We start from the raw sequence: 117,222 nt of genomic DNA on the forward strand, positions 1-117,222 counted from the left end.
TGGTCCCTGGGGGCCAGTCTAGCTTTGCTACTTGTGGTTTTCAGCCTCACTTGGCCACTGCACACTGGGCAAGAGCCACATCTCTTCCAGTCTTCCCAAGAACTGCACAGAAGGTACAGATGCAAAAACTGAGGCTCAGAGGGTTTATGTCGTTCATCCAAAGTTCCAGAGCTAATAATATAATATAAAGAACAGAGCTGGGAGGGCCATGCAGAGGGAGAGGTCGAAAGCAGGAGCGCCACGGTCCAGTGTTGCACCTCAGCTCTGACACCCACAAGCTGATTTTGACCCAGACGAGGCTCTGGAATCGGATTCCTGTCAAGCAGGTGTTTAAGAGGCATATTCATAAACAGGCCCGAGTCCCTACGGTGACGAGGATGCTTGTGGCTACTCTTTGAGCTGCTGCCTTTCTGGTGTTAGCAGGCAGCCAAGTTCAGCACGGAGCAAAAAGAAACGTGGATTCAGGTTTGAGGGCTATGAAAATCAGTGTTTGCCTAAGAGACCCCGAGCAGGTCACTTCCCCTCTCCGGGCTGCAATGAGAACATAGAGCATGTAGCACAGGGCTTGGCACACTGTCATGCTTGTTTTGCTTCTACTAAGAAGACAAAATAGAACAGTGCTTATGGTGGTCTTTGGAGCCATATTTGTTGGGGCTGCATTTTAGCTTCCTCTTACTCATTATGTAATCTTGGGGAAGTTACTTAACATCTCTGTGACTCAGTTTCCTTATCTGGAAAATTGGCAATCATAAAACCTACCTCTTAGGGTCACCAAATGAGATCATGTATGGGAATTGCTTGGCTCAGTGCCAGGCACTGAGTAGCTGTTTAATAAATTAGCACTTTTAAACTAATAGTTATTGCCACCCAGTTTCCTAGGAAGTCAAATCACTCTCCGAAGAATTGGTGGCACTAGCTGGGATCAGAGCTAGGTGAGGAGGAAGAGTCCTGGCGGCTAGATTCAGGCAGATGCCTGAGCAGAGAGGACACAACCTGCTCCCTCTCTCTCCTTTGCTCTCTGTCTCTTTAGTTCTCAGATCTGTCCCTGGCTCTTTCTCTTCATCTCTGCTTTTCTCTTCTTCTGTCTCTGTCTCTCTTCTTCCCATTTCTGTCTCTGTTTGTCTCTCTTTCTTTTGTTTCTTGCTGGCAGTGATGTGCTGGAGCCAGCTAGGACTGGCCCTGGGGAGCTGAGTCTGCAAATCTCTTCCCAGCCCTGCGTTCAGAAAGTCACTTCGGTAACTTGAAGTCAGCCATGGTGGGACTATTTACACCATGGAAATCAGCAAATGCTCCAAATCAGGGCCTTTTTTTTTTTTCTTTTTTAAGAGTCAGTACACCAGCACACCACAGTGTTTCTCTTTGTCCCTATCTCTTCCTTTTCTCTCTCTGTTTTTATGTCTCTCTATTTCTCTCCATCTTTGTTGGTCTCTGCCTTTTCTTTTTCTGTCTCTCCCCATCTGGTTCACTCTTCTAACAAAACCACATGAACATGGTCACATTCAATGTGGCCCCCTCACTGCCTTGGGCTATGCAGATGCCAGACCCTCTGCCCCACATCCCCCACCCTATCAGCACACTGCTGCGCAGAGTGCCAGGCCCAGCCCAGGGGTCTGGTCCCCATCAAGGCCGGGAGTGCAAAGCCCTGAGAACTGTCTTCCGCTGCCTTCTGCCCACACTGTCAGCCCTGCCAGGGCCCTTCCTCAGGCCACAGAGCCCTCCAACTCCTTCTCAGAGGTTGACAGTTTCTGAACACCCACCCGGTTCCAGGCATGCAGAATTTGGGGCTCCCTTTAGGCTGATTTAAAAACAGTGTGGCAATATGTTCCTGGAAGCGGCAACATTGTATCTATGTGGAGACCCAAGAGGCTGTATAAGTTTGTGTCGCAGGGGAACTCTGTGTGGGTCTGTGACTTGGGGGAGGACTCTGTGTGTCTCTGTGTGTCCCTGTGGGCTTTCAGGAATGGCTGTAATTATCATGTCTGTGACAGATAATGGAGAGAAGTGTCTCTGATTCTGGAGCCCAATACCAGGATCTGTGTGACCTTGGACAAGTTTCTAAACCTCTCTGCCTCAGTTGCCTTGTCGACAATAATAATAATACTTACCTCATAGCATTGTTATGAGGATAAAATGAGGTAATATATGTAAAATGTTTAATCCGGTGGCTGGCACGTAGGAAGTGCTATAAATTCTGTGTATGCTATTCTTGTGGAGAGGCTGTGTGTGCGTGGGTGTGTGTGTGTGTGTGTCTGTGTGTAGATGGAGGAGGGCCGGAGGTGTGTGTATATGGGAGTGTGGGAATCCTTGAAGATGTATGTGTCTGTGAATCCGTACAGAGGAGCTCAGAGTCACTGTGAGGTGCTGTGTGGAGCTGAGGTAATGTGTGTGTCCAAGAATATGTCAGGAGGGCTGTGTGGATCTGAGTGTAGGCCTTGTGACCGTCTGAGATGTGCACATATGTCTTCCTGTGAGAAGACCTCCATTCTCACCCTGTAACCCTTGTTTTCATCTTACCCCATCTGTCCCCTCGGTGCCGGAAATCCCTTCCCTGTGTCCTGGATACCACTCCCCACGTACCTCTATTCTCTCCTTGGCCCTAACCAGCCCTGCAACATCCTGGAGCCTTTCAGACTCAGTGGTTTCACCCCAGGGGAGGCTCCTGAGGTGAAGATCTCTGCAATGGCTTGGTGAACAGGGGCTATTTTAGGGCTGTCACCACAGCCCGCCTCACAGTTCACCACACGGGTGTTGTCCCCCTCCCCCGTACACATGGGAGAAGAGCTGCAGTGAAGGGTGAGAAGGGCTGGTGGGGCTAGAGGGCACTGATGTGACAGAGCCATCGGCTAGGCAACTAGAGTTGGTGGGTCCAGGAAGGCTTCCTGGAAGAGGTGAGTGGTGCTGGCTAGAAGGCACAGGACCCAAAGAGAAGAGGAGGAGGATATCCATAAGGGGAACTGGACTCAGGGGTCAAAAAAGGCAACGTGGGGGCCCTTGTCCCAAAGGCCCTCAAGCCCCTCTGGGGGAGATCAGGGTCCACTGGATCAGCCCCACCTCTCCGTTCCCCTCACATCTTAGGAAACTGAGCCCTGTCCCCAGCAGTTCCTCTCTGGGTGTTGCAATGGCAGAGTTTCTGGCGGGGTGTGGGGAGCCCTTGCTCAATGACCTGCCTGCCCTGTTGCTCAGAGGAAACAGCTACCCGGAAAAGCTTGGCTCATTTAGAGGGCTCCCCAAGGGACCCTGGTGGCCTCGGCTTCTGACCTGGGCCTTTCCCTGATATGGGGATAGGAGCAAGCTCTGGAGGTAAGTGTTCACTTTGCTCTGCCACCAGATGTGGCCCTGGGGCTTCTGGGGTTTGCCCAGCGCAGGCTGGGAGCAGAGGCGGTGTCGGGAAGGAAGGGCTTGTTTTTAGGAGACAGTGACTAGGGGCCCATGAGTGAGCTGTGCATGGCTCGATAGAAATCCACTTGGAGAGATGGGTCTAACACAAAAATATGAGTGCCTGAGTGTACAAGTCTCTTGACCTGTACCTGAGAGGCAGCCTACGCACATATGTATGTGTGTGTACTACTATACATCAGAACTCGGACTCATATGAGAGTTCGTTTGTGTTGGTGTGTGGTGGTGTTGGCAAACACACTCATGCAAGTGTATGCTGTGAGTGTTGGTGCGTGACTGTGTGCTGGTGTGTGTTAATGTGTTGGTGTGTCAGGTGGATATGTGAATGAGAGAGTTAGTGTGGGTGGTGTGTCCTCTGTGAGGGTGGATGTGTAAGTGGGCCAGGGGTGGTGGGAAGGAAAATCAAGGCAGAAGTCATGCTGGGGCAGAGCCCAGGCCTTCTGGCTTCCTGAAGAGGGCAGGCGCTGGCAGCTGGCTTGCAGGAACATTGGCAGAGGCTTCATCTTCCATGTCCTTCTGTCTCGCCCCCAGGTCTCTGGCCCCTCCCAAGGACCATGCGGCAGCCCCGCTGACCCAGGAGTAGGGGCCTGAAGGGTGAGTTGGGGGAGTGGGGACTGAGGGCTTTCAGGGTCAGAAAACAGGGCGGGGGGGCCCTCCTGGGCCCCACAACTCCTCACAGCCCCCTCCTCCTGCAAGGGCTCTGTTGCTAGGTAACAGATGGGGGAGCCAGAATGAAGCAGCTTGAGAGGCCAGAGGCTGGACCCGCGACAGGAAATGGCCTTGATCCCCCTCTGCAGGGATTCTCCAGGTGCAGGCACACAGCTCTGACACATTCACACATCAATACATAGAAATTCACATACACAGAGGGAGACACACATGTATGCACAGAGACATCACGTATACTTACACAGACCTGCACGCACAGATACACACACACACACATACACTCCCACACAGGACTATGCACACAGTCATGACACACAGACACAGAGGCACCTGCTCACACAGACCTGCATGCAAGGAGATATAAACACAGAGGCACACACCTACACGCTCACACAGAAACATGTATATGCGTACACATTCACACAGACACGAATACACACAGAGCCATCACGTGCACAGAGACATGTACACACAATCATATACACACATCCACGCAGACACACACCCACAAGCAAACTCACAAATACTTAGAGACTCACAAAGGACACACACACACACACACACACAAGCACTCTGAATGAGTCACAGAAACACAACATAGTGAAGCAATAGGAGGCAGAAATATATAAATAAACACAAGCAACATCCCAAAGCAGGAAAGCTTTCTTCTAACCCGTTGAAGATACACGTAGTTTCTCCAAACACACTAAGGCAGCCTGGAGGTAGAGTCGGTGGTGACCCTGCCCCACCTTTATCCCTCACTAGGGAGGACCCCCAACTCCAGGCCTGAAAGGGGAAGCTGCATGCCTGTGTGAATGTGTGTGTGCGTGCACATGTGCCTGCATGTGTGCACAGGGTGGCATATCTGGCAGAGGCCCCTGAGTGAGGCATACCTCCATTCTGTAGCAGGGCACCTGGAATGGGCTGTGTGTTCTGCAAGAAGTTGGAGCCAGGGCCCAAGGAGGATGCTGGCCTGGAAGGGGACTTGAGGGGCTACGGGGCTGCGGATCGCTATGGCCCTGACCCTACTCAGGGCCGGCCTTCGTCCTCCTTTGCCCATATCCCCAACTACAACAACTTCTCCCCTCAGCCCGCCAGCTCTGCCTTCCTTGATGCGGGCACCATCAGGGGCATCCCAGGTGAGTCCAGTGGGCTGGAGGCAGGCACTGCCTGGACCCTGGGAGAACCTGAGGGAATGGGAGACATGGACTTGTCCCTAGGAGCCTCCAGTATGACGGGGGAGTCACAGCCCTGCTTTCAGCACTCAGTCTGAGGGAGTATGTACAGCCCCACCCTCGGAAGCCCCAGTCTGAGGGGGAGATGTGGCTCTGTCCCCAGTCTGAGAGAGGGACCCTGATGACAGATGCAAGTGGGAAGTCTTCTTAGTGTGGAAGGGGAGGAGTGGGTGACCTGGGGACATCCCAGGGTAAGAGGGATGGGCTTGAAGTTGTGTGTCCTGAATCCATGGGGAGCCAAGCTGTGAAGCCCGAATCAGAAATCCATTGGACTCCAAAGGCCTTTGGGAACCAGGGCACTGCAGTAGTGGGGAGACACAGCACCTGGCGGGGGAATGGGACTCTAGGGGTCTTGGAGGTCTCAGCTCCCTTGGTACCTCCTGTCCCATGCCCTGCTCTGCTGAGTAGCCCTGACTCTGCAGGCACTGGGGTGACCCTGTTCATCGCCCTGTATGACTATGAGGCCCGGACAGAGGATGACCTTACCTTCACCAAGGGCGAGAAGTTCCACATCCTGAATAACACGTAAGTGACCAGGCCACCCAGCTCAGGGCATAGCCCAGAGAGGAATCCTACCTGGTCCCTATCCTCCAGCCTAGTTGGGAACACAGATACATGACAATAACAACCCTGGGTGATTGCCACTATGTGTGTGTGTTGGGGGGGGACATGAGGAACTGTGGGCCCAGAAAGAACACCAAACATTGTCCCCAGGATAGTGGTGATCAGGGCAGGCTTCCTGGAGAAGGTGATTTCTAAGCTGCGACCAGAAAAAATGAATAGACATTGAAGGAAGAGGTGAGAAAAGAGGAAGAGAGAGTGAGAGAGAATGAGAATAAATGACAACTTCTGGAAACCACCAAGCCGTACAGTCTAGGTGGATCATAAAGTATGAGGTGCAGAACGGAGAGAGCAGAAGCTGGAGACACGGGTGGGAACTGATTCTGCAGGGCTTTTTAAGCCATGCTGAGGAGTCTGGATTTTATCCAGAAGGAAATATGCAGCCACTGGGGGGTTTCAGTGAGGAAATGACGTAGTGAGCTGTCCACCCAACCCCCAGCCCAGCTGAGGAGCCAGAGGAGGAAGCCAGGAGGCCCAGATATCCCCAGACATTTTCCTTCAGTGGAGAGAAGTCCTTCTGGGGCAGCTGCAGTGTCTGGAAGCAGAGCAAAAGCCCTTGGGTGTGTGTGTCCAAGATGAGGGGTTGGCGAGGCCAGTCTCTATCTGATCCCCTGTGAGGCTGGGTTGCACTGACATCCCCTGTTCTGTGCCTGCAGTGAGGGTGACTGGTGGGAGGCTCGGTCCCTCAGCTCTGGACAAACTGGCTACATTCCCAGCAACTATGTGGCCCCTGTGGACTCCATCCAGGCTGAAGAGTAAGTAGGGGTGAGAGGGAGGCCGGCCCTACGGACAGGACCCTGGAGTCCAGACTCAAGGCCATCTCTTGGGCAAGTCACAGCTCCGCTCTGAGCCTGTCTCCTTATCTATAATTTTCCAAGGTCATTGTGAAGATAAAAATGATGATAATAAATCGTAGATAATACTTATCTAGCACGTTGTATGTTCTGGGCACTATTCAAAGTGCTCTCTGTGTATTAAAGGAGTTAGAAACTATTATTATCCTGTTTTATGAATGAGGAAACTGAGGCACAGAGAGATTAAATATCCTGCCCAAGTTGACATGGCTAGTAAGTCGGCGGAGCTGGTATTTGAACCCAGATGGTCTGGCTGCATTTGCTAAGCATTATAGATATTGCCTCTGAGTGGTAATAACAGTGTCTGAGCTTTAAAAAATTGTGAAGTGCTAAATAAATCCACTGGGGCATTACTTAGATTTAATTCTATTAAGGAGGCAGGGAATTATCATTCATGGAGTACCAGTATATAGTTGAGATACCGTGACAGGTACTTTATCCATCTTGGTTCATTTAATTCTCACAAAAACACCACCAATATTTCTATTCTCCTCATTTTATAGATGGGGAAACTGAGGCTCATAAAAGCTTTTTTCTCTATCGCCGCACATACATACATGTATGGGAAAAGGCAAGATTGGAGAGATTGCAGAGTGGGAGTCCCCAGGATCTGGTGACTGATATGCCATTGGGCTGTGGGGAGTGGGAGAAATCAAGGGTGACCCAAAGTCTTCTTGAGGAACTGAGTGGGTGATGGTGCCATTTGCTAAAGTGGGGCACGCAGGAGCAGGTTGGGTCCTGCAGGGGACTTGTTGGGTTGTGGTTCATGGAGAGGAACCCCCAGGTGGAGATGTCAGCAGTTAGATTCGTTCGTGTTTTGTATAAGTGCCTAGCCCACGCCAAGCCATGCCGCTGAATTAGCCCAGAGGAAGGGGCACCTTTTCCTAATTGGCACTAAGTCTCCTTAGCTTGTTTGCTGTGGCTCATGCAGAGGGCACACCTGGGCAGGGATGGAAATTTGGGACTCTTCAGAGTAGAGATGATAATTAAAGCTGCATAGGAGGGTGAAGAAAGAGGAGGAGAGAGAGAAAGAGATTGGCCCTAGGACACAACTTTGGGGAAAGCTGCCCTTGAAGGAGAAGGAGCCGTTGAAAAACCAGCCCAGGCCCAGTCTGAACAGGCAGGAGGGCAGAGGAGAAGTTTCAGGAAACAGGAGAGGGAGTGTCAGAGGCTGCCACTGGATTTGGCAATGAGGGTGACCTTGGTGAAAGCTCTCTCCGTGTAAAGTGGGGGTGGAGGCCAGACAGCAGAGCCTGGGAGGGAGTAGGAGGTGAGGAAGTGGAGACCCAAGTGTGAAATGCTTTTTCAAGTGAAAGAAAGGTGAGAGATATAGCAGACTGTTGATGGCAGGATAGGGCTTAGAACAGTTTCCTTTGGGTAAGGAAGAAATGTGGGCATATATAGAGGCTGGTAGGACAGAGAGGCTGCAGATGGGGGCTGGTCAGTGGGGGAGGGGTATCCTGAGCAGAGGAGAGTGGGTGGGGTCCAGAGCTCAAGTGGGATGTGGCTTTCATCTGGGGAGGGTGGTAGGAGGCATAGAGGAGAGGAGGGGATGGTGATGCAGAAGGTGGCAGAAGGTTCGTGCTTGTGTCCACATCTTGGGGGCAGTGTCATGAAGTTCTGAGAGGTGCTCAGTGCAGTGTGGTGGTTAAGAGCAGTGTGGTGGTTAAGAAAGCAGGCCCTAAAGCAGACAACTTGGGTTCCTATTCTGTCAACACTGTTTAAGAGCCCTGTGGCCTTAGGCAAGTTGCTAAACCACTAGGTATCTCAATTTCCTCTAATGGCGTTATCTGTCTAATGGCATTAATAATAGTATGTACCTCACAGCATTGTTATAAGAATTAAATGACTACACATATGTATTAAAGCAGAGCCTGACACAAAATTAGTGCTGTTATTATTATGTTAATTATTAAGGAAGTAGCTAATGTCATGGGTGTAGGTGGGGGCAGGGCTTTGAAAAAACCTGGGGATGTGTCCTGTCTCCACACAGCTTCAACAGTTCCTCCTTCCCCAGCCTGCCTACCCTCCTGCACATTCCACTTGCCAACGCCTTCCCCAAACTGTGCCTAGTACTCAGGTGTGGATTGACAATCCCAGAGTTCACTGAGACCACCACCTCCCTTGCTTTGAAAACTATGCTCCTTTGAATTCAGCCCAAGATGGTCACAGGCCAATTTAGTGATCAAATGATATCAGAGTTTTCTATGGCACCTGTGTCCCTTCACTCCCCCATGTACTTTCACAGTTGATTTAAGGCTCCATCCAGCCCCTGGAAGAATATCCAAGAGAAAACAGGAAGGCTTGAGGCCTGAGATTGAAGTTGAGGTTTAGAACAACAACCAAATTTCAGAAAGTGGAGGAAAAGCAGCCGTCAGAGCCGGGCAGGAGCAGTTGGACAGAGGGGAAGAGAAGCAGGAATGGGTGTTGTTCTGGAGGAAAAGGTTTGAGGACGGTGTGGGGAAAGGGATCTGAGGGATTGCCACCGTGGTAGAAAAAGAAGTAGAGTGGGTGACAAAGGGTTCTAGGCGGAGCTCATCAGCCAGCCTGTAGACCGGTCACTTCCCCTCTCTGAGCCTCAAGTTCCTCCCCTGTAAAATGAGACCAAGGAGGGCCATAGTGAGATGGACTAATGCTGGTGGCACCCTGTTGAGGTCCCTGGTAACTGAACTCCTAGCCATTTTAATTCAAGAGAAACCCAGAGAATGGAGGAGAGACGCCGACCCTTTCTTGGGCACCTACCATGTGCCAGGCATTGTACACTCCCCTTCTCTGTGATCCTCACGACCAGGCTGTGAAGCAGGTGTATGAACCCCGTTTCCCGGGTGAGGCAATTGAATGTTGGCTAGTGGGGTGACTTTTCCCAGGACGCGGAGTGGGGGGTTGAACTGGGTGTACCTGACTCTTGCTGGCCCTTCCTAACAGGTGGTACTTTGGAAAGATCGGGAGGAAGGATGCGGAGAGGCAGCTGCTCTCCCCCGGCAATCCTCGGGGTGCCTTTCTCATTCGAGAGAGCGAGACCACCAAAGGTGGGGGCTGCACCAAGGCCTGGGAAGGGGCAACTGGGAAGCCTAGCCATTAGGATGGGACTAGGAGGTGTGGGGTGGGGCTTGGGTCAGGGCCAAGACTGGGACAGGGTTTAAGGAATGTGGCTGTCCAACTTCAGAGTTCCCAGCCTTTTGGGCCTCTCTGGGCTCCCAGACTGGGGGCAAGGAAGAAAGCAGGCCTGAAGGTGACCTTGCCCACAGGTGCCTACTCTCTGTCCATCCGAGATTGGGATGAGGCCAGAGGCGATCACGTGAAGCATTACAAGATCCGAAAGCTGGACACAGGTGGCTACTACATCACCACTCGGACCCAGTTCGACTCGGTGCAGGAGCTGGTACAGCACTACACTGGTGAGGGCGAGGCCTCAGGGCTGACACGTGCTTCAGATCCCTGAACCAACCTGCTGAGACTGAGGCCCAGAGAAGGGAAGGGCCTCCCAAAGCTGGAGCAGCCAAGACAGAACTAGAACTCAAGAGTCTGGGTTTCCAGCCCAGGATCCTGCTCTGTAGGGTTCCAGAGGAAACAGGCGTGAGGTTGTCCATGGCCAAATGGAGCCCCCCTAACGTCTGAGCTGGGTAGGAGGCCGAATAGGCCTGTCTTGGAAGATGGGCTGTGGGATTAAGGGGAAGGTGGGAAGTGATGCCCGGGTTTCTGCTTTGGTTGGTTAGGCCACGGATGAGGTCCATGGAAGGGTGAGGGCCTCATGTCCACACCTCTGTCTGGAATCCTCAACTCCATTTCCACCTGTCAGAATCCCACCTTATCCTTGGAGGCCCAGCTGGATCCCTTTGGGGAGGCCCCCAATTCTTGCAGGGATCATCTCTCCCTCTTGGTGCCACTTTTTCCCTGGCCTGTGACCTCACCTGTGGCCCAGTTCCTTATAACTGATCTTGGGGGCTGGGGTGAGATGTGTGGGGCATCCTGGCCTGACAGTGACCTCCAACTGCCCCCCCACAGAGGTAAACGATGGACTGTGCCACCTGCTGACGGCGGCCTGCACCACCATGAGGCCGCAGACCCTGGGCCTGGCCAAGGACGCCTGGGAGATCAGCCGTAGCTCCATCGCGCTCGAGCGCCGGCTGGGCACTGGCTGCTTCGGCGACGTGTGGCTGGGTACGGAGATCCTGGGGGCAGGGGCCGGGGCTGGGGCTGGGGCGAAGGCTTGGGCGGGCGGGGAGTGGGTCCTGACGAGCCGCGACCACCCTGCAGGCACGTGGAATGGCAGCACGAAGGTGGCAGTGAAGACGCTGAAGCCAGGTACCATGTCCCCAAAGGCCTTCCTGGCGGAGGCGCAGGTCATGAAGCTGCTGCGGCATGACAAGCTGGTGCAGCTGTACGCGGTGGTGTCGGAGGAGCCCATCTACATCGTGACGGAGTTCATGTGCCACGGTGAGGGGCGGGGTCAGGAGGCGGAGTCTGGGGAGGCGGGATTTGGGGCGACGTTAAGGTGGGTGATTCTAGGGGAGGGACCTCGGTGGTGATCTCTGGTGGGGCGTGGGACCATGGGTAGAGACTGAGTGAGGGGAGGAATGAATGAAGCCATGTGGGTGCTGGGAGTGTGGCCAGGCCCGAGTTAGACAAGGAGGGATCTGGGCCTGGGGGCGGAGCCTGGGGGGTCGGGGGGGTGTGGTCAGCTGGTGGGTGGGGCTTGGGCGAGCGAAGGCGGGATCTGTGATGAGGAAGGGTCTGGGGCGGAGTCTGAGTGGTGCGTGTCTAGAGGGATCGAGGAAGAGAAGAAGCGAAACATGGGCAGTCAGGGTGTCTGTGGGAGCCTGGCCTGGGCGAGATCTGTGAGGGGCTGAGGTATCTGGCAGGGTCCTGAGTAGGGGCCGATCTAGGTAGGAGGGCTGGGAGCAGGGGGCGGGGCCAAGCGAGAGAAGGCTGGCCTGGAGCTGCGGGTAGGGTCTTAGGGCTGATTTTCTGAGTTCCTCTCCCCAGGTAGCTTGCTGGAATTCCTTAAGGACCGGAAGGGTCAGGATTTGAAGCTGCCCCAGCTGGTGGACATGGCAGCCCAGGTAAACTAGGACAGCAGCCTTTATCTCTCAGATCCCCCCTCTTACTAACCTTCCACAAATCCCTGTGCCCTTAAACACCTAGCCTATCCCCGGAAGTGCAGCCCGACTCACTGGATCATCTGTGCGACCTGAGGCAGGGTACTGCCTGTCTCTGAACCTCAGTCTTCTCATCTGGAAAGTGGGTTTTTCAAATGATTTCTCACACAATCCATGGTGTTCCCATCTCTCCATACCTTGTCCCCCCAGGTAGCTGCGGGCATGGCCTACATGGAGCGCATGAACTATATCCATCGTGACCTGAGGGCAGCCAACATCCTTGTAGGGGAGCGGCTGGTGTGCAAGATTGCTGACTTTGGGCTGGCCCGCCTCATCGAGGATGATGAGTACAACCCCCGGCAAGGTGCCCTGCCTCACCTCAACTCCCAGGAGCCCCCAGTGCACCAAGGGACTGCCATGAGGCCCCACATGGAACCCTTCCCCCTATCCCCAGACCATGTGGGATCTGTGGGATCTATGATCCCATATCATCCTGATGTAGTGGAAGAGGCAACTCTGGGTTCAAATCCCACCTCCTCCACTTACCAGCCATGTGGCCTTGGGCAAGTCAGCTAACCTCTCTAAGCTGTCTTTTCCCATCTGTAAAATGAAAATATTCAGACAACAATATGTCAACAGATATTTATCAAGCATGCACTATGTGCCAGGCACTGCTATAATTCTCAAGTGAAAGACAGTAGACTGTAATAGCCTGAACTCTGTAGCCAGCATGCCTGGGTAGGAATCCTAGCCACTTAGAAGCTGTGTGATCTGGGCAAGTTACTTAACTACTCAGGGCCTCCTTTTCCTCATCTGTACAATGGGGATAGTAATAATATCCACTTCACACAGCTTTTGTGAGAGTTAAATGAGTTAATTATGTAAATCACTTAAAACGGTGCCTGGCACGTGGTAAAGGCTATACACGTGTTAGCCGTTATTATTATGAGAATTATTACAACGTTTGTAAAGTGCCTAGCACTATACTAGATGCACAGTAAGTCCTGGCTAGATTCCAGGTCCTTTCTGTTATGCCCAGAGACCTCTGTCCTCAGGGTCCCCAATCCTAAAGACACCATTCTTTTAATACAGCTGTTTCTAGGGACTCCCTCATTAACTTTCCCTTCTCCCCCAATCTCTCCAGGGGCCAAGTTCCCCATCAAGTGGACAGCCCCGGAGGCTGCCCTCTTTGGCAGATTCACCATCAAGTCAGATGTGTGGTCCTTTGGGATCCTGCTCACTGAACTCATCAGCAAGGGCCGGGTCCCCTACCCAGGTTGGCTGGGGGATGAGGAGGTGGAGGGGTGGCTATGGGAAAGGGCTTCCTCCTGGTTGTCTCTTTGGGAGGGGCTCTGCCCCCTGACTGATGGAGCCCCACCCTCCAGGCATGAATAACCGAGAAGTGTTGGAACAGGTGGAGCACGGATACCACATGCCGTGCCCCCCCGGTTGCCCAGCGTCCCTATACGAGGCCATGGAGCAAACCTGGCGTCTGGACCCGGAAGAGAGGCCTACGTTCGAGTACCTGCAGTCCTTCCTGGAGGACTACTTCACCTCCACAGAACCCCAGTACCAGCCTGGGGATCAGACATAGCCTCTCTGGAGGTGCCCGCCAGCCCCTTCCAATCTACAGGGCCCTGGTCCCAAGGCCCCTGGCTTAGAAGCCTGGAGAGTCCTAGCATGTCAGCGCAAGCAAATTGTTCTGACACCATCTAGGGCAACTCACTCGTTTTAAAGATGGGGCAAATCGAGGCTCAGAGATCATCCTTCACCTACTCTGGCCTCAAGCACTATTTCCCCCCTTCCCACTTAGGCTCTTGCGTGCCTTTAGCCTTCCTGTCCCCCTCTCCAAAAAAAGATATGTTCAGACCATGTCTAGTTATTTATAAAACTGTATATCCTTTTCTTCACTTGTCTCCTATCCCTGCTTTCCTACCCTGTCATCCCACCCTGAGCCAGGCCCCCAGAATTCACCTCCTACTCAGTTCTCTTGTGTCTGTAAGTTACAGAGACAGGGAAAGTCTCTGCTGGATACCTTTCCTGTTGGGTGGACGCTGTAGTCTAGGGCTGGGGTCCAAGTCCAGAGCTAGGGAGAGGGTTCCTGATGGCTCCCAACCTCTCAAATCATGTGTGTGTTTATTGATTTCATGAATAAGAAAATGAAAATATGAATCCTTGAGCCATGAGAATCCCTTCCTTGGAGGGGTGGTGGTCAGTGGGAGGGGGGGTGCTGCTTTGGCTGCTGGGATGCAGGGGAGGTGAGAAAGCACCCTAAGGCTACTAAGCACAGGGCACCCAAGGTGTGTTTTAGGACACCCAAGAGTCCTGATGCTTGTGTCCATGTGAGTTTAAGGACAAGTTGAGAGATGGATACAGAAGACAGGCAACTGGAGATCAGAATGTCCCCTACATGCCTGATGTGGCTTTCAGTCTGTGTGCAGTGGGTTTGCTGGTTCTTTAGTTGACTTTAGCAGATTTGCTGTTCACCACAGGCTCCACAGCAGAACCTTAGGCCTCCCTGGACAGGGGCAGGGGTGAGAGCACAGTGGGCTGGCTGCAGCTCCCCAGAACAGAAGAGAGGGGAGGGGAGAGGCCAGAGAGTGAGTCCAGCTCGTTGGGTTTCACTTGGGGCAACTCTGCCCCCTAGGGGGCTTTTGAAGAGGTTTGGAGACAAGTTTTGTTTGTCGCAAGGACTTGGGGCTCCTACTGGCGTGTAGCGGGCAGGGACTAGGGGTTCTAAACAGCCTGCCATGCGTCTGTGCAATGAAGAGTTGGCCCACCCCCTGGATCCCCCTTGAGAGACTCTGGCAGCTGATGTGGCTCCTTGTGGAAACAAGAGGAACAGGGAATAAGGATTCCCACCTCTCCTGTCAGGAAAGCGTTGACACTGACCTACTCTGGGAATGGACGGGGAAAGATTCTGGGAGCTGGGAGTCACTGCTGAAACTGGCAAACAATTACTAGGCATTAAGTCTGCGGAGGGCCATTTGCTGTGCAGAACCAAGGAACACAAACAATAAGAAGACCGTCCGTACCCGTCCTGAAGGAGTTCACGGTCAGGCTGGGAGAAATAATAGCAATAATAATAACGCATTAAGTTTCTGCTGAATACCGGATGTGTTTACATCCATCTTTTCACTTGATGCAGTCCTGAATCTGGTTCTATGATCAGCCCCCAGGTACAGAGGAGGACACTGAGGCTCAGCGGTTACATGACATACGTCATGTAACCCCTCATGTATGTGATGTAACACAGAAGTATGGGACCGAGCTGGGATTTGAACCCAGGTCTCACACCAAGGCCCGTGATTTTTCTACCAGACCTCACTGCCTCTGTGCTTAGGGAAGAGATCATATCTGCCCCAGCTGGATGTTTCGAGGATCCTCCTCCCTCTAGACATTGGGAGAAAGATTCTTTGGAACCCCCCCCCCACACACACACGCACACACACCAAGTTGAGTGACCTAAAGAAAAGGGGACAAGGTGGCCAATGCAGATTGAGAGCTCCCTGTCCTCAGCCCTGAACTGGGAATTGCTGAATGGGAGCAATAAGATGGAGAGAGGCCAAGTGGCTGCTTGGAGAGGTGGTCACAGGGGTAGGAGACTTAGCTCTACACGCTCAAACTCCCAGGGTCCTGGGCTTCCCAAGGGCCACAGTCTCTAGCCAACCAAACTCACAAGAGCCTGATGTATAAGCCAGAGGCCCAGTGTTTCCACCAGGCGTGGAGTAAGCAGATAAGAGCTCAGCTCTGGAGCTGTTAGTGCCTGGTGTAACTCTTGCCTCCACCAATCACTAGCCCTGTGATTCTGTGCAAGTTATTGATTGATCTCTCTAAGCCTCAATTTCCTCATCTGTGAAATGGCAATAAAATGTTCAATACATGTTAGCTCTCTTTGTCATTACCATTTACAAGTTACTTACTCTATGCCAGGCATCCTACTCAATGCATGCTGCCATTTAACCCTCATAGGACCGTGTGAGGAGAAATCTATTGTATCTCCATTATACTAATAAGGAAACCGAGGCCCAAGGAGTAAATAGGTTATAGGACGTAAGTGGCAGAGCAGGGGCTTGCCAGGTCCTCTGACTCCAGAATCAGTGCTCTTAGTCTCTGTAGTCTTTTCCTGGGACCAGAATATTCTCCTCTGCCTGATGGGGCTCTGCCTGGTACCTGGAGCCCCTTTCAGTTTAAATGAAGGCCCAGCAGGGCAGTGAGTCACCTGGAGTTGGCCAGGCCCTCACTGCTCCTCAGCAGAGACCAGAGCCACCTGAGCCTGGAATCCGTGTATCTACTGGTTCCCCATCCTTCCCTCTTGTGCAGCCGAATGAATCTCCCTTGCACCCCCTTTTCCGTGCATCCTTCTGTTCCCTTGAGATAGAGCACAATGCAATTGATTAGGCCTCGGTTTTCTTAATTTCAATCACATCCTCGCCCTGCCTCCCTGAGATTACAGGCGGGTCACCTTGATTGCGGTTTCCACTGTTCACAAAACTCTTCAGTCGTTTACAAAACCATCTCTCGCCTCATTCACTCCCCCACCTGGCTCTTCTCCTCCGTGATGCGTGGATTTTATCGGCTTAAGATTCAAAGGGCAATTTTCTTTCCAAGTTCATGGCGGGGGAGGAGGACACCTAATTGACTAATGCTGGGTGTTTCACATGTATTATCTAATTCGATCCTCACTGGGAAACAGTGCAGAAGTGTGATTATTCTCATTTTACAAAAGAGGAAACGAAGACTCTGAGAGGCCACAACACTTGCCCAAGGTCATCCAGCTGCATGGTAGAGTCAGGATTTGAACCCAGGTTTGTGTGACTTCAAAGTCTCATGTATCCCACTGTGTCATATTTCCTTATTTGATGGAGCAGCATGGGAAAGTATAAAACTAACCCAGAGTCAGGCCAGGGAGGGCATGGTGCAGATAGGGGCCTGGGATAGCCCTGGGATAGCTGAAGATTGTATTCGTAAGTCATTTATTAATTTCACACGCATTTACTGATGTCTCCTGTAGGCTGGTCCTGTCCAGGAGGCAGAATAGTAAACAATTACAACACTTAGGGGAATGGTCAGTCTAGAGGCCAAGGGAGACTTCTTGGAGGATGTGAAACAACGTCTGCCTGACGAAGCAGCCAGAGGCTGAGATCATCTCCCACTGAGGGAACAGCATGTGTAAAGGCCCAGAGGTGGCCAAGTCAGACAAGTGCAAATAATTATGTATGTAAGAGTTGAGGGTGCAGATGAGGCATAGAAGAAGAAGGTTGGAAGGTCAGAGGCAAGAGGTAGGAGGGTTGGAAAACCAAGGGGAATGACCCCTGAGTTGTGAAGAAAAGTCAGAGAGAAGAAATCTGGGGGGCGCAGGACTCATTGGGTGTGAGTCTATCCTGGATCCCACTGCTTCAGTTCTGAGCTGGGTGGACCCACTATCTACTCCAGTCATTCTCCCGCAGGTACATAATCTCAGCATCCCTCGCACCCTATCCTCTCATCCATTACCCTCCCCCCGCAACTCCTGGAACCACCTTCTCCTCCACCCCCTCACCCGCCCACGCCCCCACCCCCAGCCTGGATGGTCCTGCAATGATATCCATGCTCTCTCTAGTGGTCACTCTAGGTACAACATCCAAAACTACAGGAAACTTTCCTCTGGGATGGGAGGACTTAGGTCCCTTCAGAACCTTCCCATCATACACGATGGAAGATAAAGCATAGTTCCTGCTCACAGTTTAATTGTGATGAGAGTGAAGGGGACAGACACAAGCAGAAGATATGGAAGAACGGGGTGGGGGGGGGTCCTAACTCAGTCGGGCAGAGGGACGTCTGGAAGACTTCTCAGTGGAGGTGTTGCTTCACTGAAGACTTGCAAAAGGAGTAAAAGTTCACTTGATAAAGAAGCAAGAGGGGGCCCAGGCCGTTGGCATAGTGGTTAAGTTCATGTGCTCCACTTTGGCAGCCTGGAGTTTGTGAGTTCAGATCCTGGGTGCAGACCTACACAGCGCTCATCAGACCATGTTGTGCTAGCATCCCACATACAAAATAGAGGAAGATTGGCACAGATGTTAGCTCAGGGACAATCTTCCACACCAAAGGAAGAAAAATGAAGCAAGAGAAGGGCATCCCAGACTGGACAGAATTAAGTGAGCTTAGAGGCAGGAAATGGGACTGTGCAGGGAGTTACAATTAGGTAGGTGTGACTGGAGTGAAAAATTTGAGGGGAGTTGGTAGCTAAAGATAAAGATGGCAAGGTAGGCCTGGGTCTTGTCTGCTGTGTACTCAGGCTGGGATTCTAAGCTTTGGGCCATGAGAAGCCATTGAAGGGTTGTGAGCAGGGGAGTAACAGTCAGATTCACTTTCTAGAAGGAAACCTCCGGTGATTGAGGTGGAGAAAGGATGAGAGGGGAAGAGGCAGGAGAGGGACGCCCCTCTTGGACACAAAGAACCACACCAGGTCATACCCGTAGGAGGACACATTGCTTTGAGCAGACCTGTGAACCAGGATATATAATACACATGATGATTCCTACAGACACGGCGGTGAGATCCCAGGCTGAGCACCCAAAGACAAAGGTGTACTTATAGGCACTGGGACACATAGCTCAGGTCCATGAGCCAAAAGGAAACCGAGGACACAAATTTACCCTCAGACACAGGCTGACACGCACCCTGATGGACACAGGAATTCACACACACGCAGTGTGGCTGTCAAGGGCCCTACCCTTGTCTCCCCCCCCCCCCAGTCCCTCACCACCTCCGGCAGGAACAAAGCTGACCTTTGCCCTCTGGCCTCTGGCCTCTCCTCCCACACCCCCTGCCCAGAGGGAGGAGCTGTTTGAAGTCTGGGCTGCAGCTGGGGTTTCCTGTTGCCTGGAGGAATGTGGGAGGACTTGCAGGGAGCAGGGAGTGGAGAGGGGCCAGCACAGGAGGAGGGATAATAGGGGCCTGGGGGCCTTAGTTCTCACTGTACCACAATGAGGGGGGCTTCCTGCTTCCGTGGTCTCTTGGGCCCCATCTCTGAGCTGTTCCCATCCAGAAGAGGGGAAAACCAAGGCCATAATGGCCTCAGTCCAGTGGGCCTCTTGTTCCTGGATCTATAGCTCAGTGGCTTTGGACAGGCCCTCAACCTCTCTTGGTCTCAGTCTCTCCTTCCGTGGACTGGGCCGAACCCCTCTCTAGCAATCCACATCTTTCCTGGGGGAGTTCCAAGAGTGGGGCCAGCCCCAGAACTTCTGTAGTCAGGGAGGACAGTGCCCATCCCTACCCAAGGCTGGCTTCACTCTGCCTCTCCATGAGACCCAGGTGCCTCGCTCCAGGCTGCTGTGACCTATCAGTTATTGTCACTATGATTACCATGACTCAATAATCACTCAGCAGGCCCTTGCCAGTTTTCAAAGTGCTTTCACATCCATGTGCTCAGTAAACCTTCTCAACAGGCCTGCCTGTAACACAGGGACGGGATGGCTCTATCTTACGCTTGTGGAAACTGAGATTTGGAGAGGTTAAGAACACACACTGTAAAAGCAGAATCAGAACCAAGGCGGTCTGATGCCTATTCCACATGGCCTCCAAGCCCTCAGGCCCCACAATTTTATCTCTAGACTCTCAGTTCTATTTCCTAAGGTCTAGCTAGACCACTTTCTACTTACGTTGACACAAAAGTGATTGGCCTGAGCTGAGCCCAGAAAGGAATGATGCAAGGTCTTTCACAACTTGGGTCCCCCTTTTCAAGTCTGCTTTCTCAGGGAGTTTACTGCTACCCTGCCCAGCCTGTGGTGACCTAGACACTGTTTTTAAGGACTGGATAGCCCCCTTTTACACTACTGTTGCCGAAGCAGAGATGGAGATTGGACACTAGGTGGCAGCAGCAGCCCACGGGAAGACTGGGATTGAGTTGGTGTAGGGAGACCCCCCACCCAACACAATTTGGAGGGGCTCCAAGAGAAAGACCAGCCTCAAATGACTGGGAAATCCTGTAACCCTTGGTTTCTAGCAATGTCCAACACCTTGGAGGCTAATAGCACCCACCCTTTCTGGGGAGGGGGCAGCTGAAGTAGCCTGGTGTGGGAGGGGCATGCTTGGAAAACTAGCTAACTTCTATTCCCCTCTCACTGGTGGAGCCATGGGCCCTACTAACGTTTCCCTCTGTACCTCATCACTTAACCTCTTCCCTCCCATGCCTTTGTCAAACTCCTCTTCCTCCCCATGTACCTGGGGCTCCCTGTCTCCTTGAAGCCATCCTGTATTACTCCACCCAGTTGCCTCCCAAAACTTGATTCAGTCTAGGTGGGGTCTTCATGCCCAGGGGCAGAGCCTATTGCGTAAGGATGAAGGATGTGTGTGTTGGGGCCTGGGGGTGAGAGAAAAGGGAAACTGGGCCTCTCTCACTCGTGAGCACCAGCTAGGGCAAGATGCCAAAGCCTCATCTATTTGTGATAACTTTAGATTCCAGATTTTGGAGCTGCAAAGGGCCCCTAACGACCTTAACCATGGCTTTCATTTGGCTCCCAAATGGAGGTCTTTCCAGCTGGCCATGTCAGCCCCATGACGCCAGATCAATAGGTGTACTACCTACAGCCCTAGACCTCCCCCATTGCTGCTGCTCCCTCCGCAAAGGTCCAATAGAGAGTGCCCCCCAGATACCCTCTTTTGCCCTCTGTGGGTTCCAGACTGTCCTAGAGGAGGGGCTTGGGAGGGGTGGAGGTGTAGGGCAGGTGGTGACAGGGAGCTGAAGTTGGTAAAATGTCACCACCTGCCTTTGTCACATGCTGGCCATCACCCCAGTCGGCCAAAGGAGGAGTCAGAAACAGGTGGGCCAAGGACAAAGGCACTGTTGAAGGAACTTCAGACACTGGGCCAGACAGACAAAGCCAGCAGACACGGAGCAAAGGAATGTCAGATGCATGGATGAAGTGGGACTAGCGCAGGACCAGTCAGGGCTGGTGTTGGTAGACACTGAGAGGACAGGAGGGCAACCGTGCATTATTCATCTCTGTGTCCCCTGTGAGCCCTGCATACCTCAGTTAACATTTGTCGAAGGAACTGAAGTGCCAAGGGAGGACGCACAGACACTGGGAGAGAAGGTCAGACAGAGACCTGGGGAGTCACAACTCCTTCCCATGGCCCATAGGTTAAGCAGTGAATTTTGGAATCAGCCAGACCCTAGGCGCCCGCCCGCTGGGCTCTACCTCATCTTAACTGGGGGACTAGGGCCTCAGTGCCCTCATCTCTAAAATGGAAATGATACCAGTACCATTTCACCGGGTCTCTGCAGGACTCAGGGGGCCTGTGGTGTCTAGTAAATGGCAGCAGCAGCAGTTCCCCATCCTGGGCTACCTCCCCTTGGTAACCAGGCCCTGGCAGTGCACATTTCCATCTGTGGGGATAGGCCAGGCAGGGGGCCCAGAGCTAGGGGCTGGATAACAGATGTGACCTGAAGAGGAGGTAGGTGAAAGTGCTGAGCCCAGCCCCCTGGCCGCAGCAGGAGCTCTGAACTGTTGAATCTGAATCTTGCTTCCTGACACAATGAAAAAGCTCAGTCGAATTCAGGAAGGGGGTGGGGTGTGTGTGTGTGCTATCTGCGGATTACTCAGGACTCTTGTGCCCTGCACCCTCTGACTTCTAGGAAAACTAAGAGTTGGGGGGGCGGGGCTAAACCCCAAGCTCAGAGCTTGAGTCGGGGTCACCGAGTGAGGAGGAGGCGCTACTGGGGCTTTGAGGTTTCTGGAGCAGCCCTCCCGCCGATAACTCCTTGCGCTTTACTCAATAGGACACGTTTTCAGAGAGGGAGAAGGTCCCCAAATTCAGAAAGCCGGTCCTGCTCTCTCTCCTCTTCCTCTCCCATTTAATTGGTACGCCCGAGAAAGTCGCACGCAGACCGTTTGGCTAATCCCTAGATTCCCTATTCGACTCTCATTCCATTCTCAGACCCCGCCCCTTCGCTCTCACCCGCAACCGCCGCTCGAGCCAGAGCCCCCCCGCAGGGGACAAGGAATGTGGGAAACACTCTCAATCTTTGGGGAGAAGCAGCACCCCTCGGTAAACGAGGACACGCCGCCGCCAGAGGGGCCCGGGAGCAGGGTCCCCGCGGGCTCCGGGCCGCGCCGTCGGAGCAACTAGCGCCGCCCCGCCCGCCCCGAGCGCCGAGCGGCCGGGGCGGGGACTACAAGTCCCGGCGTGCCGCGCGCGCGCTCCCCCCTGGGGTTCCGGATGGTGAGCAGCGAAGGTAAGGCGAGCTCGCAGAGGCAGCGGCGGCGGCGGCGGAGACGGAGAGAGGCAGGCAGGCAGGGCGAGGGCGAGAGACGGAGGGAGGGAGCGAGCGAGGCAGACCAGACAGACAGACAGGCGGGCGGGCGGGCAGAGCGAGCCACCCGCCAGGCTGCGCTCAGCCCCGCTCTCAGCGGAGAGAGCAGAAGGCAGGAGGAGGGAGGGGAGGAGGAGGAGGGAGGGAGAGAGGGAATCCAGCTACCACCACCCAAAGCCAGCGTCTGCTTTCTGTCCTCATTTCCTTTTCCCACCCAGCTCTGAGAGCAGAGAAAGGCAGAGAGAGCGAGAGATAGAGACAGTCAGAGAGACAGACAGACTGCCAGAGAGAGCGGGAGGGAGGAGGGCGGAGGAGGAGGAGCAGGAGGAGGACTACGCGGGGCGCGTTCCCTCCCAGGTTTGCAATTGGGGGGGTGGGGGCGGGGGTGTCCAGGGCTGTGAGAGTGTGTGCGCGGCGGGGGGAGCGAGGGGGGGCGCAGAGAGAGCGAAGGAGTGATCGAGGTGGGGGGGCGCCGCGGGAGCGGGGGGCCGTGTCCAGCGGAGTTAGCGGCGGAGAATGTGAGCCGCGGCGCGAGCCATGCTGTCAGCAACAGCGGGCGGCTCAGGGCTCCTCCACGACTCCTTTTCCCAGTAGCCGGGCGCCCGCATCGCTGCCGCCGCCGGAAGACAGACGCCCCCCAAAAACCCTCGCCTGGCTCGGACCCACGGAGCCGGCAGCCCAGCACTCCGGTGAGTGGCGCCTCCTCCCCAGCCCTAGACCCCCGCTGGGGACCGGCCGGCCGGGCTCTTTTGTGCAGCGCACCGGGGGGGCCCCGCGCCCCCTCCGCGCGCCCCGGTCCGGTCCGCCGGACCCGGTGGCTGCGGTGCCCGCGGTGCGATCGGTCTTTGTTTCCACCGGGGCCCGCGGCTCGGCTGGGCTCGGCTCGAAGCCTGGCAAGCAGCGCCGGGAAGGGGGAGGGGGAGGTGGACGAGAAGGGGGGGCGGGGAGGGGGGGTTCTCGGGTTTCCTGGCCGCCCCGCGGCTCCCCCGGCTCGGGGGCGAGGTGCGCGCCCAGCGCTGCCGCGCGCCCCCTCCTTCTTCCCCCTCCCTCCGTCTTTGGATTTAAAACTGCAATTTGCTCTCCAGCTTGCTGAGAATGTGAGGGGGGGGTGAAGGGGGGGACCGTGGGAGCGGAGAACAAGGCTGGATTTTAGGAACGGCACTGGGAAAGGGGGAGACTGCGGAGGGAGGAGCCCCTCCCCTCCAACCCCCAAATCCCAAGGTTCCGCTGGTGCTCCGGGATTTGAGGGGCGGGGACCTAATGACCCGGAGGGGATGTGGGGCGGAGGAGGGATTTGGGGGCGGCCGGGGCCGGAGGGGTTGGGCCGCATGCCCGGTTACCTGGCGAACAAAGTCAGCTCACTTTTGCATAAATAAATAAATAATCGCCTATCAATGCGTTTCCTTTGGGGCTCTGATTGAATCGGCCCTCTCTTCCCCAGGGGTTGGGGTGCTGAGTGACAGCTGTCAGCCCCCTGGGCCGGTAGCTGGGGGTGAATTGCTGAATCCCTCTGCTTTCTGGCTGAGGGTGCCTTCCCCTTCTGGGTCCTGGTCCCCGGGCAGAGCCAGAGGGGCAGGGGACTGGCTCTGAGTCTAGGAAATAACCTTGTTTCCTGTTCTACAGGAAAAGGGACAGCAACCCAGAGTTTGGGGGCTGGGGATGAGGACTGATGGGAGCTGGAGGGGTTCCCCAGCAGCCTGACCCCCCAGCCTCCTGCCAGGCAAAGGGGCCAGCTGAGGGAGGAAGGATGTGGGCCTTGCTGGCCGGAGGCGGGAGCTGGGGCTGTCCCTGAGGCGGGCAGCGGGCACAGAGAGGGAGGAGGAGGGAGAGAGAGAGAGAAGCGGGGGCGGGAATTCTCTACCGCAGACCCTGGGGGCCAGGGCCAGATGTGGAGGGGTGGGGAGTCCCCCCTCCCTCCTAGCTTGGGGGCCCTGGGGCTGGGCTGGGAGGGGCTGAGCCTGGTGCCCTCGGTTCTGCACCAGTGCCTGACTGGCAGGGCCAGCTGAATTTGGGCCCAGGCGTCACCCTGGGAGGCAGGGCTGGGCTGCACCAGTCTGGTCCCTGAGCACAAGGAGGGACCCTTGGGGGGCCTGTGCTTGTCTGGCTAGGCAGGCGTTTCCCGCCGGACCAGTTGGTGTCAGGCGGGACTTGGCCCCAGCTCCCTGGGCAGAGCTCAGGGTGTGAGGACAAGCTTTGCCTCCGGGTCAGGGTGGCCACATTTTGTCCGCTGCTCCCGCCGGCGGGGCGGGGGCATGTGCCTGTGTCTGGACAGAGTCCTGCCAGGAGCATTTGGGGTGTTTCTATTGTTGACTTGTTCCTGTTCCGTGTGGCCCAGTGTGTGTAGCTGTGTGAGCTGGGGCTGTAAGTGAAAGATTACCAGTCTGTCCATCCTCCCCTCACCACTACCACCACCCCCCCCACCGCTTGGGGAGGCTGGCTGGGTTGTGGTGGTGAGCTGTGGGGGGACCCCCCAGGTGGCATGTGGATGCCGCTTGCCATCTCCCTCCTTTGAGCAGATGTATATTTATTTTTATAGTAATGGAAAATCAAACTGGATAGTAAGTTGAATTCATTTTTTTCTCCTGCTGTGTCAATAGTTGGAATAACCCCCAGAGAGACTGGTGAACTTCTTGCCCCAGAGCTCCCACCCTTCAGAGGTTAGAAAGATTAGTGAGGGCATGTGCCTTTGGGGGACCAGTGGGCACCAGTCCAAACCAGTGACTCTTGTCCCTCTTGGTCTGGCATTGGGCACGTACCCAGGTGGGCAGGCATTGCCCCCTCCCCAGGCATCCCCCCACACCCCAGAGTGTATTCTGGCCTCTCAGCCACCTCCTTGGGCAATGCCTAAGCTGTGCCCAAGCCCTCAGGGACAGTCTCCTGGTGTGCTCTCTTTCCCTGCCTGGGCTCCCAGCCCACGTGCTGATATTTATTTTCTGTAGTAAAATCCATTTTTAATGCCGTTACTTTTGAAATAATATAGAGAGAAACAAATGTGATGTGTTTAAGTTGCCCTCTGTGAGTTTTTAATGTGATCTATGGCTGAGGAAGTGATGGAAGGAGCTGTTGGGCTTGGAGAAATTTGGTGTCATAAAGCAAAAGAGCTTGCTGTTTATTATGGTTGCTGGGCTGGGGGGTCTGGAAGAGGGTCGTGGGGGCGGGGAGCCCCTGCACCCACAGGTGCTGTGGATGGACAGCATAGCTTCTCAGTTTAGTGCTATGAAGATTCTAGGATTATTTTACATTGCTCCCCAGCCCTTGACAGGGTCTTTGGTGAGGGGGCTTGGGAGGTGGGGGGCTTTGGTCCCTTCGTTCTACCTGCTTAGATCTTGGTGGCAGGGAGGCTTCTGGAACCCCCTCCTGAGCTAAGGTGGAGGTGGACTTTGGGGAGGTTGGACTTGGATCTTAAAGGAGATTAAGGGTTGGGTTCTCCGCCTGATTGTTGTGGCTGTGTTGGAGGCTTGAGGGGCGAACTGTCCCTGGCAGAAGACTGTTCTTTTTTGGAGGAGGGGGGACTTGCTCTGGCCTGGTGGAGCCCCAGAGGGACATGGCGTGTTCTCAGATCACCCTGGAGCATTGACTTTGAGCCACTCCCTCCTCTTGCCTCTGTTCCCCTTTGGTCAAGGGCTTCCTCCAGGCAAACCTGACCTCCCTCATTTCCCTTCTTCCCCCTCTGTCCCACCCCAGGTCAACTTCTTTTTTCTTTTTTTTGGTTTGTGGAATACAGAGCTCTGTGTCTCATGCCAGTCACCCAAGACCAGGGGGTGCCATGCCTTCGTACCAGATGCCCAGGCCCTTCTGGTCTGGTTGAGTGAGGTCAAGCAGACTCACTATTATGGGATGGAGCCCAGCTCTGTGTCTGGGTCTCTTGGGACAGAGCAGGGAGGGGAAGCCAGGATGGGGTGGAGCTAGGGACTGCAAGGGGGAGCAAGGGTAACATTGTTGCTAATGCCAGCAGATGGGCCCCTCCAGGGAGAGAGCTGGGGGGAGAATGGGGGAGGTGGAGAGGAGAGAGACCCAAACAGCCACTTGGAAGTGGAGAGAGGGAAAGATGATGACAGAAGCCAGTAATGAGAGGGTGAGAGAGAAAACCGGCAAAGAGAAGAGCCAGGATCACAGCCCCTGGAGGTGGGGTCCAGGGGACCAAGAAGGCCTAGGCATGTGCTCCTCCCCAGCCCACAGCCCAAACTGCATGGGCGCTGAGGGCCTCTCCCCAAGATCAAATGCTGGGATTGTTTTTGGAGGAGAGACAAGCAAATGTCTCTGGGAAGAGGGTGGAGGACAGGTGGGGGAGAGAGAGAGGGAAAGACTCCCACAAGAGGAGGGAGAATGGGGAGACAGGGGGATTCCAGGGGTCACTTGACTAATGCCCCTGGCCCCAGGGCAGCGTCTCCCCTTTGCCCTCTCCAAATGTCTGGGAACAGAGCCCAAACATTTCTTCTTTGGACCTGGGGGCGGGGCCTGAGGCAGGTACAGCGCCCCACAGGTTGTGGGTGCTCTGTGCCAAGAGGCCCTAGGGTTTTAAAAGTGGGAACATTAGGGTCCCACAGATGCCAGGGGCATCATCCAGTTAAATCCCCCCCTCCTTTTTTGACAGCAGGAAACCAAGTCTAGAGAGGGGAGCTGCTTGCCCGGGGTCACAGACACTTGGCAGAGCCAGGCCTGGGACCTAGGCTCTTTTCACTCCACCTCTCTGTAGTTAGAGAATTGGAACAGCTGCAGGGGGCCTCTTGGGTGCGGAGGGGGACTGGAGCCTGGGGAGAGGAGCAGGCGGGCACCCTTGTGGCCAGAGCCCCCCCCAGGGGAGGGGGAGGCGCCGCTGCCGGGAGAGAGAGGGAGGGAGGGGAGAGAGGAGGGGAAACAGTGAGTCAGGCTTCCAAGAGCTGAGGATGAGAGAGCCAGAGCTGGGAGGGAGAGGGCAGGGAGGGCTGCTCTGAAGCGAGGAGAGGGAGGGGGCCCAGCCAGGGGCAAGGAGAGCTCTAGAGGGAGGGAGCCAGCCTCTGGCCCTGGCCCAGCGGTACGGCTGTGGGGAGGGTGCAGCCAATATGGACTTTGCCCATGGTAGGTCAGGAAGGAGCCAGATTCTGCCCCTGCAGCGTCCCTTTCTTTCCCTATTCCTCATTTATGATCCCACTCCAGGGTCTCAGGAGGGATGACTGTGTCCTTCCATCTCTTCCTCAGTTTCCCCATCCATTGTGGGATTTGGACTGTGAGCTGTTCTTGGAGAAGGGAGTGAGGGGAACAGAGCAGCCTGGAAGGGTGTTGAGGGATGCCATCTCTAGCTGCTGGCTTTGTGCTGGGGGTACCGTCAGAACCTGCCACTGGTGCACGGTAGGGTGCAGGTCTCTGGGGGTAGGGCTCCCTGTTGAACCTTTTGAGCTGCTGGGCGGGGGAATGGGGATGGTGGGCTATGAGTGCTGGGGTGCACTATGTGTGTGTGTGTGTGTGTATGTATGTGTGTGAGGTGCTGGTCTGACGATGGTAGGTGGGCTACCTGGGGCCTCTCAGGATGGTCAGTGCCTAGACAGGGCCAAAGTCCCCACATGTCCTGAACCAACCTCCACCTGGGGAGTGGGGAGACATCCGTGTGATCTCCCCAATATCCTTATGGGTCAGAGGCTCTGGGGAAGCTGGGATGTGGGAATGGCCCCTGTGGGAGCTGCCGAGAACTGCCTGTGCGGCCCCTCATGCCTGGAGCTGGGACCAGAACTGGAGGGATCCCCAGGGACTGCCTGGAAGCGAGGAGGGAAGAAGCTCCCCCTCCCACCCAGCTGACAGGAAGCTGTGGCCCCCACCCCCTCCTTCCCCCAAGGCCTGGTATCCCCCGGCCCCTCCCTCTTGAATCCCCAGCTTCTCCTCCATTGGGTAGGGGAGGGGGTAAGGAAGATGGGCACTGAGGATCCCTCTCCACAGGGCCTGGCTTGCAGGGGAATGGTGAAGTGGGGGTAAAGTGAGGCTCCCCCTGCCTCCCCCTTACATGCACATACACAAACTCAGCTGCAGTGAGGCCCTGCTTTCTCTCCTCTTTCTGCTCTGGGGTCCTTGGCCTGGGAGCCCAAGGGAGGGGCCGCTTCTGCAGCTGGCTGGCCCCGAACTCCCAGCTCAGCCCAGCTGCTACTGAAGCTTCCAGAAGCTGCAACTCTGCACCCCCTCCCCACCCCCTGAGCCAGCAGAGGCCTCTGCTGACCTGGGGGAGGGTGCCTTGAGGAGCGAGTGGGCACCCTTAGAAGGACCAGCACAGACAACCAGACAGATGGGTGGTGGAACAGATGGACAGAGACACCCACGCACAGGCAGACGGAGAGAGACGGACAGATGGACCAGGACAGGGAGAGACGGACAGACAGAGGTGGTGGCAGAGAGAGGAGGAGTCAGAAAAATGGAAGGGCCTGGGGAGAGAGAAAAACAGACAGAGCCTTGGAGACAGGGAGATCCAAGAGGAGAGACAAGGTGACTGAGATGGGGGAGAGAGTGAGAGACAGGAAGAGATAAAGAAAGGGGGAAACCCAGACAGAGAGAAAGAGAGAGAGGAGAGACTTGAGGCTACAAACCACAAACAGGGATTTGATGAGAATCTGGAAGGTGTTTTCTCCTGCTTCCCTCCCCAAACCCCCAGGCCAGCCAAGTCTCCATTCCTTCCACCCCCGGCTCAGTTTCCAGCTGCTAAAGAGGTCAGGGAGAAAGAGAGAGAGAGAAGCGGCCCAGAGACCCCTCCTCCCTGCTCTTTTTGTAGGGGAGGGAGTTGCTGAGAGCGGCTCTCCTGGTCCTGACCCCTACTCTCAGAAAATATCCCATCACGCTCACCGGGTATATGTCTCCTTGTATAAATGCACCCCCAGACTCACACCTGTCCACACTGGCCTTGCGTCACACACACTGACAAACACACACATTTTGTGACATACAAATCTCCACCCTCAACTCCTCCTGCATCTCACAAACAATGGGTGAATGCATCCCAATGCTTCCTTAACCACGCAGGCAGTGACACACAGACCTTGTCATGGGGTCTCAGGACACGTTGACACACATGCACACACAGTCACACTCTCACACATGCATGCAGTGGTAGTCACACCGAGCAGAGAGACGGCTCTTCTCTCTGGAGGTGAAGATCAAGGGTCCCAGGGAGCAGTAATGTCTAGGGTGAAGGTGGGGGTGGAGGTGGTATGCCCCCCCAACTCCGACTGAGCTGGCAGGAGGCTGTCTCAGCTGGTGGGAGTCCTTTTGGGAAGTTGCAAGGCCTGACCTGGACACACGTAAATTGGCTGATGGGTTGGGTGGTGTGAAAGAGCTGAGAGTTGATGAGTGTGTGTGTTGTGCACATATACACATGCATGTATGTACAGATATAAAGGATGGTGAGTGTCTGTTGTGTGTGTGAGAGAGAGACTGAGTGCATGTCAGATGGGATATGGGTGTGACAGGGAAATCCAAGGTGTGTGGGTGTATGTGTGATAATTACTTGTCGGGGGGGGGTGTGTGTGTATGCATGTATATGTGACAGGTGTGTGTGTGACTATACCTGGTTTTGCAGAGTGTGGGGATGTATGTAATGGGTGTACATATGTGAGGGTTAGGGCCTTGGGGGGAGCTGCATGTGTGTGAGAGTACAGTTAGGCAGATGTGAAGGTGTGCGGGGTGTTTGTGTAGGCAGCGTGCATATATGAGGGGGTAGCTGCCTGTGCGAGGCTCTGAGCTTGCAGCCTGAGTTGGAGGGCTGTTTTCCAAGGCCAAGATGCTGCTTGAACAGAGGCCATCAGCACAAACACATGCGAAGGGCTCCAAGGCTCACAGTTGGGCACTGACCCACACAGATGCGCAAGGACAGACATACGCGCCCCTGGCCTCCCTCTTCCTCTCTCCTGGCGTCAGTGGTTTTCAAAGGAACCTCCATGAGGACTGTTTGCTGTGCATTCCCCCACCTCCCCCCAGCCCGTGCCTCTTCAAACACAGGGATGCCCTCCAGGCAGCTTTGTGGAGGCCCCTGCCTCTACCATCTGAAGACAGATGGGTGGGCTGGGATCCGCTGCCACCCCCCAGGGAGCAAGGATGTGGCTCTGCTTTTCCGTCCTGGGCACAGACTAAGACAGATGGACCGCCTGTCTTGACACCCCCTGCACAGGATCTAGGGGTGGGCAGGCACCCCCCCCAGCAGCGGGGTTCTAGTGGGCAGCCCTCAGTTGGGCCCCTGAGCAAAGGCTAGGACTCTGCCTTTCATCTCCCCAGAGGGGCACTCACCCTCACCTGCAGCCTCATCACCTGTCTGGGCATGGGGACTCAGGTACAGCCCCTGATACCTCCTAAATATACAACTGACCCCCCACACTCACAGCTCCAACACCCCTAAACACACAACTGCTCCATCTACAAACACACAGTCCCAGCATCTCCACAAACACAACCTCTCCACATACACTTCCTGACATCCAGCTGCTCCAAATACACATCTAGCCCCGACACGCCCCCAAACACACAACCACCACGTTTACCCACATAAACACACATTTACAGACCTAGTATTTAACGAAAACCCAGATTTTTATGACCCCCCAATATACCCCCAAACACCCCAACACACACACACAGAGCTTCTACCACATCCTCAAACACATGAACTGCCTCTCCATCCCCAACACCTCCTCGAGTCCACTCAGGACCCTGCTGCAGCCCTGATGCCTTCCACATCCTCAGACTCTCAGAGCCCCAGCACCTCACCACACACAGACACACACACAGACACAGACACACACACACACACACACGTCCAACTCTCCCTCTCCAAACGCCCCAGCGTTTCCTTCAGCTGCAGCCCAGCACCTCCCCCAGCACACTGATAAAGCCCCCAACACATTTCCAAACACCCAACTCCCCCCCCCCACATACACGGACACACACTGCCTCACACCCACTCAAACGAGAACACCCTGTAGCCACACCACTTACCTCAAACACACAAACATAGCTTCAGTTCTGGTATATCTCTAAACAGATAACGTCCCCCCAGCTTCTCATACCTTCCCAGGCGTGCACATGCACGCACGCACGCACGATCCCCCATAGACCCAACACCTCCTCACACAGGCAATCCTCTGTATGTCCCCAGCAAGCTCCAGCCTCAGTACTTTCCTCAGCCATCTAAGGGCCCAGAACAAGCCCCCACACCTCTCCAAACACCGACCCGCACTTGGACACAAATATAGCCGCAGCTCAGTCACAGCCCTGCAGCCATTCACCCCTTAGAGCTCCACAGCTCTTCCCTGCGCCCCCCACCTCACCCTGTCACATAGCCCGCCTCAATTCCTCTGCAGCCCTCACTCCCACCAGCACACATTCCAGCACACCCTCCCTCCACAGCGCTCCATCACAGCTCCCCCACCCCACCTTGTTTTCCCCAGTCCCCCTCCCCCAGTCACCTGTCCAGACAGCCTCAGCCTTGCACGAGCACTTGCTCACTCTTGTGTGCTCCCTCTCTTTCTCAGCTGGCCAGTCCTCCCCCACTTCACAGCACCTCCTCTGCCTGGGGAGGCATCTCGCCCCCCTCACTGCCCCGGGCCTTTCATTCCTGGACAGTGAGGCTGTACATCTGGTTCAAAGCTGCCCCACCCAAGACCCTGTGCTCTGGGCACCCTGGCCTGGGCTGTGGGGGCTTGGGGCCTCCTTGGGGGCTCTTGGCACCTGGTCACCCTGGTCTCTCAGCCAAGAACTCTAAGTACCCAGCCCTGCCCTGGCTCTGGCATGTATGGGGGGGCAGGGGCTCTTACCCCCAGCCTGTGCTTTCTCCGGTACTTGCCAAATCCCCTCCTCCTTGGCTCACCTGAGAGGGGGACATTGGGCCTGGGGCTTCAGGGAACATGATGGGGAAGGTGCTGGCTTGTCATGCTCCCCGCCCCACCCCCCCAGATCCAGGCGTTGGGGCTTGGTCTCCCTGGGAGTCAGTTCCGACAGTGAAGGTTACTTTACTAGATGCATGATTTTAAACGGAATCTCCACCATCTGTTCCACCCCCTAATTACAGATGCACAGAATCCGCCTCAGAGGGCAGCATGAGGGGAGTGATTTAGAGGCTGAGCTGCTTCTGCCTGCATTAGGGCTGGGGAGATTGGGGGGGCCTCTGGGTATTGCTCACAGCCCCCCAATCCCATCTCTTTCTCAAGGGCCCCTCGTTCCCCTTCTCTTGCTAAGAGAAGGCTTGTAGAAAGGTTCCCCTGACCACCAAGATCTGAAAGAGGGAGCAACTGCAGTGCTGAGGGAGGGGTCCCTGAGACGTTGCCCATGTCCCAGGCCCTATGTTCTGGGATGCAGGCTCCATTAGAGCCTTAAAAAATTCAGTGGCTCAACCTCCTGCCTGCCTCTTGTGCCGTGGGGGCCTGGCCCAGCTGTCTGCCCACCCCAGGGGTAGCAGGGTTTGGTGAGGTGACAGGCAGGGGGGGTCAGAGCAGAGGTGAGGGCAGCCAAGTTCTGGCAGCAGAGGACATAGGCAGGCATGCCAAGATCTCCCAGATGTGTTTGCACGTACGTGTCCATCCGCCTTGACACAACTGGCATGTCTGACCCCAGCTTGAGCCATGCTTTGTGGGGTCGGACCTGCACCAGGGGCCAGAGGGGACAGGCCAGGGCCCTGGCCTTGGAGGGTTCTGAGGGACACTGGGCTACACCCTGAGGACGAGTTCACCTTTTCCCATGGGCGCCAGGGACCTGGCCCCAGCCAGCTTGGTGGTGGAGGTGGCGGGCACACTGCGGTAGACGCTGGAGCATTCACTGCAGGGAGAAAGGGAGCGAGGTTGGGCTGGAGGAATTTTAAAGATTGCTGCAGGCAGGAGGGTCTCTGGAACCCCGTGGAGCGGGCAGTCATGCAGAAGTAATCCTATCGCTGCCTGCCTGGAGGAGTGGAGTGGAGAGGGGGCGGGGAGGGAAGGATGGAGCTGCTGCCCCATTCCACCTCAGCCCCTGCCCCAGCCAGCTGCGGAGGGAGCCAGGGACCCCAGAGGCCTTCCCTGAGGAGGCACCTTGTCTTCTCCATTCCACTGTGGCATGTGCCCCCTGGAGGGGCAGCACCGCAGCTGTTGCTCAGCTCCGAGCTCTGGGTTTTATAAATAATGCAGCTCAGAGGTGGGGGCCAACTCAGCCCCCGGTCACCTTGGGTCACCCAGTGTGGAGTCTCCAGCTGGCAGTCCTTTGGCAGAGCCCCTTCTCTTCCAGCCTGCTCTTCTTCCTTTGCTGTGTGAACTTAGGCCAGAGGCCCAGCCTCTCTGGGCTGGGCCAGGGGCAAAGAAGTAGGGGAGAACCCAGAAAGCCCTGTCCTTTTGTCCCACCCCCAGCCCTCACAGGTTTACTGGCAGCTGGCTCAGCCAATCCAGGCTGGAGAGGAATGGCCTGCTCTACAGGGGCCTCACACACTCAGGCCCCTCCATTTTGCAGATGGAGTAACCGAGTCCAGAGAGAGAAGGATGGCCAAGGCCAGCCAGCTGAGAACCCCCTCCTTCATGCCCCATTCTGCTGTCACTCAGGCTCTTCTCAGCCTCAGCTCAGCTAAGAGCAGGGCCTGGGGGGGGGGGGGCGGGGGATGTTTGGGAAAGTGGTTACGGCTGAGAGGTTGCCATGGCGATGCTGCAGGATGCTGAGCTGAAGTGGGGGTCCTACAGGGTCTCTGGGGCCCCCAGCTCCACACCCCTGTGGTCTTCTCCTCCCCATCTCCTGTCCCCCACTCAGATGCCTGTCAGGCAGCTCTGGTGACAGGCTGGGTGGGTGACAGGTGGTGCAGGTGATGGGCTGGGTGGGTGACGAGCTGGGTGGGTGACAGGTGGTGCGGGTGCGAGGCAGGCAGGTGACAAGCTGGGTGGTGACGGGCCCTGCTGATGACAGGCAGGGGGTGTGGTTGGCGAGGATGCTGTCTCCTGGCTGGTGGCCTGTTGCAGCCCCCCACCCTCATGTGTGTGCACACGCATAGACTCTGGGCTCAGAGCTTGGGGCTAAGATACTAATGAGCCTTATTACATGTGGAGGGGCAGGTGCCCAGGCTCACTAATGAGAGGCCTTTAACAAATAGAGGAGACAGCTGAGGGGCTTCCAGGAATTTGGCTGGGTCTCCTGGGCTGAGGCCCTGAGGTCCCAACCTGGCTGGAGGATAAGCCAGGTTGGGACCCCTCCTCCCCTTCTGCCTACCACTTGGGTTTCTGTTAATACCACCCACAATCATGGTAGCTACCCTTGTTCAGGCTCTTGCTGTGCTGTGTCAAGCCCCTCACCTGCATTTTCTCCTTTCAACTCAGGAGTTGTAGGAGGGAGGTGCTGCTACCCATTTTACAGATGAGGAGTCCAACGCTGGGAGAAGGCAAGGGACCTCGTAGAACCAGTTTCTGGTGCAGCTGGGATTTTAACCCAGGTCTTTCTGTCCCCAGAGCCCATGCTCTTAACAACCCCACCAGTAAAACTCAGGTCTTGGTAAACCCAGACCCTCTCTTAGGGCCTCAGTTTCATTCTTCTGGAAAATGGATGCTGGTGGAGGGGTAATACCCATAAGCTCTTCAGCTCTGACTTGAGTGGCTTCAGGGAGTCCTCTAGGTAACTGCTGCGGCCTCACCCTGTCTGCCTCAGATTCTGGTGACACCCCTAGACTGGAGAAAGGGCAGGGCTTAGTGCCGAGGGAGCTGAGCTGAAGCGGGGACACCTGGGATAGCTCAGCCACTTCCTGCATTGTGCGGTGGGGAGGCTGAGGCCTGGAGAGGAGCAGCAACCACCCAAGGTCACACACCCTGTGAGCTGTAGGGCCCCATGGGATCCCAGGTCTCCTGGCCTGTTCAAAGGGCGGGGCTGGGTGTGGTGACAGGGCTGGGCTGGGAGGCCACCTCCTCCTGGGCCCCACTCACCAGCCTAGCTCTTCCCTTGAGGTTGTGAGCCCCCAGCTCCTGGAACTGTGCATTGGGGGCTGTTGGCTGCTTCCTTGGGGCCATGCACCCTCACTATCAATGTGGGTCCCTAGTGTCAATTGAGCCCCTCCCTTTGAAACCCCTTGGGGTGGAAACTCCCTAGCAACAGCTGATGGATGGGTTAGGGCATTGACATTGACCTGGGGCCACAGCATGACCCTGGACGGACCAGGCTGGAGCTGGGGGCTTGGAGGGAAATTTAAGGGAGAAGAATTCGGCTCATAAATCTTGGGAGCATCTTGGTTCTCCTCCTCCTCGACCTTAATCCCTTCCCAAACCTGCTGTCCAGCTGCTCGTCCAAGGCTCGGGGGAGAAGGGGTCCACCTGCCTATTCCCCTCTCCTTCCGACTGATGCTCCCCACTCCTGAAATCGCATCCCCTATGGGGAAGAAAGAGTTGCAGCTACCGCTGTTGGGCAGGATTAAGACCGTGTCTGTCCAGACTACTGGATTTGGCCTCTGATTCATAGTGGTGGGTAGGGCAGAGGGTTTCAGTGCCTCAGTTTCCCCAGCCTTGGGTTTGAAATACTCTCCTGGTGCCTGTCTACTCAGTCAGGAAGGAGCACTAAGACCAAGAGGGATTTTGGAGCTGCAGGACACATGGCCCTGTCCTCAGAAGCCCCAGTCTGAGATGAGAAGCACAGCCCTAGCCTTGGGAGCCCTCACACCCAGAGATGAGGTCTAGAACCCAGGCTGGGCGTGTGCTGAGGTTCAGGCGGGGAGTGGTGGTGCTGGGTGGCTGGCCTGCCATGGCTTTCTGAAGCAAAGGCTGAGGCTGGGGGCAGGCCAGAGGAAGGGTGTTGGTTTGCCTGGGGGGCTAGGGAACCATCTTTGGTTGAGGAACGGGAGCCTGGAAAGGTCTGGCTTTCCCACAAGCCCAGGCAGTAGTAGGCTGGAGTTCTGGGGCCCTCCTAGCTCCCCAGGGAACCCGCTGCTGCCTGGCCCTGGGGACCCAGGCGTCCTGGCGGGTGAGGGCGGGTCTCCAGCAGGCGCCCTGCCAAACCCTGCAGCCTGCTCACCAGGAATCTTGTTGCTGAGAGATGGAAAATCCCAGCCGGGCCTGCAGCTCATCCCTCCCCTCCGGGAGGAGGAGGAGGGGCCCAAAGATTCCTTCCTGCACCCCCCTCCCATCTGGGACAGGGCCCTCCTCGGCAGTGGGTAGGGCTGGGGGGCGCCCAGGACAGGCGTCTAAGGCTCGGTCACATGTCCTGGAGCCCAGCCCAGCCCACAGTGGGCACCAGGGCACTCTGGAGGTAGAATGGGCCTGGTGTGGCAGAGCAGGGGTAGGGGTGGGGTGCTAAGGCCAGAAGGGGGCCTGGATGGTGGCTTGTGCCTGGCCCTGGCCCCACTGGCTCCCCCAGGGCGGAGGGTGAAGAGTTGGTTCTCTCCTTGGACAGGAAGACGAATGATCCCATTATGGGAGCGTGATTTTATTCCACGTGTCACGGAGTCTGAGATTAACTTGCTCACCAGTCTGTGACAAACCCCTCACACCCAACACACACATAGAGGCACAGAGACACACACATATCCTTGGTCCCACAAATGCACATCCCGCAGACACAGATAAGCATTTCCATACTACAACACACAGCATGAGTCACATACAGAGATACAAGCAGGCACTCACACTCAGACACACCGAGACCTAGACCCAAGGCCTCAAAAACACAACATTCCCTCACTCACAGACGGCCCCACAGACCAGCTACAAACAGGCTGTCCAAGGGGGTGCTCGCAGCCCTACTTAGACACGCACGGATCAAGGACACGGCATGCCCTGTAGACACAGATACACTGAGACACACACAAACCCAGACATAGTCATGCGGACAGGCAGAGACCAACAGGCACACATACTGAGACAAAGGCCCAAATCCATCCAGAGACAAAGACAGGCACAGACACACAGCCGGCAGTGCATACACAAGCACAGGCGTGCACACCCGGACACAGACAAAGACAGATAAATGCCCAGAGGTTTTGCTGTGGACAGATGTAAAGCACACACATCTGGGCCTCCTCCTCGACCTCCCTGCCTGGGGACATGGTAATCTGGCGCCTGTGGCTCCAGGGAGAACTCTGAGGAATCTTCTGCTCAGTCAGAGCCCCCCACCCTGGGCCCAGGGCCAGCCCTCACCTCTGGCACTGGGCCCGTGGCCGAGGCCATGGCAGCCACACCCTCAGCAGAGCCCTGACGCCTCTTACCTTACCCTCCCCATTGGACACACTCACAGGCACACCGCTTCCCCCCATGTGCTCACACCCCCCCACACACACTTACAGTGTCTCACTCATGCGCCCCCTCAGGTGTCCCCTTGTTCTTGTCTTTCGCAATCACTCCCCGCCGCCCCGCGCAGACGTGTGCAACCTCCAGCACATACACACACGGCTGGCCTCACTTCCTTCATGGCGTACCTCTGCGCCTTCTCTCTCACGGACACACACACAAATACAACACACAGGTTCTCCTTCACAGACACCCTCGCCTTCTCACGAGACCCCACACAAACACACATACATGCTCTCCTTTACACACTTCCTCACCTTCTCTCTCACAGGCTAATTCACAAACATAACACACACAACGACTCCCTCACGTACATCCTCACCACTGTCTCAGACGCGTGCACACGCACACACTTTCAGAGCCTCCCTCACGCCATCACTTTCCTTCCTCTGTCTCTCACAAACACTCCCTCTGCCAAGAGTGTAGCTCTGCTGCAGAACAGCCCTGACAGTATTTGTCACTGCTCCCCCGTGTCCTTGGCCTTCCTGGCCTCAGTCTCTTCCTCTCCACCTCCAGCTCTGCATACTGTGGCCTTGTAGCCTTTTGTCATTTCTCTGTTTAGTCAACAGTTATATAGAGAGCATTCATTTATTCATTCAACAAATGTTGACTGAGCACTGATTATGAGTTAAGCATTGGGGATACTCTGGTGACACAGGTCCTTCCCTCATAGAACTCTCAATTTTGCGACCAGTTTCTTTGTTTGTTGCTTGTCTCCTCTGACAGATTATAAGGTAACCCTTGATCTTGGATGTTGAGGGATGTGTAGGAATTCATAACGGGAAAAATATGGGAAGGGTGTTCCAGGCAGAGGGAACAGCATATGCAAAACCTGGAAGTGAATCAAGGTATGGTATGCTGGGAAAATGGGATGATGTTCAGAAACCAGAGGAGAAGGTGCAAAGAGAGCAGAAGCCAGATGTCACAAGAGTTTAGATGCCATGCTCAGAGGGTTGGATTTTGTCTAACGGGCCTCAAAGAGTCAGGAGAAGTCTTTAGTGACAGGACAGGGTGGTGAGAGACTGGAGGGAAGGTGGCTAATGAAGAGGCTACAGGTAGGGGATGATGGTGGTCTGACCTAGAAGAGGCGAGTGGGATGGAGAGGAGATTCATTGAGGAGCAAAGACCAGTGAGGTTCCTGTTCCAGAGCTGTGTGGCCTTAGGAAAGTCACAACCTCTATGAGCTGGGTCCATCATATGAAGATGGAAGAGTGCAGGAGCCAGGCTTGTAGTAAATGCTCAATAAATGATAGTCATTATTGTCAGTTATCAGTAGGACATGGGCAGACATCGATGAGGAGGAAATTTACTGAGTGCTGGGTACTGTGCCAGGGGCTCGGGCCCAGAGGTGAGGTGATCTGTGGCTTCAGGAAGCTCATGTATCTGATAACCTCAGCTCATGCAGCAACAGAGAGGGCAGGGCATGGGAGTGGAGGCAAAGCACTCTGGGAGGTTAAAGGAGGAAGAGGCAGCACCTGTCAGGGCCCGGGTGGCTCACCAAGGACCTGGCATTGAGCCGGACCCTAAAGAAGCTGGTCAATTTGGGGCAGGCAGAAGTAGGGAAAGGAGCTTCAGGTAGAGGGAACTATGTGAACACCAGCCCAAGGGCCGGTTGAGGAGTCTAATCGGGCTCTTGTGTGGGATACAAGAAGGGGGAGTTATGGGATGGGATTATGGAAGCAGGCAAGGCCTTGGTGGCCAGGCCGAGAGGGGGCTCAGCATGAAGCTGAGCTGCACTCTAGAAATCTGATGTGGTGGTGGTGACATGGAATGTGCCCACTGAGACTTTGCTCCGGGCCGTGAAGCCATTGGGTGACCGCAGAGAAATGCTTGGTCCTACTTGGCCTCAGTTTCCCCATCTGTTCAATGAGGTGATTAGTCTTGTGTAGGAGGGAATTCTGGTATCGTGTCCTAGGGTGGTCTAGCCAGTTTTGTTGGGTTTCTTCTGGCCTGGGATTCTGGGCCTCAGCAATTCTTTCTTCCTGAGCATTCTGAGCAAAAGAAAGCAGCAAAGTGAGAGGTTCCCCAGAGACAGATTTTCAGCACTCCCAGTGAAGGGCCAGGAGCTCAGCATGGAAGGGAGACGTCTTTGCCAGGATCTGACTTCAAGCCCCAGAGGGGACCCAGAAGAGAAGGCTGAGGCCTCTCTCCTCTCCTGCCCTGACCTTTGTGGTGGTAGATGTGGGCACTGTGCCCTCCTGGGCACATGGCCCAATCCCTGGCCCAGAGGGCGTCAGGACCCTTCCTGCCCACTGATGAGGGAGCAGGGCTTGGGTTCAGGAATGTGACCCAGGGCTTGGAGTCCCCTGGGAGTAAAGAGCTAGGAGGCCAACCTTGGGGTGGCAGAGCCGGGCAAATGCCCGTGGGTAGCTAGGTTCTGCTACCGGTATTTGGGACTGGCAGAAGTTGTGGTATAAGGCAGGCTCTGTGAACCCCCCAGCTGCCCTGGATCCTGGCTGCAAGGAGCCCTTTAAGCATCTCACCTGTGAGGTGAGGCTGGTAGAGAATTAATTTCCTGTGCTATTTTAATTTTGATGTATTTAATCTGCTGTTTATTTTAATTAATTAACGGCGGGTAATCATCTATCGTAACTTGCTGCCGCTGGCTCCCCTTCCTTTTTGGAGGGGTGGAAGGCCAGGCCAGGTGACTGCTTGGTTGGCTGCGGGGAGGGAAGGCCTTGGGGGCAGTCCCTCTTCCCCTTTGCCCCCCTCCACCCGGGAGTCTTCTCCGCTGTCCCTGGTTCTCCTCCAAAGGGGCCCTCTCCTCCCCTGACATGTGGTCCTTCCTGCTCCTCCCTCCTCTCACCCCAGGTCTGCTTCAGGGCCTCAGAGGCAGTAACTTGGTGCAAAGAGGCCTGACAAGAGGCTCCTGCCAATCCCCCAATAAACAGTATTTGAATGTCATAGGGTCGTGGTTTAAAGGACAGGGAGCTTGGCTTGCAACCTAAGCGGTGCTTAGGGGCTGCTGGGGAAACTTTTAAAATAAGGATCAGTTTTTTAGTCCCTTTCCCCACTGCAGTGCTCAAAGAGCACACCCATCTGTGCGGTCAGGCCTCTGGAACACTAGCGTGTCCAGACACCTGTGGAAAAACCTATGGGCCGGATTTCAGTTAGTAGTTAATCTCCAAGAGAGACCTCTAGGGTGGATTATCCCCTGTAGAGATGAGGAAAGGAGACCCAGAGAGGCTATGTGACTTGCCCAAGGTCACACAGCAACTAAGAGAAGCAGGGGCTGGATTCTGGCCATAATCTGTCTGGCTGCCTGGAAAAAGTTGACAGATGGAAGGAGGGGAGGAAAAGAGGCTTGGGGATTAGGGTAGAGGGATTAGAGTCAAAGATTGATGGGGCCAGGCAATGGGGTCCTCTGGCTCTGGAGGATATGTGGAGAGAAGGAGTAAGTCCCTGCCACAAGGGGCTTCCCAAGGTGTGAGGTCTCTGCCACCTGTTTCTGTTTCCCTGTGTGTCTTCATTGTCTGTTTGGAACTGGGGCTTGCTTTGTTACCTGCACTGTACCCTACCGGGGGGACCCTTTGGGGCCGGGTGAAACCCTACTTTTATTTATTTAATAAAGACTTACATAGCATTTACCATGTCCCAGACACTCTTCTAACTTTATAAATAGATACTCACTTCATCATCATAACAGCCCTATTATTATCATCCTTATTTTACATATCAGAAAACTGAGGCCAAGAAAGTTTAAGCCTTGTGACTTGCCCAAGGTCACACAGCCAGTACCTGGTGGAGCCAGCCTTTGAATTTGGAACACAGAGATCTGGAGTCCTTGTTCTGAACCACTATGCTATCCTCCCTCTTAATGCTTTAAGTGGGAAATGGGAGCCCTGACTTCCCAGGGGATATCCTGTGTTTGGGGAGCCTCTAGGTTGAAGGGGAATACAGCCCCGCCCTTGCCAACCCCGAGTCAGATAGGGCAGACATAGCCCACAAATCAAGACCTGCTCTGCGGGGGGAGGCAGGCAGAGCATCAGGGTGTGCCTGGCTGGGAGGCTCAGATCAGCGGTTGGGGAGTCTCTGTGGAGCATGGCCCATGCGGCTGTAGTGCTGGCCACGGGATAGGGACATGGAAGGGCTGGCCTCAGACCGTGCTCTCAGAGCTTGCTGTCTAACTGACTGGGGAAAAAAGGCAGATGTGCATGAACAGTTATCAACAGTTGTCTAAGACAGTGGGACAAAAACATTACAAAACATGATGCTTTTGAGTTTGTGCTTCGAATCCTGCGTGACCTTAGTTACTTGACTCCATCGGGTTTTGTGAGGCTCAAATGAGATAAAATATGAAGGGTTTGAGCTCTGGAGCAGGGGCTCAGTGAACATCCATCTAAGGCTACGGTCCAACCTCTGGTGAAGGAAAGGGTCCCGCCCCTGGGGCTGGCATTGGAGCAGGTAGGATGGGAATAGTGAGGATGAGGAGGGCAGTGAGGATCTCAGCTGTGGAGTCAGACTACTTGGGTTTAAATCCCACCCATGACGGGTTGCTTACCCTCTCTGGGCCTTGATTTCCTTGTCTGTAAAATGAGTAAATATAGCCCCCCCATAGGATGTTGTGAGGATTAAACTAGTTAATTCATTTATTCAATAAGCAATATTGAGCACCAGCTGGGTGCCAGACATATTTCTAGTCAGTGCAGATAATCGGTCAGTACACGTTAGCAATCTTATTATCATCATCAATCATATTCTGGAGGGGGGACTGTTCAGGGAGGAGGAAAAGGGAGGCTGAGGCTTTAGAATGGGGATGAGCAACATGATAAAATGCTATAGAAGTAATAGGCTGATATTTATTGAGTGCTTACTGTGTGCCAGGCACATTAGCTTACATGAGCCAGATGCTTATATTATTCCCATTTTGCAGACAGGAAACAGGTTCAGAGAGGTGTAGTGACATGCTCAAAGAAACACAGCTAGTAGTGGGTGGAGCTGGAGTTTGAGAGACTCAAAAGCCAGGCTCTTGATCACACACATTTAAACCTAATGAAGAGCTGGCATGGGGTGGGAGCAGCGATCAGCAGAGGATGGAGGGAGAGACCTGGCCAGAAGGACAGAGGTGGGCAAGGCCTCCAAATTCAGGAAACAATGAGGGAATGGACCAAGTCAGCATATGTTCCCCCAGTGGGTTTTCCCAGCAGTCAACAACAAGGCCTGAGCTCGGGGAAGGGAGCCAGTGAAGACTGGAGGGAAGGCTTCCCGGAAGAGGTGAGTCTTTAGAAACCAACAGAGTTGAAAGAGATGGGGAGTCAGCGCATTCCAGGCAGGGCACACAGCATCACCAAAGGACCTGAGGTGAGAATGAGCAGCGTGGCTTGGGGCTGAGAAGTGGGAGGAAAGGGCTGAGAGAGGTCAGAATGAGGGTTGGGAGGGCTGGTGGCTTCAGGGGTATAGGGAGAGTGAGAGTCCAGGGAGATAGGGAGGGTGACAGATTCAAGAGGCTTGGCTAATGTAGAAATAGAAATAACCCCCCATCTGGACGGGAAATAGAACACAGTGATCAAGAGGGTAGCCTCGGGAGTCACATCCCAGCCAGGCTGCTTCCTACCGTGTGATAAGGACAGGTCACTTGAGGTCTCATTTTCAAAATGAGGGGCAATGAAAGTACCTGTCTCCTAAGGTGGTATGACCTGTGAGAAGTGCTTAGCCCAGTGTCTGGCAGTTGACTCATTCACTCATCTCTCAACTATCTAGTGCACACATGGTGTCAGGCACTTTTCTGGGGCACACAGCAGTGAAGAAAGTAGATGAAAATCCCTGCCCTCAAGGAGCTCACATTTAGAGAGTAAAACAAACAGTTAACACAAAAATAAGTAAAGTATATGGTTTATTAGATGCTGATAAGCTCAAAGAGAAAAAGGAAACCAGGAAAGGGTTTGGGGAGTGCCACGGTTGCAGGGTTGTTGCAATTTTAAATAAACTTTTAAATGGAGGCTATTGTTAGTATTATTTGTATAGCAGGTTTTAGTAGAAAAAGTCTCTTCCAGTTTATAAGGCATTTATCTTTCAGGAGAATCGCGTGAGGTGGAGGTCTTGCTGTCCCCATTTTATAGATGAGGACATTGAGGTTCAAAGAGAACAATCTGACCCAGGAGTCATGACTCTGAGGACCAGCTGACTTCCTATGACTCCCTGTGATGAGAGGAGTGTTGTTCCTTCAAATCTAGAGGATAGAAGGAGAGAGAGGTTATTGGAGAGGATATGGGCAGTGGCTAAGGTGGGTCAGTGTCCAGGGATGGAGCTGAGCTGGAGAGCAGAGGCAGAGCCTGCTTGCTGGAGCTGGAGCCGTGGTCAACATTCCCTAGTGTGGCCTGGTCAGGGTGAGTTCAGAGAGTGGCTGGACCCAGGGGTAACCCTGAGGGCAGAGCGGGGGCAGCAGGCTGGGCCTGAGGCACTGTGTGATTGCAGAAAGGGGCAGAATCTGTCCAGAACTGAGTGAGTGTGTAGGTGGTATGGAGACCATGGGGATGGGGAGAGAGGAGAGGAAGAAGTCAGCACCACTGACCAGATAAGAGGGAACAGCGAGCAGGATAGCAGGGGCCAGAGCTGGCTGTGAAGGCTCTTGAATGTCAGGCTAAAGACCTCGGCCTTGATGTCATCAGCAGTAGGGAGCTATTAAAGGTTTTGGAGCAGGGACGCTGTGTCATGAGAGTGAGATTTGAAGAAGATGAATCTGGCACTGGGTGGGGAAGAAGCAGTGGAGACATTTGGAGCTGGGGAGCCCACCGAGGGGCTTGTCATAGCTGTGCAGGTGAGAAATGATGAGGCCAGATTAGAGAGACAGCCTGGACTAGTGGAAAGAGTGGGACCTGGGAGACGGAATTCATGGGTGCTAGCCTTGGGTCTGCCTCACGTTTTCTGAGGGACCCTGAGCTAGTCCTTCTCTTTCTGTGTGCCTCTTTCCCCTTTTGGATTTTTTTTTTACCCACCCCCCTTTTTTTTTTTACCACTTGGGCTAAGGATCCATTTTTGAGAAGATGATAAGAGCCATGGACCTTCTCTTCAGAAAAATACAAAAACAAGTTTGGGTTAAAATTTTGTGAGGTTTACAAACCTGCCAACATCTATCCATGGAACTAGATGATCAATAGTAATAAAAATAGCAGCTAGCATCAAATGTTTACTATGGGCCAGGTGCTGGGCAAAGTGATATATGTCATGATCTTGTTAAGTCTGTACAAGAACCCTATGAGGTAGGTATCATCATTATTCTGTTTTACAGATGAGGAAACTGAGGAAGCCTAGAGAGGTGAGGTGACTTGCCCAGAGTCAGAGCTGGAACTGAAGTCTGGGTTTGTGAGCTCTGGAGTCCAAGACCTTAACTGCTAAGGTTAAGGCTAGGATTCTAGGATGGGGGAAGGAGAAATGGCAGGGAGAGGGGCAGCTGTAGGAGGATTTTCAAAGAAAGCCATGAAGGGGCAGAGCTAAGGTGAACTGTGGGAAAGGGGGATAGAGGTGCCAGCTCAGCCCCAAGCTGATAGGCATCAGGTGGCTGGAGGTGAAGATTCCCTTTGGAGCCCCCTGGTCTAGCTTCCAGGGGTTGGTATCTGTCCCACACTGACCCCCAGCTGCTGGGAAGGAGTGGAGTGAGTGTGGGGCTACTCTGTCTTCTTGGCCGATTATGTTCTGCCCCCTTGGCAGGGAAGGGCTTACCCCTGACACTCTGACTCAGCTCCAGTGCTGGTTCTGGAATCTACCCTCCCTTCCCCTTCCCAAGGCCATTGAGGAGGGCCAATGGGCCTTGATCTCTCTAAGGGAGTCTGGAAGTGGAGACACACTTTCCATCCCAGAGAAGAGTACTGGGGCCCAGCTCCTGAGATCAGAGTGGATCTGGAACCCAAGCAGCATGGGGCGCTTGTTAGGCTCTGGTTTCAATCCTAGTCAGCAGTACCATCTAGCAGGAATTGATCTAGATTAGACTAGGCCATGGTCTCAGGCTGGAATCTAGATTTATGATGGGGTGGACCATTGGTCATCTAGAACAGAGGTTGACAAACTTTCTGTACAGAGTCAAGATAGTAAAAATTTTAGACTTTGTAGACCATGTGGTCTCTGTCATGAGTACTCAATTCTGCCATTGTACCTTGGAAGCAGTCAAAGACAATGCATAAATGAATGAACGTGGCTGTGTTCCAATCAAACTAGAATTATAAAAACAGACAGCAGGCTGCATTGGCCTTTGAGCCATAGTTTGCCAACCCCTGATCTAGCACCTCATGCCTCCTGAGAGTACCTAGATCTTAAATCTTACTGGACAGTGATCTCAGCAAACAAGGTTAGAGTGTCAGGCTGGATAACATAGAAGGTGATCTAGAGCCACACTCTTGCTGGGATCTAGATATTGGGAAATGGTGAATAAGAAATGTACTAGGCAGTGTTTTAAAGCAGACAAAGCCAAAATCTCTGGCTGATCCTAGATTCACAGACAGCTGGGACAGGGTGGCGTTGGTTGGTGAGATTCAGACCCATACGTAAGGCTGTGGTCTGGATATGGAGAAGTGGGCGAGCTAAAGCCACACAGATATTGATCTAGACCAGGCAGTCTTAGTCCTAAGCCAGAGTACCAAGTGATCTAGAACAGCACTGTCCAACAGAAATGTAATGGGAGCCACATATATAATCTAAATTTTCCAGTTAACGTTAAACAAAGTAAAAAGAAATAAGTGAATTAATATATCTCATCTAACCCAATATATCCAAAATGTTGTCATTTCAACTTATAATCATTATAAAAATTATGAATGAGGTATTTTACATTCTTTTTTTTTCATATTTAGACTTCAAAATCTGGTGTATATTTTATACTTACAGCGCATCTCAGTTCCAAATAGCCACATTCCCAGTGCTCAATAACAGTTTCTACAATGTTGGGCAGTACAGATTTAGAAGCAGGCTTTTCTTTGGGACCAGAGTCCAGAGGAGTCTTGAGCCAGAATGATCTGGAATAAATAGAGTTGGACACACTAGAGGTTATCCTCTTAGCAGACTTGAACTGAGTATAGACTGGCTCACCCTGGGAGAGCATCTAGGCTCTGGGTTGGGAGGTGGAGAGGGTTCCCTCCCTTGGAGTCCTGACCAACTGGCCTCCAGCTACTCCCTCCCTCATCCCAATGTCACCTCTGACTCTGGTGTGTCCTGGCAGGTGGGGGTGGGGCAGGGTAGCAGCTGGACCCTTGAGGGAGCAGGAGCTCCACCCCTCCAAGCCAGCTGCTGCCAGCCTTCCTGGACTGACTCTGTGGAAACAGGGGGCCCAGAGACAGAAATAAACTGCCAGGTTTCCGGGGCGGAGTGGGGGGGCCTGCCAGCCTTTGTGCTTCCTTGCTGAGGGGTGGGAGGGCAGGAAGCAACTCCAGGCCCTGTCCCAGGCTGTTACCCCTGCAGGCCATCTCCCCTCACCCCCAGATGCCCCCACCCCCATGGCTCTGAGGCTGGGGTAAATCTAGAATTTGGTGGATTAATGAACCCTGGGGGCCCAGGAGTCTGGGTCTGATCCTTGGGAGTGGAGGGTAATCTCCAGGGCCCAGGACACAGCTTGGTTCCCATAGGGGTAGTGCCTCCGTGCCCATTTCCAGGACCCTGTCCTGGAGACCCCACTACCAGCCCCAGGGCAGGAGCTGAACAGATTCAGAGGGCTGCTGTGGGGCCTTAGACTAGGTGTCGGAAGATCTGTGTTGGATGCTCACCTCTGCCACTAAGTGGCCAAAGGCAACTTTGGGCAAATCACACTTGAAGCCTCAGTTTCCTCCTCTATAAAAAGGGGGCAGTGTTTGTCCTGCTTGTCTCAGAGCACTATGGTTCAGTGGTTAGTTAACTCAGACTCTGGAGCCAGAGTTTATCTGATTCTGGTCTCTGCCATTGTGTGACCTTTGGCAGTTCACTTAACCTTCTTGAGCCTCAGTTTCCTCAGCAACAAAAAGGAGATACTACCTACTTTACGGGAACTTTATAATCAAGTGAATTAATGCATGCTAATCATGCAAGGCAAGTGCTTGGTGTTGGCTGTTACCATTGGGGGGGTTACTGGCTCAAATGGATTGTAAGTGAAAATGCATTATTCAAATGTAAGGGATTCTTCCCCTGGAAAGAGTCCTCTCAGATCCCCTCATTTTATAATAAAATGGAAGAACTGAGGCCCCAAAAAGGGAAGGCGTTTTGCCCAAGGAGAGGCACACAGCAAGCAAAACTTTTATTTGGTACGCACCACATAAAGCCAGGCAGCCCATCCCCAATTTACCCCAATTTACAGGTAAGGAAATCGAGGCCGGTGATTGGCCACTGGTGCACAGGGCGCTATCCAGTGAGGCCTGAGTCCGCCGCTGGGGAGGGAGTGCCCCGACCGCCTGTGCTCACCGGAGGAGGGGCGTGCAGGTAGCAGGCGCCCTGGAGCCGCAGCCCGAGCCAGGCGCGCTATTAATAATCCCGCTGCTCGGCCGAGGCCGAGAGCGCAGGTCCGGACCGCCGCCGGGCGCCTCCCGGGCCTGGGCCGGAGCCCGGGCCCGAGCCTGATCGCGGCGGCCCTCCTCTTCCCCCGCGCCTCGTGACCCCCCCACTCCGCGGGCAGCCGAGGGCCCGGGCTGGCGGGCCGGGGGCCAGGAAAAAGCCGAAAACACCGAGGCTGGGCCGCTCCCCTCCCGCTCAAAATAGCCCCCGGCCGGGGCTGCCACGCATTCCGCCGGTCCCGGGGCGCGGGAAGGGGCGGCTGGCCGGGCCCCCGCCCGGCCCGACGTGGCTGCCCGGCCGGGTTGGAAGGGGGGGGCGAGGGCGGGCCGCGCGGCCGGCCGGCATGTGGCTCTCCTTCGGGGAGCCTTGGCAGCCCGGGCTGCGCGCTGCGCCGGGATGATGGAGAGCTTCTGGAATTTCCTGCAGCTGGAGAGTGCGGCCGGCCGGGGGAGCGGGCTGAGCGCGCGGCTCGGGAAGGGGCGCCTCGCAGCCCGACCCTAGGGGGCGCCTCGGCGGCGAGGGTTGTGGGGGGAGATCCCACCCTCCCCCAGCCTGCGGGAGAGGAGGGCGGCCCACCTCCTCTCCTCCGCCGCTCTTTTCGGGTCTGGCGGGGGTCCAGTCCCGCCCCTCCCGGCCTGGGCGGCGGAGAGGGGCCAGGTGCAGGCAACGCCCCTCCCCCAGCCGCCTGGTTTCCCTCTCGGCCCGTCACCTCCTCCAGGAGTCAGAAGCTCCGCGGCCTCATCTGGGAGGGGGGCGGGGGTGGCCTGCCAGGTAGCCCGACAGGCGGCGGCGGGAAAACTCGGAGGCGGACCGTTCGGGCCCGAGAACGGCTGGGCCTGTGGACCAGCACCTCCAGCTCGAGCACGAGGCGCCTAAGGGTTTCTAGGAGGGAGGCGAGGCAGTCTTCTCCCAACAACCCCCTACCCCAACCCCCGCAACTGCCGTGCGGGTGGGGGGCGGACGCGCCGGAAAAATCCTGGACAGTGTTCCCGACGGCGGCGGCAGCTTGCTTTGAGGGCGGCTTTGCACCTTACAGGTCCCGAAGTCCCGAAAAGGGCTCCCGGGAGGGAGGGGCTTTCTTTACAGGAGTCCTGAGATCGGGGGAGTAGGTAAGTGACCTCTCAGGGCTCCCTCTTGGCACTGTGGGGTGGGGGAGGGGAAGGGATGCTTTCCCACGACTTTGCTAGTTCCAGTACCATTTGGTGCCCTGCAAACTGATGAACCGTTTGGCAACTCAGCAGGCACCTCCCCTGGGTCCTGGGGTGCACCCCCTCTCCCCTTGCCAATGGTCCCTGTTCAACTTCATTTCCTGCCCCAACCCAGCACACCCTCATCATGTTAAACAAAAGCAGTGGGGATAGATGCAGTTCAGATCCTTTCAGCCGCTCACTGACTGTGTGACCTTGAGCAAGTCCCTTCACACCTTAGTCCCTTTCCTCATCTGAAAAACTAGCTAATAGTAGGTAGGTTATGGCCTTGTTGTGGGGCTTAAAGTTGCACAAGTTAAAGCAATTAGCGTAGTGTGTGCACTAGTGAGGGGGGGAGTAAAGGGCACCCGTGTAACATACAGCCAGTTCAGAGCCCTCAAAGTATTTGAATCCCCTTCCCCACCAACAACCCTGTGGAATTTGGCTTCCCAAGGTAAGTAGTGCCTCTCACTCAGGCTGGGCAGGATGGAAAGATGTTGGTTTTCATTTATTCATCAAACACATATTTAATGTTCTCGGCTAGCTCCAGACTGGGGGAGTGACTTCTAAATTTGTGCTGGGGACTGAGAACTAGGACTGGTCGTCGCACTATGTTAAACTTGGAACGGCCCTGAGAAATCCTCCCTGCTAGGCTAGCTCTTAGTACAGATGGAGAAACTGAGGCCCAGTGAGGGGGATGGGTCTCCTCACAATACTCCTGCTGTTTGGGTGAGGGTGGGGGCAGGGGCTGGCAGAGATCTCTGGGCTGAGGGAAGTTGGGGCGGCCCCTGGCCTGGCTCCCTGGGGTATGGCCCAGGCAGGCTGAGAGCTGATGGAATTCTACTTCCTCTCCCTCCCATCTCCATGCTGACCTTTCACTCTACCACTGCTAGTGGGTGGGAGTGGAACCCAGATACCCAGATTCAAATTCAGATGCCTATTGGCTCCCCCTCAGCCCAGGATGTTGGGCCTGGGCCTGTGTCAACTCCCACCCTTCCCTCCCCCCCACCCCCAGTTCTCCCTGTTTCCTGTTGGATCGGCCTTCCTTGTGTACTGGAAGGAACTCAAGGCTCCATTTGTTGTCTGTGTGAACTTGAGCAATTTACCCCACCTCTGCGAACCTCAATTTGCTTTTCTGCAAAATGGAGTTGAAATAAAAACTACCTAGCAGAAAACCTCTTTCACACACATCCCATGGGCATCCTGGCAAAGATCTATTTGAATAATAAAAGGCGGGGATTCCCTAGAATTTACATTCGAGGCTAGGTATAGGGAACAGTAAACTTCCTTTACCTTTGGTTTGGGGAGGCAGCTCACTGGGGCCCTGGGATAGGGTGTGGGGCGGTATGAGTATCCATCAGAACATTTTGGCAAAGTCCGGATTTGAATAAATTTATGTGGCCCAGATTCCGGGGCTGCCAGGTGCCCATATGTCTCAATGCACTGCTGGGCATTTCTCATAAACTCATCTCTAGGACTACAAATTCCCCTCCCAGCTAATCCAGTCCCACCTCCCTGTGCCTCAGGAAAGCCTTCCTGGGCTGACAACGCCCCGCCGCCGCACCCCCCCCCCCCCCCCCCCCCGCCCCAGTCCGTTTCTCTTCAACCAGTAGAGAGATCTTAGTGAGGGGCTGTAGAAGAGAAAATGACTGGAAGCAGCAGTTGGGCTGTGTGACTTTCAGCAAACTGCTCTCCTCTCTGGGCCTTGATTTCCTCCTGCTGAGCAGAGGAGGCTGGATTAGTGACTCCCTAAGGCACCTTCGAGCTCTGACAGGCTCCGAGCCTGTGTTGACTGATGTATCCTAGGAGATAGGAGCACACAGAACCGAGTCAGCTGGGAGATTCCTGTCGAGGTATTCCCCCCCTCCAGAAGGCTGGAGTGCCTCCCTTCCCAAGACACACCCTTCAGGGATACTGGCTGAGGTTGTGGTGGGTGGAGGGGCATATCACCCGAGTGTGTGGCACTGCTGATTCCCAGGGTCCTTGTCAGGAGAGAGGCCTGTGCCCAGGAACAAGACCTCGTGTCAGGCGGGGCTGTTAGATGGTGCTTGTTGTAGGGGAAGGGAATGTGTGTGTCAGTGACCAGTCAGACTCCAGGGAATGGGGGGTGCGGTGCGCGAGGCAGCTAGCCTGTGGGATGGTGTGTCCAGAAGAGCAGTTGCGGGGGCAGTATATTGGGGTGTGTGCAAGACAAGGAGGCTGGGAATGGGAGGGAGAAAAAAACATAGCTGAGCCAGAGAACCAGGCTTTGGGTTACAGCAGGCTGTTTGGGGAGGCTCCAGCCTCATGGGGAAGTGACAGAAGATTCAGCACAGTCTGCCATAGGGCAGTTTTGTCTGTGCCTAGGTTTGTCGGCTTGTTTATAGGTGTTGAGCTGAACTGCGCTGTTCTGAATTGCAGTTGTCATGTTCTCTTGGGGAGGGGGTATCTGTGTAGGGCTGTTGTCAGGGTTTTCTGAACATTGAGTGTCTGGCTGTTGGGGAGGTGTCTGTACAGGACTGTATTGTAAGGAGCTATAGGCAGCTCCTGTCCATTTGGGGTGCTATCAGATTCTACTAGGAGCGTCAGTTCTGGCTGTTAGGAAGCCTCAGGCTCTACTGGGGGGATTGCTAGGCTGTAAGGAGGTTGTTTTCAGGCTGTGAGTGAATCTTGGCCATGTTTTGGGTGCTTCTCCCCCCTCCATCTCTTATACACTGGGAGGGAGGTCTCCTGTCTTAAATAGTCCCTCCACAGGTAGGCAGGCAGGCACTCGCAAGCCTGCTCACACTCGCAGTAATTTTACCACGGTGCCTAAGTCAGGAACAGGCGTGAATTGACCTTTTAACCCCTTCCCCGCCACGGGATTAGACTCTGTTTCCTGTTCAATCTCCTCCAGAACCAGTTCCATCCCGCCTGGGGGGCCCCCCCAGGGAGCGGATCAGCAACCCTCGCATCTCTTTTCTAGCCCCCTCCTCTCTCAAGCCTTGGGGGGGCCTGAGGGCCAGGCTGGTGCGGGGTCTGGCAGGAGCCGAGGGCCCAGGCGGGAGTGATAAATATTGAAGAGGAGGGATTTCGGTGTGGGCTGGAGCAGCTGCAGTGGTTCGAGTGTCACACTATCTCTCCCCAGGTTTACTGACCCATTTCCATTCACGCGGCTGCTGGTTTCCTAGCAACGGCAACAGTCCCCCCAGAACAGGCGGAGTGTGTGTCTGCCATTAGCGACTGCCGCAACTGTGTCAAGGTTACCCCGCTCCCTGCAAACCCACCCTGGCGGGTTTGTTTTCTGCCAGCGCCTGGCACACACTGTGCCAGCCAGAGAGGGGGAGGGGAGGGCGATGGGGGCCAGCCCAGGGACTTGGGTGGAGGTGAGGGGCCGAGGAGGAGCTGCAGTTGCCGGTCCAGTGGGAGCCAACTTGGACTAAGGCCGAAGCAGCCGTCCCCCTCCTCCCTTGGCTGGTGGAATTCCTGAGCCTGAGGGGGGCAGGGGGCGGAGTTGTCCCTCAACCCTGACCCCCGAGATTCCAGAGCCTAGGGGGAGGGGTGTGGGCCGAGGGGCCTCCGGGAAGCCTGCCCGATCTGACCCCACCTGGCTTGTTCTGCTCCTGCCCTGGCTTCCTCCCTCTTCTGCCCAGCTCCATGCTCTTCTCTGCTCTCAGCTCTTTGTCCTAGCCTCTGTGCCTCGTCTCCCCCATCAGACTCCCCAGGGCAGGGTTGTATTTCTCCCATCAGACTAGGGGCTCCTGAGGTTGGGGTTCATAATGCGTCCTTTCCTTCTCTTCCCCTCCGCACCAGCTCATGACTGTTTTTCCAAATGTCATGGGAGATGAGATGAAACACTTGGGGTGGCAAAGGATAATTTTTCTTAACAGGGACTAGGGGGACAGATACCCCCATTCCACCCTCTCGGGGAAGTAGCTTCTGCCTGGCAGCACTCATGTGGGAGTGGCCATTAGTAGTAGAGTACCCCTCTTTTTCACCCTGAAAGCCTGGCTGCAAAGGGTTAAAGCAGCTCTCCCCTCCCCCCCTTCCTTGGTATGTGAGCTCCCCCAGGCTGGGAGGATGGGGGGGTCTGTCACCTTATAGCCACTCCTGTGGTCAGCTCAGACCTGACCAGTCACATTCCTGCCCAGGAGGGCTGGGGCTTGAGGTGGAGGGGCAAGGGCCTGGAGGGGGCTGGGTTTGTAGGAATGGAAGGGAGGGCTACAGAGAAGCTGGGGCTAGGGGCTGCTGGTAACATGGAAGTATTGTGCAATATAAACCTCGGAAGCCTGAATCCACTTTCCGTTCCTCTGAGCCCCGGTCTCCCTATTTTTCCTTCCAGTTTGCACACCCCCCCCCAAATGTTCTCGTGGCCCACCTTGCTGTGATACAGGTACAGACCAGGTCCCAATTCTAAACAGAGAAGAGTGTGGCAGAAGCGGATTGTGACATGCAGGGTGGCAGAGAGACTTGTGGGTAGCCTCCAGTGTGACTTGCTGGTGCTTAGAGGAGGTCGGCTGGGTCAGAGGCTTTGAGATCTAGGGTACAGAGCAGGCCGTGCTAGACAGTAGAAACAGATGTGGGCGGGGACCCAGGAAGCCTGGTTCTCTGCCCAGCCCTGTGCCTATTCCTCAGGGCCTCAGTCTCCCCATCTGATGAGTTTAGGCCAGTGGCCTCTAAAAGCCCTCCTGTCCTGTTAGTCAGTGGTTCTGGGTGAGGGATGAGGAGTAGGGGGCAATGGTGTGGAGGGATGTGGGAAGCTGCCAGCTCAAGGGGGAGTTTGCAACGCGATCCCAGAGCGAAAATAGCCCAGGTCATTTTCAGCTGCTTGGGCGGAGGTATCTGATCCTGGCAGGGTAGGGCAGCTTGGACAGGGGGTAGGGAGGAGCAGTCTGTAAAGCTCTCTGGGAAATCGGACCCCAGGATGGGAGGGTGGGGAAAGGTTGGCATGCTCGCTGGGCTTCCTGAGACCCGCAATGGGGAGTGGGGGGGCTCCAGAATAAAAAGATGAGGAATGCAGAGGGTTAACAGGAGGTGAGGGCTGGACTCCAGCCCGCTTTGGGTCCTGGCCTGGATGAGGTGAAAGGTCAACCCAAAGGAGTCCAGGCACAGCTGGGGAAAGAGTAACCCGATCCTGCTCCCTAGCCGGGCTCAGGGGATCACAGAGCCGCCTCCCCCAGGAAAGGTGCTTTGACATCCCCAGGAAGGAGTTTGTTTCGACTTGTTCTCAGCAGGGGTTGGGGGCTAGGGGAGGTCCTTGCACAAGAGGTCAGGGAGAGCTGCAGGCCTGGCACCCCAGAAAGTAAAGCAGTGCTTTGTCATCCTGGGGTCAGGGGAGGTGGAGGTGAGCCTGCTGGAAAGGTTAGAGGTAGCCTGTTCTGGCCCTGCTCTCACTCTGTGCCCCGTTTATGACTCTTATGGCCGGCGGGAGAGGGGGGGCGGCGGGCGGGTAGCCGGAGCTTAGAGGTAGGAGACTCTCCCCTCCACAACACACTGTCTGATTAGTGAGGGAAACTGCCTGATACTAGACTGTGATATTGAGATGTGTTTGGGGTGGAGAATTACACCTTGATTCTGAGATGGCTTTGCCGTCTATGGTTGTGTGTGTGGTGGGGTGTTAGAGGGTAAGATGATGTGATGGGAGGCAGAGATAATACACGGAAGAACACGGGCTCTGAAGTCAAGCTTAACCTGGGTTCAAATCCTTGCTTCTGCATTGGGCAAGCTGTTTCACCTAAACCTCAGTTTCCTCAGCCACAGAATGGGACTCACCGTAAGGGGTAATGGTGAGGATTAGCATAGAATACTCAGTAAAAAGTAACCCTAATGAGCCTCACTGTGTCCCAGGGTCACATAGAACACAGAGCCTGCATAGAAGCTGCCCGTCTGACTCCAGGGCAGGCCTGGTGACTACAGATGGTCTGAGGGAGAGGGTAGTTACGAGAATGTGCCTGGGTCAATGTCCCCAGAGCTACACAGGAGGCTGGGAGTATCCAGGTCACTGGAGTGGGATAGGGTGAGGTGAATGGTGTCGAGTCTGTAGCAAAGGTTGGTTGGGGCAGGGTTCTTCCTAACGCCAACCTCTGGGGCCAGCGGCAGCCCCCCACTCCCCACTCAGCGGGCTTTGTGAGCCATGTGTAGGTGTAGCTGTCCCCTGTCCCCGGAGTGTGGCTGTAGGTATGTTTGAGAAGGCGCAGGCATCCCAAGAAAGAACAAGTCGCCTTTTGTACGCGTCCAGCCCAGGGCTGGGCTGGGCCCTCTCTGGGGGATCCCCTGTTTCCGTGCCCAGCTTCCCGCCCACGGACACCGCCCGGGCCCCGCCCGCCACCTGACGGGGCCGCGAAGTGTCCTGAGCGCCCCCTCCCGGGGACCCGCCTTTCGGGCGTGGGGCAGGGGTCTGGGGCAGGAGGCGTGCCCGAAGCCCTGACCCCGCCCCTTGTGACATCACTCCAGGTGCTACCAATCTCCGGGAGCCCTGCCCGCGGGCGGCCCGCCCCCTCCCAGACACCGCTCTCCTGGCATCCGGAGGCGCAGTGGGTGGAGGAGGAGGCAGGCCCAGCCTATGGGGCGGGGAGACCATTGAAGGCCTCGCCCTTCCTGCTCTGGGAGGGGCTGAACACGCGACCCTGAGACCGTACAGCTCAGCTACCCTTGAAGCACCTCACAAGACTTCTCTTTCCTGGAGCGCTCTGTTTCTTGCCCACCTATCCAAATCTTGCCAAATACCACTTTCTGCAGGAAGCCTTCCACACCTGACTTCTTCCTCAGTCTTTTTTCTGATTACACCCTTTTAGTGATCCTCTGTAATAACGGCGGTACCAGTACTCACACCAGCTGCCGTCCACTGAACAATTTACTGGGTACCAGACTGCTCCGTGTATTCATGGACTATCTTACCTGATGGATCTCACCCGTTGGATTGGGAGTCCCTCTGGGCAGGGGTTCCAGACACAGCGTGCCTCAAAATAGGCACTACTAAATGTTTAGGATGGATGATGGATGAGGAGACCGGCCCATGGAGGGAAAGTATCTTGTCAAAAGTCACACAGCAAGGAGAGCAATAAAAGCTAGAAACCTGGTTTCCCAGCTCCATCCAGGGCTTTGGCTCTGGTATGTGACTAAGAGTAGGGAGTTGCACAGAAAGGTGCTTTGGGCCTTCCCTTTACCCATAGGAGGGTCTCTGCCCTCCCCGCTCTCTCCTTTCCCCCAAAGTTGAGAAGAACCTCTCTTCTTGAGAAGCCTCTCTTCCTCTGCTATCCGCACATCTTGTACCAGAGCCCCTGACTTCTGGGAGGAGGAGGAGGACATGTTAGGGGAACTGAGAGAGGTTTTGCAGGCCAAGGGGGCAGTTTTGGGCCACAAGGAGTATTGGGGGCCTGGTGATTGGGGGTACTGGTTCTGGGGACATACGCATTTAGCTTGCAGGTAGGAGGTTCCAAGTTGGGCGAAGAGGAGTATTGGGAGCTAAAGTATGTGGGGTTCAGTGCAAGAGAGGCAGGGATTATGCTGGGCCAGCACTCCCCCCACCAACAGCCTGGCCCAGTGGAATGCTGGGAGGCCCGGGGGATGGGGCCAGGCAGCCAAGGTGTCTCCGGTGGCACAGAAGCAGTTAAGAGCTGCCTCAGCCCGTTCCTTCAGACAATTAGTGACATCTCGCTTGACAACACCACACTGAGCCGATGCAGACCTCAGCCCCCCTCTCTGCCCCCCCACGGCCGCTTCAGCTGTTTATTCTTGGGCTCTAACAATTGGGATTCTGACTTGGAGGAGCGGGCGCCCCGCGTTGCCCTCTGACCCTCCGTCGCCTTGGCAACTGGAGCCCGGTAGGCCTGGGCTCTGCGTTAGGATTACAGATCCTGAATTCACAATCTTGCTGCTCCCCTGCAAGCAAAAGCAGCAGCAGCAGCATGCAGGATCTGCAGCTAGACTGGAGAGGGCAGAGAAGGAGGATCCCCAGAGGCCAGCCGGAGACACTAGTGGGAACCTGGATGCCAACAGGCAACCTGGAGAGCGGTGCCCCGCTGGCAGCCTCCATGGGGTGGAGCAGGACGCAGAGCTCTCCTCAGCCCGGAACATCTCCCATCCATTCTCTGGAAACTTTCTTGCTGGTAGAGCCCCAAGGGCAGGGGCGAGGCTTCTTCGTGGCCCCCCTCTTCTCCCCTCAGTCAGCCCCCTACCATGCCCAGAGCTCCAAGTGCCAGTAGACTGTGCCCCTGCCGTGCCTGAAGCCATGGCAACAGGCCCCCCTCCCTCGCCAGCTCTGCTTCCTCCCCCCCAGCAGCCAACTGCCCCAGCTGAAACCGGAGCCGATGCATCTGTGAGCCTCATGCCCAGACCCACATTCCATTTCTGTCCTCTGTCCCCCCCAGCTCTGGCGACGACATCTCCCCCTCCTCCTCACACCCCCTCCCATCCCCTCTCTCCTCGCCTCTGTCTACTCCTGCTGTCCCCCCCCAGCACACACTCTATCACTTAGGGTCTCCCCCTTCTTCCACCCCATTCTCTGTGTGTCTCACCCTCTCCAACTGTCTCTGTTGGTCTCTGGGTATGTCAGTCCCTCTGTCTGTCTCCAGCTCCCTGTGGTGTCCTCAGTGCTCTGTGCCTCTGCCCTGTCTGTGGCAGGCTCCTTCTCTGTCTCTTCCCCTCTGTGTGTATCTTGCACGCTCTCTCTCTCAGTCTTTGTCTCTGCCTCATCCTGCCTGTCTCTCTGTCTCTTTGTCTTTTTTTCCTCCTCTGTTCCTCTCTTGCTGTTTTCCTTCCTTCAGCATTCTCTCTCTCCCTCTCACTCAGGCTTTCTCTCATCCTCTCCTTCCTCATCTTTCTCTTTAAGCCTCATTCTGTCCTGTTTCTCTTGCCCCCACATTCTTCCTCCTTCTGTCTCCCTTCCTGAATCTGATTCTCTGCCTTGGTTTCTCCCTCCTTCTCTTTCTCTTCTCTCTGACTCTTTCCCTCTAAATATATAAATTTCTTTCAAGGCTTCTTCCTCTATTTCCCACTTGGTCATTTCCCTCACAGCCCCCCAGTTGGAGCTGGGAGAGGGGGCCCCTCCAGAGTCACCCCAAAGAAGTCTCCTTTCAAGTAGAGGCCAGATGTCTTGGCACCCTGTTGTGCATGTGTACTTGAATCTGAGATGAGGGGAGGCAGTTATAAGGTCAAAGAGCCTACAAAGGATGGGGCACCAAAACCAAGAGTGCCATGCTGCCCTTTCCAGGCCTTCAGAGGATGGCCTCCATCCATTTAGTCTACCATCTACCAGCCCAGATGGGGACAGCGGGTAGTACCAGGGGCTGCACTGGCCCAAGAAGCCCCCTAGCTGTAAGAGCTCAAAGAAGAGCCTGTCCAGGCCTTACTGATTCCTGGGATTTATCTCTTCCCCTGCTGCAGTGATGTCTGTCTCAGATTGTGCCTTAGTTTCCTCCAGTGGCACAGGCATACTACCCTTCCTCTGTCTCTGACTTCTTAATACTTTGAGTTCCTGGAGCAAAGTCAAAGTTACGAAGAACAGAGAGTGGAGTGACTCCCTCCCACTTGCTCACCAACACCAGGGGGACTCCAGCACAGAAGAATTTGTCTCAGGGCAGGGGTAGAATAAGGGTCCTGTCTCCTTAAGTATCGGGTGGAGGACAGTGCCCCACCTCCCCCCCAAGACTGGCAGGCCCTGCTGTCAGGCCCGCCCTCCCAGTCTGGGCAGTGGCCTCTAGCCCTCCTCCCTGCCACCCCTCTTCAAGGAATGAGCTTGGAGTCATGGGAAACAGACCCTGGGGTGGGGGTGCCAGGCCTCCAGGGCCCAGCCCTTGCCTCTGGGTGTGATGAGGCCTGGTCAGGCAGACTGTTCTAGCACCCTGGGGTCTGGGCACTGCTCACCAAGGGGCCAGGCGGGGGAGTAGGGGTGCCTGGGGGAGGCGGGTTGCACGCAAGGCATGCTGGGCCCCCTCGGCGGGTGGGTGGGGGGAACAAAGCTGGCATCGAGGCCTCAGCTAAAATTAGCCGCTTCCCTGCGCGGGAGCGAGCATGCCTGCCAGCCGCCCAGATCGCCGCTGCCTCGGCAGGCCATCTGTCGCCACATTTTGCTCAGTCCCTCAGGGCCCCCCATCTCCAGCCACCCCCAGGGGCTAAAGGGACTCTGCTCCAAGGCTGTCCCTGGCCAGGGCTCTGGGCTCTGCTCCTGTCATGCTGTGTGACCTCAGGCTAGGGCCTGTCCCTCTCTGGGCTCCTGTACAATGAGAGGGCCCTGGACACTGCCATCCTGGATCCCCCAGTCCTTCCAAGCACCAGGTGCTGGCACTGGTCATGGGGGCCTGGGATGTGGGCTGCCTCACTCCCTTAGAGCTGGCTCTCTGGTCCAGCATTTGAAAGTGGGCCAAGTGTGGTTTAGGGTAAAGGTCAGGGTGTATGACAGACTCCTATCAGTTTCCTTAATCTTCAGTGGACAGTAGGGCAGCTCTGGAACCAACAGCATTCAAACACCTGCCACCCACCCCAAGAGTCTTACGGAGACAACTCCGGGTGGGAAGCCAGGAGGCAGAGGCTGGTACTAACTTGCTCTGTGGCTTGGGCAAGTTTCCTGCCCTCTCTTACTCTGTTTTCCCTTCTTCAATAAAAAGCTCCCATTTCTCGAGCACCTGCCCACTTTATGCCACATTGTCTTGTGAGGCTGACACAAGACAATGTCCCCGCTTTACAGATCAGAAAACTGAGGTTCTTTGTGAGGAAGCGGTGGAGCCAGGGGTTGGACGGCTATGTCTTCCTTCCCATGGCTCCCCAGTGCTCTGCTTGCTGGTCTCCAGCCTCAGCTTCTTTCCGACTGTGGCACTTCCCTGACTGCTGCTCCAAGGTCACTCAGCTTGGCCTGGGAGGAGCTCAGACTTGAACCCAGGCCCCTTGGCTCCTGGCCTCCCTCACTCTTTGGCCAGCAGGCTGGGCCTGTTCCCTGGGTGAGTCATGCCGCTGGACTTTAGCCTCCTTGTTAGGCTCTGTGGCCTGAATTTAGAGAGTGGGCCTTTGAAAGGAAGGGGGTGCCCCTGGCAGCAGTGGGGATCTGAAGCTCTCGTCCCACTCCCTTCTCAGTCCTGGGCCCTGAGGGCATGGTGACAGCAACCCATAACCACCTCCCCTTCATGATCTCTAAGAAGTCTTGTAGGAATAGCTCCCCGGGCCTCAGTGACAGCACTGCTTCCACTACTCATTTTGTCCCTTCCCTAGATAACAGCTATATTCAGTTAGAAATGGGGTGGGGGTGGGAGCTTGGGGAGGTGGCATTCAGATTGTGTGTGTGCCCAGGCCTTGTCCTTCCCAGTACTCGTCTCCCCCAGCATCAGGCGACCAGGTTACCCAGGAGGGAGGCCATGGCACCTCCCCTCCTCGTGTCCAGGGACCAAGGTCACACCCAGATCCCTGTGCACCTCCACCTCCTCCTAGGGCTAGTAGTGTTTGTCACTGGGGCAACGTGTGGCTGTGCCCAGCTCTGGCAGTGCTGGGGTGACATTCATGCCCCGTGAGCTGTGACGCCTCTGCAGGCAGAGGACAGCACCACCCAGGCTGGCAGTGATGGGAGAGGAGTGGGGGTGGGCTGTCACCTGTCTGAAGCAGTCGGGGTGACGTGTCATTTGCCCATCCTGCAGTCTGGAGGGAGGACTGATGGGGAAGGGGCGAAGTTGTGTCCCTGGGTTATACTGTAGTGGGTGGGGTTGGGGGGGTAGTCTGTACCTTTCTCACACCTGGAAGGTGAGGCTTGTGTGTGTGTGTGTGTGTGTGTGTGTGTGTGTGTGTGTGTTTGTGTGTGTGAAAGAGAGAGAGAGAGACAGGTTCTTTGTGCATTTCGCATCGTGTTAGTGGGTGTGGGGGTGCGTGGTTTATGTTAGTTACATGGTTATGAGGGTGACAACCTGTGTCCCTGTCTCATCCCGTCTGGGGATATCATGTGCCCGTCTCACGATCTGGGCGAAGTGACAGGTTATATGCTTAGCTCATCCTGTTAGGAGGGTGGTCACTGACTTGTGTGCCTGTCTCTGGCTGTTGGGTATGTGTGAGGTGTCACCATGTGCCCGTCTGATGTTGTTGTGAGGAGTGACATGTGTGATTATCTCGTGCTGTTGGGAGGTTGTCAGTAACTTGGGGGTTGTCTCTCACCCTAAAGAGACAACATGTTGCCCAGTGGTGTGGGGCTGCGGTTGGCAGGGCCTTCCCACGCAGACCACAGGGCCCCAAAGGGCTGGCCAGAGGAAGCTCTGGGGGCCCTGAGTACAGGGACAGATGTGGGCTGGAGCGAGGGTCTCAGTCCCGCATGACCTACCTTCTGGCCCAGGTGCCAACCCTTGAGACTGTTCCCCAGGAGGAAGGACCCCGTGTATCTTCACACAGTGTGGAAAGGGGCCCCTGGCACTGGGGCAGGTGTGACTGGGGAGGTAGAGCACCAGGCGGGCTTCACATGGGGGGCTGTGTCCCCGCAGGCCTGGGGGGCCCTATTCCCTGCCTCTTCTGCCCCTGAAACTGTTAAACTAATTAAGGCTGTGGAGCCGCAGGATTAATCGGGGCAGCTCGGCGCGGGCCGGGAGCTCAGGTAGTCGATTAGTGCGCCGCGGAGGATATTGGATTTCTGAACCGCAAGTCAGCACTATTCGGGCCTGTTATCTCTCGGAGGCTTGAGGGTCAGGAGGCGGGAGCCTCCGGGCGCACTGGCCGCCCCCGCCCCGGCCAGCTCTGGAGCGTCCACTCCCCCTGCCCACACACCGCCAGCCTGTCTGCCTGGCATCCCTACCCACTCCCCCCTGCCCTCCTGGCCCCACGGCTGCCCACACGGCACCCTCACCCAGCCCTTCTCCCTGGCTCACCCTGGCCCTACAGTCATGTTCTCTCTCCTTGTTCCCTCCTGGCATGACTCCCACTCTGTGCCTCCCTGACACCTGCTCCTCAGCTTCTCACCAGCCTCTCTCCACTTTGGTCTCCATCTCCCTGTCACTGTCTCTGTCCCCCAGTCTCTGTTAGCCTCTCCTATCACCACTCTCTGTTTTTGTGTTTGTGTTTGTGAGTGCCTGTCTCTTACAGTTTCTGTCTGTCTCCGTCTCTCTGTCTCTCTCCCTCTGTCTGTCTCTGTGTATCTTTCTCGTTCTCCCTCTCTCTGTCTTTTTCTCTCTCCCTCTGGCGTTCAATCTCTCTCTGTCTGTCTTTTCCTCTCTCTCTCTTGTGTGGTCTCGGCTGGTGTCTGCAACCAGAACAAATCTCCCCCAGCCAACACCCCCTGAACAAGGAGGCCAGAGCAGCTAATGGGAAACATGTGATTCTGCCTTGCGCCTGGAGCACCGTGAAGGGAGCCTTAGTCCCAGCTCAGCCCCTGCTCCCCCCTTGCCGCATTCCCCCCACCACACTGTCCCCCGCCTCCCAGCATCTCCCCCAGCCTGTGTGGGCACATCAAGTTCCCCCATCATTTGTATTTCATGGGGTGGGGGGAGCTGACGTTTATCAGCTGGGGAGTATCAGGTTATGGAGGGGCTGGGAGCAGCTTTGCTCTTGAGGTCCCCCCAGCCCCCAGGGCCAGGCAGACCCCATGCAGACTCTACCCCCCCCCCCCCACCACCATATGTAGGAGAGCAAGGCCAAGATGAGCTAAGCTGTGGGGGCCAGGATGAGGGGCAGCCAGTTCACCCCCAGTGGAGGGCTCTGGGGCCACCCAGATTTCCATCTTTTCTGCCCTCCTGGGCCTCTGGGGAGCTAGAGAGGTGGGGGCTCCCTGAGGGCTTGGGAGCTGCCAGGCTGCATTTCTGTGCCCACCCAACCACGAGGAAAGGGGGGATGGATCAGAGGAGGGAGGCTCTGGCAGGTTGGAATTCTCCTTCTCTGCCTGTGGATAAATTGTCCCTAATCCAGGCTTGGGGAGTTGTCTGGCTCCTACAGAGAGAGAGAGAGCAAGCGCAGGAGATAGGGAGGGAGGAGGGAAGCAGGCATACAAACACAGTGACACAGGCACACACTGTCTCACAAAGGGTCTCTCACATGCACAGACACACACACATGCACTGACAAGTTACACAAAGGTGCCACACAAACACTGAGGCACCGTTGTGCTGACAGGCACACCATAGCACACAGATCCTCTCACACATGTTGATACTGACACACAGCTATACTGGCACAGACATACAATGACATGGCACAAGGACCCACTGACACACACACACAATGATAACGTGATACAGTGCACACATGCACGAGCGCATAACGACCCACAGTGAAAGAGACCCACAGAGACGCCATGACCAGTCGTGCCAGCACACTATGACCCTGAAAATCCAAAGAAAGGCAGAGGTAGGAGGGTGGCAACACTGATGCACAGTGACACCAGTGCCCACAGCCATCAGCCTTGAGATTGGAAACCCGCAGGGACAGCAGAGGATCAGCCACACGCCCCCACCCCACCCCCCACACACATCCAGAAAGCTCTGAGACAGGCAGAAGCCGGTTCAGCTCCTGACACAGTGAGATGCAGAGAGCCAGGCAGAGTGTGCACTCACAGGCACACTCACAGCCTGACCACAGTTGGGCACACCTTGTCTCACGTAGGTGCTTACACCTCTGTGTCCTCACAGGCATGCAAACACAAGCTCAGCTGGACACGCACACAAAGCTGAATAGACCCAGATGCACACCCCCACACATATAACTGAAGACATCAAACCCAGGTACGCATGAGCCTCACGTGTACACATACTCGGCTGACCACAGACCATAGTGAGCAAACACAATGATCCCAAACATGTACACTCTTAAAGACACATGTCCCACACAGACATACAAAAATACACAGGAAAGCATACAGAAGGCTAAATAGACCCAAGAACCCACATACAGGTGTATTGCCCCAGACAGCTGAACATTCACAGACGTGCATTTATACGGGCAGGATCTCTAACCCACATACAGATTCCCAGGCAACCAGAACCTCTAAGCAGTCCATGAGGCTTTATTCCCACACCCCCTCTGGGCTCCAGTACAGACTTCGGGGCAGACAAATGGGCAGGAAGCAGGGGGCTGGCGAGAAGGGCCATGGTTATTAAAGAAAACAAGAGACATAACCAATTACTGATGGAGAAGGGTGAGTGCCAGCTGCATATTATACCCCTCATGGAAATCTGCGTTCACCATCACTTTGAACAGCAACTCTCACCCCTGCATTCTAAATAAGCTCTTAGCATTTATAGTTTCCCCAGAGCACTCCTCCCCATTTATAAGATCTCCGCATTTTATAGATGAGAAAACTGAGAGCCAGAGAGGTTAACTGACTTGCCCAAGATCACACAGTTAGGAAGGATAGAGCCAAGGACTCTCTGACTGCCAAAGCTACCATAGTGTGTGTGTTCATGTTCATGCCTGCATGTACCTGCACACACAAAGATACTGCTTCCCGGGAGGAACCTGGGGTTTCAAGAGAGGCTCACAACTCCCCTGTGACATGAGGTTGGAGCTGATTTCATTGTGCACAAGAGTGGGCCCGGTCTAGGACAGCCTCCTCATCCCTCTCTCTGACTCATCCTGTGTCCATGCTGATGCCTGGGGTATTGTGTTTACTTCCACAGATGGGAGCTTGCCTGCCTATCTGCCCATCGGCCTGGATCCCAGAGCCTTCCCAGCTAAGTGCATGCAGAGGGCCCCGGGGTCGGGGCAACTCTCAGGCCGCCGCGGAAAGCACCCTGGAATCACTGGCGAAGACAGGCCTTTCCTGCTGAGCCGGGCCTGTCTGCACAGCCACTCAGGTAACAGTGTACAGGGAAGTCAAGTCTGTGCCACCCCCAGCGAGTGGGGATCAAGAGCACTTACTTCCCATTCCTAGCAGGGAGTCCCCTCTCCTGGCTTAGGCCAAAAAGAGGCCATTTATAGAATCAAATATATTAACCCAGCTTACTCAAACTCCCTATTATCCAGAAAGGGGAACTGAGACCCATGGATATACAGCAAGTCCCCTGGAGTCCTGCCTCCTAGTCTGGGGACTCTTCTCTGCACTTTGATGACCTGAGAGAACTGGGAAGAGAAAAGGGTTGTGACAGTGACCAGAACTCAGGGCAGAGGTGGACAACCAGAGTGCCTGATGTGTGCAGCTGACCCCCCACCCAGGACCCCTTTCTACTGGAGTCTGTGGAACCAGAGAGCTGGGAGGCCATCGTGAGGTGCTGAGAGGACCTGGGTAGCTCAGGTATGCTAGGCTGCCCTCATAGGATGCAATGGGGTGGGGGAAGGACCCCCTTCCTACTCCTGGCCCAGATTAGCCCACCCAGTCTCAAGAGCCACAGAGGCCAGGTGGGGCTGCCCTGCCCTTCAGAGGCAACTCCCTGAACTGACACATGACGCCTCCGGGCTCCAGGAAGCTCCCTGGAGCCCAGCCTGCCTGGGGACCCCACCCATCTTCCAAAAGAGCATTCCTGGGTCCTGAGGTCTGGGGGTGGGGCCTCCTGGGATTGTAAGGGTGGGAAGGTACAGCTGTGGGAGGATGCAGGACTGTGTCTACCAGCCTACAAATGTGCAAGGCATCTTGTGTGCAAGCAGGCGTGTGTAGGGCTCTGTCCTGAGGGTTCTGTATGTGAGAGTTATATAAGTGGATTGGGCTGGAGGATGTCCGGGGTCTGTGAATGTGGTACATTGGAGTGGTGAGTGTGCAAGATTGCGTGTGGGCAGGTGTGAGAATACTGGAGTGTTGTGTGTACCACACTGGATGGTGTATGTGTGCAGGGTGCTAGTGTCCACTGGAGAGGTATGTAGACAAGAATCTGAACACACTGAGGTGATCTGTGGGTACGCTGGGATTACGTAGTGTGTGTACACAGGAATCTCTCCGCGTGTCACTGGGGAAGCGTGTGTTCAGGGTTCTGGGTGCACACTGGGGGAGGTGTGTGCACGTGGCTCCATTTGTGCTTTGGAGGTGGGCTGGGCAAGCCTTCAGTTGAGCTGGGCTCAGCAGTGCCCAGCCTTGTGGCCAAATCGCTGAAGTCACTTCCTTTCCTGCAGCAACTTTCCAGGAGGAGGAGTTCATCAGACCTGGGCGGGGAGAGGGGGGCGGAACCAGGAGCTCTCTGGGGAAGGAGGTGGGCGGGGGTGGGAGGCTGTGGGGAGGGCCTGGTGGGGCTGGAGGAGGGGAGTCCTCCGGCAGACAGAAGGAAAGACAAGGACAGGAGTCTGGAAGGGCCAAGGGCAGGAGGGGATGGGGGCGGAGCAGGGCGGGAAGCACAGTCCCTGGGTGACCTCGGAGGGAGGAAGGGAGGGCCACCCGGCAGGGTGACCCTCAGGTTCAGCCAGAGCTGGCAGTGGTGCCCGCACACCTGGCACCCAGGGAAGGGGGCTGGCAGGGGGCGGGACTAGGGCAGACCTGCTTGCCAGGTGCCCCGCTCCGGGCAGGAAGGGGGTGGGCGAGGGCTGCACAAAGGAGCTCTGTGTGGCTGGGGGTAGGGTGGGGTGGGGTGTGCTGCGCTGCGCTGTGCTGCGCTGTGCTGGGGGGGGGCCCTGATGGCTCCAGGGGGTGGGGCGGGGCTTGCTCCCCTTGGGGGCATCAGTAGCTCTAAGGGGACACCTAGTGGCGAGGGAGGGTAGTGCATGTGGGTGACTAAGGTGGGAGGGGGTAGATTAGAAGTTAAAAGCTAGAACTGGTGATTGGGACTAGGACAGTTGGAGGAGGCTGTAGGGGAGGGAAGGGGCTGACTCTCTAGACAGTGAAGAAGTTTGGTTTAAAGAAACCCAACAAACCTAAATTCAGACTCCAGCTCCTCCATGTCATGGCTGTTTGTCCTTAAGGACATAACTTAACCTCTCTGTGCCTCCGTGTAAATGCCAAAGAAGTGGCAGCTGCCATCATTCTTTTCATCATTGTTATTTTTGTTATGATTTTGGGCTGAAGTCAGGTTGGAAGAAGAGCTTCAGGCACAGTTGGGTAGGTGGGACGGGGGTGAAGAGAAGGAGATTGAGAGGGGTGGTACTTAGTTCCTGAGGGGGCAGATCCTGGGAGATAGAGGCCTGGAAGGGAGGTGATGGGGGAGGTCTCACAGCAGCAGTAATAGCCCCTTTGATGCAGTGTTTTCCATTTGAGGACATCCCTGGGCCTTCAATCCAGGCTGGGAGGGAAATGGTGTGGGGGGAGGAGTGTGCAGGCTGGAGAGAGGGTCATGAGGCCGGAAGTGAGAGCTGGGGCTGGCAGCCTGGCTCCCCTGGGGAGGCTGTGGGTGGGGGAGGGGGAGGCGGGCTGGGGAAGGGGTGGGGTGGTCACAGCCGCAGCAGCAGCAGCAGCAGCAGCAGCAGCAGCAGCAGCAGCAGCGGGGGGAGGGTGGGGCTGGGGACTCAAGGATGTGGGCTGGCGCTTCCCGGCACTGTGCACAGCAGGTTGGGGCCCTCAGCCCCCTCCCAGCCTGCTGGTGTCCCCATGGGCAGGCTCAGACACACTGACCCAGAAGCAGGCAGAAGGACAGAAGGACCCTTTCGACTTTGTTCACAGGCATGGGATAGGTGGTGCCCTTGGGAGGGGTCCAAGAAAATGGCCGGCTGGGTGTGGTGGGGAGGGGAGCCAGCTGCTTCCCTCAGATCCTGAGGCTGCAGGAGAGAGCAGTGGACAGAGTCAGGAGGTCTGGCAGGAGGACTTGCCCAGAGGTCTTCACGGGTGGGTGGAACAGAAGCCACTGCTGCAGAGGAGCTTTTTCTCCTCTGCCAAGATCACACCCTCAGGCCCCAAGTGGGAGGTCTCCAGAGCAGGGTGACTTGGTGAGCCCCACCCTCAGTAAGGGAGGGGTGGTGGCTTCTGGTAGGCATCTCAAAGAGGGCATCGGGAGCCGTGGGTCAACCATACTCTTGGAAATAAGACTTGGAGATTCCAGAGTCTGAGCCCCTTCCCTCCTTTGTGAGGGTGTTACCAACAGCCCTTCCTTCAAGAGCAACAGTGAGATTCTTGAAGCAGAACGGGCCTAGCCTGGGAGGGGCAAGTCCACAGTCTACAGCCAGGCATGGAAGAGCAGAACCCTGAGTGATCGAGTAGGCGGGACAATAAGGAACAGCTGAGGCCTGGGACCTGCAGAGAGGGAAAGGACAGTGGACAGGGGGATGTTCTGCCTGGATGAGTAATAGAAGGGGCCTCCCATGCCATTGTGTGGGCTTTGGCAAAGTCTCCTTCCTTCTTGGGGTCTCAGTTTCCTCATCTGTAAAATGGGAGGAGCATGAGGTGTCACTAGAACAGTGTACCCTCTGGGGAGGCTCATTAAAAATATAGATTCCCAGATGTCCCTTCAGATTTATGAGTCAGACTCCCCTGGACTAGGGCCTGGGTATCTGGAGTCTTACACGGCTCCCCTAGGCCCAGGCTTTGGAAGCCAGTGGGTGAGATGATTTTAAGGTTCCTCCCAGCCTTAAATTAGACCACGGCTCTAGAAAGAGCACTTTCAGGAGGGACTGGAGGAGAGCTGCAGGAGCTGGGAATGGAAGGTGGCTTTGGACTTCGGGCAGAATGAGGAATCCTGCCACTTAGCAGCTGTGTGACTTCAGGCAAGTTACACAACTGCTCTGAGACTGTTCCCTCTGAAACACGGGGATAATAAGACAGGCCTCCCGGGTTGCTGTGAAGATTCAGTGGGTCATGTATGAGGAGGTGCTTTGTAGATTGCAAGTTGCTGCGCACCAAGGGGTAGTGAGGGAGTGTCCCTTTCCACACCATCCTGTCCCCGAGTCAGCTCTGCAGTCTTACTGTGGGGTGACAGCACTGAGCAGTATGGTAAGAGTCTACATGTGTCTGTGGGGGTGGGCCCTGGGGAGCAGGTCAGGGCGAAACACTAGTCAGTGATCAGGGTCAGGCTTTAAGATCTTCACAGAGGTCAGGACCCATTTAGCTCCCACTCCCCAAGATCCCAGCTCCTGGGGATCAGCCAGGGCCCTGAATCCCCAGGCTCCCTTGGGAGTCAGACATGCCTGGATCTAAATCCCAGCTCTGTCCTGACCAGCTCAGGGAGTCAGTCGGTAAATATTTATGTAGCATCCATAGCCCAGGCCCTAGGGTCAGGGGATACAGTGGTAAACAAGACAGATGCGGTCCCTGCCTCTGAAGAGCCCTCACTTGGGCGGGAGACACACTGAACAGCCAGTCATACAAATAATTGATTGCGGTCGTGATAAATACTGTGAAGGTGAAATAGAGAGGGCCCTGAGCGTACGTAGCAGGGGCCGGATCGAGGCCAGAGGTGGGATGGGGAGGTCAGAGGGAGTCTTTCTGATAAAGGCAGGAGAGAGATCAGAGAATGTCCCTTTCCACATCCTTTTATTCCTCCCACCCTCCACATCCTTCTTGGGTCCCACTTTTGTGTCTAAGCAAGAAGGAGAGAGCCTCATGCAAGAAGGCGGGGCTGATTGCTCTGAATGCCTCATTCATTCATTCATTCATTTCTTTAATAAATATTTTTTGAAGCATGCCTGTGGGCCACCTGCTGACCAGGGTTTTAGGAGATACACAGAGAAGTGAACAGGACAGAACTCCTTGCCTCCATGGTGCTTACCACCTTTCAGTGGATGGTTTCCTCATCTGTAAAAATGGGGATGATAATCATTATCTCAGGTTTGCAGGGGGATTAGATGAGATAATCCATATAAAGTGCTCAGCTCAGTGTTTGGCAACAGAGAAAGTGTCCCCAGAGTATGAGCTTTTATTGTAGTTGACTCCCTGGTATGATTGTTAAACCTCTGACTTCAGGCGCTCTTCACCTTTTCTTTGCAGCTCTTATTCCACTAATAATTAAATCATTTACGATTATCTGATCACTGCTTGTCTATGCAGTCCTTGTGCAAAGTAGGCACTCCATAAATAACGAGTATGTGAATGAATGATGTTGCTTCATCTCTTAGCCTCCATGTCTTCATCTGCAAAATGGGGTTATTAATAGCCCCTGCCTCGCAGGATTGGTATGAAGAATTAAATGAAACGATGCCTGGACAGCTTCCAGCCCAGTGCCTGGCGTGCAGTAGGTGCTCACTAAACCTGAGCTGCGATGGTCCTTTCCAGGCGCTGTCCACTCCCCGAGCCTGGGCTCAGGCTGAAGTTGCTCCACGGCACCCCCCAGCTGACAGGCAGCGACTGGCAGAGCCCCCAGGCACGGGGGCCCTCTCTCTTCCAGGTCAGCTGGGTGTGTGCACTGGAGGGAGCACCGAGGGAGCTGGGGGTGGTATGTGGAGGGGACCAGGCAGGTGGGCAGTGGTTGGGCTGTGGCCACCAGACCATTCAGATCTCCTGTTGCCTGTCTTTGCCCACAGAGGTCTCCAGTGTGACAGCCCAGGCGGCAGAGCCGAGGGTGAGTGCCTGGGGTTTTGGAGCCCCGGGGTTGGGGCAAGAAGGAAGAAGCCATGCCCATGATAGGACTTCCTGGCCCTGTCCTTAAGTTTGATCTGGAGTGGTTGCCCCACCCTGCCAATGGGCTTCCCTCTCAAAGGCAGGTGTCCTGTTCTCCCTGAGCCCACAGCCAGGGTCTAGAAGCAGGTGAACTGTCAATAAGTGCAACTGGGGTCCATCATGCTGCATGTGGTGGTTTGGGAAAGATTGGGGGTCAACAAAGGGGTTGGGCTTGGGGAGGGGAGTTAGGGAGGGGTGCAGGGGCTCACCAGGATACGGGAAGCTGACGAGGACTTGGGTATTCAGTGAGGGACCTCCTGCCTGTCCTGCCCAGCAGGTCCTGGTCCCGGCTTCTCGCACCCTCATGTCAGCCCCGGCCCTGCCCGGCGGCCCGCGGAGGACAAGGTCAGGATGCGTGTGAAGCCCCAGGGCCTGGTGGTGACTTCCAGTGCCGTGTGCAGCTCTCCTGACTACCTCCGGGAGCCCAAGTACTACCCCGGCGGCCCCCCCACCCCCCGGCCCTTGCTTCCCACCCGGCCCCCTGCCAGCCCACCTGACAAGGCCTTCGCCCACACCTTCTCTGAGAACCCACGCCCACCCCCACGCCGGGACCCCAGCACCCGGCGCCCACTAGTCCTTGCCAAGGGGGACGACCCGCTGCCCCCAAGAGCAGCCCGGCCCGTCTCACAGGCCCACTGCCCCACACCTGCGGGAGACGGCAGCAGCTCCCGACGTCGCTGGGACAACGGCCGGGTGAACCTGCGTCCAGTGGTGCAGCTGATTGACATCATGAAGGATCTGACGCGCCTCTCCCAGGACCTACAGCACAGCGGCGTGCATCTGGACTGCGGTGGGCTCCGGCTCAGCCGCCCGCCCGCCCCCCCACCTGGTGACCTTCAGTATAGCTTCTTCTCCTCACCTAGCCTGGCCAACAGCATCCGCAGTCCTGAGGAGCGGGCTACTCCCCACGCCAAGTCCGAACGGCCCAGCCACCCCCTCTACGAACCTGCGCCTGAGCCTAGAGACAGTCCCCAGCCCGGCCAAGGCCACAGTCCTGGAGCCACGGCTGCAGCCACCGGTCTGCCCCCGGAGCCCGAGCCAGACGGCCCTGATTACTCAGAACTTGCTGACGCTGACATCCTTAGTGAGCTGGCCTCCCTTACTTGCCCCGAAGCCCAGCTGCTGGAGGCCCAGGCCCTCGAGCCACCGTCACCTGAGCCAGAGCCTCAACTCCTGGACCCCCAGCCCCGCTTCCTGGACCCACAGGCACTAGAGCCGCTCGGGGAAGCTTTGGAGCTGCCGCCCCTGCAACCTCTTGCTGATCCTCTGGGGCTACCGGGCCTGGCTCTACAGGCCCTGGATACCCTGCCTGACTCCCTGGAGTCACAGCTGCTCGACCCTCAGGCACTTGACCCCCTGCCCAAGTTGCTTGACGTCCCCGGCCGCCGTCTGGAGCCTCAGCAGCCCCTGGGGCCCTGCCCACTGGCCGAGCCCTTGCGCCTAGACTTGTGCTCACCCCATGGCCCCCCTGGGCCTGAGGGTCACCCCAAGTACGCCTTGAGGCGCACTGATAGGCCAAAGATCCTGTGTCGCCGGCGGAAAGCCGGCCGGGGGCGCAAGGCAGATGCTGGACCTGAGGGCCGCCTGCTGCCCCTGCCTATGCCTACAGGGCTGGCGGCCACCCTGGCCGAGCCCCCACCACCACCGCCTCCACCACCTCCTACCCTGCCAGGCCCTGGCCCAGTCCCAGAGCTGGAGCCGGAATCTTCCCAGACTCCAGTGGTCCCTACCCGCAAAGGCAAGTGCCGGGGTGTGCGGCGCATGGTGGTGAAGATGGCCAAGATCCCTGTATCACTGGGGAGGCGGAACAAGACCACGTACAAGGTGTCATCCTTGAGCAGCAGCCTGAGTGTGGAGGGCAAGGAGCTGGGCCTGCGTGTGTCGGCAGAGCCCACCCCACTGCTAAAGATGAAGAACAATGGACGGAACGTGGTGGTGGTCTTCCCACCTGGCGAGATGCCCATTATTCTCAAGCGTAAGCGCGGCCGCCCTCCTAAGAACCTGCTGCTGGGTCCTGGCAAGCCCAAGGAGCCAGCCGTGGTGGCAGCCGAGGCAGCCACCGTGGCAGCGGCCACCATGGCCATGCCGGAGGTGAAGAAACGGCGGCGGCGGAAGCAGAAGCTGGCGTCTCCCCAGCCGTCCTATGCGGCAGACGCCAACGACAGCAAGGCCGAGTACTCAGACGTCCTCGCCAAGCTTGCCTTCCTGAACCGCCAGAGCCAGTGTGCCGGTCGGTGCTCACCGCCCCGCTGCTGGACACCCAGTGAGCCCGAGTCAGTGCACCAGGCACCTGACACCCAGAGCATCTCTCACTTCCTGCACCGTGTGCAGGGTTTCCGAAGGCGTGGAGGCAAAGCGGGCGGTTTTGGTGGCCGGGGTGGGGGCCATGCAGCCAAGGCAGCCCGTTGTTCCTTCAGTGACTTCTTTGAGGGCATTGGCAAGAAAAAGAAGGTGGTGGCAGTGACAGCTGCTGGGGTTGGGGGCCCTGGCCTCACCGAGTTGGGGCACCCACGCAAACGGGGCCGGGGGGAGGTGGATGCCATGACTGGGAAGCCGAAGCGCAAGAGGCGGTCCCGGAAGAACGGGACTCTGTTCCCAGAGCAGGTGCCCAGTGGCCCAGGCTTTGGGGAGGCAGGTGCTGAGTGGGCCGGGGACAAGGGTGGTGGCTGGGCCCCTCACCATGGGCACCCAGGCGGGCAAACTGGCCGAAACTGTGGGTTCCAGGGGACCGAGGCCCGGGCCTTTGCCTCCACTGGGGTAGAGAGTGGGGCTTCAGGCCGAGGCAGCTACTACAGCACAGGTGCGCCTGCGGGCCAGACGGAGCTCAGCCAGGAGCGCCAGAACCTCTTCACCGGCTATTTTCGCTCACTGCTCGATTCGGATGACTCCTCTGACCTCCTGGACTTTGCCCTCTCAGCCTCTCGCCCTGAGTCCCGGAAGGCGTCAGGCACCTACACAGGGCCCCCCACCAGCGCCCTACCTGCCCAGCGGGGCCTGGCCACTTTCCCCAGCCGGGGAGCCAAGGCCAGCCCAGTGGCAGTGGGCAGCAGTGGGGCTGGGGCAGACCCCTCCTTTCAGCCTGTGCTGCCTGCTCGCCAAACCTTCCCACCAGGCCGTGCAGCAAGCTATGGGATAACCCCAGCCACTTCAGATTGCCGGGCTGCCGAGACCTTCCCTAAGCTGGCTCCCCCACCTTCAACCGTGGCCCGCTCACCTACTACCCACCCACCCACCAACACTTACCCACCCCAGTATGGTGGCTATGGGGCTGGACAAAGCGTATTCGCCCCAGCTAAGCCCTTTACAGGCCAGGACTGTGCTAATAGCAAGGACTGCAGCTTCGCCTATGGCAGTGGCAACAGCCTGCCTGCCTCGCCCAGCAGCGCCCACAGCGCTGGCTACGCCCCACCGCCTACTGGTGGCCCCTGCCTGCCACCAAGCAAGGCCTCCTTCTTCAACAGCTCTGAGGGGGCCCCCTTCTCTGGTTCAGCCCCCACGCCCCTGCGCTGTGACAGCCGGGCCAGCACCGTCTCGCCCGGCGGCTACATGGTGCCCAAGGGCACCACAGCCTCTGCCACCTCCGCTGCCTCTGCCGCCTCCTCCTCCTCCTCCTCCTTCCAGCCCTCGCCTGAGAACTGTCGGCAGTTTGCGGGGGCTTCTCAGTGGCCTTTCCGGCAGGGCTACGGAGGCCTGGACTGGGCCTCAGAGGCCTTCAGTCAGCTCTACAATCCTGGTTTCGACTGCCACGTCACCGAGCCCAACGTGATCCTGGACATCTCCAACTACACGCCACAGAAGGTGAAACAGCAGACAGCCGTGTCCGAGACCTTCTCCGAGTCGTCCTCTGACAGCACCCAGTTCAATCAGCCAGTCGGCGGTGGTTTTCGGCGTGCCAACAGCGAGGCCTCGAGCAGTGAGGGCCAGTCGAGCCTGTCCAGCCTGGAGAAACTGATGATGGACTGGAACGAGGCATCATCCGCCCCCGGCTACAACTGGAACCAGAGCGTCCTCTTCCAGAGCAGCTCCAAACCAGGCCGTGGACGGCGGAAGAAGGTGGACCTATTTGAGGCCTCACATCTGGGCTTCCCATCATCTGCCTCGGCCACTGCCTCAGGCTACCCATCCAAACGGAGCACTGGGCCCCGACAGCCACGGGGTGGACGGGGCGGTGGGGCCTGCTCAGCCAAGAAGGAGCGGGGTGGTGCAGCAGCCAAAGCCAAGTTCATCCCCAAGCCACAGCCGGTCAACCCGCTGTTCCAGGACAGCCCAGACCTTGGCCTGGACTACTATAGCGGGGACAGCAGCATGTCACCACTGCCCTCGCAGTCGAGGGCCTTCAGTGTGAGCGAGCGAGACCCCTGTGACTTCATGGGACCCTACTCCATGAACCCATCCACGCCATCTGACGGCACCTTTGGCCAAGGGTTTCACTGCGACTCGCCCAGCCTGGGTGCCCCTGAACTGGACAGCAAGCATTTCCCGCCACTGGCCCACCCACCCACCGTGTTTGATGCTGGCCTGCAGAAGGCATACTCACCCACTTGCTCACCCACACTAGGCTTCAAGGAAGAGCTGCGGCCGCCACCCACAAAGCTGGCTGCCTGTGAGCCCCTCAAGCATGGGCTCCAGGGGGCCAGCCTGGGCCACGCGGCTGCAGCCCAGGCACACCTGAGCTGCCGGGACCTGCCGCTGGGCCAGCCCCACTACGACTCTCCCAGCTGCAAGGGCACAGCATATTGGTACCCGCCAGGCTCAGCTGCCCGCAGCCCGCCCTATGAAGGCAAGGTGGGTACGGGGCTGCTGGCTGACTTCCTGGGCAGGACGGAGGCCGCGTGTCTCAGTGCCCCACACCTGGCTAGCCCACCGGCCACGCCCAAGGCCGACAAAGAGCCGCTGGAGATGGCCCGGCCGCCTGGCCCACCCCGTGGCCCCACTGCAGCCACTGCTGGCTATGGCTGCCCACTCCTTAGTGACTTGACCCTGTCCCCCGTGCCGAGGGACTCGCTGCTGCCCCTGCAGGATACTGCCTACAGGTATCCAGGCTTTATGCCGCAGGCGCATCCCGGCCTGGGTGGGGGCCCCAAGAGCGGCTTCCTGGGGCCCATGGCGGAACCTCACCCTGAGGACACATTCACCGTCACCTCCCTGTAGTGCCAACTGAAGTGCCGACTGGACCTCGAGGTTTTGTTCCTGGGTGAGTCTGGGCATGTGGGTTTAGTGGGCAGAGAGGCCTAGAGGTGGGAGGGGTGAGGACATTGGAGTTTAGGCGAGGGGAAAAGGTATAGTGATGAGCAGGAAGGATTTAAGGACAAGATTGGGGACGTGACGACAGGGAGCTGGGATTCAGGAAGGAGTCTGGAATTAGCTGTTGGGAACAGTCTGAGGAAGGAGATGGGTTGCTTGGGTGGGGAACCCAGCATGGGGATTGGACATTCCCCAGTTACTGAGATGACTGGAGAACCGTAGACTGCATGGGGCCATTTAGTTTGGTTCGTCAAGCATTTATTTCCCTCACGCCTGTTAGGTCCTGGGCAGGCACCACCTGAGTCCCAGGAAAGACTCACTACTTGGCCTCTTATGAGGGAGGCATTCACATCACCCTGTGTGACACGAGTGATGGGACAAGCAGGTTGGATCATTATCCACTGCGGCCTATCCAGGGTCCAACCGTACCAGGCTCCCTCATTTCCCTGGGAGCTTCATTTAATCCAAGATGCAATCTGGCCAGGGCTAGGCTGAGAGTGGCCAGTATGTCTTGGTCACACACTCTGCAATGGCTTTACAAAATGGCCCGAAGTATCCTTTCCTGGTCTCCCAGGGTACCCCCAAAGGCTATTTTTCAGTATCTTTGGCCTGAGGTAGGCTCAAGAGTGGTCAGGGGCATGCAAGGTAGGGATCCAGAGGAGAAAAGGGGTGCTGGGGTCCTGCCGTGCCTGGGAACCTGCAGCCAGTGGATCTGTCCCCAGGCAGGATGTTTTCTGCCTAGAGAAAGCCAGTTCTTTTCCTGAAGCTAAATGCTTTTCCAAGAGTTCGGTTAAACATTACTAGATATTTAGGTATTATTTTTATCAGGCACTGTGACCTCATTAGTTGGAGTCACAGTTTTAGTTTCTTAAGATTTTGTGTTTAAGAAAAGGAAAGTAAAAAGGGGAAAATGCCCCCAAAATGGAAAAGGGGCAGGGTTGGAGAAGTCATTTTCTTGATGAACAACCTGCTCCAGAAATACAGCCATAGCTGGCCCATCAGATCTCACTTTTGGACAACAGATTTGTCACAAAATTGGCCCAGATGTGATGGGTGGCAGTGGTATGGGCCAGGGGCCTGGCTGAGCCCCTCACCCTCCACCTCTGCTGCCATTGCAGCCTCCTGGGAGTGTCTCTTCCTGGAGAAGGAATAGCAGGGCTCCTGGAAAGCCCCGTCCCTGCTCTGGGAAGGCCATTCAAGGCCAGGGTGACTCAGGGTCCTGAAGTCATGTCACTGGAAAGTTGTTACCCCCTCTCTGCCTGACCTCAGCTCCCTTGGTGCCTAAAGGTGGCAAAGGGCAACACATGGGGGTCAGGAGGCTCAGGGAAGGACCCTTCCCCAATTGGCCATCAACTTGCTACATGCCCTTGACCAAGCTTTTGCCCCTCCTCCCCCCGCCTCTATTTCCCCATCTGTTCAAGGAGATTGACTTTGATAATCTCTTAGGCTCTTGCAACTCTGCATGGCATAGACAATGGACTGAACTTTTTTTTTTTTTGGCAGCATATTTTTCCTCCTAATGAAGCCAGGCCAAGATTAAAATGGCCTTCCATTCCCCATGCATCTCATTGCAAGCAGCAGAGCCGCAGATCTGAGGCAGACCAGGGAGAAGCTGCTTAGGGTTTAAAATGTCAAACTCTTGATCCTTCTCACTGGAGGGGAGATGTCTCATGGATAATCCAGAAATGTGAAATAATCCAAAAACCGTTCCTCCCGGGCTCTGGGTGGGAAAATAAACGGGAATGGGGGCTGGGTGTTTGGGCAGGTCCCAGCTCAGTGAGATACATAATGGAACCACCCAGTGAGGCCTGAACGCAGGAGGAACTGGGATGCCATCCAGCCCCACATTCTGGCCCCGCTCCCCACTCAGAGCTGGGAGTTGACAGCACTATCCTCAGACCAATGCATTCACTTGTTCCAGAGACATCTGTCCAGCACCCACTATGTGCCAGGCATTGGGGGCACCACAGTGAATACCACAAATGAGGTCCTAGTCCTCAGAGGGCTTCCAGTTTAGAGAGAAAGACAGTAAACAGAATGACACAGAGCATTTAATAATTATCACCATAGGAAGGACTGTGCAAGAGAAGAAAAGCTAGGAGGCCGTGAGAGCCTGTAGCAAGCTGATGCCAGAAAATGGGAGGACATTGGCCAGACCAGGAGTGGGAAGAGCATTCTGGGCAGAGAGAGCAGCAGTGAGTAAAGCCCTGAGGGAGGCAGAGGCTCAGCTTTGAGGAATTGATAAGAAGACAGTAGCATCGAGTAAGGGACGAGGCAGGCAGGGCCACATCATGTAGGGTATTGGAAGGTTTGAACTTTACTCCAAGACAAATGGGGAACGGTTGAAGAGTTCTCAGCTGCGATGCCATGGGTCACAGTGGAGCAGGGCAAGTGTGGAAGGAAGGAGACCAGCTGCAGGAGTCCAAGCAAGCATTGATGGTGGCATGGACCAAGGCTGTGGTGGGCTGTCTCCCTTCTTTATCTAAGATGGCACACCAGCTCCCTCCCTCATCTAGGGCAACCCTCAGTGCCAGGGACTGATGAGAATCATTGTGAGAGTGAGGAAGAGTTGGGGATATAGAGAGGACAACAGTGAGGAGGAAGAGTCAACAGAGGGAGGAGTGCTGTCAGCAATGGGTTTATACACAGAGGACGGTGACACGCTCATTCACCAACAGGCTGTGAGCACTTTGGACACTGGGCACTGGAGAAGCAGTCATTCAGCTCAGCCTCACATCTTGAGCCCCTCCATGCCCATCCCACTGCCAGGCACGGGGGAGACAGAGACATGGCCCCTGTCTTTAGAGTTCAGCATCTACCCCAGGAAGCTAAAACAAGTACACAAAGAACCTAAAAACACCTGGTGGAAAGTGGCAGGTGCCCAGAGGCAGGGAGAAACAAAGCTTGAGCACCAGGAAGGTGAGCGTTGGGGTCAGAAATCATCTCTCTACCCCATTGTTAGGAAAGGGACATGAATTTGTGCAACACTGCCACACTGACCCTTCGGAGCAACACCCACCCTCCCATCAGAGTCGAGGAAACAGGTACAGCTGTGAACCTCACCCAGGGGATCCACAGGTAGTAAATGGTGGAGCCAGGATTTGAGCCCAGTCCTGGCCCCCCAGAGCCTGGGTACTCTGCCATACTGCTCCTTCTCCGCCCTGCACCCCTGATTCTCCACCTGCAAAATGACAGATTGGGTGGATGCTCCCTACAACTCTTTCTGGGTCTGACATTTTAAATGGATTTTGAGGTTCTGCGGAAGAAGCTGCATTTGAGCTTGACCTTGAAGAACAGGCAAGATTTGGACACGTGGAGACTGGGGGAAGGGCATTCCAGGCAGAGGGAACTGTGGGCAAGGGCAGGTCACACCCCAGTATGAATTAGAAGAGGAAGGCTCAGAGGAGCCAGAGTGGGAAAGGCAGGACCTGACTGGTCTGAGAGCTGAGCTGCTGGGACAGAGAGGGAAGGGGGCGGGGCGGCATGGGGCTTTGGGCCTGGGCAGACATCTTCTCTAGTCCCTTAGATGGAAAGCAGAGCCAGACAGCCTGGCTCCACATCAGGCCCCCATGGCTGAAGATCAGCCCTACAGACCCTGGGGACAGGGTGGGAGGGTAGGAAGGACCCTCCAAGGTGTTTCGGAATCTCGAGTCCCCTTCTCCTCCCTGTTACCCCTCTGGCCTGGACCTGAGGCCAAGAGAAATGTCACAGGTCCTCCGAGGTTATACCAGCTGGGACCTGACCAGAGCAGGAAGCAGTTTCCAAGGCCACCATCCAGCCAAGGTCATCAGGCATGCCCAGACCTGGGCCAGGCCCCGGCTGCCCTGGGCTTTGTCTCTCCGTGTCTTGAAACCTCAAGAGGTCACTTGATCTTGCCTCTGGCTCTAAGCAAGAGGCCCTCACGTCAGGGGTTAGCCAGTCTCGCCCTGCCTCTTCTGGGATTCTCTTCCCACTCTCTGAGGCTGTCCTCCCTCCGGTCCTATCTCTTGCCTCTCCTGCAGCCATTTTCAGGCCAGGCCTGCCTTTTCTGAGCCCTCATTTCCTGGAAATATAATCTCTCCGTGAACATGCCCTCTCACGCTCCTTCTCTCCTGTCTTCCACAACCCTGTGGACCCGGAAGAACCCAGAGGAGGGTGCACCCTACTGAAATGGGAGGGTGGTGGCTAGAAACATGCCTGTGGGCGCGGACAGGCCTCTGTGCAGAGCTCAGTTCCATCCCTTACCAGCTATGTGACCTGGTGAGTCATATCACCTTGCTGTGTCTCTTGTAAGAATTAAATGACATTCCCCATAAAGCACTTAGCCCAGTCTCTGGCACATAGTAAGCATGTAATGGGTGGTTGGTAAATGGGTGGATAAATACCTCTCCACGCTCTGAATTCTGGGGCCTCTAACCCACTCTGAGTCCCACACCTCTCACCCTTTCCTCTTTGCTCGGGACTCCGTAGCCAGCCTTCCTTCACCTGCTCTCCCTGCTTCCCTCCTAGGAAGGATCTTATAGTCTAGTGTAGGTTTGGGGCCTTTGGCAGGAGGCTGTGAAATACCACCTAGTTCTTTGCCTTAGCAACTGGGCTAAGTCCTCCCTGGGGGGCCCAGAGACAAGGTAAGTCATAAGCCCTACCCCAAGGGACCTGAAGCCTGAAGGACAACAGGGCCCAGACTCCTAAATGACCCAGGTCAGCTAGAAACCCTGTCCACAGTTATCTGCACCAATCCTCTTGGTGCAGATAATCTGAAAATGATTTCTTTGTGTCTTTGTAATACGTCATGATTTTCCTCTGGCAGATTTGCCATCTTTGTCATCATAACTTTTGCTGACATCGTCCCCATTGTTTGTGCTGGAAGGCAAGGAGAAGTAGGTTAATTCTGTGTTCAATGCACATGAACGAGCCACCTGCCCTGGGCCAGGCATGGCATCTGGTGCTGAGGGTACCACTTAACGAGACAAGCAGTGTCCTGTCCTCATGGAGTTTGCAGCCTGTAACCGGTGTACATTAAAAGCCTCCACGTGGGCGTCACTCCAGGGGAGGAACTGAAATGCTCTTACCAGATATGCCAGGGACCACCCTCTGGAACCATGAGCAGGGCAGGCAGCAAGAGCTTCCTGGAGGCAGGAAATGGGTCTTGAACAAATTGGAGGCTTCAGAAGCTATAGCCCAAGCTCAGCTACCAGGATGGCCAGGTCTCTGCCCCATACCTGTGCCCCCTCCCTGAGTCCCTTCCCCTGACTGTGGCCACCAAAGTGCTCGTTCTTCAGCATTTTGGGATGCATGGTGTCTGCAGTCCCCTAAGTATTTACTGGATTAATTGATTGAAATACATCTGCTCCTGTGGCTCCATCTCTTAACGCCTTTTGATTGCATCCTCCCCTCTCTGCCCTCCTTGCCTACAAAATCAAGGCCCAACTTCCTAGCCTGATATTTGGGTATTCAAGGCTTCTTTTTCAGCACTGACCTCCTTCTCACACACCCTCCATTTCCAGCCCTAGACTGTGGAATCAGGAATCCGGAGGGAGCTTTCCAGGGGCCCTTTCCCCAGGGTGCCCTGAGCCTGAGCCTTTGGTCTAGCTTGCTCCAGCCTGGGCGTCCTTTCCTACCCACCATCCATCTCCCAGCTGTCAGTTCCTATCTTTCAAGTCAGACATCGCCTCCTCCAAGAAGCGTTCTAGGATCCTTCCCAGGCGCAATTAATCTCCAGCCCTTTATGCATCCATGACAGCCCTTCCTGGGAATGTCCTCCTCACCACGCCATCAGCTCCTTTAAGCCGGTTACTCATCTCAGTGCACTGTCCCCATCTCCCTCTCCAGTGTCTCATCGTGTCTGGGACATTTCAGGGGTCAGGGTTGTTTTTTCTGGAGTCAAAGAAGAGCATGTGAACTAGGGAGAATTGTGAGAGGAAGGGTTAAATATTGGGGAATGGGGATGAGTTGATTTCAGATACGCTCCTAAAAGTGGGGCAGGGGAGGGGTGTATAAATAAACCCATTCAAACTCTCAGGGTTAACTGGGCTTTTGGAGTTCTCCAAGTATAACCCCTCCCAGTTTACAGAGACAGAGGGACTTGCCCAAAGACACAGCCACCCAGGCAGGGGAGCACAGATTGGTTGAGCCAGAAAGGGTCCTTGGGGATCACCTAGTTCCGCTATTCCTGCCCTTTCTTCAGCCTCCGCTTCAGTCGCACACCCAACACTTACCCATCCGTGACGCCCGTCTTTACATAGGCATCTCCCATCCGGAGGGTGGAGAGTGTGTGGGTGTTGGGGGAGGGGGTGTATAGCCTCCTCCCAGGACAGGTGAGGCATTTGAGGCTCTGAGAGGTGGGAGACACACACAACGTCAACCAAGTTTGGTGGGCGACCATGGATGTGAACCCCCTTTGGTCCCACTAGCATCATCCTCGATGCCCAGCAGTGGAGGAGGTCAGGGAAGATCGCTAAGGCAGAATGACTGGCAGAGCTGGGGTTTAAGGAACGCCTCTGGTCACTGGTGGACACAGATTTTGAAGAACTCTCCAGTGGGGAGGAGAGCCCCCCACACACATGCACCCCTCACACACACAGCCTGCCTATCCCCAACTGGAAGCTTCATCTCCCAGTGAACCCCAGATCCACCCTACCTGAGAGTATCTCCATCTGTCGGGTATGGTCTGGGCCTCAGGGAAGAAGTGTTCTCTCCACATTAAAGGGACGTGCAGGCCTAACTTTGCCTGAAAGTGTTGGAGGGAGTGGATCAGCCTTTGGGCAGCTGTGGTTTGCGTCTGACCCCTTGTCTTTGGTACAGTATCTCAGTGCCTGAAAAGCTCTCCCATTACCTGTTCAAATCCCCTTATTTTACAGAGAAACAAGCCCAGAGAGGGAAAGGATTGCCTTAGGTCACACAGCAAATAGGCCTCTCAGTTCTCATGCGCTCTCTTTGCCTTCTGCTCCACTGCCTTGTTTACCATTGAGACCCCCTTCTGGAGGGCAGAGACTGGAGGTGGGGGTTAGACCTTAGCTCGTGACCTGGCAATTAATGGGTGTGAATATATGTTTGCTGCTTGCTTAAGTGAATGTATGAAAGTGCTCCTTTTTGGGAAGACATCTCTCTGTGGACCACCTGGTATACATGATCTGCAGCACTTTGAATCCCTGCTCAGCTATCCCTCGGTGCCCGCAGTGCCAGCCCCACTGACAGGCAGAGTCCACTTAATGCCCTGGCACCTCAGACAGTAAAACTGCTGGAGCTCAAGGACTCGGTGGAACGTGGCTCTGCAGTCGCTCATTATGGAGTCACTAAAAGGTTAAGTCTCACGAACAATAGCTGGTGTCCTGGGGCGCCAGGCACATGCTGGCATTGGGGATACAGAGGTACCATGCACAGGTCTCTGCCCTGGAGGAGCGTGGAAAGGAATGACAAGTGCACTGGTAGCTATGGTAACAGGGTGGTCTAAGGAGGTGTGCAAGACCTGAGCTGGACCTTGACACGCTGATTGGACTTAAACCAGTCATCGCTCTGTCATGCAGTCAGCACGCATTCTTGACCCCAGCATGTGCTGGGCACCGTGCTCAGCAGTGAGTTGAAGAGCCACAGTCCCTCCTGCCAAGGCTGGATTAGGTGCTCCCTGAACCCCCCGGGGCTTACTGTGGCACAGGCCCCTCCTCCCTACATGGTCATTGCCTGGTTTGGGGTCAGCTTTGCTTCCCTCTTTGTTCTGTGAGCCCCTTAAGGGCAGGGACCAGATCTGTCTTGGTCTCCGCTTTGTCTCCAGTGCCCAGCACTGGGCTGCCTGGCGGGTCAGCATTGGTTCTGTTTTGTGGAGGGTTGAACTTAGTAAGGTCAGGGTTCTACAGGGCCCCAGCATTCTCCCTTCTCCCTGGCTCAGGAACCTCTGGTTTTGATTCTCTCCCCATCCCCCACCCTCCCCCCATCCCCCAGATTCTGGCCAAGTCATGAAAGCTGGGGAGGGCAGTGGGAGGAGGAAGGTGAGATGGCAATGGCTTAGCAGAGGGTGAGAAATCCTCCCTGCTGCCTGGCCGCCGGCACCACGGGAATGGTTCTGGCAGGAGCTGCCTGCTGGGCTGAGATCACCATGGAGACCTGGCTTGGAGAGGGTCACTGGCAGTGGCTAAGGGCTGGAGGGGGTGGGGGGTGACAGGGATTTGTGCAGAGACTCCCAGCCTGCCCTGGGGCCCTTAGGGGGGAGCAGGGGAGGCTGGGGTTTGGTACAATCAGCTTGCTAAGTGGTTTGGGGCAGCCTGTCCTAAATTTCCCCCTCACTTGCCACCCCAACTCACTATACCTGTCACCCCAACAGAGGTTGCTAAGCTTGCAGTTTCCTCTCTTCAACTGCAATAAAGCTGTCCTACAGATAGATGCCCCCAGCCCTCCAGCTGAACCTGTCCCCCCAGATACAGTAGTCCTGCCTCCTAATGGATACCCTGCTTGTCGCTACAGCTGTTCTCTTCATCACCCTAACTGGAGAACTGACATCCATCCCAGCAGCACCCCCTGCCCCAAGAGCTGCTTTTCTACCAAGCACCCCACTTGTAACACAGCTGTCACCCGTAACGAGCACACCTCTTACCCCTACGGCTAATATTCCATCCTCCCCTCACCTGCAGGAGACCTGACAGCTTAACAAAGATGTAACTCCAGCCCACCCCCTCGTGTCTCTGCTTGCCACCTGGGCTGCAACACCGGGATAGGGTGCTGCCCCTGCCTTGCAGGAGCCCACCTGGTTCCCCTGGCTCTTGAGGGAGTCCTGGCAAGTCCAGCCGCAGGACAAAAGTCTTCCCCGGGGCTGACTGCCCAGCAGACAGCAGCCAAGGCTGAGCAGAATTTAAATGTGGCCCTGTTGGGAAGAGAAGCCAAGAAAGAGGACAAGGGAGGAAAGGCTTTCATTTCTGTGGCTGCCTGGTTGCTGCGGGGGTGGGGGAGGACTTGCTGAGCAGTCTTAGGAGGCGGTTGGTTTCAGGGCTCTAAGAAGAGGACAGACCTCAGAAAGGTCCAGGCTAATGAGTGGAGGTCTTAAGAATGACCAAGCCCATCTCTGTCCCTCTGGGCACCTTCCTGCTCACCCCAGCAAAGATGGGGGTCTGCATAGGGGAGTCAGGGCCCTGCAAACAGTTCAGACTGTCTGGGAAAGGGGGTACTTCAGACCTCCAGTGTCTGGTGATTGTCGGGCCTGAGGACGTGGGAGTTTCTGGGCTTCAGGAAGGCAGGGGGTGCGGCAAAACACAGATGGTATTGTGTTGGGCAATTTCTTTATTCCTTTATTCAGACAGACTTCCTCATCCCCTCACCTCTCTAAGGAACAGAATGGCATTGGTGGGGACTGGGGGGAGGGTTGGAGTTAGAAGAAATTAAAGCAGTGGCTCACACCTGTGCTGCGCTGAGGTCCTGTCTTCCCCATTACGTCATTTGTTCCTCAGAACAGCCGAGGTTGGAGGGATTTCTAAACTCATTACATGAGGAAGCCTAGGCTTGGAGAGCCTAGCTGGTCTAGGCCCCAGGAAAATGATAGCGGCTGGTAACTAGTGTCATTTATTATTCATTTATGTTCCAGGCCTAATATGCCTTAAACCACTGAATCCTCCCAACAAACCTATGGGATAGTTCTGTTATCTCCGTTTTACAGATGAGTAAACTGAGGCTCAGAGAGAGGCACTGGCTTGCCCAAGGTCATAGAGCTTTTAAATGGTGGTGCCAGCATTTTAACTCAGTTGTGTCTGACTCGAGAGCCCAAGTTCTTAACAAATTGCACTGCCGGAAACCCTGACTTCTCGCCCTGTGCATTCTTTACCTCTCACTGTGGGCCTTGGAGACACACCTATTTTACATATGGGGAACCTGAGCTCAGAGCAGGCCAGAGTCTCATGGGGGGCTGTTTGGAGTTTTCTGGGAGAAGGAACAATGCCGTTAGCTTCTCCCAGAATCCTGTTAGGGACTGGGCGGGGGTCCCGTGCTTAGCCTCCCTGTTCTTAGAGCTCAGTGTCTGTGCCTGTTGCTGACTTCCGCCTCCTCTCTTGTGTTTCTTTGCAGCTTTCAGAAAACCAACGCCAAGACCCCTCCCAGCGTCCACATCATCCTCTGGCAGGAGCGCCTGCCCCTCTTCCTCCCCTGCCCCACACCCCCTGCGACCCCATTTCCCCCCACCCCTTCCCTGCCCATCTCCTCCACGCAGAAGCCGAAGGTGAGCCCTTTCTGCACAAAACCAGCAATTGTAAATACTTTTTAAAAATGTACAAAACTTAAAAACAAAACACAGTTTTAGAAAAAGACAAAAAAAAAAAGAGCGAGAGAGCGAGCGTGTGCAAGAGGTTGCGAGCGGGGCCCCAAGGTGTCCAGAGCCCCTGCAAGTATGCACTGAGAAATTTATCTACAGGTCGTTTGACAAAAATGAACAATATCCTATTTATTGTATATACTGTTTTATTATAAATCGTGGATTGTATATTGCATTCTGTAAACCTGCTGTGGTCCCGTGGTGTGCAAATTCGCATGGTGGGGGGAGGGGGAAGAACCTCTTGCGGGAGCTTTTTTTTTTTTCTTTCTTATTTTTCACTCTTGGGTTTTCTCTTCTGTTGTTGTTGTTGTTTTCTGTTGGCAGGACACACCCAAAGATCCAAGTTTGTATTAAAAAGAAATGAAAAAAAAGCAAAAAAAAAAAAACAAAACAAAAAAACCTCGTGTCTTGTGAAAGGGGGTGAGTGAGGGTGGATGGAATGGAAGGGGCGCGGCTGAGTTTTGTCACCAGCCACTGGTTCCCCACAGGAGCTGAAATACCCACGTGTCCTGTGCCTCTGAGTTCTCTCTTCTGCCTGAGGTCTGAGTCACCTTTGCATCTAGGCTCCCCCACTTATACCCCAGGCCTCGGGTGTTCCCTGCCTCTGGGTTCCCCAGTCTGCCCCATAGGGCTTCCTCGCCCCTGGCATTCCTGTCCCACGTCCAGGGATTCAGCCTTAACGGGTCTTCGTTTTGCCTTAGGTTCTGGGTCTCCCTTGATTCTGAGACCTCTCTTCTGTCCCCAGTCCCAGGTCTCCCAGCCCCTGGATCACACCTTCTTTCAAAGCGCCTGGATGCCTGCTTCCAGGAGCCTTATGTTCCCCCAAGTCCTAGGTTCCCTTTCCCTGAGGACCCCCATTATGAATCAGGTCTTGGGCCTCCCCTGCTGCTAGATCCCCTCATTCCATCCTAGGGCCCAGGTCCCTGACTCGCCCCTTCATTTGTCCTGTCTCCCCAGCCTTTGGGCCCCATGGTTCTACTCTGGTTCACAGACACCTGTCTTTGAGATACTCATTCCATCCTAAGGCCCAAGACCCTTGTGGGCCAGCCCCCTTCCCCACAAGGACTGGAGTACCCCCTGTTTGTGTGTTTCCCATTTGCCCCAGGGCCTGCCTGGGTCTCCTCTGTCCCCAGGCCCCCCATTTTGCCCCAACACACCTGCATCTACCTATGCAAACTGCCAGTAACTCCAATATATCTTCCTCCCCCTTTCTTTCCACCCTGAACCCCAATTGCCAGGTTTGTGTTTCCTCCCAGCTTTTGTAAGCCTTAGAAAAAGAAAACTCCTCATCCTGTGCCTAACTCTGGTGGACCTGGAAGTGCTGAGCTGTTTCCCACTCCCTGACCGTGGGAAGTTCTTGGCTGCCCTTGACCGACTGATGCCCACTTTGGGCTGCCTGGTCTTTAGCAAGCAGCTTTTCCCATAGACCCATTTTATCTTGAAGCTCTGCCAAATGGAGCTTCTCAGTGTCCCTCCCTCCTGAAGCTCAGGAAGACCCCAAGAGACAGCTCCCTGCCGCCTGCCCTTCCTGACCCAACCAGCAAGGCCAGCCTTGGGAGAGTCAGAGGAACTCTCCATCTGAGGGAGAGAGAGACCCCCCGCTTCTGGGCACCCCTGTCTGAAAGAGGAGGCCGGAGGATTCAGGCAGGGGCAGGTAACAGACCCTATAACTGCAGCCTCTGCTGGATGTGCGGGTTCATCCACCCAGGCCCCCTCCACGCTGCCCCAAGACTCAGATGAAGACAATCCCTGCCCTCCTGCATGGTGAGGGCGAAGGCTTTAACACTGCATTCAAGCTACAGTCCAGCAGGTGCTGCAAGTGGGGGCAGGGAGCAGTACCACTCGGCTGGCGTTTCCCAGAGGAGAAAACATTTAAAGAGCCAAGGCTAGGGTGCTAGGCAGAAAAATGAGGTGGTTCCCAGAGGAGGAAAGAACTTGTGCAAAGGCCTGGAGATGTACAAGAGGGCGGCAGGGGTGGAAGCCACACATAGCGAGGTCTGTTTGGAGCAGACACTGTGTGTATTTTTGGAGAGGGGAGAGGGCTTTGGCAAGGTCACTCGGGGGCAGGGTGGAGGCTGGTTGGAGAGGGTGGGTGGCATGAAGGAACCGGTGGAGGAGGCCAAGAGAAGCTTGTTTGCAGCCCTAAGAATCGCCTGCAGGGAGAAAATGAGTATGTTCAGCGGCCTCCAAGGAAGCGGAAGAGACTTGGGGAGGCTGTCCAGGTGGGACAGGCTGGGCAGACAGGGGGCCCGGAGAGGGGGCTGAGGGCTCAGTAGGGGTGGGGTGCAGGGGAGGTCTCCATGACCGAGGGGGCAGTGGGGGGATTATTCAGTGGAAGAGATTAGGGCTCTACACAAGAAGGGGCTGGAGGTGGGGAGGAAGGGCCGAGAAGGGTTGTGCGCCCAGGAATTGGGTTGGGGGGGAACCTATGAAGGAAATGGGAGTTTAAGGAGGTGATTATAGCCCAGCCAGGGGGCTCATTAACTTGAAGAGGGCTTTGTAAAAGGAGGGATGGGGATTCACTGCAAAGAGGGGCACAGGCAGAGGGATGAGGACCCAGAGAAGGCCTTGTGGTTTCCAGGATGGGAGGGAGGCATGGTGAGGAGGACTGGAGCTCCTTGAAAGGTAAAGGAATGGCTCTTGGAGAGAATGGGAGCTCAAGGATGGGAGGGGTCTCAGCCTAGGGTTCCGTGGCTGAGTAAGGGGGGAGGAGGGCCGAGGTGTATTTTGGAGAGAGGACTCAGGGGAGCTGTGCCAGGGCTAAGGGCCTACCCTTTGGGCTGGACGGTTCTCTGGCTTCTGGGGCCTCTAGGGGAAGGGCAGCAGAGGCTCTGCTCAGGTGGGTGGGGCAGGGATGGGGGTCATCCTATTTTGATCTGTTCTTCTCGGTAATTGGGGCCTTACCACAGCCACAGTCCCACACCTAATCCCAGAACGCTTCAAGGCAGTGTGGCTCCTAGATATGTGGGTTTTGCCGCCATTTATTAAACACTTCCCTGAGGTATTTATTCCTCAAAACGGTCCTTGAGGTAGAGAAAGATATTCGCCACATTTACAGATGAGAAGACAAGTTCAGAGTCGCGGAGTAAGTGACTTGTCCAGCATGACTTGGGAAGTGGCAGGAGTAGGCTGGCCCAGAGTCTGACTCTGAGCCCTGCTTGTTCACAATAACTTAAAGGGAAAAAAATCCTGCTTATAAAATCATCCAAAAATTAGTCCATTCTATAGTAAATTTTTAAAATAATGGTAATAAGAATAGGAAATAATTATATAACTGTTCTAAACACTTTACATATATATGTATAAACACATTCTGCGTCCACAACAATCCTGTGAGGCTTTATTGTTACAATTATGCCTGTTTTACAGAAAACTCAAGTGCAGAGAGGTAATTTACAAAGTCCATTCAATGAGTAAATAGTGACACCAGGGTTCAAACCCAAGCAATCTCATTCAGGAGTCTGCTTCATTGTACTGTTAAAAGTGAAAACCCACACTACCCTCATTGCTAGTGATCTCCATTCAAGAATGTCGAGTCTGGGCCAGCCCAGTGGTGCAGCGGATAAGTGCACATGTTCCGCTTCGGCGGCCCGGCCCGGGGTTCACCAGTTCGGATCCCAGGTGCGGACATGGCACCACTTGGCAAGCCATGCTGCGGCAGGCGTCCCACATATAAAGTAGAGGAAGATGGGCATGGATATTAGCTCAGGGCCAGTCTTCCTCAGCAAAAAGAGGATTGGCGGCAGATGTTAGCTCAGGGTTAATCTTCCTAAAAAAAATTTTCGAGTCCATTCATCTAGATCAGTGGTTCTCAACCCAGAGATTCTGACTTTATTGGTCTGGGCGGGACCTGGGCATGGGGATTTTTAGAAGCCCCCGGTGGTTCTAATGAGCAGCCAAAGTTGAGAACCTCTAATCTAGCTATTGTGCTGTGTGTTTGTACACAAGCAGTCACCTGTGTGCACACACCTATACTTAATGTGTTGTCCTCGGTGTGCGTAAGGTGCCTTCTTGTATGTACAGTGTGGTAGCCATTAGTGACTGTAAATTACTATGGGTTCTCTCAGTGACTGTTACAGACACTGTGTGAACATGTTCATTCCACAAATATTTCTTAAGCACCTACAAAATTCCAGGCAGTGTCCTAGCCACCTGGGGATATGACAATGACAAGACAGGTGGGGTCCCTGCCTTTGAATGTATAGTCTGATGGAACTGACAAATTTGGTCTCATGTCTTTCCCTGTGGGTGGCAGGGGTTTGGAACCCCTTAGGGGTTGCCGAGGGGTGAATGGCTGGCTGGACAAGCTTAGGAAGGTGGGACTTGCTGGTTGGCTGTGTGTGTGGTGGATCCTCTGGCCCTATGTCCAGATGTGGGGTTTTTTTGTGTTTTGTTTTTTTTTTTTTCTTTTGAGGAAGATCAACCTTGAGCTAACATCTGCCAATCCTCCTCTTTTTGCTGAGGAAGACTGGCCCTGAGCTAACATCCGTGCCCATCTTCCTCTACTTTATGTGCGGGACGCCTACCACAGCATGGCTTGCCACCAGGCCAGCCCCCAGATGTGTTTGAGAGAGGGAGACCCAGGGCATGTTTCTGGGTTTGAATGAGTGGGCTTGACTGTGTGGCATGGGTGTAAAGCTGTGCATAATTTGGGCCTGTGAAAATGTGGACAACGGTGGGAGGGGAGGGCTGTGTGTAAGGTAGGCATCAGCCCAGAACATCACACATGCGGTTGTGTGTGCACACTCACACACACACAGCCAGCTGCTGCAAGGAGGGGGCTGGGTTCCGGTCCCAGGGCTGGGAGGACTCTACTTTGGGTATGTGGAGGAGGCACAGCTGGGGCTGGAAATTCTGGAGTGGGAGGAAGGGAGGGAGAGGGGGAGGGAGGCTGGGGAGCCACATCCTTAATCTCTGGTCTGTTTCAGCAGTTCCGGACTTGGTGCTCTGGGTCTCTGTGTGACTCTGGGTCTCCCTCTCTGTAATGTCCAGATCTTGGCATCCCTGTTTCTCTCTTCTGGGCCTTGGGCTCTGAGGCTGATCACATGACTCTGGGTCACCACCGCTCCAAGCTACTTGGCTGTGTACCCCTCCAAGTCTCTGTCTCTGCCTCCATGTCTGCCTCTGTCTCCGTGTCCTTCCTTGTCCTTGCCAGGTGGGAGGAGGGGGCCCAGTGCTCAGGGAGCAGGTGTCGGCTCACTCAGGCAGCAGGGAGTGAAGCTGAGGAGGGCACAGAGCCAGCAGCCCCTGGACACACAGCCACACTCCAGGAACATACTCAGGGCGCTCACAGGAACACACATGACATACATGGAGAGATAAGTTCTCAGGGACATTCATAGGGACATACACCCAGGTACACAATTCAACACACAGCTGTGCCTGGAAACACAAGGATGCCAGACACAAAGAGTCACACACAAATACCAAGGGATCATACACACACACTGACAAATACTAATCCAGGCACACACAGATACACAGTCACAGGCACACCCAGGGCATTCTTCCAAAGGAAAACCCAGGGCTTTGGGCACCAACAGACACAAACTTATACACACCTTCAGGCACATACATACACACAAGCACAAAGATAGCAGACACAATCACTCACTGGAACATAGATATACAAAGGCACAGGTACATTCAGTTACACCGTGGCAATCACACTCAGAGCCACATACATTCAGGAATAAGGAGGCCAATGAGCATAGGCAAATATCCTCAAGGACAACCAGAGACAGAGGCACAACAGGCACACTGAGGGACACGCCCAGGCACAGGCAGAACATCCTCAGGCACACACACACCCCTTGGGGCTCACTCTGGAGCACCTGGGGACACGCCCATAGGCGGCGGGACCGGGGGGACAGGGCGGCCCCAGCGCACCCGGAGCCCGCGGTTTGCCCCCAGGCGCCCCGAGCGTGCGTGCGTGCCCGCCCGCCGGAGCGCGCCGCCACCTGTGGGAGGAGAGGTGCGCGCTGCGCCCGGGGCTGCCCAGTTGGCGCGGCGCGGGGGGAGCGGTTGCCATGGCGCGCCGAGCGCGGCCGCATACTAATGGGGTGGCCACGGGCAATGCCCCCCTGCTGGCCGGGCTCCCTCCTCCCACTCCTTCCTCCAGCTCCTCCGAAGTCCCCCCGGGCCGCGCACCCCACTGTGAGGGCCTGCGCCCCTGCCTGGGGCCTGGAGGGCGGTCGGGAGGCCCGGGACCGCGGGGCCTCGCCTCTCCCCCTCCCTCCAGAGAAGGCCCAGGCCGGGGAAAGGCGGCGGTGGGGCCCGGCGCGGGGGAGGGCCTGGGGCGCGGCGGGGGCGGCCGGCATGGGCGCGGGCACCAAACGGGCACGGCAGCTGGGAGCGCAGGTGCTGCCGTGGAAATGGGGGTGGTATCCTGGGAGGGGGGGAAATTAAGGGAGAACTTAACACTTTTGTTGCCAGAGGGTCCTTCAGTCTGTCTTGCCCAGGCTTGGCGGGGAGGGGGCGGAGTGGGACCTGACGAATCGCTAGTGAACTCCACACCGCTCTCCCTCCATCTGCCTCCAGCATCTCTCCAGTTCTGGTTTGACTTACGGGGCAGGGGGGGCATCAGTTACCATCACTCCTGTTCTGCCGTAGTCTGACTGGTGAGGTGGGAGTGTGAAGTGCACCGAGGACTGGGGCGGGGGGAGGCGGGGACCAGAAGGATTAACACCTCCCAAAACCTATTCGGTACCCAATACCAACGCCTCTCAGAGTCCCCTTTCACACAGCCGTGATTCTCTACCCCCTCAGCCCCGCAGTTTTAATTGGCGTGGAGGGGCGTGGCCGTACCCTGGGGTAGGGGGAGCCAGCAGAGGGTTTTCAGGTAGAGGCAGTGGGAGGGGGGCCTAATGGGGGGGGAGCCAGGCGGTTGCCTAGCAACCCCACAGCTGTCTGTTGACCTAGAAGAAGCTGCGCTGTCTTGACACAGCTGGTGTTTACATGTAACCGAGGCTCTGGCTTACCGCTTGCTTGGAGGAAAGCTGAGGCAGGGCCCTGGTGGCAGCCTGGCCCCGGCCCCCGGCTGTGGTGGGCTCTGTGCCTGCCTGCCTGCCCTCTTTGCTTCGGCTCCCACCTCCAGTCCAACAGGAAAGAGAGTGGGAGGGCAGATCTCAGAGCTGGAAGCTTTAGGGCTGAGGAAAGTTGACATACACACACACACACAGAACCTGAAGCTTTCAACACGGAAATGGTGAGAGACTAAGAAAAGGCTGAGGGAAGGGGGTGCCCAATTTGTGCGCAGATTTCAGCCCACAGAGAGAACACCAACATTCACAGGGACACATGGACATACAGAGACCCACAAAATCAAACTGACATAGGCACACACACCCAGGCACAGAGATGCTCACTGACATCTAGGCAGACACACACACAAATACAGACACACAGCAAGCGACTGCAATCCTGACACATAGAAATACCCCCAGACCTCTTGATGCAGAGGACAAACAGACATTGACCATCTGATAGAAACACACACTCAAACACACTGACACACAGAAAGCCCCCGTGTTAACACAAGCAGCCCTCACATGAACACTGTTCATTCCAGCTAGAGGTTGCAGGTCTGCATTACGATAGGGAGAAACCGAGACCCGTGTACAGAGTCGCCCACACGCACACAGAGAAACACACAACTCCCCAAACTTTTATTGACTGCCCATAATGCTCAAGGCCAGGCAGTTGCTCACACCACTGACAAGGCAGAAACACACCCAGGAGACCAACATGTGAAGAGGCACAGGTCCCTGAAGGACCTGACGGCCCCATGCGGGCCCTGACATGTCTTACCCGCACCCACACAAATACCCGTAGCACAAACGCATGCCGGCCTAGGGTGTGGACAGAGCTGCGACTCCTCTCTGCCCACAAGCCCTGAGGAGCAGCAGATGTTCTTTGGGGTCAGAGGGCCCTAGTGGCCCCAGTACCAGCATCAGGTGAACCCACATGGCCTGGGCTGCACCCTCAGCTGTAGGGAAGAAGCAGCACCAGCTCTTACCCTGGGAGCCCCCAAACTCAGGGGAAAGATACAGCCCATCACCAGGAGCCCCCTGGCTGAAGCTCTGTCCTCTGGAGTCCCTGGGCTGAGCTAAGAAGCACTGTCCTGCCCAGATGAGCCCCAGTCTGATGGAGGCCACATCTCCCTCCCAGGCTGCTCTGGACTCCACAGACAGACACACAAATACACACACTAGCATGTGGCAGCTCCTGGGGGTTCTCCAGGGCTTCCTGACAGAGGGGAGCCTGGGGCCTGGCTTTGGAGACAGAGAGAAAGGCAGCAAGGGAGTGTGCTGAGGAGGGCCTCCTTTTCTTACCCGACACCCCGCCCCTCATACAGCAGTTTCTCCTCCCCCCAGGGCCCAAGGGGCCTGCTGGGGCCCCACAGCCCCATCAGCCCAAGCAGTGAGCAAGAGGAGGAGAGCGGATATTTTTAGCTTCTCTGCCACTGACATTTCGCAGCAGGCGACCTGGGGTGAAGCTGAGTGAGTGCTGAAGGCTGGGAGAAGCCGACAGCGCCTTCCCGCCCCCGTGCACACGCACGCACAACTGTGCATGCACACAGCCACGTCCCCCAACACTCCTAATGCTCGCATAAGTGACACAGCTTCAGGTACACAGTCACACACCTAGACACACACACACGCACCTGTGCACACAGTTGGTTCACATGCCACGTATGCCTAAAACCTCCTGTACCTGGACAAACACAAAATGTATCCATTCATATACTCAGACTCACACAATTCATACATATAACATACTTCCCACACCCAGCCAAGCATGCACACACTCATTCATCGTTCATTCAAGAAATATGATTCAGTTTCTACTGTGTGTTGGGCACTATTCTAAACACAAGGGATACCATGAGCCAAACAGACAAAAATTCCAGTCCTCATCAAGTTTACGGCCTGGCGGGGAAGTTCAACAATAAACAAAAAATGAGTAAAGTATTGCTTCAAGAACCATACATATAACCCAATCCCCCAAAATATACAACCACACACGTGAACCACTCCCTAACATTCGCTGCCCCACAGATACACACAACTGCACACACAACCTGTAGCCAACACTGATACAGATGACTCCACCATGAACCTCAAACAATCACAGACACATGTGTACACAGCTGCACACTTATGCAATTACACACTTCACATGTACTCTTGCAATTCAAACACGTGATGCACACACACGAATCCAGCCACATACACACACTGTACAATTTACCTACCTACATACACAGTAGACAGCGTCCACAAGAGCAGGTTCACACACACACACAGGCACACACATACAGCTATTCCCTCAGGGTGAAATGTCTCTCTCTGCCTATCACAGACACACACATACACACACTCCTGCGATCCTCCCCCAACCCAGTGAAGTCCGAGCCTGTTGGCTCACAGGTATATACACAGAGCCCTAGCACACTCACAACTTCACACACACACTCAACTGCCATGCTCCAAAGAGGCCACTCACCCTAAGTCAACTCATACCCAGGTTCACACCCACCCTCCCACCCACTGACCCACCCCTTCCTTTTCTCCTGAGCGTGGTCACTGAGTTTGCTCACTGCACACCACACCTGCACCCAGAATGCTACTCCGCTGATTTCAGCCCTGCTGCCCCCAGGTTTGGGGGTTGAGTCCAGGCCCTAGAGAAACCCTGGAGTCCCCATCCCAGCCCCTGATGGGCAGGATGCCTTCTGAGCTTGGTTTGCCCTTGGTCCCCAGACTGGAGGAGGAGGCAAAGGAGAGTCTCTGTTCACATCTGCCCCAGCCTCCTCCCTTGGAGGTCCTCCTCCTCTTTGCCCTCTTCCTTTTTTTTTAAAGATTTTATTTTTTTCCTTTTTCTCCCCAAAGCCCCCCAGTACATAGTTGTATATTCTTCATTGTGGGTCCTTCTAGTTGTGGCACGTGGGACACTGCCTCAGCGTGGTTTGATGAGCAGTGCCATGTCTGCGCCCAGGATTCGAACCAACGAAACACTGGGCCGCCTGCAGCAGAGCGCGTGAACTTAACCACTCGGCCATGGGGCCAGCCCCTGCCCTCTTCCTGAGTTCCTTCCCTTCTATCTCTCCATCTCCCCATCCTACCTCCCCAGTAAGCCCCTGGCCCAGAACCAAACTCTCCTCTTCTCTTCCAGATTCTGCTGCCCTAAAGGGTATTGGAGCCCTTGTGACAAACAGCAGCACTAACAAGTAGATAGACATATCACTTGGGAACAAAAAAAAAAAAGAAACAAGGGGTCATTGTCACATCTTGAAGACCTGGGAGGGAGAGGACTGACTGGCCCATGGGCCAGCATGCATAGCAGATACTGCTGGGAGAAGAAGTCCTGGGTTCCAGTCCTGGCTCTGCTGTGTTACCTTGGATCAGTTGCTACCCCCCTCGGGGTCTCTCTTCTGCTTCTGTACAAAGAGGGAGTTGCAGGCGGTGATTTCTGAGGCAATGATATTCTCAAAGACACTGAAGCAGTTGTCTAAACGGGGGGAGGGCCTAGGAGCCGTGGGAGTCAAATTAGAGCAATCAGAGCCCCCTCCCCACAAGCACCCTCCTCCCCAACACCCCACAACCTCCTTCTCCTTCTAGGCCTGGGTTCCAGTCTAGACTGAAGCACTAGAGTCCAACAGCACCCCTTGCCCCCAACACATATAAACACATGTGCTCCCCAAGCCTTAGCCACGTCCTTTGCCCTCTCTGGACCTTTGGCATCCAGGCTTGTGTATCTAGGGGCTCACATTCGGGCTCTGTGCCGGTGAGCCAGTCTGTGTGTGCACTGTCTGTCTGTCTGTCTGGTTGCCAGCAGCCTTCAGGCGCCAGGAGGGGAGGCAGCAGTCAGGGAGGTGGGGGTGGGCAAGGAGGTAGCGTTGACAAGTTCCAATGTCTGGCTTTCCCTCCTGGAAACCCCGAGCTGGGGCTGGCCCCCCTTCCCTTCCTGTCTCTCTCGCTCAAGCACGTCCCTTCTAAGAGCCCCTCTCTGCAGACACCCCCAGTGGAACCAAGCCCAGATCTGCTGCCAAGAAGGCCGACATTTCTTAGACTTGCCACGTTAAAGGGGCCTGCACAGGCACGCACTCAAATCCCCCCTCCACGTCCTCCTCCTGTGCACATTCGGACGACCCGAAACACACAAAGATACGGTTGGACACAGCGGCCACCTGTGCACACAGGAGGTAGCACATGGAGCGCATCTGACCCTGGGGCTCACAGACAAGTACAAACACAGCCATGTACTCCCCCTTCCCATGCTCAGCTCACCACATACTCAGAAGCACGCACGATTTCCAGCACGCGGTGCTCACAGACACGCACAAACATAGTCACATGCAGGGCCTTGCTGTGCAGAGAAACAAGCGCAAACCCATAGCACATTGTCTCCCTGCATAGCACGACCACCACCACCACTACCACCACCACCACCCGGTGCGGGTACAACCACAGGAACACAATCCTGTGCCACCTGTTCCCTTGTACACACGGTCAAACATAGATAGTCACACATGGTGATGCCCTGCATCGCCATAGGTAACTAAACTTATAAAGTCCGCTGGGCACAAGATGCTGTGTGCCCATGCCCTGGACATTTGGACTAGCCCACATGGTTACACAGTGTCTTCCTGGGCACAGAGACATGCATAAAATCGCAGCTGCACGCAGCCTTCCTTATGCACACACAATCACAGACGAGCTCAAACTCACAATTATGTCGTTATCCTCTTGTACACAACAACAAATACACAGGGGCCCCCAACATGCCCAGACATGACATACACAAACTCAGGCGCACGTGCTGACCCTTTAGTGCACACACGGATTCCTCATCACTAACAGCTTCCATGTGCACACACTGCTAGACACAGCATCTCTCTGAACATAGACATGTGTTCAAACTGAGGACACACACAGCTTCCCCTTGTGCTAACACAAACACACAGTGGCCCTCTGTGTATGCACAAACCAGCACAAACTCACAGATACAGCGTCACCTGTGCACACTGAGGCAAACACAGACTCACAAATCGCCCCCAACGGGCTCCTCCCCGCACACATAATTGTGTACACCCCCACAGACAGACCCAGCTATCTGAACCTCACACAGAGTCGCTCTAGCCCCCTGGCCTCCAACCCCAGCCTCCTGCCTCTCTCCTTTGGCTGGGGAGGGTGGGGAAGGGCTGGGAAGGTTAGGGGCTGGCTCAGCCCTTGTTCCCTCCCTCCGCCGGCTGGCTCGCTCCCTCCTGTCTGGCAGAGTCAGCCAGCCCAGCCCCAGCTCCGGCAGCCCTGGCTGTTCTGGGCAAACTCTTGGCGGGTTTGTCTCGGCTGATGCCGCATCAGCAGCAGCAGCAGCAGCAGCAGCAGCAGCAGGGGCGAGAAGGCTGCGGGCGGCTGCCAACGTGGCAGACGGCGGGCAGGGCTGCAGGAAGGAAGCTGGTCCCGTTCTGCGCCCACTCACTGAGGGAGACAAAACCAAGGGGGCTGGATGAGCAAGCAAGGCAGCTGGGCAGGGGACCTCGTGCCCAGCCTGGGCTCTGGGCCCATGTTGGCCCCAGAGTCACTGGGTGACCTTGGGCAACTTGCTCCCCCTCTCTGGTCCTGTTTCCTCCTTCAGCAAGCAAACAGTCTGGAAAGGATGCTTCTTTCAGCTCCAAAACCTTGTATCCAATTCAGTGCAGTGAACTCATAGGAGGGCGATGTGGCTTCACTCTGTGGCCTCAGGCAAGTCCCTTCCCCTCTCTAAAACCTAGCCTGTCATTCCAACAATGAAGATTCCTCGCCTCTGTACAGCTGTCACCGCTGACAAAATGCTTTCATTCTACAGAAGTAGCACCATTTTACAGATAAGAAAACTAAGGTTCAGAGAGGTCAAATGATATACCCAAGGTTACCCAGGAAGTGAGTGGCAGAGCTGGGACAGGAGCTCAGGGCTTCTGATTTAGTCTCTAGAATCAGTGCTGCCTCTCTCCTCTCCCAGTCGTCCCATTCCACGCCCCCTCTGGTATCTCGACTGCCCCTCTGAGGCCCCCCAACCCCCAGCCCTGGGCCCCACCAGAGCCACCTGGTTCTGCCCTGGGGAGTGAGGGTGCAAAGGCCAGACAGGCCTCCCACCAGCATTCCAGCTGCCACTGGGAACACAGCTGTCAGCAGGGCCAAGAGAGCCAAAAGCCGCCTCCCAAGCAGGCCCACATAATTGGTACATTGTCAACTCAAAAACAGAGCTGCTGTGGGATCTTGGGCAAGCCACAGTCCTCTCTGGGCCTTGGTTTCTTCATCTGGCTGCAGTGGATTGGACTAGACAATTTCCAAGGGCTCTTTCAACTTGGACAGTTGCCTAGGGAGTGACCAAAAAGAAACACGGTGGGGGAAGGCAGCTGTACCAAGGTCCCTGGCTGGCTGTGAGTGTGTCTCAGGTGTCCGGAACAGGGAATCTGGCCCCTGCCTCACCTATAGACTGGGGTCACATGTGGACCCTCTCTGAGGTCCCACTCAGAGAGTGTTGGCAGGATGGATGAATGGACAGACAGATGGACAAACAAAGGTATGAAGGAGAGAAAGGGGGAGAAACCAGTGTTCTTGGGGCTTCCCTGAGGAGGGAAGAGGACAAAAGGCAGAGGGAGGCTCTCTCCCAACCCACCTCCTTTGTTTATTCAACAAACCTCTCCTAATACTCCTTCTGCCCTGCCCTACAGGGCAGTCTGTGCGGAGGACAAATGTGGGACAGACAGATACAGGAGGCTGGCAAACGCTGTGGGATCAGCCATGGGACTGTGGAGGAGGCACCCAGCTTGCCTGCAGGGGTGAAGAGAGGCCTCTGGGGGAGGAGTCACAAGTATTGAGCTCAGGCTTCCAGAATAAGTCAGAGTCTGCCTGATGAAGTGTGCATGCTTGAATGTGTCTCTGTCTGCAGGTGCAATTACTATCCCACTTTACAGATGGGGAAATCAATGCCCAGAGGTGGAGAGACAGAGTCAGACTTTATATCCAGGTCTGCCTAACTGCAAGGCCAGTGTTTTTTGTGCTCCACCCTGCCTCCCGAAGGAGTGAATTGCTAATGGTGGCATTTCAGATTTCAGATGTAGTGACAGGGAACTAGGGAGGAAGTTCTGGACAGATGGTTCCCAATTGGGTCCCTGCCTCAGGCTAGCAGAGCAGAGGGTTGTCAGGGCAGGCGAAGCGCCTCCCCTCTATTCCTCTTGTGTGTGAGATGCAGGCAGGTTGCCCCCGACACTCTCCTCACCATCCCCCTCCAGCCCTTTGGCCCTGCCTGGGTGACCTGCATGAGCTCAGCTTCCCAGCAGCCCTGCGGAGGAGTCAGCCAGGGCAGAGGCTGCCTCTGCCCTCTCACTGCTTGGCAGTGCCAAGGGAGGCGGGGCCACGGAGGGGTGGGGGGAGCCTCCCAGCCACCAGACCTCCGGTCCTGTCCCCCAACTCAGGCGCCCCTGTGGTTTGCTGCAGAGGCCCAGGCTGGGACAGGTGGTGCGGGGATGGGACACGGTGGGCAGGCAGTCCCCATTGCTGCAGCCTTGTTGAGCTGCCATTAACAAGTGGCCGGAGGTTGCCGTGTCTCCATGGAGACCAGACAGTCAGTGCGGCTCCAGGGTGAGGGCCGTGATTAGTGAGTGTCAGCTTTGCCAGCCCTGCTCTTCCCACCGCCTGCCGCTGGGCTTGGAAACAACAGGCCTGGCCAGGGGGTGGGGGGAGTGGGGAAGGATAGGGAGGGGGCTCAGGGCTCCCACAGGCAGGGGGGCTCCCAAGCCCGGCCCCAGGTGCTATATCTTTGTCTCCCCCAGTGGATCCTGCCTTCTCTCCCCAATTCATCTTCCACGCAGCCCCCAGACTGAGCTTTCTAACACACACGCTGAGTCCTGACACTACCTTCCTTAAGAACTTTCCATGGCTCCCCATTCCCTTGATGCTAAGAGTCCAATTCCTTTCATGGCATTCAAGGTCTTCATTCATTCATTCGTTCGTTCGTTCATCCATTTACTCGTTCAGACAACAGATCTTTTTTTCACACCTACTGTGTGCCAGGGAGCCTGCCAGGTGTACATGGTCAATAAAACAAGCAAGATCCCTGTCCTCGTGGAACTTCCAATCTAGTGAGGAAGTCACTAGAAACAAAATACAAAGCAAAAGACCACGACTACAATCATGACGAGGGCTGAGAGGGAAATGGAGAGGGCGTATTGGTAAAAAATAATTTGTAGGGGGTCAGCCGACGTAGGGTGATCGGCATGGCTTCTCTGAGGGGGCAACATTTTGACAAAGCCACAGACACTGATGGGGACCCACGAGTGGGGAGACAGCAAGAGCATTCCAGGGAACAGCCTGCGACTGGGCCCCAGTCTCCCACCCTGGCCTGCTCCTCCCTCCCTACTCCACGCCCACCCATGTTTCCTATCTCAGTTAAAGGCATCAGGGCTTATCTGAGGGAGAAACCTCTGAGTTATCGCCAACTCCTTCTTTTCCCCCTGTGCTCACCTCTCATCAATTGTGTGTCCTGTCAATTCTCTCAGTGTCTTCTCTCCCCTCACTGCCACTGCAGACCCCATGCTTACACTCTGACTATCACACCTGCCCCTTAACGGGCTCATCCATTCACTCACTGGTTCGATCATGGTTAGAGTGCCCCTGTGTGCTGGGCACTCTGCTGGGCCTCGTGGACACAGCAGTGAGCGGGACCACATAGCCCCTGCCCTCGGCCAGAGTCCAGTCGGGAGATGGCAAGTGCTCCCAGAAGGAGCAGGAGGACCTGATCTAGACCTGGGGTGCCAAGAAGAGCTTCCAAGAGAAAGTGTGGCTCAACTGAGACCTCAGGGAAGACAAGGAATTAGCCAGACAAAGGCAGGGGGAAGATATCCCACGCAGAGAGAAGAGCATGCGGGCAGGCGGGAAGTAAGCAAGGTCAGAGCCTGCTCTGCAGGCTGGGGCCGGAGGGGGGGACACAGGGGACTTTAACCCAAGGGTGCTCCTGCTCCGATCTGCTCCACGACACCCAGTCTCTCCCCTTCCCGTTCACTCTCCACACTACAGTTAGCATCATGTTTCTAAAATAAGCACAATGATGTCCCTTCCCAGCTCTTAAAGTCCTGCTCTGTCCCCAGTCCTTTAAAGTCCAAACTTGGCAGCGAGGCACTTGAGGCCCTTAAAACAGCCTTTCCAGCCTCATTTCCTATCACTCCTCCCAGCTGACTCTGCTCAGCCACACCCAAACAGGTCATATCCTTCCATGTCTCTGGGCCTTTGTCCATGTAGTTCATTCCTCCAGGAATGCCCTTCCCTACTTCTCCAGGTGAATTCTTCATCCTTCAGGGCCAAACACAGATGTCCCCTCCTCCAAGAAGCCTCTCCTGACCCCTGTTCCCCAACAAAAATACGTCTCTCCTCTATCCTCCCATAACACCTTTTTTTTTAGGAAAATTAGCCCTGAGCTAACATCCGCCACCAATCCTCTTTTTGCTGAGGAAGACTGGCCCTGAGCTAACATCCGTGCCCATCTTCCTCTACTTTATATGTGGGACGCCTGCCACGGCATGGCTTGACAAGCGGTGCCATGTCCACACCCAGCATCCGAACCAGCGAACCCCGGGCCACCGAGGCAGAACATGCGAACTTAACCGCTGCGCCACTGGGCTGGCCCCCTCATAACACTTAATCACAGATAGTTAATACTCATGGAATGCTTCCTTCCATGTCCTAGACTTTATATAAGCACTTCATGTTCATGATTTTATTAATCCTTGTGGCTTGTCTTGTAAGAAAGTATCTTATCATCATGCCCATTTTACTCATGTGAAACTGAAGTTCAGAAAGGTTAAGTGACGGGCCCAGTCTCCAAAGGCGATAAGGGATAGAGCTGGGACTTGAACCCAGGGAGTTGGTTGCCACAACTCATGTGCTTAGGCCCTGCTCTACCTCGCCCTATAATAGTGTTTTCTAGCTGTGTATCTGCCTCCCCTTCCAGACTAGCAGCACTTAGAGGGCAGTGTCCTAGGCTGATTCATCCAAGGTCCCCGGAACGCAGCATGTGGCTCCACACAGGAGGGTTGTGCAAATGTGTAGAATGAACACAGAGCTTTAGCTGGAATGCTATATAACTTTACCTAGAACGCTACTAGAGGGTTGTGAGACAGGCTGAAAGACAGGTTTCTGAGGGTAAATTAAACTCCTCTATCCTGAGTGGGTCTGGTCATCATCCTAGGACAGACACCATGCCCAGTCCTGCACTTAGCTCCTGGCCCAGTCTCAACAAGGATCTGCTGGTGACCTTGGGTTTCCCTTCCCTTGGCTAGCAGCCCCTTCAGAATCAGACAGATAGAGCTGTGTGACCCCAAGCAAGTGACTTCACCTCTCTGAGTCTCAGTTTCTTCGTCTTCAAAATGGGCTCAGTAGTGCTTGCTTTTAAGGGTTGTTGTGAAGATAATGAATGGCAGCCATTATTATTATTTCCCAAGTGTCTGCTATGTGCTGTCCTCGGCTTTGTTGTTTATTCTCAGTTTGGCCCTTAGGCCCAGGCAAGCAGGCAGGGAGGAGCCCCCTCATTTCATAGGGCCTCTCTAGTCTCCTCTGCTGGGCCCTTCCCATGGAGTGAGAAGTCAGGGAGGTGAAGAGGCCCTGCCCACCTGGAGCCCTCTTCCACCTCCTTCCAGCCCCGCTCTAGGTACCAGATCCCAGAATCCCTTGAGCTGGCTTCCAGGGCCTGGATGGGCCTTGCCTAGTCCAAACCCCACTGCCAGGTAGATTCCCAGGCCTGAGAGTGGCCAAGGGGTAGCTGTTTGCTGGAAATGGGTGAACAGAGCTTGAATATGCAGGTGGTGGGCAGGGAGGGGATGGGAGAGGAGAAGGGGTTCTGGTATACTCTTATTGGGGACCAGCTTGCCCTTCCTAATCTTTTTTTTTTTTTTGAAGATTGGCCCTGAGCTAACATCTGTTGCCAATCTTTTTTTTCTTCTACTTCTTCTTCTTCTCTGCAAAGCCCCCCAGTACATAGTTGTATATTCTAGTTGTAGGTCCTTCTGGCTCTGCTATGTGGGACGCCACCCAGCATGGCCTGATGAGCCGTGCCACGTCCACACCCGAGATCTGAACCAGCGAAACCCTGGGGCTGCCGAAGAGGAGCATGCAAACTTAATCACTTGGCCATGGGCCGGCCCTTGCCCTTCCTAATCTTGACAAATGCCCTGAAAGGCAAGGACTATTAGCACCATTTTAGAGATAAAGAAACTGAGGCTCAGACCAGAGGAGTGACTCCAAAGCCTGTTTGTTTTACTGCCTCTGAGGCAGTGGTGCTTTATAGCTAAATGCTTTCCATAGATTATCTCATTTAATCCTCACAGCAACCCTATCGTATAGGTAATACTATCATCCCACATTACAGATCAGGAAACTGAGGCACAGAAGGGTTAAGGGACTTGCCTAAGGTCACACAGCTCATAAGTGGCAGAGCTAGGAGTTGAACATTGGCAGTCAAGCTCTTAACTCTAGGCTCTGCTGGCTATTATCATTATCCTAGTTAGAACTCAGTTCCTTAACTTGGCTAGCAACCGCTCTGCTTCAGTCATCTGCCCTGGGAAATGGGATACAGTAAAGGTGCTCTGAGTGCCCCCTGGTTGTAAAGCTAGGAAGAGGCAGAAATGTGATCCAAGCTGAAGGGAGGGCCTTGTGGAAGGAGCTGGGGGACTGGGGCTTGACTCTGCTCCTCACCCTCTGTCCTGCAGCCCCAGGACAGCTGGGCAGGGCCCTGTGGGTGGCTCAGAGAGAGGGCCCTCTGGCCTGAGCTCACAGCTATGCCCTCCTTCCCAGCCTGTGGCCTGAGAAGATGGCGCTTTCCCAGGGCCAGGGCGGAGGCCGAGGCGGCGGCCCCCACCCTCCCTTCCCCTTCAAGGCCCAGCTGTGGGGCGGCTGCCCAAACTCCCGCCAGCCCCGCCTCCCCTACTCTCTGGCCAAGTTGCTGCTCTGTGGTCACCTGGACCCAATTTCCTCCTTCCTGCCTCCTCCCATCTCTGGGAAGCGCCCCCGGGCTGCCCTGCCAATTTCCAAAGGCTTCTCCCCCAGGAAGCCATCTCTGTCTTCCCCCCACCCCCATCCCCACCCCCAGGTCTCCTACTCCTACTTGGAACACTCCAGCTCCTCTCCCTTCAGCCCCACACGTAGAGAATCACTTCGACCATCAGCCCATTTTCCATTTGGTTCCTGGCTGAACATTGGGTCCCTCTGGCCAGACTGAGAGTTCCCTTCCCCAGGGTAGTTATCACATTGCGTGCTTCCCTCTCCCCTTGCAGTGCCTGGCAGGGAGGAGCCCAGGGCCAGAGTTGCCCATGTTCCAGGAACTGAACCTTGGTGCTCAGAGGCCTGGAGCCAGCATCTCTTTTCTTCAAGCTTTTGAGGTCAACCTAGCCCTGATTTCAGGTGAAGAAACCCAGGAGGCCCATGGAGGGGAAGGGACTTGCCCAAGGTCACCCAGAGGCCAGGCCAGGACTCAAATCCAGTTCTTCTGACTCTCAGGCCCAGGCTTCTGATGTTCCACCTGGATCCAGTTTCTAATTCTCCCAGGTCCTCATTTTCGGTCAGGAGCCCAGAATATTTCCCGACAATGTATTGTCAGAACCTGGGGGTTAGTACTGCCCCAAATGCCATATCTGGAAAATCCCAAAGTGATTATTAGTCCAATCTCCCTCTGTCCACCCCCATTTCACAAACAAGCAAACTGAGACCCAGAAAGCAGAAGGGACCTCCTCAACCAAGCTAGGGCTAGAGCCGGGGGTGATGCCCTGTAGAGTTCTTTGAAGAAGAATTAAGCATCACTAACTAATTCATTCATTCAACAAAGATTTTTTTGAGAGCCTAATAATGCCAGGCTCTGTGCTGAGTGCTGAGAATATAAGAGCAAAAAAGGCAGTCATTGCTGGAAGGAGTTCGAGGGGGCTCTCGGGTACAGGAGATGTTCTTCATCAAAACATTCTGCATCTTGATCTGGATACCAGTTACACGGATGTGCTCAGTTTGTGAAAATTCATCAAGCTGTACATTTTGATATGTGCACTTTTCTGAATGTATATTTCAGGAAAAAGTTTTTAAAAAGACAGTCACAAGCATTGAGCTCACAGAGCTAGAGTGCAACAGAGGAGATAAAAGACATTAAACAACTAATTAGGGGCTGGCCCCGTGGCCGAGTGGTTAGGTTTGTGCGTTCTGCTTCAGCAGCCCAGGGTTTCGCTGGTTCAAATCCTGGGCGCGGACATGGCACCACTCATCAGGCCATGCTGAGGCAGCATCCCACATGCCACAACTAGAGGATCCCACAACTAAAAATACACAACTATGTACTGGGGGGCTTTGGGGAGAAAAAGGAAAAATAAAATCTTTTTTTTTCTGAGGAAGATCAGCCCTGGCCTAATATCTGCTTCCAATCCTCCTCTTTTTGCTGAGGAAGACTGGCCCTGAGTTAATATGCATGCCCATCTTCCTCTACTTTATATGTGGGATGCTTGCCACAGCATGGCTTTCTGAGTGGTGCCATGTCCGCACTCAGGATCCAAACCGGCGAACGCAAGGCCACTGAAGTGGAACATGTGAACTTAACCGCTGTGCCACCGGGCTGGCCCTGGAAAAATAAAATCTTAAAAAATAATACTAATAATTAATTCAAGGGGCCAGCCCCGTGGCCTAGTAGGTAAGTTCAGCACACTCCACTTTGGCAGCCCAGGTTTCCTGGGTGCGGACTTACACCACTTGGCAGTGGCCATGCTGTGGCGGCAACCCACGTACAAAATAGAGGAAGATTGGCACAGATGTTAGCTCAGGCTGAATCTTCCTCAGAAAAAAAAAAATTAATTCAAGATCAATCATGGACCTAAATGTGAAAGCTAACACTATAAAGCTTCTAGAAGAAAATACACGGGAATATCTCCATGATCTTGGGATAGGCAAAGATTTCTCAGGCATCAAAAGCACCAAACATACAACAAAATTATCAGGGGATGGGGAAAAGCATTCAAGACAGAGAAAACAGAATGTGTAAAGGCCCAGAGGAAAGAAGGGGCAGAGTGTGTGGGAAAAGGTGAGAAGAGGTCAGAAGAAGTGAAGGCAGGGGGAGAGCGAAGTGAGAGAAAGTCCAGGAGGAGTCAGGGGCCAGACCACCCAGGGCTTTACGGTTGGGTTAGGAGTTGGGAGTTTATCCTGAGGGCACTAGGCAGCCAGAGAAGGGTTTTAAGTGTGGAGGGTGGTGGGCAGGAACAGCAACTGCAGCAACACTTGGGGATAATGTGACCTGAACCTGGGTTTGCAAAATCGAGTATTAGCTTCTTTGATGCGCCCAGGATCGCAAGGTGTTGCCTACACAGAAAGGAGAATGAAAGGAAACACTCCCCTTTCTCCCTGCTCAGCAGCCAGACAAGGCCAGGCTTGGATTCTGCTTCCTTGCAAATCAAGATGCAGTTTTACAACTTGAAAAGTCACCTAATCCAGGTGCCAGGATGAGGCGGGGCATTGCAGGCGGGGACTTGGCTGTGAGGCCCTGTCCTGCCAGGCCCAGCCCTGGACTTAGAGAAGCCAGAGTCTGCCAGCTCCCGCCCACGCCCTAACGCCTGCTATAGCCCCACCTCAGCCCTGCTCAGCTCCTGGACCTCCTCCCCTCCTCTCTCCCTCCCTCGGAGGACTGAAGAGTCCCGCCCAGGAGCCGGGAAGAAAGAGCCCAGAGGTCAGGAGTTTCCTCCACCCACTCCCACTCCCACACATACCAATACACCCGGCGCCAGAGCCAGAGTGGGAGCCAGGCAACCGGGTCCCAGCAGAGACCAGCTGTCTCATCACTCAGGCCTCCTCCACACAAGGTGCTCAGGAAGAAAGGCACTGAGGGTGGGGACTCCATTCAATTCGACCAACATTTATTGAGCACTTGCTGCATGCCGGGCACTGTGCTAGAGTTAAGCATAGTGTTCCTGCTTTCTGAGAACTCTCGGGGTAATGAGGGAAAGAGAGTGTAACAGCATTACAAGAGGTGCAAAGTGCAAGCGAGGATAGAAAGGGAGACTGATTCCACCTGGAGAACAGAGTATGGACGTCAAGACCATTGCCTCTGAGAGGTGACATTTAAGCTGGGCCATAAAGATTAAGAGTGACAGTAAGAAATGCTCTTTGTGGCAGAAGAAAGTATAAGAATTATAGTGACTACTGAGAGTGTCAGGTACTGTGCTCAGCACCTTATGTACTCATTTAATCCTTACAATGACTCTGTGAGGTGAGTCTTATAATAATGCCCATTTTCCAGATGTGGTAACTGAGGCTTAGAGAGAACAGACTTGTTTTCAAACTCCCACAGCTGGTAAGTAGCAGAAATGAGACTTAAACCTGGTCTGTCTGCTTCCATGCTCTTAACTTCTACTACATAGAGCGGCTTGGGCAAAGAACATATGGAGGAGAGGGGCAGGAGGTGAGGTGGGAGGGCTGGAGGCAGGGGTTGGGTGGCAGAAGACTTGGTGAGGAGTGTGGGCTTTATCCAGAGAGCAATGGGGAGCCACGGAAGGTTCATTAGTGAGGGACAGGTAAAGAGGGATGGCACCCACAATTAGCTTTCTGTTTTTATTTACTTATTTTTTGAGGAAGATTAGCCCTGAGCTAACATCCTTGCCCATCTTCCTCTACTTTATATGTGGGACGCCTGCCACAGCATGGCTTGCCAAGCAGTGCCATGTCCACGCCCGAGATCCGAACCAGCAAACCCTGGGGCCACCGAATCCAAACGTGCGAACTTAACTGCTGCGCCACCAGGCCGGCCCCAGCTTTTTGTTTTAAGATGCCCACTTTGAAGGAGAAATTAGAGACAGACACCTGTGCACAAGTTGCTGCAAAAACCCAAGAAAAAGATAGGGGTTGAGGGACAGATAAGAGGGGGTGCCTTGGGGAGACAAGAAGCAGAACCTGGGCACTGATTGACTCTGGCAGATGAAGTGGAAGGAGGAGTCATCCTGAGAAGAAGGATGTCCCAGGTTTTTGGCCTCTGTGCTCCAGAAAGAAGCCCAATAATGTCTTTAACAACATATTGGGCACCCCCGACCCCACCGCGGCTCAGCTCCACACATGATACCTGTAAAACTCATTCCTGGAGGGTGCTTTATTCTCCTCCAGATGCTCATGTGTGTTCATCCCCTGTTTATGTATTCATTCGGTGGACATATATGGAGCACCTACTGTATGCCAGATGTTCTGGCAGCTGGGGATAGGTGGGCGACAAGCTGAACCTGCCTCGTTAGTGGGGTAGTGGTTACAGCCTGGGGTCTGGATTTGAATCCTGGTTCTGCAACTTCTTTGTGCGGAGTCCTGACTCAGCCTCCAAATTGCTGTGACTTCAGGTGAGTTCCTGAACCTTTCATCGTCTCAGTTTTCTCATCTGTAAGATGGGGAAACTAACAGTACCGGCCACAGCGATTAAACAGGTGAATACATGTGAAGTTTCTGGCACCAGGTAAGCATTTAGTGTCAGCTGTTATTACTACAGAGTTCACATTTTAGTGGGGAGACAGATCCAATTACACAATTAATTATTTAATTACAACAGTGATAAACACCCTGAAGGAGCAGGGCAGTCTGCAGGTGAGGGAAGACTCCCCAGAGCGAGGGATGGCCCCGCTGAGCTGAGTGAGCTGGGGCTGGCCAGGGAAAGCAGGAGGGAGGAGGGGCATTTGAGGCAGAAGGGTTGATAAGGAGGCAGACCCCCAGGCAGAAGGAGGTGCTGAGAGGTCTATATTTCTGTAACTTTACCCCTTTGGAGCCTGAAAACAGCACTGAGAAGTAGGGCAGGCAGATATTCTGCTCCCATTTTTCAGAAAGGGCACTAAGGCCCAGAGAGGAACAGAGACTTAGCTGGTCAGTGACCAAGCCTCCTGGGTGATGCTCTGCCCCCACCGATCCAGGGGGCTGGAGGGGACAGGCCTGAAGAGAGGCCTTTGTCCCTTTGCCTGCTGGGGCGGGAGCAGCGGGAGTGGAGGCCGCAGCTGGCCACCAGCAGCTGTGGCGGCCAGAGCTGCATTCCTTCCCCTGCCAGCAGAGCAAGTCCAGGCTCATGGCAGGAGCCTGGAACGTTCTTTTTCTCTTAAAAAAAAAAGGCGCTTTAGTCAACATTAAGTCGTGACTTCAAACAGACACAGCTCCCAACTCTCCTCCCTAGCCTTGGGTCTCTCCAACTCCCCAGGGTAAGCCCCCAGTCAGCCAAGTTTCTGGGAAAGGCTACAAGGCCTGGATTTCGAGTCCAAAGACTTTGTGGTGATGAGTCCTGGCTCGGCCTCCAACTTGCTGTGTGACCTCAGGCAGGTCACCAGCCTTCTCTGGGCCAGAGCGTCCTCTGCAAAACAGGGAAGGGAGAGTTGGACGACATCAGGTGGGGTGGGGAGCCCAGCAACTGGCTCTAGCCAGCTGCAACAGCTTTGCTGCCCTTCAAGTTTGAGGCACTGGGGCCTCAGGGGTCCGGAAGCTGGGGACAGGCAGTCTTTCATCTCTGCTGGCCCAGGGTCGCTGCAGGTTGGCAGGCCCCACATCCCGAGATCGCATTTCAGGCTGGAAGGGGCCTTCCTGTGACCTCAGCCGGCCAGCTCTGCCCGTCCCCTCTTTCCCATTCTCACCAGGGGGAAGCAGGCAGCATCCCGCCCAAGGTCACCGGTCAGCAAGTGACTGTCCTTCGGCCTGCCCTTCCCTCCCACCCGAGCCAGCCCCCACCGGCCTCCCACTGTAAAGCCTGGGTCTCCTGGGCCATTAGGAATCTGCCAGGCGAGGTGTGGTCTTTTTCCTCTCTCTTGTTTCTTGGCTTGTTTTCCCGTTTCTCCAACAGCCGCCTCCTGCAAGAGCCTCCGGGTGCGTGTACAGGAACATTTTTCTTTAAAAAAAAAAAAAGAGAGAGAGAGAAAGAGAGACAAATGCAGCCACAGTTTGGGTAAAAAAGCAACCAACTCCTTAATCCTTCCCTGTAACCTCTGGCTCCTCAGCCGGGCTGGCTCCAGCCGCTGCTGGGAAGGAAGGCCCTGCTGGGGTGAGAGGCCTGGGCTTGTCTCCCACCCGCCCCTTTCTCGCCCGCCTCTCTACTTCCCCAGGGTTTGCTCTGACTTCTGGAGCCTGGAGGACACAAGCGGCAGGGCTCGGCAGGGCTGAGAAAGCATGGGGGGCTAAAGGCGTTGGCTGGGGCCTCTGCCCACTTGGCCACCTTCTAAGGAGGTTACAAGAGCAGGATTTTTCACCCCTAACCCACTGCCTCCACTCCTGCCTGCATTCCTTTATTCTCTGTCTTATGAATCACTGGTCTCTCCACACAACCACCCACCAAGTTTCCTGAGCGCCATCTCCCATCTCACAACTTCCTTGTCCAGCACAGGGCTTGGCTTTCTTTTTTGAAAGTCATACACTTTCACACGCCAAGCCTTTACCCACTCAGACCCCTCTGGAGGCGTGGCACTCCATGTCCCTGCCATGGCTTGCTCTGTCTGCAGAACTCTTAATTATCTGCTGAGCCCCAGCGCCTGGGTCACTGCTTGAAACATAGTAGGTAGGCGGTGTCTCTTGAATGAATGAATTCAGACCACAAATAGGTCCCTAGAAAGATACCAAGTGATCTTGCAAAGGGCCATTTGCTCATGGCGCATCCCCGTTAAGGCCCTTCTGTGCCTCCCCAGCACCCTTAGAATGCAGGTCCACATCTCCACCCCCACCTCTTCGCACTCTCACTCGCCAGCCCTCATCAAAGGACTTCTTTTCCCCCTACAAAGTGCCATCTTTTCTCTTGCCTCTGGGCCTTTGCATGTGAAACTCCCTCTGCCTGCCACACCCTTCTCCATCTCTTACCTGGCTAACACCCTCAGGCCTGTCACCCGGCCAGATTACCCAAAGAGCAAGCATGTGTTTAGGGCACCAGCAAAGCAGGGGCACTAAAAACATCATTTAAAAAAAATCATTTGATGTTTCATAATTTTTTTTTTCAAAGATTTTATTTTTTCCTTTTTCTCCCCAAAGCCCCCCGGTACATAGTTGTATATTCTTCGTTGTGGGTCCTTCTAGTTGTGGCATGTGGGACGCTGCCTCAGCGTGGTCTGACGAGCAGTGCCATGTCCGCACCCAGGATTCGAACCGACGAAACACTGGGCCGCCTGCAGCAGAGCGCGCGAACTTAACCACTCGGCCACGGGGCCAGCCCCTGTTTCATAATTTAAAAAAAAAAACATTTAAATAGTGTTCCTGGGAAAAATTAGAACTTAATTGGAGTTCCTGACTCTTATTTTATAGTTAGTATTGTTTGTATGTTGAATTTATACATGGGCGGGGGTGGCAGTCGGTGACACACTCCGGCTCTGATCTTTGAGTCTCAGCCTAGACATCGCTACTCCTCCACGAAGCCTTCACTCATCCCTTGACAGGTTTAGGTCTCTTTTTGGTAGTCCCAAAGCCCCTCTGGATTTTTCTTTAATATCGATATTTTTGCTTTATTTGCTGCTTTCTGTCCCCCCATGCCAAGTGGGTAAGCTCCCTGAGGGCCCAGGTAACATCTTTCCACCTCTAAACGTGCAGTGCCCAGTACAGGGCCTGGCATAGAACTAACTCCAGACATGTTAATCTCTAGCCTTTATTGATTCAGGCCCCTTTGCAGGGTCTGCACTACATATCATATTTTATGTCCCCACTTCATAACTCTGTCTGAGGAACTCCTACTTACCCTTCAAGACCCCACTCAGAGGCCAGCCCTGTGGCCGAGTGGTTAAGTTCGCGAGCTCTGCTTCGGCGGCCCAGAATTTCGCCGCTTTGGATCCTGGGCGTGGACATGGCACCGCTCACCAGGCCATGCTGAGGCGGCGTTCCACATGCCACAACTAGAAGGACCCACAACTAAAATATGCAACTATGGACGGGGGGGGGGCTTTGGGGAGAAAAAGGAAAAAAATAAAATCTGAAAAAAAATATCTTCCATTAAAAATAAAGAAAAAGACCCCACTCAAATGACCCTTCCTTGTAAACGTGCTCCAACCCCCCAGTTAAGTTCTATGCTTCTGTGAGCTCACAGCTCCTGCTACAATTAGTGTCTCCCTCTTTGACTGTAACTTTTATTGTCTTTCTCCTTCACCAGATTGGGAGCCACTTGAGGGCAGAGATGGGGCGGATTGATCCCTTGGTCCCCAGTGCCCTGCACAGTCCTGGCTAGAGCAGATAGCAATCTATCCTCATTAAACGAATAGACTGGAAGATGTCACAAAGGAGAGAAAATTCAGGCAGGATTTTGAAGGTGGGAGGAAAGAGAATAACATGTACTAAGAGGGCACAGAGTTAGCACAGATAAAAACAAATAATAATAGGGGCCGTCCCGGTGACGCAGTGGTTAAGTGTGCATGTTCTGCTTTGGCGGCCCGGGGTTTGCTGGTTCGGATCCCGGATGCAGACATGGCACTGCTTATCAAGCCATGCTGTGGCAGGCATCCCACATATAAAGTAGAGGAACATGGGCACGGATGTTAGCTCAGGGCCTGTCTTCCTCAGCAAAAAGAGGAGGACTGGCAGCAGATGTTAGCTCAGGGCTAATCTTCCTCAAAAAAACAAAACAAAAACAAATAATAATAATAATCATCATGAGAACTATCCCTGAGCACACCATAGTGTGGTGGGTAAGAACAGAGATGAAGCTCTGCCTCTGACTGGCTGTGTGACCTTAGGCAAGTTACAGAATCTCTCTGTGCCTCAGTTTCCTCATCTATAAAATGGGGCTAGTATGGTACCTACTTCATCAGGAATTAAACAGGCTAATAAGGGCCAGGTGCTGAGAGCTGTGCCAGGCACACAGGGGCACTGTGTGGGCTTGCTCTCATTGTTATCATCTCCAATGCTGAGCAGTTCAGTTGTGTCAAGCACTTTCATTGGGCGTCTTGCTTAGTCCTCACAGCAGCCTGAGAGGCAGGGATTGCGTCCTTTTACAAAGAAATGAGGTGGAAGCAGCCAAACAGCTTGATAAGGTCACTCACTGGGTAACTGGCAGGAATGAGATTTGAACCCAGGTCTCTCTGGCCTGCCGCCTACCCATGTTCCTTGACTGTGCCACCTGCCTGCAGGAGGAGGGGGAGGAAGAGAAGAGGGCACAGTGGGAAGGCAGGGAGCCTTCACCGAGCTGGGGCCTTGGGAGCAGAGCGGCAGGCTTTTTTCTAGAGCTTTCATTTCCGTCTGCCTCTTCTGAGCAGGTGAAAAACCCCACAGAGGGCCCTTCACTGAGTCCTCCCCCTTTCCCTCCCCCTCCTAGCGCTGCCTCGTCCCCCACGCTGGGAGGGGGGAGGTCAGGCTTGCAGTGTGGGGGATGCAGGGGAGGGGAGTGAGGAGGTGGGGGAGCATCATTCCAGATCCTTTCCCTCCAGCACCCCCCTCCTCCTCCCCATCAAAGGCGCTCCGGGAGGAGAGAGCATTCCAGGTGGAAGGAATGAAATGCAAAGGCTGTGGATTAAGGATGTGGAGGCGGGGAAAGCCTGCAAGCTTGGCTGGAACCGAGGTTTGGGGCCCCCTGGGATTGCTCAGTGGAGAAGAACTTGTTTGACGAGGAGGGAGAGAGAGAGAGAGATGCAGTGGACCTAGCAAGAGCAAAGGATGGCAGAGTAGGGTATTGGCTGGAAACCATTCTGGGCTCTGAGCACAGTGCTCTCTCTCCTCCCTCTTCCCCTCAGATACGGATGGCATGGAGGGGTCACGGTGATTCTTCTCGGGTGATTCCTCTGCTTTGTTTCTCCCCCTAGAATCCCTTAGCAGACTGTGCTCTGCCAGTTCCGTACCAGGCACTGGCTCCCGGCTTTTTACGCATTCTTTCGTTGTGTTCTCTCTACAGGTCTACAAGATCAGTATGATTCACTCCATTCTATAGATGAGAAAACTGAGGCTCACACAGGTTCTATAACTTGCCCAAGGTCACACAGGCATAAAAGGCAGATCTGGGACTCAAACCCAGGACTGTTTGCAGAGATGGCACTTTGCCTGCTATACTGGTTTGGGCTGCTTTCCTGGAGTGCTTGCTGTCCCCATAGCAACAATGAGAGGCACTCTTGTGCTGACAGCACTTTATAGTTTATGCAGGCCTTATTTTTTCTGCACCTCACAACAGCCCTGTAAGCAGAGCTGTTATCATTCCTATTTTATAGATAAGGAAACTGAGGCTCAAAGAGGGGGTGTGACTTGGCTGAGATTACAGAGCCAATAAGTGGCAAAGTTGGGACTCAGACCCAGTTCTGAGGGACTCTGTCTTTTCACTTCCCCTTGCAGAGGAAGAGGGTCTGCTCTATGCTCTTATCGGCCTCGGGGGACAGGGAACAGGCAGGGGTAACTTCTTAGAATTGGTGGGAAAGGCATGTGGCTTGGCCGTCAGAACCTGGGGACTTGCTCCAGGCAGTGAAGAATTCCTTGCTCCATATGGTAACTCTAACTCTTGGGGGAGAAAGAAGGAGGAGGGTTCGCTCTCACGAGCAGCAAGCCCTCCCAAGTTCTGAGGTTGGGTTTAAATTCCAGCCTTGCTGCTTCCTGACTGGGTGGCCTTGGGCAAGCCACTTAACCTCTCTGTGCTTTTTTCATCTCATTTGTAAAATGATAATAACAGGACCTAACTTACAAGACTGCTATGAGGATTTATGAGTTAAAGCATGTAAAGCCCTTAGCACAGGGGTGGCACATAGTAAATGCTCAATGTTAGGCCTTATTGGTTAATACCAATTTAATTCCTATTAAAGTGCCCAGCACCACCCCCTCTGAAAGCACTTGTCTACCACCATCGCCTCAAAGGAGAAACTAAGGCTCCTGTTGCCAAAGAACCTTGGAGCAAAGCCCCAGATTCTTACCTGGTACAGAGAGTAACTGCTGAAATCAATAATAATTATAATTAGTAAAATTGACATTCAACAACTGCTTACTGTGTGCCAATCACTGTGCTAAATGCTTCACATTTATTATCTCATTTAATCTTCACAGCTCTGGGAAATAGAAATAATTATGATGCCCATCTTACGGATAAGGGAACTGAGGTTCAGAGAGATGAAGTCACCTGCCCAAGGTCACACTGCTAGGAAGTGGGAAACTGTGATTTGAACCCAGGCTTGCCTGGCTCCAGTCTTCCATGACAATTAAAGTCAGATGACAGCCAGCCTCGTGCAAAGACGCTTGCATCAGCTCTCTCCCAAATGCATCTGCTGGATCTGCTGCCTCAGGCTCACCTCCCTCCATTCTGGGAAGAGCAGGCAGCGCTTTCGGAGGGCCTTCTTTTTGCCAGAACGCTTTATATTTCCACACTGAATCTTCATCACCACCTTATGCCTCTCTATCCTTATCTTCATTTCTCAGAAGAGTACCTGAGGCACAGGGAGGTGTGGGGACTTCTCAAGGTCACACAGTCCGAGGTGAGATGGCAAAGCCAAGATTCAAACCCAGGTGGGTTGGCCTCAAAGCTTGCATTCTTTCAAGGACTAGCAGAAAAGTACAGAGACCCTTGGAGAGCAGCCCACTTTCAAAGCCAGGTTCCCTTCCCTGTAATGCCTCATTTGTTTAGGCCCTGTGTGAGCGTGCGTGTGTGCGTGCAAGCTCTGCCCTTCCGCCCCTTTGCCACTGTCCCCACTGGCCTAGGTGCCTTCCACACCTTTTCTCTTGGCCTGTAACACTTCTCCCAACCACCTGCTGCCTAGTTAACCCCCGTTCACAACTCACCCAAGACACTGACTACTTAGGAAGCCTCCTTTGACCCCACCCCATCCCCTGACATTCACTCTTATAAACACATTGTACTTTGCCTTCTCCTTCCTTATCACAGTTTCTACCTGTATTTTGATTTATCTGATCATTTGTTTAACGACTTACTTCCTCACCGAACTCTAAGCTCCATGAGGGTCTGAGTCTGTTTTGCTCACCATTGTAGCTGCACCACTGGCAGGCTGCCCTACACATGATTGGTGCTTAATTTTTTATTGAATGAATAAATCTATGAATGAATAAATAGCTACCAGGCACTTTACACACATGACTCACTAATTCCACAATTAACTCATTGAATCCTTACGACTGCCCTGTTGTCCCCATTTTAGAGAAGACGCAGGCGAGGCTCAGAGAGATAGAAAGTGGTGGAGCCTGGATTCAATCTCAGGTCAATCTGACGCCAAAGCCACTGACCTCTGCATAGCACCTGCTGCCTCCCAGCACCCAATGGCCACAGTCAGGATTTAAATAGTCACTGGGTGTCAGACCACACGTCCCAATTTGAGCCTGGAGGTCACTGACTCAGCTGGCACTGAGGCCTTGTTGGCACGACCCACTTGGTGCTCTCTGCCCTTCTAAAGTCTTGGG

At 55.0% G+C, this 117,222-nt stretch overlaps 2 protein-coding genes across 20 annotated transcripts in view; both read left to right on the forward strand.

Annotated features, from left to right (window-relative positions):
- The window catches only part of FGR (FGR proto-oncogene, Src family tyrosine kinase), an 18,149-nt gene extending 4,096 nt beyond the window's left edge, over positions 1–14,053 (forward strand). For 3 of the 9 annotated variants that reach the window (XM_070510608.1, XM_014853601.3, XM_070510609.1), the window contains exons 2-13: positions 3,928–3,990; positions 4,972–5,204; positions 5,723–5,825; positions 6,578–6,676; positions 9,701–9,804; positions 10,024–10,173; positions 10,781–10,936; positions 11,033–11,212; positions 11,762–11,838; positions 12,085–12,238; positions 13,019–13,150; positions 13,260–14,053. In XM_070510608.1, coding sequence (XP_070366709.1) covers positions 4,985–5,204; positions 5,723–5,825; positions 6,578–6,676; positions 9,701–9,804; positions 10,024–10,173; positions 10,781–10,936; positions 11,033–11,212; positions 11,762–11,838; positions 12,085–12,238; positions 13,019–13,150; positions 13,260–13,468 — 1,584 coding nt within the window. In that variant the 5' untranslated portion in view covers positions 3,928–3,990; positions 4,972–4,984 and the 3' untranslated portion in view covers positions 13,469–14,053. Of the gene's footprint in view, positions 1–2,800; positions 2,889–3,108; positions 3,301–3,927; positions 3,991–4,971; positions 5,205–5,722; positions 5,826–6,577; positions 6,677–9,700; positions 9,805–10,023; positions 10,174–10,780; positions 10,937–11,032; positions 11,213–11,761; positions 11,839–12,084; positions 12,239–13,018; positions 13,151–13,259 lie in introns of those variants that run through there. The other 6 variants (XM_070510612.1, XM_070510610.1, XM_070510607.1 and 3 more) reach the window with 5 other exon arrangements.
- Positions 14,054–22,074: 8,021 nt separating this feature from the next.
- AHDC1 (AT-hook DNA binding motif containing 1) lies at positions 22,075–86,060 on the forward strand. 11 transcript variants are annotated; one of them, XM_070510615.1, is made up of 9 exons: positions 22,114–22,143; positions 22,390–22,528; positions 22,766–22,860; positions 64,547–64,723; positions 64,893–65,160; positions 69,985–70,096; positions 70,233–70,270; positions 70,646–75,562; positions 85,633–86,060. In XM_070510615.1, exon 8 carries the CDS (start codon positions 70,720–70,722, stop codon positions 75,517–75,519), a length of 4,800 nt encoding a protein of 1,599 aa, XP_070366716.1. In that variant the 5' UTR covers positions 22,114–22,143; positions 22,390–22,528; positions 22,766–22,860; positions 64,547–64,723; positions 64,893–65,160; positions 69,985–70,096; positions 70,233–70,270; positions 70,646–70,719; the 3' UTR covers positions 75,520–75,562; positions 85,633–86,060. The 11 variants fall into 11 exon arrangements, with proteins under 11 accessions (XP_070366718.1, XP_044626084.1, XP_070366717.1 ...); XM_070510614.1 differs by having other exon boundaries at positions 22,117–22,147; XM_070510617.1 differs by lacking the exons at positions 22,114–22,143; positions 22,390–22,528 and adding an exon at positions 22,075–22,093 and having other exon boundaries at positions 22,763–22,860.
- Positions 86,061–117,222: the final 31,162 nt, after the last annotated feature.

This window comes from Equus asinus, chromosome 5 (genome assembly GCF_041296235.1).
Source record: "Equus asinus isolate D_3611 breed Donkey chromosome 5, EquAss-T2T_v2, whole genome shotgun sequence".
Taxonomy (NCBI): domain Eukaryota; kingdom Metazoa; phylum Chordata; class Mammalia; order Perissodactyla; family Equidae; genus Equus; species Equus asinus.

What these genes read in the sequence shown, in the direction of transcription:
- AHDC1 (XM_070510617.1), top strand. Translation starts at nt 70,720, where the DNA reads ATGCGTGTGAAGCCCCAGGGCCTGGTGGTGACTTCCAGTGCCGTGTGC.